This window comes from Chlamydotis macqueenii, chromosome 14, assembly GCF_036417535.1.
Source record: "Chlamydotis macqueenii isolate bChlMac1 chromosome 14, bChlMac1.mat, whole genome shotgun sequence".
In the NCBI taxonomy this organism is placed as follows: Eukaryota; Metazoa; Chordata; class Aves; order Otidiformes; family Otididae; genus Chlamydotis; species Chlamydotis macqueenii.
In genome coordinates this window covers 17,264,629-17,408,807 of record NC_141569.1, presented here as the reverse complement: position 1 = coordinate 17,408,807, position 144,179 = coordinate 17,264,629, and the positions used below count along the sequence as shown (strand labels likewise).

Sequence of the window (144,179 nt, the reverse complement as noted above, 5' to 3'; positions counted from 1 at the left end):
GCATGTTTAGGCTGGGTGAACTCATGAATGAAAATATTTTCCTTGGCAGTTTTTAAAATGCTTCCCCCCTTTCAGAGCTGCACCCTTTGGCAACAATCTGCTTTTTGCCCAGATTACCACTGTCATTTTGGGAGGTCTTTTCCCGCAGAACAAACAATGGAATTTTAATAACACAGTGAAATAGATTCAGGCCCGCTTTATTTATATTTTCTTTATTTATGCTTGAATACTTAGTATGCAGCTCCAGCAAAGACAAATTTAAGCTTTGTATTACTTCAAAATGATGAATTAAGCTTTGGGAGATTTACTTCCCCAGAAAAGGATATTTGGATTCGCTGCTTTGAATGTGTCTCATAAGAACAATAAATATCGGAGAAATTAGAAATTTAAAAAAAAAACCTCAGTAAAAATTGCAGAGGCAGAGCAGAGCTCCCGTTTATCTGATGTTAAGTCCTACCTGGATCTGGGCGCAGGAGCGCTCAAACCAGCACCAGCTTTCGCTGCCTGGGCACACAGGTGCTGGTTGAGCTCCCAGGGCCATCGCCTGCAGGACTCTTCTTGCAGAGCATCCTTCAGAATTATCTGGCTTCACACAGGGGTGAAGAAGCCACGCAGACATGCAAAGTGAATTGGGACTCACATGAAGTGAAGCATAAAATAGTGTCTATTAAGGCTATTAGCTGAGTCTATTACCAAACCAAAATAAAGGAATTTTTGTCTTGTACAAGCTCTTCTCAGAAACTCTCAGAGGTTTGAACGTCAGCTTTTCCTATGCATATGGTTGCACTGATTGCAGTGATAAATATTATTCTACTTGATGATTAATCCCTTAAGGTTGCTTATCTAGCTTTTTCCCCTCAAGAGAACTCTCTGTTATTTTATTTCCCCTGTGCATCTCCGTCATTCCTGATGTCCCATCCTCCCAACTTCCCAAGCCTGAGCAAGGAGCTGAGGAACAGATCACATCTCTTCCAGGGCTTTCAGTGTTAAATGGCTCCCCGTCAGACAAGCCACTGATACGCTGCTGTAGTCAACTAAGACAGATGGCACATGGTGCAGATGGAAAGCAGCCAAAAGTGCCAGCGCCTTCGCTCTGGAGATAGAGTGGGACGAGAGAGCCAGAAGGGTTGTACCGTGGGAGCGGTGGAGAAAGGGAAGGAATCAGGGTATTTGGAAGGATGCACTGGGTATTATTTGTGCCTCATGGCTCTGCTTTCAGCACTGCTGGTTACATCCTGCTTCACTGCAATAACTTCAAGTGACTTCAGAGCCTGGCGTGCAGCTCAACAGGAATCTGAAACGGCCGGTGAGCAGAGCCGGAGCAAAGCCGGTTGCTGTGATGCCCTTTGCCGGACGCGTCTGTGGTTTTTCAACTCAGACCTTGTCAGCACTCGGTGGCATTCACCACAAACCAGAGTGACCCGGGCACTGGCTCCCTTGTGGTGTGCAACCTGCTGTCTGCCGCCCTGCGCTGGCCGAAGGATTGATGGAAAACCCTTGGTGTGGGTGCCCGGCGCGCGCTCCTGCGGTCCCGCATCCACTTGGCTGACACCGTGCAAGAGGAAACCCTGGCTAAATCCTGTGGGAATTTAATTTGGCTGCTGCCAGAGCAAAAGCAAAGGGGTTCAGCCATCTTGCCACTGAGATACTGTAATTACTGAGCTACTGTAAACCAGTATCTGCCAAGGATATTACAGCTGCTTTTCCATTTCCCTCCTCTTGTAAAATCAAGGGTGAAGAAGCTGCAGGAGCATGGCTTACGTCCGGGAATATGATAAAGATGCAAAGAAAAGCAATGATTCGTGGGGGAATTAACCTCCTCGACTGCTTGCTGTAGCTCTGTTTGCCTGGAGTGAAGATGCTGCTGCACCTGCACTGCACAGTTCTAGAAGATGCTCTTCCATGGGGACCAAAGGGAGGTGGCTACTGCTCATCCAAGGAAGTCTGTTTAAAGCAGAGCAGCACTTTGTAGACAAGAAAAAATGCTGCTGGTGACTGGGGACCTTTGGTCGAGACTTTAAGACCTTCCCCAAGCTGAGGAATTTGTCTTCACATCTTGCAGGCTGGAGCTGGTGGTGGAGCTTGCAGAACAGGAGCTTCCCTGCTCTCCCAAAAAGTCTGCAGCGTTTCTGCCTTTGCATCAAACACTGGTTTGGGGCAGAGTGTGGAAATGCAGCACTCTGAGCTCTCAGCCTTGGGAGAAGGCACAGAAAAGAGACTTCAGGGGCTAAATGCTGGCACTGAGTGCTCCGGGCTCTTCCTGGCAAAGGTGGAGCCAGGAAGGCTGGTGAAACGCCTAGGATGGGCAGGCTCAGAAGAGCACAGGATTTGAGAGCAAAGGAGACAAATGACGACATGCAGAGACGAACGTGACATCTGTGCAGTGCTAAAGCTGCAGGCCGCATCCCCTCAACTCCCCAGAGCCCCTCTGGGGCTGAGTCTGCCGCATCAGTGCTGCGCAGGGTTTCCTGAGGACCCCAGCCGCCCTCCGAACCAGAACAAAACCTAACCAGAAAAGCAGGGAAAACGAGCAGCGAGGCTGCTGTGCTTCTCAGCCCCTTGCCTCATCTTGCCTCCCACCCTGATGGCCGTGATGAAGAGAGAGATGTTGCGCGGAGGTGACAACCTGGGCTGCATGGTGTCCCGGCCAGTCCTGCCAGCAGGATGGTGCCCGGTCGGACCCTGCCGTCCCCTGCTCTGCATCCTGCAACAGCCACTCTCCAGCAGCTCTCTTAGAGGGCAGGGAGAACAGGCACTAAACTCTGATATAAAAATGTTTATTTATTTGTTATAATTTACTATGAATCTATTGCAAAAGTACCTTGTATCTTAACATTCTGCCAAAGACTGTCTTACCATGTCTGCGATCCACTTTTATTCAGATTGATCCTTCGTTATGCACTGACACTCATTTAAAACACGAGCAAATCATATTTTAAAAGCATCCAGGAGTGCTGAACACAAGCCAGAGCTTCTGTACACTGGAAGCAGATAAAAAGGACGGAGAATCATTCCATACCTGCACATACTAATTTCCCTTGTTGTCACAAGTGCCTCACAAGCATTTAGTAAAAAGACCAAAGGAGAAAATGGTATTAAAGGCATTAAGTAAGGTGCCCGAATAATAAGCTGTGAAGTCCTGAGTGGGAGGAACAGCACTTAACGAATCGTTCACAGCTGCCAAGAAGATCGGTTTAAAAGCTCCATTACTGTTGTAGGTCCTGGTCCTGCAAACCCTTAAACAGGTAACCTCATGGTCATACAAACAGCTCCTGCTGGACTCAGTGAGTCTACACATATGAGAGGAAAGGTAATAAAGTGCCGATATCTGCTGACCTGTTGATTCCAACAGAGCAATGAATTACAGCGTCTAGCAGTCCACCCATCATTACACGAAGAAGATGCATTTTTCTTCCCCTAATAATAGAGCTACAAAAAAATAATGTGCAAAATCAGTGTGCATCCATGCTCATCCAGGGAAGAGGAGGGTGTGTTGCTGTTGCTAAACCCTCCCTTTGCTGACCTGCCATGCTCCTCCACCCACAAAACCACTTGCAGAGCTGTGGACCGGACAGGGAAGAGAAGGAAAAGCTTCTCCCTCCTGGAAGTGCAGCTGCAGGTGTGGGCACATCCATGATTCGCCTTATCTACGGCTACACCCAAACCTGCTGGGCAGTTTCAAGAGAAACCGAGGACACCTAAATAAAACAGTGTAGTTTTGAGTTTATTTAAACATTCATCATTTAATTTTATCAGACAGTCCAGTAATGTTAATTAGTTGGGCCAATAGCTTTAATTTGGGTAATGGTTTGATTTTTTTATTTCTGGTCAGTGAGATCAATGAAAACATTTAATTTCTTAGCTAACACAAAATGTGAAATCAGTGCTTTGTTTTCCTGCCAGCATGCTGTACCTGCCTTCCACAGAGTCTCAGGTATCAGAGTTTAATCCACATCAAACCATCGTAGTCTAAGTGTTTGCTTATGTGCTTGGAATTGTTGCTCGCATCAAGAGGAGCGGTGATGCCCCTAATCTGCTTGCACCGGGTCCCCAATGCCCTAATTATGTCATTTAGAGCAGGACACTTCCTGGCAGCAGTCCCTCAATTCACTGCAACAGCCGCGATTGGAATACGGACAAAACAAGGCTGTAATAGCTAGCACATGTGGACGATGGCTATGGGGACAATCAACCTTGGTTTAGGAGTGAGCACAAGCCCATGTTGTTTAATATTTCCAGATGATGGCACCTTACATCAAGCAGAAGCAACACGGCATGCCAAGCTCCGGTATTTACCTACCTAGCGTTCTGCTTAGGTGTGTACCTTACACAGGCTACAGCAAGCTCCAGGAAAGGGCATGGATGTTCTGTAGCTACCCAGAAATGCTGGATACAGCCAGGATCCCAGGGAATCCTCCATGTGCAAGAAATTGTGCAATGGCATAAAGCTGCTGTGCACGTACGAGCTTAAGGCAAACACCCCTGTTAGCAACAAGCTGTGGGTATTTGTGAGTGCAGTGTAATTATAACATTCAAGCGCACTTTGTTTCTGCGCCTAAACTCGGTCCTTGCAGAGTTAGGGCAAAGGATGAAAGGTTTAGTTCATGCAAGAGCCTGGGACCACGTAGTGGTGGAAGAAACACTTTTGCACTAGAAAAATAGATCTTTTTTCGGTATGTTTTTTTGAGTTAATTCTCAAGAAGGTTATTCCCACCTACAAAGCTGGGCTTAGAAGTGCCAAAACCATGGGCACCTGTGCAAGAGGACAGGAATAAAACCACAGCTAACCTTAGTCCACTCCATGCATCATCTATCCATTTACTGACCCAAGTGGGCTTTGTATTGCCGTGACCGTTTTATATGGTTAATTTTTAAAAAATCATTATTTTTATGATTTTTTCCATATTTACTTGCTCCCTCTGCCCTTCTTGCCTGTGTTATTTCTACGGCAGTATCCTTCTGCTGGGAAAATGTGGAGCTCGCAAGTGCAGTAACAAAACAAAATAAATGTATTAGTAGAGACTCCCATGGCTGCCTACAGATTTCAAAAGCTGAACATCTTTTCAAGACAAAAACCTTCCAGGTGCTGCAACAGTTTTTCTCCCAGGTCCAGTAAATATTTCAGAAGGTGCCAGGTCAAACAGTGCCCTGCACTGGTGCCCACAGTGTCACTACCATGAGTTCCAAAAATCCAGCTGCTTCTTCTATTAGACCTTTTATTAGGTCTTTTTTATGCTCACAAGTTTCACAAAAGAAAAATTGATCAAGAATTACAGGTGAGGGATGGCTCTGGGAGAGCCAGTCTGGTCCCTGCTGCGTGTTGCCCGATGGAAGAAGAGAGGCTGCTCCAGGAGCGGCTGGTGTTGGCCAAGGGGGGCTGACGTAAAACTTCTGATAGCTGGGATCGCATGTGCTGCAAGCAGCGACACTAGGGGAAAAAAGAGAAAAGAAAGAAGAAAAAAAGAGAAGTAGATAAATAATGACAACACAAAAACGAGGGACAATTTTTGCAGATTCATTGAGCCTAATTGACTTTTCCTTTCCTCCTCTGTTGGCTTGGCAAAGCAGAGGCACAGCCCCATGGAGACGCACAGTCCCTTTGAGCAGCTTCGTTTGCCTCTGACGCATCAAATGTGGCCGCGAATTATTGATAAAATTGTGTGAGGCTGTAACCTCAGCCAACAGCTTCCCCAGAATCAATATCAAGGTGTTGCTACTCCTCCTCTTAGTGTTTACTAAATAAATAACCCTAATAGTAAGGGTTGTAAAAGCCTGATAAGGTGCTTCTAATTAGCAAAACATCAGCCGTAAAGATTTATGTTAAATGTAACAGAGACAATGAGAAATAAAGTTTGTGTAGTCTGTGCACTGATAAAAAATCCTCATCTGCTTTGCATTCACATATGGAACATATTCCCTGGGGAGAGCGAGCGACATATTTTTAGGACACTATTTCATCTTAGTAAATCAATGTACAGGCTATTAAAACTCCATTTTTCCATGAATGATAAGTGTAATTACATCTCTCTTGCAATAAAAACTAGTGCTTATTAAATGTAAATATTTAACAATGATTAAAGTACATTTGAAGGAAACTTTATAGCTTTATTTTATATGTTCCCATCTGGGTTGCCTTTCCTAAACCACTATACTTTTTGGAGGGTTATTACATTATTATTTTGAGAAGGACTAACACTCTGCGTGTCCCTTGCCTCAATTTTAATTTCATACACGTTCAGAATTTATTGAAGCCTGGCGAGTTTAAGAGCCAATCAATGCATTATTGTATTTGTAGAGCTGCATCGAGGGGAGAGTGGCTTCACGAGGTAGGAAATGCCACACTGACATGTCTTTTGTGCGTCCAATTCCGATGGCCAGATAGAGTTTCCTGGCTCCGCGTGCTCCAGCTCTCATTTGGTTCCAAAGGAAGCAAGCTGGTTTCTTAAATGGGTTTCTTCAGTCTTATGCATGACCCTTCTGGGGCTATTTTAAAAGTAAGTTTCAATAAAAGGTCCAATCGTATAAATTGCAGTCGTGTATAAGAAGTATTATGCGTGCACGTCGCTGACCCCGGGTGCAATTCGCGGCTCTACGTGCAGGACTGACCCTTCACAAAGCACCGTAATAGGATTACTGGAGAAAGGAATTCACGGGTAACCAAGGGTTTGTCAGATCCAAAAAATAAACCCCGTCTCCAGCTAAAATCTTCCCAATGGAAGGTCCTTTCAAATGCCCAGGGAAGCATCCCTACAGATTTTAAGAGAGCTGAAGTCAGTTTTCTATAAAATTCTGCAGTTGATTTAAAAACTGCATTGCAGGGATATAAACTATTACCCTGCTATGGAACAGCTTAAATACTTCCAGAAAGGACACCACTCCCTGTTAAATTTTTATAAGTTCTTGATACAATTTGTGCTCAGATGTGCTGGTTTCACCCCTGTTCACTTTTACAAGGGCTGCTCTCTTCCAGCGATCCCTAATTCTCTCTTACTGTCGCTTTTTTTGTAGTGCAAAGTTCAGCTTCATACTCCAGATAATTCCAAAAGGTTGGAGTTAATTTTTAATTTGACTAGTAATTTCAGTCATGTAAGCAATATCACCAAAATCAGTTACTTACTTGAGAGAGTGTTAACGGGATCGGGCCGCTGAGAGCTCATTAAAACTCCTGATCCTGCAAAGAAGCAGGAGCTCAATCCGCTGCAGAGTTTCTCGGAGTTACCAGGTGCCCCTTATTGCAAAAATCACACTGAAAAAGTCACTACTTCTAGACTTTAGAACTAAAAAAAAAAAAGAGAGAGAGAGAAAAACTCAGTAGCCTTGTCCAACGTGTTTAAAAATAACAAATAACTGCCTCAAATTACTGCCAACCATGGGAAAACTTGGCAAGGGTGCACATTTAAAGCATCTTTAGGTTTTACACCCTCCTCCTTTCAGATTATTAAACTCCTTTAGCAACTCCAAGATGCTGCGATAGACAAAGACTCAATGTGTGCCTGTGGCTTCCAAACAGTTTTTCTCTGAAGAGGAAAATTTCTCTTTAAATAAATCTCCCTCCTCTATTGAAACTGGTACTTGAAAAAAAAAAACAAAAAACCACCAAGGAAGAGGCTATTTATTTCTGAAATAACACACAGGACATCATTTTACAACAGTATATTTTGTGGTTTAAGTTACATCTGATGAAAGGAAAATTAATTTAAGGCGGTGATTTTCTACAAGATAAACCTTTGGAAAATAAAGATTTCTCTTAGAGAAAAATAAATAGTAGTAACACAAAAGGGCTTGGCAGCGTGGGTATCTTTAATTGCTTGTTTAATTAAAGCTCCCAACTATATTTTCAGTTATTTATTTTTTACATCTTTTTGGTCATGAAAAATATTGCATAAAGTTAGAACTCCAGTTTGTTGGTTTTAATTACAAATGTGGTTTTTTTTTTTTTTTCTGCAGAAAAAACAGCACACTTGCATCCATTAGTGTCAGAATAATGCAGGCAACCTTTCCTGGTGACTTTTGCAGTCTGTAACACAAACCAAATATTTATATATTTTTAGCTGTTCCTGTTGCCATTGAAGTCAATGGGGCACGAACCCCGATGGAAGGAAAGCAAGTGCTTTCTGATACAGATGTGACAAAACAATTCAAAGCAATCAGTTTTCTAGCATTTCTGAGCAGTTTTCACATAATGATTGAAGACAGCGTGCAGTCAGATATGCACAGGTGTGTGCACACGAGCTTTAAGCTAAAATCTGCTAAATATGTTACAGTTTCTCAAATCCTATCAGGCACTTGTGAAAAATTATGTGTGCCTTACTAATCAGCCTTATCTGTGTATTTTACCTATGCAAGTAATTTCATTGAAGTCATCGTGTCTGCTTGTCAGGGTGAATTAAGAAGGACTGGCTCAGAAAATACACCATTATTTTGATCTTGAGTACATGGTTTTATTACACATAGTCTCCATCAATTTTAACTTCTCAACGCACACGTTTAAAATGTGATGTCCACTGACAAATCTGGTCTGCCTTTAGAAAAACAAGCTTTCTTCTTTTTTTTTTTTTTGCAAAAGAAAGTTTTGTTTTATATTTTTTGATTCATTACTCCTTTCTTCTGTCTTATAAACCAGCCTCCTGGAGGTGCCTTAAATTTTAAGTACAAAATAAAACCATGTATATATCCTGCACTCACACATTGGAAGGAAAAGAGCATGGGGCTGTTTTCACAAGCATTAAAAAGGGGAAATCATTGCCTTCATTTCTGTCCTTTGTTCCCACAAGAGTTTCTTGAATTGAAAATTACAGTACAACATTCTGGCTTTAACCTGTACGCTTTGCTCTGGCTGAAGCTCCTTTCATCTGTTTCCTGACGAAAATTAAATATCAGCCTGCCAGCATTACCAGGTACTTTCATCGTGGCTGGTAATTGCCCTTTCTATAATTCTATAATGGCAGATTTAGTACTGAATAATTACACATTATAGAGGATAGCAACTGCCTATAGAAAAAAAGGACCTGACCCAAGCTCTCTAAAATTGTGGCTATTTTTTTTTTCTAAACGCCACATTTTCTGAATGTTAAATAAATGTAGAGCTGATCCAAAGCTCATCAGTGACACGGTTCTGCGCTGCACCGACGTTCATCCAAACGTGAGCCCGGTGAGACGGATACCACACTTCAAGGCGTAAGGGCTGCATCTCTCCCTGTGTATTTTCTGATTTCATCCTGCACATGAAAGGGTAAATGTGTGTGATTTAGGTGGAAAACTTGCTGAAGAAAGCGGCTAACCTGTGCTCTCTGTGCCGCTTTCCATGTGCGGGACAAATTCGTGATTGCGAATACAGGATTCGGTACAGAATTTGCATTTTTGTGGAATAAATCATTTGCAACCAAAACATTCCCATGTCCACGCCACTTCCAGCGGGCGACAACAAAGCTGAGGCCGCTGAAACAGATTTGCTAACAAACTAGGGAATTCCACAGGGCTAATAAAAGCCTTGCTTTCCGATGAATTATTTCATCACTTTGCTGCCTACTGATTTCTCTTTGCACTTTGCAGAACCGAGCGATTTAATCCGTGCTTTCCTCTGGCACAGACCTGGATATTTTGACTTTTCCATAGTGCCTTTATGCAATTCCGTTCACCCAGCAGAAGTCCTAGTGCCCAATATCTGCAGCGCGGCCGGGCCTGGGGGCTGGCGGGGGAGCGGGGCCCGCAGGCCGTGACTCCCCGGGCTGTAAGGCCAGCCCGTACCCCCGTTGGCTGAGGTTTTTTTTGCCTTTTTTAGCAGCTGCCAGTCTGGTGTAGCACTTTAGGGAGCATAATGGGGGAAGCACCGCCATCAAATCTTTCCCTTGACTCAATTGGTTGTGGAAAAATGGGGAATGCCTCTAAACACATTGAGATTTTTCACTTCTTGGTGGCAAAACATTAAAAGACGAATGCTTTAATCTTGCTGTATAGCCCCAAGTCGGGGGCTTAAAGCTGAAAGCTTGCAGTTCCAGTTCCTGCTCTTTTTGCAAAGATTTCTGACAGGACATAATGTAGCTCACAGCGGTATTAATCCCCTCTACAGCCTCTCGAGCAGCGACACCTCCCCATACCACCCAGGCTCGGCGGGCCCAAGGCTTGCGGCAGGCTGAGATATCACAGCCCGTGCTCCTCCGGGCAAGCTGAGCCCCTAATCGTCCACGTTTATTGCCGTTAGGAAATTTGGGAGAGGTCCTAGCCCAGGCCTTTCCTGTGTTTTGCTGGCAGGCGGGGCCCACCGATTTTCAGCGGCCGCAGGATCAGCCCCGAATTTTGCCCTCAAATCCAAAGGAGCTCCACGCCTTGGGGAGGGAGATGTAGGAATCCAGATTTATACCGCTGCAATTAACTGCAAAATTTGGTGCTAAAAATCCCGCGGATGTAAACAGTAGGGCTGCAGGTCAGCACCGAGCACACAGCTCGGGATTAACGGCAGCTCACTACTGGAGCAATTATCTTCTGGCAAAGCCAAAAAACTCCCTTGTTAAGCAACGGTGGGGCTCGCGGTGCTCTGCCTTACACCTGCAAAATGCCAGATAAGGCCATCAAACCAGTTTCACTGAGAGAGCAACTTAGTGAGCAGCGTGTTCCTAGTATTATTTGGGAAATAAATCTTGCCAGCCTCTGAAGAAGAGTCGAGACTGAGTGGAGTGGCTGGCCCTGATGTTTACCGGCAGAGTTAACAAGCCTGGCAATAAAACCCCGGGTAACGATGGCTCTGAAGCGTTACGTTTGCTTTGGAATTTACTTTTATAAAAGCATGACATTTTATGTAGAAACAAGATCTATAACCACCTATATAAAAGTAAGGGCTTTTAGTACCTCTGAGAGTGATGGATTAGATTCTGTGCTGCTACTGCAGGACAGATCTTGTATTAGGGCTGTAGGATCACAGCGCAGTGAGTAATTCAATATTGGTTATTTCATAAGCTTTGTCTTTGGTGAGCATAAAATACGATTCTCTTGAATCAACTTATTATATGCCTTTTTTTTTTTATGCCAACCTGCCCCTGACAGCCTTGTTCTTAGCATTTACAGTTGGAAACTCAAGCTGCTTTGGTTTTTTTTTTGCACAAATATGATTTCAGAAATTATTTTCTTTGCCTTTTTCTCTTTCCATCGTGTTTGCATACAATTCCTTGTTTCCATGACTGTGTCAGTCAGGAAGGGCACTAACGTACAGGAGAGGCCAGTTCACAAATTAACTTGTTATAAACTTGAAATAGAGATGAAGGAGGAATGTTTTTGTGGAGTTTGCCCAACTTTATAACAAACATCCAGCTTAATCCTCAGACTCTTCACAGAGAAATGAGGCATTTTCCTCAAATACCTCTCCCCATTTCTTGCTCTGCTTTGTGCCACAATTTAACAAAAGCTGAGATTTTACCACTGTATTCAGGCAAAATTCCCCTTAGCAGAGATACTAGATTTACCTCAGTAAACCTTGAAATATTGAGGATAACAATTCTCTCCTTCAAATCCAAAATGAAAAGTGCAATTAATGATGCCGGGTAAAACTCCAAACTAACTTAAATCAGGGCAGGATTGGGAAGGAATACGGGAATTTACTTATCTCCTTCGGCAAAAGCCTGGCTTTCCTGAAAAGAGCAGTCACAGGAACAAATGGGATCAATTTTGATTTTCCTAACCCCTCCCATTTCGCTGGGATTTCTCGCTCTGATGGAGGAGCGGAGCGGGGAGATCGCTGCTCCCCAGGCTCGCTCAGTTCCCACTGGAGCCCGGCTGGGCACCACAGGAGAGAGGCTGCCCACAGCTTTGCAAATCCCCCCCCCGCTTTTTTCCCCGCTCTTCCCGTGCTTTTTTTTCAGATGCTGGTGTGGTGTTTCCCCGCAAGCCGCCTGTCCGTCCTTGCGAACAGGGAACCGTACGTATGAGTAGGCATGCTATTTAAATCAGCGGCGCGATGCTAGAATATCTCGGCACATTTATGGCAGGCACACCATCGCCATATTCTTGTTACTATAGGAGCAAAATACATGTCAATATTTAGGTGGATTCCATCCAAGTGCAAGGGGCAGCTCTGCAAACCCGCGGTGCCCTAAGCCAGGACACGCCTTAACACACAGGGAAACCTCCGGCAGGTGAGCAGCCCCCCCGGATTTCACGCAGACCAGGCAGATGCCAAGATGTGCAGTGCTAAACGCATGCCAAAGTGCCGGTGGGAGCGATGTCTGAGCGCTTAGGGGAATAATCCCACCAAAGCCCCGTAATAAATGTTTGCAGGATCAAGCCTGGAATGATTTGGGAGAAAGTTTCCCTGGTTTCTTTTGTTTCTTTTCAGCCTCCGAGTGACAGATGACGTGTAAGAGTCACTCCCCAAAAAGCCCATGTGTTACAGACAGACAACAGCCGTAAAATCGTCCCCTGTCTCCAGGTCTCTGAGCTTTGCTTTTTCTGCAAGGCTTGATTTCAAGTTTGTGATGGTTGGAGAGAAGCTGTAGGAGGACTGAGAGAGCCCTTCCCTTAACTTTACTATGTGAAGAAATAAGGTTTTGGAACAACTGCTTAACTGTTAAACTACTATTAGGCAGAAGAGGACATTTTAGGTCAGGAAAAATACAACAAAACAAAAATCCTAAAGCTACATCAGTTATAAACCTACAGTGTTTATAAAAAAGGGGTGGATTTATCTCCATGGATAATGATGCTAAAATGTTTTAAACAGAATTTAAATGGCCTTTTCTTGCCTGTCTCTATTTTTTAACTGGAGATAAATTGGTTTAAGTCATTTAGAGCACAGGGTTTCTTGTCCGACATTGGTGTACGGAGCGGCCAGTTGTCTCTGTGCCGCAGTTTATTCACTGTTCTGGAGAAAAGTAACAAATATTGGCTACCCACCAATAATTGTTTGAGAAAACCAGATATGTGCTGCAGATTTTGGCTGTGTCGCTAGTCCTTATATAAGCAAAATGGGTTGTTTCTAAAACACTGCGCTTGTCTGAACCAAGCATACAGATGGTATTTGTACTAATCAGGCAAATTCTGCCCTCCACGACATCCGCGCAAGGGCCGCTCCGAGTTTGCAGCCAGACAGCGCAAATTTATCCCACTTGATGTGTGGAAGAGTGCGATAAAGTGCGTGGAAGGGGAAAGTTTTGGTCACTGGAGAGGTACACCAGTACGGGTAGGGATCCTAATCTCCCCCCTTCAGATTTTCCCGTTAGCAAACAGAAAGGAAACCTTGGAAATACTGCAGTGGTACATACCATCGCTGAGCCCTCAGCTCCAAAACCCTTTGTAAATCCCTCCAGCCCTCCCAGCTGAGCCATGCCATGCCTTCTCCCATCTATGGTTCCCCCTTTTTCATAGGAAGGAGGATTCCACACAGGACGAGGGTCCCCAGAGTTTCCTGTGGGCCGTGACCGGTACGGTATCCTGCATCTGCAGCAACCATTGCAACCGCGGCTGATGTATTGGCATGGCCCAAACCCCCCCACGGCCAGCTTCAGAGAGAAAACCAACAATGGTGCACTGTATTTAACACCGTGTGCTGTGGGAAATGGAGAGAAGACAAATGGACTTTATTTTACAACATAAAGAATGTTACACCCTTCGGTAATACGTAACTAATAACTTAAATCCATTAAAAAACTCCGTTCTCCACTCTACTGCTCACAAATGGAGCCAAAGCTGTAAAAATTCATGAAGGAGTCAGTAGCAGGCTGGCTGAGGTTACAAAATCTACAAAAACTGCTAGAAGTCACAGTTTTCTCCATGGAAGTCATGGCCATAACAAATATACCACACAGCTTGCTTTCTAATCCACTCCCAGGAAGCGGCATTGTGTGGGGCTGAGCGGATCTCAGCATCCAGCAAGGTCGGGAAGCAGCAAGAGGTGGGGAGGAGGGTGAGCGGGGACCAGACGGATGTGGGGTCCCAGTGCGTGCAGGAGGGGACCCCAAAACGTCCCCAACGCTCTAGACCTGGTTTTGCCCCATGGTGGATGACGCAGCTGGTAGTTGACTGATCGCACTGGAAAACAAAAGCCGTGCCTGGAAGAAAAGGGCTCCTTTTCATTTCTGTTCCCTGTGTCAGGCAAAAATTAATGACTAAATGCACCTTTCTCTGATGTTGTCCATCATGCAAATACTGGTGGGCAGGAGTCAATATGAACTTTAAACACACCTGACACAGGTGGCTCTTGCCTTTCAATGAGAAATGGCCACTGGCCAACAATTCACGGCGCAGCATAAAGGAATCCTTGTGGCGAGCAGCCTTCCCTCTGTTTATATTTGTTATTCCAGAATGAAGCTATTCATCGGGGCTGAGATGAAACTGCCCAGGTGAATAACTTCCTGAAACCCATAGCTCCTGCAGGAGAGCGACCAAAATCAACTGCAAAATGAATGTGGTGTGTGAGTTTGAACGGCGGGGAGAAAGCCCAGGAATTAGAGAAACGGTGGAGGGCAGGATGCAGCGGGCAGGAGATGCCCGGTTGTCCAGGACTCTGCTCCCCCAGCATCCTTATTGTGGTGTCTCTTCCAGGCCCTGGTCAAGCTGAATTGTTGCCCTGGGGATTTTCAGCTAGCCAGTTGGTCTTCTCCTTGTCCTCTGGGGCATGTTCTTCTGCCAACGGACCAACGTTGACACAGGCACGGATGGAAAAAAAAAAAACGACGATGAATGATATTATGTTTCCTGATTTTAGCAGTCAGTCTGTGGGTTTTTCCAAAAACAGCAATCTGAAATAAAATTCTGGCCGTTCTCAGAAGGGTTTCAATGGCGCTACTTTTTTCCTATAAGGCAGTTGCGGCTTATCTCCAGGCAAACAGACATAACCCCCATCAGTTGTACTTCATACTTCTGCAATTTCAGTGCAAGCCTGTGTGTAATGTTTTCTTTTGGATGAAGCATATCCTATTCTAATATCATTTAATCAAAATAAAAAATAGGTTGCACTGTATCCAGAAAAGATACACAGACTAAATATTTTGGGGTGTAGTCACCAAAATAACTGTAAAGAGGAATTTGCAAGCAGTTTGGGAAGTTTTCTTTCGGCTTACGCGTGCAGAAATCTTTACATACTATCAGAGTTGGGATTAATTTATCACCAAGCCCAGGAACTGTTCCCAATCGGAATTAGCCACACTAATGTCTGGAGCTGACAAGCACAGCTGCAGCAAGCTCGCTCATGTTTATTATTGTCCTTTTTTTTTTCCTGTCTTTTAACAATTTGTACACTAATGGAAGAGCAGGAGCTAAAACTGCTTGTCTTTTCTTTAGCATTGCAGTGACTTCCTTAAGACAATAAAGCACCTTCAGGGCTGGTTTTTAAGCTGGGATCAGTAGTAGGCACAGAAAATATCTGCCTGTTCCTAAGTCTTTTCTGACTGTTCTTTTAGAAGATCTCTGAAAGTCAAGTACAGAAAATTGCATTCAGCCTCACTTTTCTTTGTTGCTTGATTCCTGTGTTACAGCCTGGTTTGGAAAATCGTGGTCTGTAGCAAAGGACTGGAGATACAAGCCTTTGCCTAGTGGGAAACGCAAACAAAAAGAAAAAAAGAAGGAAACTTGAATTTAGCTGGTGTATATATATAGAAAAAATATTGTGAGTAGTAGAAAAAGTGTGTCAACTGAGGCAGCTGGCAGAGACGGGCTATTATGGCACCAAACAATGTTTTATTTTCCTTGATGTTTGTGCAGGATTCAAGTCATTCTGCTTCTGAAAAGAAAATGTACTGACAGCACGAAAATCTTATTTATTCAATAAGAAATTGTAATAAATCACACTGACAGGTTATCAACTGGTATGTATCAAAACTTCCATGCAACGTGCATGGTTGAATTAGACCTCAGGAGTCACACAGGGGTTCCGCCTTGGCTGGGGGCAAGTCTCTGCGCTGGGACCTGTGGCCACATCAGGCCTTCAGGGCTTTGCTGTGGCTTTGGGCTTGTGCACCCGTGGGGTTTTTTTTTTTTGTCCTATAGAATGATGGGAGCAGGGCAAGAAAGCAGGTCTGACATCTGTCTCACCTGCCACAGCGTTGGGAGACAGCCAGGATGTGCATCTGGACTGGGGACTTGGAAGCAATTCCAGGTCCTGTATTTTAGGCATCGTAATAGGTCAGTAACGTATTTCTACCCTTGAGTTCATTTTGAGCATCATGTGTACATGGATTCAGCTGGAATATGTCCAGATTATCTATCCATTTACCCAAGAAAACAGCCAGAGGCAGACCAGCAGAAGAACAGAGATGGCAGGTGACTGCCAGATGTCACGAGATCTTCATTTGGCTGGTAGCCCTCATCCCGCCTGGTTGGTCGCAGGCATCTCTGTCAGAAGCGAGCCACGGTACCTGCCTGCTCGGCAGCGGGCTGGGGGCCCTCTCTGCTCCCCACCCACCTTCCTGGCCCTGTCCTCTGCAAGGCTTTGGGGAGCTGTGGAAGGGCAGAAGCGGTGGGGAGGGATGGAGAAGAGGGGAACGCATTGCAGAGGAAAGGAAGAGGAGGGAGAGGAGTGGGGACTTCTCCCAGCACTTGCATCCTCCAGACACTCATCATAACCTTCCTCTCAAGAGTATTTACCCTGTCCTACCTGTCTCGACCTCACATGGAAGAAGGACCCGTGCTGGCAGGCTGGCAGTCTGGCTTTGAATCTCTGCTGCTCCCCCAGGTGGGAAAAACCAGAATTAACTCGGGAGCAGCCGGCAGAGGCAGGGCACTTGCCCAGCGAGTCTGGAACTGAGAAAACCCTTCCCCACCTGGTCCCTCTGGCAAATCCATGTACAAGGCTGGCTGCATGCGTGTGTGTGAACTGCTGATTCAGATTGACGCTAAATCTGCTCACCACTTTCAATCGTGTCTAGCTCCATGTTCCCCTCAATGCCCCAGGTTATCACCTGTGAGGATCAGAATGCTCCAAGGGTGTTACTAACGAGCTTTCGGAGCCCTTTACCAGCAGCTCACCAGCAGTCCCACTCAGCAAAGCCTAAAGGTGATTTATTTGTATTTACAATTTTAGAAGAAGAAATGGGGGAATGTATCAGTTCAAACAGGGACTCAGGCGGGAGGGGAGCAGATTTAAAATTTTTTTTTGGTTGGTGTTTTTGTAGGAAAGCTGTGAGGGAAAAGGGATGAAATACTCTGGCAGAGGAGAAGGAAAATAAATGAGACTGCTCGTTAGGGAGATGGGGCAGAAAATGAATTGCCTTATCACCTTTGCTTCTTCTCTCCAACCCTTCACTATTCCACTGTACCTCTGACAGGTCATTGCAAATATACCAGTAAGGTTGTATGGATGGAGAGAAGCAGGTTCTCAGTCCCCGGGGTGGCTGCGGGATTTGGGCGGCTGTTCTGAGCTCAGACGGGCAAAGCTGCTGTGCCTGCGGGGGCCCCGGGCTTTCGCTGCTTCGGCTTTTCTTGCTTTTCAAAGCCAAAAGCCAAAAGAATGAGCAGATGAGCAAATGAGCCGGGGGTTTGTATTCCTGCCTTCCTGCCGACCAGCTTTACTAAGCCTTCGAGTGAACTTCCAGAGCGTCACCCTGTGCTTTACCGGTAACAAGTGAACACCTTGGGCTGCCTTTTCCTCCGTGTCCGTGGGAGGGCAAGGCGTCGGGACGGCACGCTGCGCTGAGACCGGAGCTGGGGTACACGGGGAGCGGGTGACCTGAGTGTCTCCGTGTTACGCTGCCAGGGAGGAGATGGTGTCGTGCCAATTAGAACAAAGTCCTGGTGCTGTTTTGCTGCACAGACAGCAGAGGAAGGCTGCGTCCCTTCCCTTTGCCTCCACTGCTCTGCTGCTATCCTGTAGCTATTTTCATTTTAGCTGTATGCCAAGTTTAAGGCTTCAAGGATTTTTCTGCAGTGACCTCTAAATCCCTTTACTGGTCAATACGATGCATCACCATTCAGTATAATATCCTTCTGTCTGGTTTGCTGGCCCCAGAGTTATTATTTTATGTTTCTGTACATTAAACTGCATTTTCCATTCACTGGCCCAGGCAACCAGTGGATTCAAATCCCTTGTTCCTCGTTATTTGTTCCCTCTCCAATTTTGTGCCCTCCACAAACTTTGATAGTTTGTGGAGGTATTTTCATTCAAGTCATTTGCAGGTATTATAAATGAGGGAAGTCCCTTGGTGTTCTCATTTGTTGAGCTTTTACAATACAGGATTACCTTTTCAGAGGAGGATGTAGGGGTTTAGCAGCATGACTAGTGGATATTAATAGACACCTCTTGGTACAGATCCTCTGAAAGACACTGCTGCTGTCACGGCAGCTTTCTTACCTTTGCTCAGAAGAAGGCTGTAAATCAGCGCAAGGGCTCATGTCTTTTGCTAAAATTGCTCTGGAGTGTAAGGTCTGTGAAAAACGGAGAAAGAAAAAGGAAGAGAGCATAAGGCATTAGGAATAGCGGCTGATTACGGAGTGGGAGCTATCATGGGAAAACAGGAATTTGAGGGACCTGAGCTGATGCTCTGAGGTACAAAGAGGAACTTGGATGTGAAATATGGACAAGATTAGAAAAGAAATATTTTCCCTCTATCAATGCATTTATTTGACCCTGTTGTGTGCATCGTCATCGCTATCAGCTTTTAGCCCTGCTACCTGCTTTTGGTCCTCCTGCAGGTACTTCCTCGTGTTGCAGTTGAAAAAAAACTGAATTGTAGACCCAGGAGCTGCAAAACTAACTGGAGCCACGAGCCCGGCGTCCTGACCCCAACCCAGTGCCACCGTGGGCCAAGCCACTCACAGCCCACCAGCCTGGCCGCTGGACCACAGCAAGGGTACAAACTGGGTTCAGTCCCAGATTCCTTACGGGTATTTACAGCCACCTCGGCAGCACAAAAGGAAACAAAACTGTGTCCCCATGAACCATGCAGGTTTTATTAAACATGTGTTTTGGTTCAAAGCCAAACTGCGCTCGGTTGTTTTATCAGTGTTTATTCCTGTCTTTCACAGCCTTTATCAGTTATCCACATCGGACCTGTGAGCACTGCGAGGGCTGAGTCACACAAATAGTGCTTTTATCTGCAGTCCAATCTATAATCAGGCAACAAACCCCCTCCTCTCGCTTCTATTGAGTTCCAACTCAGGCTCTTAAGGGAAAAGGGACTTCACAAAGGAATTTCGGTAATTATCCTCTCCCCTCCATCCCCCAGATGTTGTTTTGTATGATACAGGTACCTGTGGATACTTGAAAAGAGCGCTCAGAGCTGCCGTCTCTTTAATGGAAGACTTTTAGGAAAGTGAACTTTAACTTTTAAACTTCCCTATGAAAAACAGATCCAAGTTAAGTTTGATACCATTTGCCTCAGGATGATCTCAGCTCTTAAAATATGATGGTTTTAGTTGGATTAAGAGCCTATATTGTTGCTGAAGAGAAAGAAGGGTGCCTCTTTAATTGCAGCTCAAATCTACCTAACAATTGCCACATGTTGAACAAGATTTAAGAGTTATTAAATATGAAAGCCACTATTGCTCCTCCACCATAAGCAGCCTTTGTTTTTTTAAACCTGGAAAGCACTGAGTAAAAGGAGGAGGAAAATGTAAAAAACAAACAAACAAAAACCAACTGAAAAACTGAAATCTGAAGAATTACGTCTGTTTTCTGTGAAGGCTGACGTTACTGCAATGCATTTCTCTCTGCAGCAGTATCTGAAACAAACTGCTGGCAGGGCTGGTAATCTTATTGCTAGGAAAATTGAGTACAAAGGCACAACAGCCGTTGGTTTGCTGCCATCTGTTATCTGAGGTTATTTACAAGCAAGGGGTTGATAACTTGACCACAGCCATGCTAAACAAAGTCCCCTCTGGCTCTGGCACTGGGTGTAGCAGCTGCGGATCGTGATCTGCCGTGCTCGGCTCGGCTCACGGCAGAAGGGCTCCCGTGCAGCTTCTCAGCCCGGCACAGCCCAGCAAAGACATCTGGGACCTCCGTTCATGAAATCTTCCTTAAATCTCTCCTGCTTTTTGGCCTCTCAGAAAAAAAAAAAGTCCCCAAATTTGCGGTGTTTGTTTTTTTTTCTATATTTGCACAATGAAGAAGCAGCCTGAAAATGCAGTTATTATTATAGTAGCATTTTGAGTTTCCATTGTGGCTGAGTAGATCTGGGATACTGCAATCTGCTTGTCTGCAGCCTGCTCTGGGGAGAAAGCCCTCCGGCAGCGACAGTGTGAACCCGCTGGTCCTTCTCAAGGCTGCGAGTCCCTGACGCCCAGGAGCATGGAGCACTAAGCCACAAGGAACAGGGGTGCTGCGTGCACTAGGATCGTGTTTGCTGTGTTGCTGTTGTATTCACTTGGTTCCCTTTGTGTCCGTACTGCCCAAGTGTTGACTGTCCCCTTGTCTCGGAGCAAACTCGCCAGCTCAGCTGGCAGGAAAACCCTGGCAGGGAGATTAGATGAGCTCACTGTTGATGCTATTGCTTTGGATCACTTGGCTTTGCAAACCGGAGCCCAGACCTAAGCCCAGGTAGACAGAAGCCAGCAGGCAGGGCAGACCCTGCACCCTCTCAGCTGCTGGGGAGTTTTAAGTAGCGGGATGCTCGCTGTCCTCACTGTGCCTAAGAGCTTCCGCAGGAACGTGGCTGTTTTGGAGAGCTCTCTGCTAACTCTGCATCCCTTCGTGCCGTAAGCCACTCTTTGCTGTTTAGGACACTGATTCCTGCGGTAGCTCCGCTGGCCGGATGCCAGAGCCCTGACACCGATCTGGAAGGATCTTCAAAGTGGCGTGCTCTCTCCTTCCCTAGCTGTGCTCAGAAGAGCCCGGGTCATTCAAGGGGCTTCTCCTTGTTCATCAGTGTGAACTTTCCACTTAGTCTGCCACATTCTTCTCTCTTTTCACGTTAGGGATAAACCTCCTGTGGAACCTCTGCTGGGCTACGGTGCCCCTCTGGGAACGGCCAGCATGGCTTGGGCTATCAACTTCAGTGCCAAAGCCACCAGCCGGCATGGCTACTCAACTAACTGAGTCCATAGGATACAACTGTGTAGGAGGCAAAAGCAGACATACAATAGGTCAAGGCAATAAGGAATGTTTTTATAAATCATCTGTTATAATTTGTAGAAAGTTAATGTTGGGTCAGATGGAGAGTTACAACTACTGTATCTGAAAAAAAAAAACAAACCCAATCAAAACCAAAAGCTAAACCATGATTTTCAGGGGTCAGTAATTAAATTTCTTTCCAGATGTCAGCCCTCTACTCCATTTCCATCATGCTTGGTAGTATTTCAGAGAGATCCTCAGCCTCTAGCAGCAGGACTTTAAAGTTATGGTAATACAGTTGTTGTACAATGCATTATTCATTTTTCTAGGTCTCCGCTTAGCAATCCTGGCAGCTAAGTAGGATGGTATAGTTTAGGGTAGGGGCCATTGCAGATCTTTGCAGTCTGGCAGGAGAAATCAGCTAAGCCTCTCAGGTTACAAAGGAAAAGCAATTTTCGTTTCCCCTCCTGCTCAGCAAAGTAAATCTCAGCTCCTAATTTTCAGTGAAGAAATCACAATGGTTGGATTTTTTTATGTCTGATCTTAGACATACCCCTGTAAATCTGAAGATGCTTACAGAACTGGGAACCTTGTTACCTCTTCAGCAACGTGAGGGAAAGGGGAAAGCAATTGATTGCCTACCATGTTTTTTAAGCTTCCCTTTCTACAGGGCTATCAGAAGGCATTTATTTCTCCCAAGCATCTTGTACTGGCTCAGCATTGCCCCCTGAGACATCTGCTGGGAAATGCTCCTGCAGCATGTTCTCCAGCCAGTTTCCAATCCATCCTTGCCATCACTTGATGTCAGCCTCGTCCCTCTCCCCCCAGCTCTCCTGCTGCAGACCTGCCTCCCGGTTTGTGCCAAACATCGGAGTTGCTCATGGAGCTGAGTCCTACCTGAGGGGGTGGAAATTTCAGAGAAGCTAGCAGAAATGCAAACCTTTTCCACAGTCTGAAATCTCCCCAACCAATTACAATTTGTGCTTATGAGGCAAAATTAAACCCCTTCATTCTTACAGTAGATGGAAGTGTTGTTTAGAGTATGGGATTGTAGTCAGGACTCCCAGGTTCTGCCTTTGTCCGTTCTGCCGTGTTTCCTTGGCTTGCACTTTCCCAGATGTGATCATGATGGTTTGGAAATTTCTTTGACCAACAGGACCAACTTTCAGAATAAAACCCGAACTTGTGTTCTCTTACCCATCCCCACGACAGAGCTAGAAAGCTGAAAGAAACATTTCTTGACTTGGGAGAAGGGAACAATTTTCACTCTTGGCTCCACCCTTTCCCCCAGCAATGAAACAGATCTCTAGTTGTTGCACTAATAATTATGTGGACAGGGAATTGGCAATCTTCTTCATTTTATTTTTTAACTTTTAACTTTTCTTTATTATAAAATTCCAACTTCCAGCTGACCCTTAAATAATTGGTTTTGTTGCAAGGGTTATTTGAGGTCTAAATAAGCCCGATGACATCTGTTTAATTTTAGATGCCTGGAAAATGTTCTAAAATTAATGAAATCCAAATGTATGACAAACTAATAGAACAATTTTATTTATTAAAAAGACGGTTAAAATAATTCTAAACATTTCAAGAAAACAAAAGAGGTGAATGGGATTTGTCATTGTTTAAATTGTACTTATTATATTACATTTCAGTGAAATGCCCTCTCGACCTTCCACAGTTTGCTCGATTTCCTCGTCAGGCTCCTTCCAGCTAATTTGCTTTGACATAAACAAAAAGAAAAGAACTCAAGAATCAAACGCAGTCGTCCAATATTTGGGGTCTCGGTGCTGATTATAGCCAGATACAAATAAGAATGAGTGGAACTTGCTAAAGGCAGGACCATGTTATTAATTCTTCATGAATATTTGGATGGTCATGGGAAATGTATGAAGCCATGCAAATCTCAAACATATCACAAAATGTAGCTTGAGTGCTCATTCCTTTTAAAAATGTGCAGTTGAAACGCATAATTGGCCAGTTTCCTCTTTAGCAAGTTTTAGTCCACCTCTTTCGGCTGCAAAACGTTAGGTGGCTTCAGTGAGCAATCACAAATCACGAGTAGCAAAGGCAATTTATCCATTTTAATGCGCTTGATTTGCTACATGTATTCTTTCAAAAGTAATGCTTAGCCAGAAGAATTACACATCCAGGAGACAATTTCCACTAATATTTTAAATATTTTCAGGGCAACTGGTGTTGGGTTTCTCTTTAGCCGTCGCCTCTTGTGTGGCTTAAAACCCCACAAAGCAAACACAAATTACGGTTTGTGGGAATACGTATATACACGTGTATTTTTACAGGAAATAAAATAAAACAGACCAACATGAGGTTTTATGGTACTTTTGTACACTCTGGTGTTGTAAAGCACATGATAAATAGCAAACCGGGCAGCATGAGTGACTGTGCAGGTAAACACGATATCGTCAATGAAGGAAGTGATAATTCTCACACACCTCCACCTCTAAAAAGGAAATGAAACTTAATACTGTGGATAGAGTCCCCCTCAGCCTAACATTATATCTCAGGAATATTTAAAATAGATTGTTTAGGAAAGATTTGAAACAGAATGTCTGCAGAATAGACCATGTGTTTGTGTTTCATTTACAGCTTCACCAGAAATTGCAGCGACCGTGACCCAGGTGTGGCACCTGGGCAGTACAGAATACCTGAACGCAGTGAACTTTTTAAGTTGCCTTCTCTTTCTGGGAGCCCACCTGGACTCCCAGGTCACTTCTGAAATTGAATTTCAACTCTACTTTTGGAATGTAGAAGTTTGAAAAGCTAACACTAGGGCTAGGTATCTGGAAGCCTCTTAAAAACTATGGGGTGCTGAACTGCTCAGAAAGGGGATGGGTCTAGGTAGCCTCTTTTGTTTCCACTCATCCTTTTTCTGAGCAAAGAAAAATAAAAAAAATGTTGAAGATAAAATTATTAACAATCCTGAAGAGCCTTTTGTGCTGATAATAAATCTTGCATGGAGGTCATTTAGTTCATGCATGTAGCTTGCTGTTCTACTTGTCTACAGGTTAGACCTGTATCCTTCCTGTTTAGAAAAGGCCAATGAAAAATCAAGATTGTAAATGTCTTCTGACACCAGCCATATCTCCAGTTATCACATTTGAGGTCTTCTGTTTTGGAGGGCTTTTCCTGGTTGGTCTTTACAGCATCGTTTTGCATTGCCTTCTCTTGACTCCTTGGTTGAAGCTGCCAGACAAAGGTATTCATAGTACAGGTCTACTTTTATACTCAGGCAATTTACAATTGTTGTTGAAGGTTACCCTGCTTTCTAGGTATAGGTTACCCTCAAATGGTAACTAGTTCCTGTCACTTCCAAGTCAAAAGCTGTCTAACGCATTCCCAAATTCCCTAAATAATATTGTCAGCTAGTTTGGTACTTTCTCAAACAGCTGTGGATATTTGAAAAGAATACTCCACCTTGTATAGAAACCGTAGGCAATTTTTAATTAAATACCAAGATTTCTGTAGGGGTAGGCAGAATCCACTCTGGTGCCTGTGAAATCTCCCAAGTTCTTGATTGACTGTTAGCAGTAAATTAGGCTAAAGCTGACAAATACATAAAAGATTGGTGGAATCAGAGTGATCAACATCATTCTGGAAGCTGGTTGTATTTGCTGTTCTTATATCTGACAACAAAGTAAAACTATTTAACCATAGTTTATTGGACATTTCTCTGTAGTACAGGTGCTGAGCTGCAGATAACGGCGTTATGTGGCTCAGTGCTTAACCTTATCATTCAGTCATTTTTAGCTCAGTTGACAGAAGGATCACTGGTGTAGCTGTAATTGGAGTTTACAATGTTTGCAAGTATTAGGTGACTTGTAACTTAATGCCATAACTATAGGGACAATAAATTACATGGTCATTAGAGTGCTTTAGCTATTCATATAGCATTAAGCATAAGAAGGACAGTAACTTTTCTCTAATAACACATAAAATGTATATTCCAATTAAAACCATAATAGGATAGATTTGGCATTATATTACAGCCTCTCACAAATTTCACTGCTTAGAAATTATTACCGTTAAAATCATGGTTTCAAAGACCTGCACACAGGGATAATAAATTCTCACAAGCAGGTTTAGACAGAAGCCTTGTGCCCCCATGGAGGAAGACTGTGTTTCAGAGCTACGAAAAACCAGCTAATGAGCAAAGGTTTGAGGAGTTGGGTTTCTTGCTTTCCTTTTTGTTCTCCATGTTTGGCTGGCTCCTCAAACAAAGTGAGGCTTAATTAAAAGCAATTGAGAAAACAAAAAGCAGTCAAAAACTATATTTAGAGGCTTTTATCTTCTTCTGGAAGCAGTTCTGCCCCTGTATGTTACTGTGTGTTCTGCTGTGGTCTTGGGAGACTTGTTTGAAGGGATGTTCAAACCCTCTTATTTTTAAATCCCAATCTGCTTTCTGTCCTTAAGATGTGCAGGGTTTCTTTTGCCAAAAGGCAAGCCCAAAGAGGGTAGTCAGAGGTAGCCTTTGTCTAAGGAACAGTTTAATGCAATATGTTCTCCACTGTTCAAATCCAAAGTTTTTACCTCTCTTTTCACTCACCATTGATGTCCCCAAGGACAGCACACAGCTGCTATGTGCGTGCATGCAGACGTCAGAGCTTGGTGTACTTTATCCCAAGGGTATCTTTCATTTACGTTTGAAGGTGTTGAGTCCTGTGAAACTCAAGCATCTGTCTCACTGCAAAGAAACAAGTATGTGCTTACATGACCTTCCAGAAGAAGGCTGCTGGTCAGAGTGGGGCCCTCTTTCTCTATTTGAGATTAGGCCTCCTTGTTTGTTGACCAGTCACTTCATCCTTGTAAGGCTGTAAGAGATACGGAGCTATTTGGAAGACAAACTGACCTGTGCTTCCTTGGTCAGTTCTTCACCCCTCAGCCCTGCCCATCCTGCAATAACCTCCTTAAGTCTCGGTTGTTAAAATGGTTATAAACTTGCTTTGGGAGATTATGGGTTTGCATCACAGTTACATAAAGATTATTTGAAGTGTGGTTAACATGGACTAGGAGTTATCTCCCAAAGCTGTTTCACAACAAGCAGAACTACTAAAGGCCTCATTTCAGATTGTTAGGAGATTAAAAAGGAAAGTTAAATGGGTCCCCAGGGGGCAAAAATTAAACACCTTTTAGAAAACAAGAATGTTTCTTGAAACACAGTTGCAAGAACGGTAAAGCGATAAATGGATTTGTTTTCCTCAGGAATCTTCAGCACCAGACAGAAAACAACAACAAATATGCAAGGCTGAAGCCACTACAAAGATGAAGAGAGTATCAAAGCCCTGTATTGGATTGGAAACCTCCCCCATTCACAATCTCCTGTGGGAACCTCCAATAGCAATCCCACCCAGTGGGAGCTAGGGAGATCACCCCAGCTTCTGGTCTTCTTAGCCTGGACCATGCAGCATCACACTCCTAAGCTCTTGTGTGTAGGGAGGAAGAGGGCTTTGCTCTCTCTTAATCCCTGAACTCAGGGGACTCGTATCCTAGCAGCTCTGGCTTTGATGCCCAGCTTGCTGACATGAAGAACATATCTCCTTCATTTGAGAACGGAGACACACAGGGCAACTGTGTCTCAAATCTCTGTGAGCACCAGCTCATGTTGTAAAAATTATCCTTCTTGCACTGTTGAGGGTTGGGATGAACAATGTAGACTGGATAATACCAATTGCCTGTGAGTTACATCCCTCTGACACACATGCCTCCATCATGGAGCCTTCCCTGTACCGTAGGAGTTGAAGTGCAATCTGCCCTACTCTTCTGTACAAAAGTTTCTGGTCTATAATAAAAATAAACAAAGAATAGTCTCCAGTGCACAGGCCAAAGATCTTATAGTCGCTGTAGGAAACATATACAAGTATCTTCCAATGGAAACAATGTGATGTCTTCTTGCATGTCCAGAAATTTTTCATTCTGTCATAACACTGTAGTCTCTCCACTCCTCTTCATAAGCCCTTCATCCCTCTTTGCTAATGGTTTACAATACAGAACAATTTAGCTGTATATATTGATGTAAATCATGTCACCTCCTCTGTGAATTATATAAAATAATTCATACTGAAGAACTCATGGAGGGGTTTTTAGGGCTGCAATTCATCTTCTCTTTTCCATTACCCTGGGCAAGAATAAAAGCCAGATATAAATTTGGCTCTTTCCTTCGGAAAGGAAAAAATGTAGTTATTGAATATCTGAGGCTAGTAGTTCCGCTATATTCATAATTTGGACTGTATAAGCTCTGAGGAAGGTGTGTTAGTCCAGAATCTCTCTGCTGAAATCAGTGGAACTATGGATGGCCGATAGCATAGCTTATATTCACTTGTATAGTGCCAGCCAGTCAATAATACTAACATTATTACAGATAAAACCAGCTTCTTATCAATTTTTTAACTTCCTACACAGTCAGAAAATAATTTTCATATCAAGTCTAATCTGTTGGTGCCTGTACACTTGGAAATCGCTGTCGTATGGTTTGACGAGGAACCTCCTGGGTTGGTATCACAGACTGGCAACCACTTCCCTGGACCAGCCACCATGACTATAACCAGGAACTACCCTGCAGGTTCCCCCGGCTGAGAAGAAACAATTTTGGAATCTTTACATCCTTGTAGTTGTTTGGAAAGCTTCCAGGCTTCTTTTAAAGGAGTCATATTTTATTTGACTTGTATTTTCCCAGCCTCCAGTTGCCGACACTAGCCCGCAGGGCTGGCTGATTTGCGCGTAAGATCTGATATTGAAATACAGGCACTTAACCAAGTATTGGGCACTTAAATGGTCCAATTTAAGTATATGAAATAAGACTTTCATACATTTTTTCTCAACCTCACCACCCAAAAGTGAGATTTAGGTATCCATTTAGGTGGCCACATCTGAGAAACTGGCACTCAAAACATATACAAGCTCATTAAGTATGCAATTATGGTCACCTAATTGTGGTATTCCACACAGGGGCAATTGCTTGGGTTTCCTGTGGGGAAAAATGAGTATATGTCCGCTATGGAACAGGAGAACATTCCAGCTGTATGCAGCTGTACTTGTACGCACAAAATCACGGAAAATCCTTGATGTGGGGCATTTGTGTTAAAATCAGAAAAGGAGAGCCCCAGAAACTCAGGTATTAGGAGTTAACATTAAAACAGCACCACTTTTGAAATCCCTCCTTGTACTGTCACTTTAAATGTTTTATTGATTAAGGCCTAGATTACTTAACCTAAAGCCCTATATTTATATTTAGCCAAGGTAAGTTATGAGTCACGAGTAATCCTTTTGATCCAGAGGTTGCCATGGGTCACCAGAGAAATGAGTTGAGTTATAATATCCTAGCAAACTAGCCGTGTGTACAGAAGAATAAATTAAATAAACTCTCCTTTAGAAAGTCTCAGTGATTCCATACTCTGTTTCTGTTTAACCAGAAAATGTTGTGTTTGTTTTCTTTTCTCCCCCCATCTAAAAGTGAAATATATTTGTGATGACAGATGCAAATACAGTCGCTGATGTTTGTAGCCAGCTGAATTGTCTTTCCACTAAGGGTGTCAGCACTCCAGTCCTGAGCCTCGGCTGCTCCAGCTGAGAACCGAAATCTTTAAAAAGATATGTGAATAAATTGGACTCAGGTGACTTATCTGTGTTGAACTCCAAGTTGAAGTGGCGTTGGTCAGGTGTGTTTGCATCTGTCTGATCAGGTTTGCTGTTCACTACTACAGCCAAAAAAGCACCGATCATCATCTTCAGAACCTGCAAAGTATGTGAAATACAAGCATGGGTCTAAGTATTCCCATGTGTATGCAATCCAAATCTAGGTGCAATGCAGTAAGTTTTTTCAGTTCTCAGATAGGCCAAGTCTGCAGACCCTAACAAGAACAGGAATTATTTTCCTTTCTTGCTTTTTAAAGCCTTGGACCCTGTTAAAAAGGTGGTGAGTACCCACAGCTCCCCTTCAAATCCTGCAGGGTTGTTTTTGCATTAGCATCTCTGCCTCCCAGGGACTGCTGCCTGAGTCGGTCGTGGGTGCAGAGAGCACCCTCAAGGACTGTGCTGAGTGTGTTATGCGACTGCGCACCCATCCATCTCTGCACACTCTGGGGAAGGATGCAGAGTTACCCCATAGCCCTGCATGAAGCTGTGCTTGCAACTTCTCTCTTTGGACACACAGGAAATTTTGTCTAACATTAGCCTGCTGGCAGACCTTGAGATTTAGTGCAGACATAGCCCAAGTCATGGGTCTGAATTCACTTTGAACTGAAATTGGTATCATAAACTAGCAGAGCCTTTTGCTTTGTTTGCTTTCTTTGGTGTGGTTTATTTTAAAAATGTATGCATATTTGCAAGAAGCATCTTGAAAATTTATTTTTATCATGGAAATGGAATGCTTCCTGGCTTTTTTAAGTCTCTTGATGTAAGGTTATGTCCTAGATCAAATTGGTGTTAGCAGCTGCATATCAAAACCATGTAGGAGAGGTTGAAACAGATGTGGCTTCCCACGTAGAGCAGGTAGACCTTGCCCATATGAAGCTGGATGACCAGAGACTCGGCAGACTGTCCACTGAGTTCTTTTGACACAGTTTAGCAGCCTACTGGGCAGTACACTGAGATTTGCTGGGCTTGCTCAAAATATGGGATACCTCATAGTCATCAGAAAACAGATGATGAGTCCCAGATGTTCAACACTCATGGATTACTAAGGAAAGCAAATAGAGGGAACAACTTTTAAAGGACCTAAACAAAAATGTCTGGTTAGGTTTAGGTTCCTAACTTGCTAAGTGCGTGAGTGTCTGTTCATATCCAAATAAGTGTGGGAGCCCTGGGGCTGTAAAATCATTACACTAGAAACTCTCAGCGAGATGGGACTATAGATCACATGCAAGCGCGGCAGCTGGCTGTATATTACTTCCACCTCTGAGTTTTCTCTTAACAAGTGCTCCAATTTTATAGCAGAAAAACCCAGATTCATGACAGAATCTTCCTTCCAGTAACTGGGACAGACTGGGAAGAGTGTTGATCTCAGGACTTTGAAGTACATGATTGTCAAAACTTCCTTTTTTTATTCCTTTGCTTTTCTGTCCATGCCAATATATAGTTGTGTAATTTACTGGGCTTAGTTGCACTTGATCCTTAAGTGTAACTCAGTGATTGACTTCAAGAGATTTCCTGTTTCACAAGTGACCTGTTTCTGAAACAAGAGGAAAATAAACAAATGAGCACTTTACTACCCCGGTTCAACAAATGGTTTCATATTTATAGACTCCAGTATACGATGATGGAAGGTTCAGTTGCTGCTGCTTCTTTCCATATACCACCAGCATTTTCTTTTTCAGTCCACAAGAATCTGGATATCTGTTTTAACCAAAAGTAAAGTTAGTCTGGTAAAAGTCTCCGCTACTTTTCACCTTTGTCTATAGCTGAGGAGTCACTCTTTTTTCTCTCAGCAACTTCTACTTTCTTTCACATGATCTTGTTTCTCCATATTTGGTGCTCAAAAGAAAACAAATTGAATATAAGATTAAAATATAGAGGAAGGAATCAACAGATCTATCTGCAACTCAGAAACCTCCAGCTTACATACTTCAGTGAAAACTCTATCCCAAAGCTGAATTCTTGCATTGCAATGTTCAGTTTTACAGGTTAATAGTTTGTCATTTGCTTGAACACACAGGAACTCGTTGGCAATTCATCATTCTGCCTTAGTTCCTTTCGTTGAATAGGCAGGCCCTGGTAAAGCTGACCTTTGCACGGGTTTAACGTTTCCCCTTCACACCTTCAAGGCTGAGGAGTTTGACTGACATCAATAATTAATTTTTGAACAAATATGGCACACCTTTTCCTAAGGTTCCTCTCAAAGATACGAGCCTTTGTGCATCGCAACAACAGGCATGGTATGAAGGCGGGAGTCCAAAGGACACTGGTGGGGATCGAAGTCTAAGATTCAGTCTGTCTCAGTGCAGTTGTTAATGCTGTGTCTCACCTCTGCTATGCTGTCATGTCCTTCTGGATGCCATAGACAAGAAAAGTATGTGTGTGCACTGCAAATCTCAATATATTCTGGACAGGTTGCACTGGCTGCACTGAACAACTCTAAGTAGCTGCTTTGGGCACATGCAGTAACCACAACAAGTAGGGTCACTTCAATTGACTGGATAAGCCAGAGAAGTTAAAAAAAAAAAATCTTCAGATTCTGCCCAAGCAAAAATTTCCCAGGGAAAATGAGGACATGATGTAGAAAAAACAGCAGATGGCTGTGTGACTTCCTTTGCTATTCTGGCCTGAATGGGAGGTGTTGGTTTGCAGGGCCATGCTAGCACCTGAACATCACACCAGGTCATCTTGCTTTTCTTACTTGCCAGGTGATGGAGGTGAGATGTAAGCCAACTAACTGAAAGAGAAACTCTGTCTTCATTGACAGCCTGATGGGAATTAAATGAAAAGAGGAGAAGATGATTGGTTAAAACAGAATATTTAACTCTCCTGCATGGCTGACCATTGCTCTTCTCAAGTTTACTGACGTGAACTGGTCACCAGTACTGGCACAAACAGAGCTTTTGAGAGTGTCAGAGTGAATGATGCAAATTTTGAAAATACCTTTAAGTCTGCCTTGCCAACTTTGCTAATGTACATCAGCATGTGCTAGCAACTAAGAAGAAGAACAGTCAAAAAAGATAAGTCATTACAGCATACAGGTAATCTGTCACATCTTTTGCTTTTTAGGTATTTGTTATTACGATTTCTGCTCTTATCAAGGACATTCAGACTAGAGAGCCAGGCTAGTTCTAGCAATTATTATTTGTCTTTACAAATTTTGACTTGAATTCCTCTATTCCTGTGTATGATGCATCTTTAAAATACTCCTTTGAAAAACTGGGCAAGCAACCGTCCTCAATGCTTTCAGTTTGCAGAGTCCTGTGACCTGAATCTTAAACCATGTTCACCATGACTTGACCTTGAGGGAGACTGGTCTGGGGAGAAGGGAGGAATCTGGACAACAGGTGCTCTTGTCAGCATCCCTCGCCTTTGAGGGCAGCATAACTTACAACGCAATTTGTATTGCAACATAAATCATGGCTGCCTCAAGCTCCACGTAATTCCTCTGGTGCAGAGTCTGCAGTTCATGTGATACGGTGGGGGCTGAGGGCTGGTGGTGCACCAGATGTGGGTGAAGAAACTAGGTGACAAGTGACATGCCCTCCATGGCCTCCAGTCTCTGAAAAGAAGTGGTGGACAAGGGCAGTTTTCTCCTCAACAGAAGGTAGGCAAAGAGTAAGATTTGGGGAAGGTTTTAAGGTCCTTCGGTTATAGAAGGAGGTACGCAGATGCTTTGGCACAGCCCTTTCAGATTTCTACGTGCATATTGAGAAACTGGTAAAAATCTGAGTCAAAATGGAGGAAACTGGAGATGAATGAGGTCACCTCTTTTCTTCTGTATGCAAAATGGAGGAGGATTTGCTTTACTTCTGGACATATGGCAATATTACATACAGAAAGGGAACACTAGTGTCCTTAGATTTGCAGGAGTGCTTCTGAACATGCAGCATGTAACATTCTAGGTTCTTCTGGGAGATGCTCAGTGAATCTCATTGCAGGTGGCTATTTATTTCAGCCTCCATGTGCAGGAAGTGAGAAAAGCTTTCTAGGTGGAGAGAGCCTGGGCTGAACGATCTCTGGGAAGAACTACAGCTAAGTCTGCTGAGGAGATCTGGGTATTACGTTGTTACGAGATTCCATGCACATAAAGCTGGATTGTAGCAGAGTGATTTGAGTGACTCTGCAGTTTCTGTGTCTGCTTAGGAGAGGTGAAGGAAAGCCATCTGCTTCTAAGTACTGCTTTATAATTCCCTCTTGTCAATGCATCTGTGTGAGTTTGTAGACGCTCAGCACCTGGGGAAATCCCATCACCTTCATTCTAAGGATGAGCTGGAGCGTGCTATCACCTTATGTCTAACTCTGAGATGCCCAAGTCTTCTTGCACAGCAAACTCAACAAACTCAGCATGAAGCCAGATCACACTGGTGACTTACAAACCCCCAGATCCCAGTGTAGGAAATTAAACCATCTTCATTCTCTTCACTTGAGTATGACAATGCAGCTGTGCCACAAGCCCATACAATCAAGGATTTTGTGTGCTGAGGCAGAAAATCCTCCCCAAATCTTGCCGTCATGGTGTTTTGACCTCATTCTAGGTTAACTCTTGTATATGCTGCCTGAACATAATGTGCTGTAATGTCCAGACACCAAAAGAACAGCAAAGGTTGATATTTCATGGCCTTTGTAGGACAAACTCAAACATATGGGCTACGGCTAGTTAACAATGACTGCTGTTATTTTGTTTCTTAAGAATATAATTCCACAGGGTTGGGGAGGATGCTAAGAAGTAGCCACTACTCCTCTGGATACGAGTGGATACTTGATCTGAAACAGCTGATAAAATAGTTGAGTGTTCTTACAAAATAAATCCTGGCTTCTGAAGAAGCTGCAGAAAATGGATTTTTCGCAGCTTCCACAGTCTTAGAGCAAGAATCCACAGGATGGAGGTGGGACATGTTTCTCATCTAGCCATGCTCTTAAGTAATGTTCTTGTCACAAACCCCTCAAAAAATGGCAGTCACCTGGCACTGGAACAGATGTCATTGTTCTTCAGCCAGCCCTCACTTCTAATCCTCTTTTTCGTGTGTTTGAGACAGACTGCAACCAAAAAAGAGGTGGGAGAAGAAAGCCTGGGAGAAACTTAGACCCTTACTGTGTATACCATGAAGAGGCACCACAGTGGAAAGCGCTGCTGAGCTTTGAGCAGTCAGCAGGCTTGGAAGCTTGTAGACAGGGTTGCAGGCAGCTTTCCCTTTTACTGGGACTTGGAAAATTCATTAGACCTGAAAACTGCCAGATCTACTCCAAAGGGAAAGCAGAAGGGTCATGTAAAGTCTGGAGAAAATTCAAACTGTGTTTTTTTTTTGTTTTTTTTTTTTAAATTTGCAGATTGTGAAAAGTTGACCTGAGCTTCCAATTGTAAAATTTTGTCTAATAATAAAGTTGGGTGGGGCTGACCCAGCCAGGAGATACAGTGATGAAGTGTTGGACCTGGGCAGTTTCCACTGGCAGAGATCTTCTGGAACCCAAACTGGACTTTAAAGCTCCCCGCAGAAGCGAAGCTGGCCACTGCTGCTCATTCTGTTCTGCTTCTTCATTGGCACTAATCCATACATGCAGCAGCACCCCAGTTATTTATAGTAGACCTATATTCCAAAGTTGGTTATGATTGTGCACCAGAAAGACGCAGAAGGCAACCTGGAGGATACCTAAGCCCAAGGGATGCGCAGAGTGCGTATCCAAAGGGAGAGGGCAGGGGTAATATACGGAGCAGGTTGATAACGAGTTTTGAAAGCTGGCATTTGTTGGCTGCTGATTAACAAAATGAGAAACCGAGGTAGAGTGCAATTAGGAGGATTACTATGAGCTTGTAACTCCTTCCCAGCTCCTGAGAGAGTGGTTTCTTAAATTGACCTTTTGTGGGGCTGGAAAGATATAAATTAGCTTATAATGCACCAATATTTTCATTTAATAAAACTGACCCCAAATGTGTTTGGAGTTCCCAGGCTTCTCAGGAGGAAAAGAAAGAGAGCTATTTCGTTCTATAAAAACAATGACATTTTACCCTCTGTATTTACTCTTCCCAATAGAAAATCTGTATTAGGTGAAGGTCCCTATCACAGTGACACTTGGCACTTCTACCGTGCGTTTCACACGCCCTTACAAAAAAACAAATACGCTCGGAGAAGCACTTTACTTCATTCACCAGTGCTTCACCTTCCCTGCAGTAAAACAAAATATCTAAAAGTCTTATTGGCAAATAACCACTCTTACCCTGAAGAGGGTTGCACAAGGGATGCCGCTGGCATTTCCAAATGAACATTTATGAGTTGTTGTTGAGCTTTCAGAGCTGTTGGCTCTTACCCTGAAGAGGGGTGGGTTAAAAATAGATGGAGAGGAACAGAAAACCGTACAAAGACCCAAATGTTAAACCCAGGAGCTGGACCCACATCTCGGACAATCCCACAAGTGCAATGAAAGCGGGCAGGTGGGGCAGGGCGGCTTGGTACCCGGCGGCTGGTGCAGCCCAGGCACATCTGTTTTGTGCCTGCTGCTTCCAAGCTGAGCGTGATAGGAGGGTAGGGCCAGGCCAACAGCTCTGAAAGCTCAGCAAGAACTCATAAATGTTCATTTGGAAATGTCAGCGGCATCCCTTGTGCAACACTGCAAGGATGAAACATGCCGTGCCATTGCCTCCAGCAACAGCATCGGGTGGGTCAAGGGACAGCGGCACTGGGGCTGGGGGACATGGGGTGCTGTGAAGCGATCTCTCCTCTCTGCTCACCTCAGCTGCTTTGAGCCATAGTGGAGATTTCTGGACAGACGCTGGCCACGAGGCACCAGCTAGAAATTACCCCATTGCTTTCTCAGCATCCCCAGTTTAAACCCTACATGGTGTTTCAGAGCTGCAGGTGCTGGTATGGTCAGGTGCCCTCATCAGTCCCCAGCTCATTTTGCAGAGCTTGAGGAGCGGATAGCCACAATCTGAGGGGAAAGCATAAAAACCAAAGGGGCTATTTTATACTCGATGGGGAAAGAGGAGTCCCTGGGCCAAGTCTCAGGCTCCGCCATCTTAGAGGTTGTCTCTGGGTTGGGAGAGGATAGGAGCTGGCTGGGGTGCCCGTGTGGGGAGGAGATGTTTTAGCAGCTGTATGACTGATGGGAGTGTTGGTGCTATATTTTGCGAGCAGGGTCGGCCATGGGCGCTGAGACAGACGCCAGTGGGATTCAGGATGCTGCAGACCCAGGCCTGGTGGCCTCGCGTCACCATGGCAGCCGTCAGCCTGCAAGGGCCTGAGGTGAGCCTGCGGTCTGTTCTCCTCCCTCCGGGGTCTGCCTCATCCTGTGAAGGCTTAAAATGCGTTATTCCCTTTGCCTGATTTTCTGGCGTTATTCCTGCACTTTAGCATTTGCTCAGTGCCCCATGGAGGAGGGGTTGCCACTGTTTCCCTTGTCCCTGCCATACTCTTATCTGGCACACATGTCCTGGGGAATGGTTGCCTTTACTGCAGGAAATGACAGAAAACTGAGGAGAAATTGATTCATTGATAAGTCACTAAAATATCGACTTTCCTTTGAAAAACTCCTCGTGTGGTTTGCTTGAGAACCAAGCAACTTAATTGTTGGACATATTTGCGTAATATTAAACTCTGCCTTTTTTTTCTTTGTGTTCAAAGGGAAAGAGGCTGTTTCGGTACAACTCATTTTTTAAAGCCTTTTAAAAGTTCTCTTTGGCAACACCTCTTTGAAGTCTAATCCAATTTGCAATATACATCTTCCAAGTTAATCCCGATTTTTTCAGGACAACCAGTAATGTTACATAAAGACCTTCCAAAGAATAACAAGAGTGCAAGGCACAATATAGATAAGAAGGAAAATTCTGCGGTTATTTACAACAGCATAAATCCACAGTCACTCCGACAGTGGGTTGACCATGCAGGACCATCCCCCTGGAAACTTATTTGCTTCTCAGCTTTGCTGGGTTTATTCTGTATTTGCCACTTGAACTGAGATTTAGGTTTAAAATCTTAATTTTTGATACGGCAGTGGTTTTATTTTAGAAGTCTCCAGGAACCGGTTCTGATTTGTGTTCACTGGAGAGCTTTATAGTTTCTCAGGATCTCTCCAGGCTTCCATATGCATTTTCTAAGCACCTTTCTACACAATCTGTGCTGTATTGTGTTTTACCTCCACAGAGTGAAAACAGGGACTCCTTCTTCTGATACAAAAGAAGACATTGGATAAAAAAGGGGCGGAAAGACTCTTAGCTGGAAGGAAAGATCCATAAGCGGAAACGAAATTCTAGGTTGCAGTACAAATTCTTGAATATCATGAGTAAAAATCTTTTTTAAGGCTGGCAGACAGAACCACCCGGCTTGAAGTCAAAGATGGAAAAATCAAAACTAGAACTAAGAGGTAAACTTCTATACACTGTTTACATTATTAATGGAACAGCTTCCCAAGGGACATGATATAGTCTCCATCACTTGAACTCTGGTCTTATTGCTCATTACAGTTTTCCTCACATGACCCCCTTCTCCAGCTAACCCTCCAAAACTCCAGCTCTCTGTCCCACAGGATTAAAATCTGATCACCTTCCTCAGCTCCTCAGATGCCAATCACCTTTTCTGCTCAGACTAATGTAATTACACCATGCAGAGAAGGTTTTCTCAGACTGTGCTGGGCTTGACTTTGACTGCTTCTACAAGGGCTTTTGTGCCCTCAGACTTCTCCATTGTTTTCCAGGAATATTTGGTCTAATGAAGAAGCATCTCCTCTCCTCACAGACTGTGCCTCTTCAAATCACGTTGTCTGAAAAATACATCCAATGGCTCAGCCACATGTTGTCAAGCTTGGTGCAGGAACGATTGATTTGAGCGAAGAGAAGGGCAGCCCTTATTATTGCTGTGTTCCCTAGGGCCTTCAAAATGAGCGACTCATAGCTCTGTGTCAGTACGCGTCTGCCAGACTGAGTTGGGAAGGTCTTTATACTAAGATTTCCCCCAGATCACCTTAAGTACTGAACTATGTTACTGCTTTGTCATCAGAAAAACACCTGGGCAAAACCAGCGTCCGGTCTGAGCTGTTTCGGGTTTGGTTGTTGTGCTTTATGTTCCTGGATGTTGGATGCAGAGATAGGTTATGCTCGTGAGCCAGCTTTTCTGAGCCATAACTGCTTTCCAGGACTTTCCCTATGTGGTGCAGGTGTTCTGCGTTATAACTCATTTTTCACACATGGCTGTAAGAAGATAGGGCAGTCCTGCCTATTATTGTCTTTTTTTTTTTTACAAATCATCTGTATTAGTGTTTGCTGATGGCTCATTTGTACCATGCATGGTATGAAATGTCTAGTAATATGACCCAGTAGATTTACTGCACAATTGGCAACGTTAGGGTGCCTTGAGACATCAGCCAAAAACCTATGAGGTCCAGAATAATTTAGGCAGATTGCTATTGCAGACACAATCGTTCTCAGGGTTCATTTGGATACTGTTAAGTGTGTTTGGCTATGAAACATAAATCTATTTCCATCTGCATTTATTTACCTTGCAGCATGTATATGCTGTTTGTGTGTGCAGGTACATCTGTGCGTACGCACGTGCTTGTGTGTTCTTATATGAGTTTATATACATATATACGTATGTATTTACCACTGAAATATTTTTCAGTTCACGAACTTCTCACATGTCATTCCATCTGTTCCCTTTTACTGATTTAAAACACATAGCTACAGTTAATTTTCCCTTGCTTTCTTTCCTGAAGATGTGCTGTTGGTCTGCAAGAGTAAGAGAATGTAATAAAAATGACAGTTTATACGATGGAGACATGAATGAACAAATGCAACATGGACATTGCAAATGGACATTAGTGATGCGTGGAGCTGATAAAATATTGGGCAAGATTTTTCTGCAGAAAATGTGATGAAAACAAAGTTTCCATTAAGAGCAACTTGTTGGCAGGAACTAATACATAAAATTTGCACTTTTCAGAAGATGTACTTCAGTTCCCAGGTTTTCCTTTTTCCAGTGAAAAGACAAAGTTTTTAGCAGAAGGGAAGCACTGTCCATGAATTTCTTTTTGTTGGAACAACAACTTTCCAGAGAAAAAACAGATTTTACTTTATTTATTTATTTTAAATAAGGCCTAGCTGTGTGGTTTTCTGGCTTCAGACAGTAATTCCAGACCTGGCTTCAACTAATATCTGGCTAGATGAACAAATCTCAGATAGATTTAGGTCATATGTTGAACACTCATGACCCAAATTATTGCCTTGTGGCTTGTATGACTTCATAGTGTTTCACCAGCACAATCTAATCCCTTTGTCAGACTGATAAACAGCTCATTAGGTCATGCCGCCATCTTCATAGTAGGCTGACCTCTTTTTCTGGTCAAAAGTCTGCTCATCCCCACTTGTGATAAGCAGAGAATTCACCTCATTAATTAGTTGTGGAAGTCGTGAGCTTACGCAGCCATAGCAGGGCTGGACATAACGCCTACTCCAATGGTTGCACAATAACAAGGCATAGTTATGATATGATTACAGGCTGAGAAAACTCATATTTCTCTCCTGGGCTTGATTTTACCAAGTACATACTGCAAGGTGATCTGTGGAAACCCAGCAGCTGCTGGTGCAGGTCTTTGGGCAGCCAGTGGTGGCTACAGCTCTGAAGAGACTATATAAACGCATTTAAGTGGACAAATTGAAGTCAAGAAAAGGATTACAATGCCCGCACCCCCAGTGGTAAATATCCGTGTTATTGTCATTCCCTTCTTTAAAATGTACTTCATGTGGAGGCTTTCCCAAAATCAAAATATCTACGGTTATGTGTTGTTTTTTTTTTTTCCTGGCTGCAAAAGACTTGGCCTTGTGCAAAGAGTTTCGGCAAAAGTAATCACTCTGCCTCTACCAGAGTTATATTTCCAAGAATAGTCCCCGAAGAAAAGGGAAAGCAACTTATTCTTTTAATTTTAAACTGAAAACTGAGATTCTACTTCACATTTCTGAGTCTCCTCTGCCAAGAAAAAAAAGTTAGAAAGGCCGGTGGCTTTGCAGACCTACAAAATTCACCCTGAGCTGTTCTGAAAATCAACAGCATCAAAACTAGATAGTTTTGCTGAAATATAACCCTGCAGTAACAAAACAAATGACTAACACTTTCTATTGGTCTACGTAGCATAGTACATGAAACATACATGTAAGCAAGTCAAGATGGGTGACTCATCTTGACTTAATAAAGCTTACAAATACTTGCTAAATATCTGAGAAGTCACATGCCAGGAGCCTTCATCACTTGTTTTGTTAGACTCCTGCTTTGCCAAGTCAAAACAGTCAGAAATCATAAAAAATAATCCACACAATCTGTCTGAAAATGCAGTTTTCTAGCATTATTTTTCTTGGTTTACAGCAGCGAGTCCTTCATTCTGCCATCAAAATCTTTCAAGAGAGAGCACGACTTCCTCTCCTCATAAGGTAAGCAAATGTTTTGCATTTATCAAGTTCCCAGAGTCTAAATGGAGATAGAGAGTCAGCAGACCTCACATGTTTATGTTTCTGTACTGGACATGAGCCACGGGAAGTTGCAGTTAAAAGGCTGCTATGTCTCGGGGTTCAAGGGACACAATAGACTTCAAGGACTTTAACATAACTGAACATCTGAAGCTCTGTTTGCCTTAAATATGAATTACAAGTGCCCAGAACCTCCGCGAACAGGGCCAGAAACTAGAAGCCTACCTTTATTCTTGAAGCCCACTGCTAGGTCTTGTTGGTTTACAACCTTGTTTTCCTATTAAAAAAAACCCACTACTTGTCCCCACCCCCCCAATCTAAACCCCATCCAATCTAGAGCCACTCCTACATCTGGATTTCCCTGGACACATTTTCTGTTTTCTCCTGGAAATTTTGTCTGAGTGTAATTTGGAGATTTTTTTTTAATTTGATGGGTGGATATCCAGATGTTTGGCAATCCAGCTGGGTTATTTTGCCAGTTAAGCTGCTGGCCACCCTGAAATCTCAGTTCTATCCATCGCCCGTGGTTAGATCAAAGCAATCACAAATGTGCAGTGAGATAAATGCTTTGGGGATAGCCAGACCTACTGCTCAGGAGCTGCAGACACAGTCTGCGCCCGTGATAAACATGACGTATTCGAGACACGGTGGGCTTACTGTACCAACACACGCACAGAAGGGCTGAGGCTTCCTAGAAATGTCAGGCTTTTAAAATATGCCTAAAAGTCAAAACACTCAATTGGTATCTGGAAAGAAATACTGCAAGATGCCCCAGCAATGCAAGAAAAGTCTGCACAGGCAACAAGAAAATCTTGGTACTTCGAACAAAAGCAGGGATTGCAATTGGCCAGGTGGAAGGATTGAAGTTTCAATTGCCAATTTCCCTCCGGGTTACCAGTGCAGGTTGAACCTGTTACTCACTAAACAGAAATGTAATAATCAACAGTCACACAGGCTGCTCTTCCCTTGCAACTGCGCTCCATAAATCAGAACTCAGGTGTGGCCCTTTGGAACAGAGATAAATAAGTGATTGAATGTCAGCGGAACAAAACAAGTGATGGAAAGGGCTAAACATTATACACGGAGTTGCTGGGGAATTAAATTAGCTTAATTGACCATAGATGGATAAAATTTCTCTTGTTACCTGACAGTTGTGTTACATTTGCTGTCTAAGGGCTTAATGCAGATTTAGCTCTCTGCCGTACACATGCTCAGCGCCAGGGAGGAGTCGGTGCGCTGCTGAGCCAGAGCTCTGCAGTTATAAACAGGAAGGAATATCATTTGGGTTTTACTGCAAAATTTGTGTCCTTCAGCCTTTCCCTGATCAGAATCCATCATTTGTGTCTGACACAGAGGAGGAGCTGCAACATTACTGGAAAAAGGACAAAAGTTGCTCCTTTGTGGAGATGGCCTCTCTCCAGTTTTGCTCCAGTTCAGCCTTTGTGCCTTGCAACAGAAGTTTACTGAACTGCAAGCCAGCTGTAACTACGAAAGTCAAATTTCTAACTGATTGATTACCTTTCCCACAAATGTACCTGACAATAATATGTTAATCACCTTTAATCATGGAGACTGTAGTTTGTCCCGCGTGGTGCACCTTTTTTAGCTACCTTCTGCAAGTGAGGTGGCATGTACTTCAACAGACAACCTTGTGCAAAAAAATTAATTAATGGTATGGATATATACAATTTTGGAGGGGCTTGTCTGAGCAGTGTACAGGGCAGTACTGGAGCCCTGGTGAGAAATTATACTAGCCAAACTCTTATTCACAGAGGGCAAATCATATTTTCCACTATATCTATTTACTACTGGAGTGTTGCTGTGCTCAACATCTTCTGTTCATTTGGTTTGGGTCATAAAGGAGGCCACTGATTGTGAATTAAAACTAATTCCTCATGTCCTGCTCTTCATGGTGCACACACATAGAAGATGCGCAAAGTTAAGCAACCTATAACCAGAAGAAAATGTATTGACCAAGCGAAAATTTTTATCAAGGTTAGATGAGTGGCACATCAGAGTGACATTCTCCTGCAGAGCTATAGGGTCACTTTGCTGCCCATGACTGTTCTGATCTTCTCCACCTCTTCAAAGGTATGACTTTGAAGACAAACTGTTTTCAAAGACAGTTTTTTAAGCAGCTGATGACTGCTATACACAGAGTCACTTCATTGTTTAAATTTTGGTATGTTTTAGGCCCTGAAGGGGGAACCGTATATTTGTGGGCTTTTTTTTTTTTTTTTTATCCTGGTCAAAGGCAGAGTACTAGGGATGCAAAGAGGACAGCCCTTTCCAGATAGTCTTTGTCCATTGCATAATCCCGGTCCCCAGGACCTTGCACCTCCCAGCACACATGGGGTCTTTAGTGCACAAATCGCTTTTTATCAAGGCATTGCTGTCTTCCTTGGAGGAGATGGCTAATGATGCGGAGATCTCTGCTAGTGACACCTATACAACAAACAATTACATTGGAGGCAATTGTGTCTGGTATATCTGTGGATAATGCATAATTTTTAATGTAATTTTTGGTAAAATAATCCAAAACGCAAGGTCATACTAGAAATTACTGTTGCCTTAATTGGTGGTTGGCTCTTAAGTGAACTTCCTTTTTTCCTGAACCCATTGTTAGCCTTTGAGTTATTGTTACCTTCCCAGATCCTTGCCTCAGGCCCTTTAAAATTTCATGTTTCTGTATCTGTGGCTAGACATTGTGTTATCTCCTTTTCATTGTAAAATTTCATAGGTGAGAGTGCAAAAAAAAAATAGAAAGCTAGCAGTTAAGCACTTTCGTCTCTGCCAGCGGAAGAGGTGCTTTAAGCAATCGTGTATACGAAATGAAAACATCACAAAGCTCTTTCACAACCTGTTAAAAATACTGTTTTAATTTTAATTAAACCAGTTTTTGTTGAGGAGGGCAAATGAGCATCATTAAAACACCATCGTGCTGTAAATATCTTTGGTAGCAACACTGGTTAATTTTTCACAAAGTTTGTGTAAATTATTATTATTATTATTATGTAAAGGTCTACTTGTATATCAGTGCAGGTTCATAAAACATCTAGAAGATGAAGAGATTTCAGTAACTGTACAAAAATGTCATATGAGCACGAAGAGTGATTTTAGCAACAAGCTTAGAAAAAAAGGACAGGTTTTGTAGAAGAGCTATCAGCTAACTGGAATCAGCAGGAACATGCATAGGGCACTTCTGGACCAGAAAGACATGCTGTTGCATTATTTCTGTTTGCCTTCAGGAAAATTTATATCTCCCAAGAAAACGGCACTGCTTGTGTGAGGAAGGGAAAAAACCCAATGATTTGTCCTCTTGGAGAGAGAAGAAAATGTGTTCTTACTTACTCCAGTCTCTGTTTTTCAACAGTTAGGGTTACCAATTCTGTTAACTTTTTTAGTTATTTTTAAAAAGTTTATGTGGAGAATATGCAGGCTGTTATTAAGTCATTTGTCTATTGCAACAGAAGATTAGGAAGGGTTTGATCTTCACTCATGTAAGGGCATTGTCTTTACTCATAAAAGCTTTCCTTTGAACATGCAGGGGTTCCTAACCTGGGGCTGGATCGCACCCCCACCCCTCCCCTTTTAAATCCTGGGAGTTTTCCCCGTGGACTTTCCCACACATTGTCCAGGCAGGAGGGCAGTAGTTGCTGGCCTCCTCTTCCTCCACCTCTGTCATTTTTTCTTCCCTTATGGGCCGAACCGTGGTTCACGAGCTCCAGGGACCCCCTGGGATCCAGAAAGGCCTGGTTGCTCCCACGGGAGGGCTTTTTACCCACGTCACTTCTAGAGCCGTGATGCTGCTGGCGCCCAGCATCTTCTCCCTTTGGAGCTGGCTGCCAGGGGCTGCTCCCTGGGCCTCCTAGGGATTTCTCTTTCTGTCCCGAGCTGGACAGACAATACAGGCTCCCACCAGGTAAGGTGGAAAAGCAGACCCCCCCGCCTCTTGGGAACTCCTTCTATGAATTTTTCAGGAATAGAAAAAAGCAAAACTGTTGTGAAAAATAGGCAATGTGACCCCATAGCAAAAAAAATGCAGCACGGGGCTTTATAAACATGGATTTTGGAATTCTTTCATATTTTTTGGCTGCTTTCAAGGAAATCACTCAGTAACACATATCAATGACAATAACTTGACTCCATTTATTATGTTTTCAGCTACTGAAATTCAGTGACCAAACTATGGAGAGGAAGATTAACATAATTAGTTATTTATTGGTGTTGGGAATTTAATGAATAGGACTCTCTTTCTGTAACTGGAATACTTCAGTGGAATGATGTTTTCCCTTTTTGACAATATCTGCCTTGGTGTCTCCTTCACTTCATAAACAGGGACACATCAAAGATTTTGTACTACTGTAAAATAGTCTGAATTATATTGATGTACAGTGCTCCTGTATGCCTGCTTTCCTACGATTTTCAGAATATGGAACTTATTTTCATTTCTGAGTATCTTAAAGGGCTCAGCCCCCCCTTCCTTTTTAGTAATCTTCCTTGCATTTGCTATACACTATGTTCCTCCTATAAAACCAAATATTCAGACTCCCATTTTACAAGCTTTTGAAAGAACACCAGACTCCAGTGATCCAGTAAAAACTCTTTTCTACCAAAGCTAAAAAAAAAAAGAGTAGATAACTTGGGAATGTGTGGCATTCTTATTTGCCTTGAAAGCCTTTGATTTGACAGTATTTGCAGCCACGTTTTGTACGCAGTTGTTCAAGACAAGCACGAACTGGGCTTGCTTATCTCCGGCTCCGCAGCTCCATCGTGGAAACAACCCTCTTTACATATAATCTAAATATTTCTGTAGCAAAATGTGCCTTTGCTCCTATTGTTTAGTTGCACTCAGAGAGCTAAGTAATTCTGGCAGCTTTTACATAACAGTGGCAGGAATGGTGTGTTTTTAATTCAATTTTAATATTTCCATTGTGTTGTTTGTGAGAAAGAAAGATCTTTAATTGGGCCTGAAGGGAGGACATTTTGTCAGTGTAGCATTATTACTTGTAACATCAGAGTTTCAGTTTTTTACTTCAAATTTATTTAAGTCTAATCTACTTACAGCTTTGCAAGTCTTTAAGATGACCTCGGAGAATTCGGAATCAGGCCCTAAAATGCTTCAAATTAACTGGAAATATAATATCAAACAAAAAAAAAAGACACAGCAGAAGGCTAGCCAGAAAATTCTACAAAATGTGACGACTAGGTGACACTGGAAGTACATTTCCCATTTTCAAAAATCTGTTTAAGCTATTTCTAAAAATTTTGTTTTTATTTTGTTCTTTGAGTATTCGATTTCTAAAAACTAAAATGAGTAATTTCAAAATACGTGACTTGATGACTTCAAGCCCTACATTTCTTAAGTCAGTAAAAATAAAAATATTGAGGTTAGCTGACTGTATTTATCTTATTTATTCTGCATGTAGAAACCCCATACAATCAAATAGGCTTTATTTTTGTAACAAAAAAAAGGAAAAGGGTTTTGAGCTAAGGAAATGTTTTTTTCTGCGCATCAGCAGAAATAACAGACAGAGAAACAGCTCAAATATCGGTGGTGGATCATAAGACCCTTCTCGTGTTAGTCTGTGCAGCTGAACTATATGATAGCAGCTTGTTAGTCTATAGGTTTTTATTGAAATGCCTATTGAGTAAAACATAATTCATGCTGCTGTTCACCCTTAAAACAGGAAATAATATACCCATTTAACTTAATCACAATTTATATTACATGTGCATATTTCTAAACAAGTGCTGTAGATGGAGAGTTTGGTAGCAATAATATTTATGAATTACACTTTTAGTTAGCAAAGGAAAATGTGTGACCTCTTACATTTTGTTTGACATTTGAATTTGGTGTCCCGTATATGTGACACGGGTGATGGATGCTTATTAACACAGCGTATAAACAGGAAATGCTTCTAAGCTGACCATTTATTAGCGCAGTACGTGTTCAAACTAAAATTTGAATTTTAGTTGCAGTATTCTTCTCTCATGACTGCAGAGCTGGAATATAAGGTGAATTTATTTTTTTTTCTTTTTCCTTGCTTCCCTGTACAGAAAGGACAGATTTAACAGAGCATAATTTTTATATCTAAATCGGTCTTCCATATGGATCCTGAGTAAGGATGTGGATAAGAAGGCTTTCCTAAGAATCGTACAAAAATAGAGTCATAGGAAATGTATCTCATGGAAGGTTTTTGTAGAATTCGCAGGGAATTTTCCTGGGTTAAATAAATAAATACATGCGCCCACATTCCCCTTTGCATCCCGACGTACGCAATGAGCCACTTCTCCCTTTACTTCATTACTGCAGAAAGGCAGGGAAGACGTATCATTGACTTCACCACAGCTTTGACAGTCGATCCACTTTTGATCTATCCTTTGCAGGACTGGAGACATAATAATTTTTCTTTCACACTTAATTGCTTTTTTTAAAAAAAAATATTTAAATTCCTGACAAATATCTGGAAAGCTTTTTCAGTGAAAGTTTCAACACTTTATATTATCAAAGGAGAACTGAAAATCTCCGCGTATTTAGAAGGATTCTTTCAGCAGGGAACGCGAATGTAGTTTTTCTAAAAAGCAACCTCTCCTCTCCAATTTTCCTGTTGATTTACTGGAGAAAATATAGAATAATACAGAGAATCTGTTTCGCTTTCTGTATCACATTTAAAGCCAGCCCTCAGGAGAGAGAACACAAATCTCTTTTTCCTAAGCACAAGCTTAATATTCCAAAGCATCTGGATAAAAATTATTTGCTTAACAAAAGGACTGTGATGAACCGGCGAAGTATCTCAAAGGGGAGACTTTATTTTAAATATCTCTGTCCAAAGAGTTCTACTGTATTGTACAGTGTAGGTCAAGGAAATTGTTCTCTATTTAAAAAGCCAGTAGAGAACCTGCATGTTGCTATTATAAGTAGCAGGTATAAGACCTTCTTGACTGCTACCATTAATATTAAATATCTTTACTAAACACACAGCTTTCCACTTTTCAGGACCCAATCACAGGAAGGTTAGCAACCTGGAAATTGAAACTGGCAGATCTTTAATCTAACATTCTGCTTTTCGGTGGAAAAAAGTAACGTCTTTATAGATGAGAGTCAAAGGTTAAATTTAGTTTGTATCAAATTACAAAAATATGCTTTTGGTGAGGTTAGATTCTCATGCTCAGAGCAATTCAAACTGTAATGAAAGCAAACATTGAAAGAGATAATCCCATTAAAGATGAACTATTCACTTTAACCTCAAATATTTGGTAACTAAAATAAAACCATCCTCGTAGGAAGATGAAGTTCAGCTCTTAAGGGAAACTGGAATTTAGGATTATACCTCAAACTACACGAGAAAAAAAATAGCACTCCTGTTTCTAAAAGAAAACCTTATTTTGGGGGAACAAATTAATTCATGTTCTCCTCTTGAGGTCTACAGAAAATAGCGGTGACCCTTTTGATAAAGCGTCCTTGTACACTGCACGCTTTTTTCCAAACTGCGGCTCTTCCAGAAACAGTGAAACCCGTGCGGTGCTGTTGTACGGCGGGAAGTCAGGAGCAGGGGGATGAATGTCCGCAGCTGCGAGCTGGCTCAGACTCACGCGAGACATCCCATAGCAAAGGTCTGTGCCTACTCCTCCTCCGTGCCTTCCAACACCAGTGACATTAGGCTGTCTTTTTTTTCATGTCAGTCCCCTCAGTCGTGATTTCTGAGTGGGAAGTAATTCTGCCAAAAACCTCAAGTCTGAGCTCAGAATGAAATCTCAAACAAACCTGATTTCAGTTAGCCCAGCCCGTCCCCTGTGCCACCACGGCCTGGCACGAAGGGGAGTGTAGTGGGACTGCTTACTTGCTTGGTCAAGGTACTGAGTGTGGTTTGGAGGTCCTGGTAGTTTAAAATTATCCCCTTTTCTCAACCAAAAGTGGAGCAAGAAATATTTTTAAAGCTCCACTGCTAAAGAGTTGAGCTTTTTAATATAATATAACAAAGCTTTTTGGCTTTCAAGAAATACCAAAAAGTGTCTTTAATCCCTGAACTTCTGATATCCCAATGAAAACTCACCCCTAAATGCAGCCACAGCCAGAGTCTTTCTTCATTCCCAGAGGCCTGGATGCCGATTTAAAGAATTTGGGAAGAGTCTCATGTTCTTCCCTTTTACAACTCAAAATAGACTGAACAGATTTTTTTTTTTAAGCTTAAAAAAAAAAAAAAGAAAAAAACAATCATAAACTGATATTTCTTTTATATGCCAAGTTTCAGCCTGGAGAAAATTTTATGGCTGAGTTCTAATCCGCCCCAAACCCTGGTTTATAACAGAAATGCTGACACGATGATAACTATAGCGTTACGAATGCCGGCGCTATGATATTTATTGCTCCCCAGTGCCAGCAGAGGTTAATCCTTATTAAATGCATTCATTTTCTGGCCTTGTGGAGAACAGATCACTTAGTAATCAGGCAGAGTATGGGTCCCTGGTAGCGTTAATGGAAGACACCACACAAGACAGAGTAAGTGAGGAGTCTTTAAGGGGGCTACTGTAGGTGTTTCTGAGGATTAAGTGGCCTTCTCTGGGGGCTTGAGTTCAAATCCAGAGTGTTTACATCCAAGAAGTGTCTTTGCTGCAACAGAACGGCACACGCTGAGAAGAACTTTCTTCTTCTTTTCAGCTTCAAGGGAGCGTACGAAAGGAAACACGTCATTATAATGAATTTCCACAACCAGCAGTGGAACAGACCCCGCAGATTAGGAATTACCAATCTCTCACATCTGGATATCAAAATCCTCTTCTACATTGAACTGTCCTGTTTAATAGTGGTGGAAAAGTGGAGGAATAACAAGATTCCTGTTAAACATCTGCCAGCTGATCCTTGTATTGTTTCCCAGAGAAAGTGAAAGTTGCAGTTTAGTTGCATTCTAAAGTTTTTCACATCGTATTGTCATAAACACGTATTTTAGGTACACTAGAAACTGAAAATCTCACTAAATTTTCTCCACAAATGTATGTGGGATGATGGGTAGGTTTTTTTTCCCAGAGATTTACACACTGACATGGTGCTTTCTGTATTGATATGACAAATTGGAAAACCTTGAAGAAAAGGTTCAGATTTGGTTTAGAAAAGAGCAGGATACAGTGGGCATTTTAGCATTTTGCTCTTGCTTTAGGTTCTCCAGTACGAGCCAGAAATCACCTGCCAAGCTCTCAGCCTCAGAAGTCAGGCTGCAGACTTTGAGCAAGGGGGTTGCTTGCTACAAAAAAAAAATATCAGGGCTAAAGGAGTGAGCATGCGTGCAAAGTTCACAATGAGTTCAGTGAATGACCATATTTTCCCTACAATAATAAATACTTCTATAATTTATAAATGCTTTGAAAGACTGAGATACGTGGGGGATGCAGAATCAAAGTGTCTTGACAGGAGAGAGACAAAGGAATGAGCCAGAGAGTGGACTGACTACTAAAATTCCTCATCTCTGATTTGCTTCTTTTAGAACTTGTCCCTAGAGAAAAAGCTGCACTTTCTAGAGAGGTTTGCTTAAAAAATAAAAAGAAATCCTCTGAGCTTGTGAACAGCCGAGGAGAATTTTAAAAACCTTAAATCTGAGCACAGAGTCAAAGAGCAATATTCAACATTTTCTCCTCTTCTATTTGATATTTTTTTTAATATGAGTAATGAGACAGAGAAAAAAATAAGGTTTTTTTTAATAAAAAGATTAAAATCACAGACTTGTCTTCATTTCAAGGCAATGTTCTGCCTTGCTACATGGAAGCTCTCTAGTAAAAGAGAATCAAAGTAATTTTAATCAGAACTTCTTAAAACAAAAACAAGAGTGTTCAAGAGAACAGAATGCCATGTCTTCAGTGTTGGGAAAAACATGTTTTCATTAAAAAGTCATTTTGAAAGAAAAGGGGCTAATGTACATTCCCTTCATATTCAAGGAACTGGAAATGAAAATAAAAATAGCTTTATTTTTGTTTAAAATTTCCACAGGGTAAAACACAATGCCATGACCTCCTCTACCAGATAGAAAATAGAAAAATGCTCGTGTGAAGAAAACAGCCACTGGAACATTCAGAGAGGTACCTGTAACAAGGAGGCAGACAGGACTCATTTCTGTTTGTCCATCTGCCAGGTACAACGGTTTTGTGTCAAACCACGGACTCCAGGGAAGCAAGCCAGGCTGAGCACAGGACTACAAGGTCCTGAGCACCCCCAACGCCTACTGACTTTTAATGGGAGCTGAGAGGGGCGAGTGCATGGCAGAACTGTTTAGAGTTAACAGGATGGAGCTACTGAATGACAGGGAGAGCCAGACCTTGGTGCTTCATGTCTGGCCTGTCCACAGCACCATACAAATGAAAAGATGGTTTGGGCAAAGATGGGCGCTATGCAGTAGACTTGAGTTTGGTAGCCTGCTTCAAGGAGTTAATGAAACTTCTGGCACAGAGAAATTATTAAAAGGAGAAAAGAACAATATTGAATCCCATTGAAATACTTGCAGAGGTGCCAAGAGCTTTCATGGCCTTCTCTGCAAAATGATGGAGAAAATTCTGAAGTTCGTCCCTTACTTCTAGGGTTTCTTAGCCTCACTTGGCCCCTAATTTGTTCTCTGCCTTCATTTTGAAGAAGGATTGAGCTCTATAACTGGAAGAAATGTTTTCTCACCCATTAGCCATTTGACACAGAGATAGATTCTCACAGAAATCCAACACAGCCCCTTATTATCTGCCCCATCAGCACAGACTGGTCCAACACAGCTTTGTACATCTTTGAAGTTAGCAGCATAAGTGAGCCAGGTCTTTTTATAAGGTTGCATGTGAAATTGTCAGAAGAATGAAACCATTTACAGATGGTGGAGTGATAAAGATGGTACAGTATCTCGCTTGTATTTGCCCTTCATTTCCTTGGGAAGAGAAGAAAAGGAAAAGGCGAGGAGGGGGGAAAAAAGAAAAAAAAAAAGCAGTGGAAGGAAAGAGAAACTCCACCAAATGAAATTCTTTTGACAACACAGTGTTGAAGGAGTAAGTGAGATTTCTGGCAAAATCACCAGGACTCTGAAGACAAGCTGACTGCTGCAATATTTACTACTTTGCTTTGATGAAACCTCTGACATCAAGGACTTTCTTAGTGACTGATTCTTGTCAGAATAATGCTGCAGGAACTGGAAGTGACAGATGATTTTTTTGGACATGAAGCCTGCGTATAATGGCATGAGAAAGAGAACATAAAAAAGTCTGCCCTGAAGCAGCTTTATGCGGCCCTAGAGAACAGAGCTGTTATCACCGCTTACTGATGTAGTCACAGCAAGAGAAACTGTTACCAAAAAATGGATCCTGAAGTCAGACAGTTCAGCACGGGGCAGATTTTCTAAGGGTTGCACTCCCTTATCACAGCCTGATGGAGACTGGGACTGGCAGGAGGAAATCGAGCTGAGGTACGTACCTCCAGAAATGAAACAGAAATGGGCTTTATTGTGCCAGGTCTCTCCCCTGCATTGCAGTACTGCAAGACCACATACAGCAACAATAAACGTGTTGAGCTTGATGCACGTTGCTGGGGCTTGTGGCAATGGCTGATGCAGAACGCAACATCCCTCTGCTTACTCTTGTGTATTTCTGAGCGCAGGGTGTGGAGGTATTGTGATGTGCCTGCAGTGCAGCGACTGTAGCTCTTCACAGAAGCACAAAACTTCCAGAAGAAATGTTTCCAGACTAGCTGTAGTATCATATAAGTTTGTGTGCAGCCAACTTCTCAAATAGTAGTTAAGTACCTAATTACAACAGAGCATCTAGGATTATGCAAACGTAGAAAAGTTGGGGAATAATTTTGGATGTAGTCCAGAGTAGTGGAGGATATTTTCAGTGTAAGTAATTGATTAAAATATTAACCACCCTTTCCCAAAGTCCATAGATCTTTAAGATAGTAGACTTGCAGATCAATCTTTGGCTTAAGGCAGATACTTGTTCTGCTTTTCTTCCCATCAAAAGGTTCTAACAGCAAATCAGAGACGGAGTTACCACGCTCTGCAGCACAACTGCTATTTTTAAACCTAGAGGACAGTGTGGCAGCAAGATACCGTAATCTTCTCTGGCTATCTCAGTACATTTCTCTGCGCTGTACAAACACACCTTTCTGCTTTGATTGCACCTCGTGCAGTGTCATCATGCTTGCCTTCGGTGGAAATACCGTGAGGTGTATAGTTGGTGTTTATACACTTTGGTGGAAAAAAGGCAAAATCTTTCCAGAGCCCAAACTATGTATTTATTAAAATCAGATTTTGTTTTGATCTGCCTAATATTGGCTGTACATTGAGATACAGGCTTTATTTTAGGCATAAATCTGCCTGAATATAAAACAGACCAAAATGCTTTATATTTACTTATATCGTAAGTGTAGAAGAATACCTTCCTGCTTGGTAAATACAATGCTTAGCATAGGGAAGTACTGTTTCTTCGGGCAATAGATTACTCTGGAATGTGCTGCAACTCCTTTTATCTTTTTCATTACATAGAAAAGGAAAAATAAGCAACTACTAACTCTCAAAACATCTATACGTGTGAGGCCTTTAGTGCAAATTTAGAATTCATACATTCTCAAAAAATGTGACAGGATTTCCAAGTACTGAACTGGCAGACACTTAGAGTTGCTGTAAATTAACCCACATGCGAAACCGCCGACTCTGTCATTTCTGTTCGTTGACTCATTTCAGCTGAATCGACAAGGCAGGATTTCTCCCTGGATCTCGGTACGTTACATACACCTGTCAAGCAGAAGCTTCAAGCCAGCCCTGGGGAACATCTTTAAAAGACACTCCTGCAATACCAATGAACTCTCCATCCATTGGCAGGCTGTTCCTTTAAAGGGATCATTGATTTAAGAACACACTGACCAAACCTCTGGGATTTTCACAGACCATGCTGTAGGGTGGAGATTGATAACGTCCAGGTTTGGACCTGCGCCTCTTCTTGCACCCCCACGAGTGAGGGTCCATCTCAGCAGAAGTCAAAGGGCACTACCCTGCTGCGAAAGTGACGTGAAGAGAGGGCAAGGTCCCCTTGCCAGGCAGTGGCTGGTGTGTTTGCAGCGGTGCATTGGCCTGAGTGATGCGGCAAGTGGAAGTCTGGCTTTCAGTTGTATAAAGCTCTAAGACATTAAGATTTTACAGTAACTCTCCTGAGCGTTGCTGATATCTCCTGGGCAATATTGTCTCCTAGACAAAATCGCGCAGCTGCGAGCCCTGTTCCCCGGAGCAGCCATGAACAGCCTGCAGATTGCTCTGAGCAACTGTTCCCCTGACTTCTTCCTCCCAAAGACCGCTTTAGTGTCTGGCAACATTTCAGATGTGAAACCTACAGCAGGGGATACACCAGCGTTTCATGGACTCCAGTTTGTAACTGCTGCTCTGAGTCAGACCGGCTTCTCCTGGGCATGGGTGTGGGTAACATGGGCACAGGGAGCTCACGCAAGAGGCTTGCGTGTTCAGCTTGGTCCAGGGAAGACACCCTCCTCTCCTCTGGAGGTGTGGAGTCACTGGGTCCGTGTGTGTACCTCTAAATCCTGTATGCCTGACGGGGAATGTGGATACCACCTCACCCATGGGCTAATAAGGCAGATGAAGTGTTGCCCTGCTCTTCAGAAAGAACATCTTCACCCCACCAGACTTTGCAGACTGCTTTTATGCAAAACCTCTTTTTTGCTTTGTACAAGATGGGAGGATTTGGCTGACAGTTTAAACTGGGCTAAGATGTGTCACTGACTTTTTTGTTTTTATTGTATTTTTGCAGTGTATCCTGGCTCATAAATTCATGAACTATTTTTAAAGGACTCCTTACAAAAATAAGCACATTTGGGTGGTTTAAATTTGTTCTTAATAAGTGGAAAGATTTACTAAAACAGGCCTGATGTGATGACTTGGGAGGGATTATTCACCATTGATGCCAATATATTCCAGACAGCCTGAAGAATTAAGCACTCTGAGTGTCGAAAGCAATCTGAGTATCACCTAAAACTTGTGCTGAACGGAGCTGTTGTCTGCAAGGAGTGAGGGTGTCAGGAATCCAGTGCGAGTCAAGGGACTGCATGGCTGGTGAAGGCAGGTAAGACCTAACTCTGCATTTTCATGTGAGCTTTTTGGATGCTGATATAGTCAAGCTCTGCAAGGAAATCTGTCTGATAAAGCTGTGAGGCAAAGCATGGCTTTGATAAATGGTGTGCTTCACGATTGCATTCCTACCAAGTGCTGCTGTCACTCACTAAGCAAATTTATCATATTTTATTTTAAAGTGTGTTGGACTCCAGGTGTTAGGAATTTTCCCCTGACCCTCTTATCCTGCTTGTGGTTTCACTTTTCTTTAAGGAAACAGATTTAACCATTTATAAACAGAATTTGCTAACAGTTTTTAATGACGATCTCTCAGATGGGAAAGGAATCCCAAGGAATTGCAGACTCTCGCCATGGATCAGTGTATGCAGGTAGCCCTGGCATAAGTAGCAGCAGAGTCCTGGCAGGATGGCATATCCTGTGAGAAGGGCTTTCCAGTGAGCTCATTCAAGCATTGATGTGCTGAGAAATAGTCAAAGGGAATGCCAGGAATTATTCCCTAGGATGAAGCATGGCCAAAGCTGCTCTGATGGAGGATGTTTTTTGCAAAACCAGCAGGCTCAGTTCCATTTGTTGTATCTGCCTGTGCAAGTCTGAATGCTCTGCAGAAGACAGAGGTGTCAACTTATAGCATGGCCATGTTCTGTCTTTGATCAATTTTTCTAAGTATTTTCCAGATCACAGTCCACGGACAGCTGGCAAGCAGCACGAAGCTTATTGTCCAGTAGTGCTGGCTTTCTTCCTCATGCCCACCTGTTCTAATGGGATATAGACTCTTAAATACCTATTTAAAGGTGAGATTGATAGATTACTTTTGCTGTAACAGCTACAAGGACATTATATTATTGTGAATGGAAAGAGAAAAAGCTCATTTAATTGCAAAGGAATAGACTCATGAAATGACAGAGCCTTGAAAATCCTTTTTAGACCCAGTGTGGATACTAATTTATTTATGTTGGAAATAATTCTGTACATACTCAACTCTTTGTCTATGCATGAGCCCGTGTAGGTTTCCTGTTACTAGCTTTGATGAAGTGGTGTTGCCATTCCAGACCACACATGACCCTCACCATCGGAACAACAGCACAAATTACACCGACCTTTCCATTCATCCGACTTGTGCTAAAGTCATTATAAAAAATTACCGACATTCTGCTGGCACTATGAAGATACATGGATTAAATTCTTTACCACAGCCTTTTGCATGTTTTACTAATGAGCAGGTGAAAGCCTACACTTGGGAACCAGACTAGGATGACTGATAACTGAAAAAGTTGTCTCCCATGAAGTGATTGGGCAGTACCAGGCTGCAGAAATGTGAGCTGGAGCATTACTTGGACTTATGACCAAAACCACTCCAGTTGACTGCACCATGAACAAGCTACATGATGAGGCTGGGGTATCAAACATTTCCAGAAGTTCTTCTAGTGGCATTGCACCTTTTTTATTTTCTTGGCTGGAGAAATCAGCAAGTCTAAAGTGTGCCAGACTGAGGTCCAGAGCTTTCTGTGATGGGCAGAAGGGTGTTTGCTAAGACTGTTGAAATTTCCACTTGGCATGTCCTCTTATATGACATAGCTAGTGATCAAAGCACCACTTCCCAAACTAGATTAACATCTTTCCTTCCGTAGTTATAAAAAGTGAGAACAGCATGAGGTGCTAGAGGTCTTACCCCAGGAAAGAAGAGAAATTCTGTAAACCAAAAGCATGGATTACTATTACTATTTTTGGGGGGGAAGGCTCATGAGTTTGTGAGGAGTAATTCAAAGATGACTTGACTACAATGACTAAGAGCTAACTCCATGACAAAAAGCACTTTGACATGATTTGTTTTATTTCTATTTTTCTCTATCAGATAGTCACCTTTGAAACCAAGACCTGGAAAGTTTCAGCTAGGGAAATGGTGCCAATTCCAAGTCTGGAATCTCCCTTCTGCTACACACACAGTTCCTCCTGTTCCAAGTTAGGGGCTTGCTTGGGCTTCCCTACAGCTAAACGCTAGCCAGGGAAATTGGGATCCAGATGCCTGCTTGGATTACACACAGTTGTTGTCATCACTATACAATATACAAGGATGTTGAGATCCCAGTTTACAGTCTGGAGGGCAGGTACAGCTGACGTAATTTTACGCTAAGCTCCCATTCCCAGTGTTCCCCATTGGCAATGCAGTCTCCTGTCGTGCGGTGGAAGACAGGCTGCCAGAGTCAGGACCTTTGTGCATAGGTATGCAAGGCCTTCCCCTTTGGGAACTAAACGTTTCAGTGGGAGCCATGTCTGGCCATAATCCTTGGACCTTTCTCTCTCCTCTTGTGAACATTAAAAACATTTATTAGCTTTGCTTACCAACCAAATTACTTTATCCTGCATTATTTCTTCGTAAGAAGTTATTCCACTTAGAAGATCTGATTCACGTTCGTGCACGATGTAAAGCATCTTGAAAGAGAAGTGAATTGCACAGCATTTTAAAGGCTCTGGTGGTAAGAGACAATCAGGTTCTCCCCTCTGCCCCAGTCCTTAGTGTTCCTGCAACCACTTCGCTGCAGGAAAATGAATTTGCTATATCCATATAGAGCAATTCTAGCAGGGAAAACCACTCAGCTGAAAGATACATTTTAGCCTTTTGGAAATAGTTTTGACTTTCAAGATAACTATTCCTTTGAGAGGCTCTTACTATAAATCCCAGAGTGCCCGCAAGCCGTTGGGTAGCAGCCAAAAATGCCAAGTCAGAGGAGAATAATTGTTTTCAAATGGTGACAAACCTGCAAGGTCGGCAGAGAACAGAGGAACTCTGTTGCTGAACGGAGATAGCCATGTAACTCAGGACTGTGAGTTCTGTACACTGAACAGAGCCTCACATCTCCACAGGGTGTTTAACTGCTGCCAACGCAGAAGGCAACTGGTCTGCACTGGTCTAACTCACAGGGCAGAAATTATATTGAAAGAGAAGCTAAAGACATCAGGTTTAGACAGAGCGTGCACTGCTAACGCTTTGGCTTGTTCTGTTTTTGTTTCCCAGAGGTGAAGAAATGACAGGTTTTATATTTTTAAAATTATTGCAAGGAAAATAATTTGACAGCTTGGTCTGGAGATTTCAGTGTCGTTTCGAAATGTTGTTTGAAATTGTGCAAGGCAATACAATAATTATGCAGTCAAGCATGTCTAAGGATGAACGATGCCTCGAGTGGAGGCTGGGAGTTTGTCACTGGTGTTGGTCTGGATTCCTTTGTACCCTGGACAGATGCCTACGCAGTGTGGGAACGTGCTGCGAGGGGTGCAGGAAGAGCGTTGCTTTTGAAACTGCAGTTGCAAGTCATGTGGAATCAGCCTGAGGGAGCCTGGCGATTACTTTCTAAGGATATCTATGTGTAAAAAAAAAAAATGCGCCTGGTGGTATAAATCAGCATAGCTCTGCTGACTGCAGCGTAGCCGCATCCCTCTACTCCAGCTGAGGATCTGGACAAAAGTACTTAGGCAACACAGAGGACTGAAAACTACCAGAACACCTTTAAAGCTAATGTGCCAGCAAGCAAGAGAGTCATTCAGCTGTGTGGAGTAGACTTCTTTCATCTGTGGTAGTTAAAGCAGAAAAGTGAACTTCAGATTCTCACAATTTTACTGCATCTGTTAAAGCAGTATTGGCTTTCAGCAATGAAATGAGTATTCAGGCCAAGTGTCTCTGCAGAATTTCGGGCACTCCATGAACGGATAAAATTTCAATTGCAGAAACAAGAGAAAGTACCAGACACAAATGCACCACGTATTACGTTTAAGGAAAGACAGTGAAGCGGGCAGGTTATACCGTGGGAATAGGCAGCAGCTGGTGGCTGACCCTGGTCTTATGACTAAGTCACCGATGAGGCCACAAAAAAATTAAGAAAATAAGTAAGTAAGGGCAGCCTGCCTTTAAGAAATCCAGAAGGGCTGGTCTGCGGGCTAGCAGCAGGGAACTGCTAAGATCTGGCCTTGGGCTCCAAGCTATATCCCTTGTTCCCAGGCAGACGGAGCTGGCAACAGCCCGTATCACTCTCTGGTGGCCCTTCAGGCCAGAAAGACGAGGTATATTGGCAGCCCAGCCAGGGAATGGCAGCCAGCTCCCCTTGCTAGAAATCAGGTTGCTACATCAGCGGTGAGAGAAAGGCTAAAGCAGGGCCCCTTCGATGCAGCAGGCATGGGGCTTGCAGAGACGCATGGAAAAGACCTGTGACCGTGCCGCTGGGATATGCTGCTTGAAAATCCCAGGCCAGGTGGGACTCACCAGTCAGACGCCTGCACCGTCCTCCGGCGAGCGGTCCCGGGGGCCAGGCGCTGCCGGGCTGTCCTTGCTGGCTGGCTGGCGTGTGGCGGAGCCGGGTGCTGGCGTGGCCTTGGAAATGCCTCGCTCTCCCACCTGGCCAAAACTCTTTGGGGCGCAGCGTGGAGATTTCCTGAAGACATCTGTGCTTCAGCAGCTCCTGCGTCTGGAACAGGCTGTGGCTCTGGTTTCCCCGTGCACGAGGGGCTCTGCATATGTCTTTTCTCTTTCCACTGCTGCTCTGGACAGGCCTCCCGCTCATCCTTTCACTTCATTAAAAGGGCCTCAGCCCCTCCTCCAGCATCTTAAAAGACAGTACTGGGAAAGTCAGCAGTGACAGGAGTGACAGGCAGAACTGGAGCAACTACTGCACCCTTCTACTTAAAGCCCCTGCAATTACCTTCTTTCTAGGTGGGAATCTCTCTCAGTGATTATCTGGCTCTTCTGATTTTCATCAGCTGGAGAGCTGCATCTTTGGGATTATCCTCTCAGCATCCTTGCCTACCCTTTAATGGCACAGGCTTTGGCCAGTTAGTCCAGTTATAGCTTCTCTCAATTCCAGCCTCATCCTCCTGCAAGAGTAACTCACAAATAAAGTGAAGTGGGAGTTTCCATGTTAATGTGCTTTCCTCCAGCCCTCAGGGAAACGTCCTGAACACGATTTCTTCCGCTTGGATGGAAAAAGGAATTTCTGCTAAAGTCTCCATGAAATTACAGTCTTCTTCTTTTTTTTTTTTTTTATGAAATGTAAAACAAAGTAAATATTACCTTGGAGTCTCTTATTCGTGTTGCAATAAAATGAGACACTTCCTTGGAAATAAGTTTTAAGACACGAGTCTTGTAATGTTCGTAATTATTGGAGTGGAGTTCACAGCTGACCTGAGGTCTGGAGGCTTTGGAAGCAATAGTCTATGTGAACTTCCAATTCTTTCTCTCCTTCTCCAGCCCATGAGGTGCAAAACTGGTCAGTTATTCAGAGACTTCCCCACCCTTCGTAAGCTCGTGTGCTGATATATCTCTCATGGTCCATAAAGAATGACATATTGCAGTGAATCTGCTGAGAATAGCTTGTAAAATACATCATTATATGAATCAGCCTCATTAGAAGTCTCCTTCTCTCATGATTTAAAACAGACACAGTACTTGCAGGGTTGGAAACCAGTGCGTTTGGGTTTTTTTTTTTCCTCTCCTGCTGGCATGTTCTGCTCAACCAAATGTTGAAACAGAATAAAATAATTCTCTGAACTCAAGGCCAGAAGTAGAAAGCAAGTACTGCATCACTCTGATGCCTCTCTGGCATAATTAAGGTCTTGGGTGTTTCCCTGGATATATGACTTTCCAGCTTCATTAATAAAATATTATGTTGGTCTTCTAAACAGCACAAAGCTGCATTCTTTGCATACTCCAAATCCCCCTGACTCAGGACCCTGTAACACCTCACATTCAGCATCCTTAGCCGTTCCAGGCTTTTCTCCCGCAGCTGCTGCTGTGTTTATGAAGGGGATTATAGGACACCGCGCCTGTGATAGCAGGAGACGAGGCTCGGCGACCCAGGAGGCCTCTCTCAGTCCCATTTTATGCAAGGACTGGTGCACCAGGTGCCACGGCTGCATGACTCAGAGCTTGCTCGAACGGCTCGTATGCTGGTGCAACCGCTTGCCAAGGAGCTCAGTGAAGTTAGTGTTTCACCTTAGACAAGACTACAGCAGACGCAATCCAAATGACACACCACAGACCACAGCAGCTCTGGGCTAGTGGCCATGTCATGCAGGACTCAGGGTAGAAAAGAGATGGCTCTTTGCTCCAAGGCAATCAAATAAACTCTTTCACTCCCATTTGCCTTGGCATACTGGAGAGCTCACTGACAAACTGCAGGTACAGCAACTTTGTATTGTTTCTCTCTTGTCCCTTCAGCATCAGAGAACGTCTTGCTGTTATTTCTTTTAAACCATGCCAACACACACCCTTCACACCACGTTTTGGCTTATAAGCCTCTGGCTGCACTCTTCTGAGTCACACTGATGTCTTCGTTAACTGTGCTAAGTACAATTACCCAGCTATCCTGGGTTGTTCTGGTCTCCTAACGCTTTCAACCATATAACCCACAATCTCTCCCCAGTTTGCTCTGCGTTCTCGGCTCATCAGCAAAGAGCTTTGTCGGTTGAACGCTGCAATACATTTCTGTCTCCCACCCAAGATTCTGGGCCATGGACATCACCTTGTCACAATCAAGACATCACGCCTTTGCAGGCAAGCTGTCTTTATCATGAATTTCCTAGATTTTTTTTTACTTTTGCAGAAGTAGGTCAGAACGTGCAGTCTGGATGAGTTCTACTCGCAGAGATGATAAGCAGTTTCTGCTTGGCTGAAGTAGGCTCCACAGAAAGCACCATGAGCTCCGCTCGTGCCCACAGGCTTTAGACATTACCCTTATATCCTGTAGTACCCTGGGGCTGCTGCTGCACCTGCAGTGCCTTCAGCGGCTGGAAACACACTCGTGTTCATCCCTTCAGGCGCGTCTGGCTTTCAACACCAGGTTTAGTTGGACGTAACGGGCCCTGGTCAGAGGCTGCTCTAAATAAACAAGGGAAAGAGAGGGACTGGGAGACCAGCAGCTACAGTAGGGAAGGAAGGACTTTAGTCTCTGCTGCACACTGGACATCTGCTATTTTTTTTTGTCGGTAGCAAATAGAGATCCCTGATCTTCCTGATGGATTGTGCCGAGGATTCAGCATACCTGAACATGTGGAGGTGTTTGCAAAAACCCACCTACTCTTGTGCAACTGCACCTCAGTCAGATGGCGGCATTTCAGGGGACAGAACAAGCACATTTCCTTTCTATTTCTAGACTTGCTGATCCTTTCCCACACATTTGCCTTATTTGTTGTGATTTGGAGGAATTCTTTTAATAGCAATTCACATAACCTTTGTATCACAGAATCATAGAATGGTTTGGGTTGGAATGGACCATAAAGACCATCCCGTTCCAATCCCCCTGCAAGGAGCAGGGACACCTTCCACCAGACCAGGTCACTCAGAGCCCCGTCCAACCTAGCCTTGAACACTTCCAGGGCTGGGGCATCCACAGCTTCTCTGGGCAACCTGGGCCAGCGCCTCACCGCCCTCACGCAAAGAATTTCTTCCTTATGTCTAATCTAAGTCTACTCTCTTTCAGTTTAAAGCCATTACCCCTTGTCCTGTCACCACCTGCCGTTGTCAATAGTCCATCTCCAGCTTTCTTGCAGGTCCCCTTCATGACTGGAAAGATGCTACTAGGTCTCCCTGGAGCCTTCTCTTCTCCAGGCTGGACAGCCCCAGCTCTCTCAGCCTGGCCTCACAGGAGAAGTGTTCCAGCCCTCTGATTGTCTTCGTGGCCTCCTCTGAATTATCTCCGACAGGTCCACGGCCTTCTTATGCTGGGGGCCGCAGAGCTGGATGTGGTACTGCAGGTGGGGTCTCACCAGAGCAGAGTAGAGGTGGAGAATCACTGCTGCTTTTGCCACTGACAGAAATGGGTTTACTTTTCTTTATCACTCGCTTTGTTTATCAACAACTATTTTACAAGACCTGTTGCATTTCAGTTGTGATTTATGCTTCAGGACTGGGGGTTCCTCGCAACGCAAGTCTTGTCTCCTGCCCCTCGGGTTTGATGGGGAGGACCTGGTTCCCAAAGCTGGGATTTCACAGCTGTGGTCTGACTGGCTTCCTATCAGTGCATACAAAAGAAGTGAGCACACAGCAACAGCTAAATACTCACTTCAAACTTCAGATTTCTCAGCTGGAACAACTGTTGCGGTTTGAAGTTGTTTTGTTAACTTCTTTGGCTAATTGCTAACATCTGCATCTCACCACTCTTCCTTGCGTCTCAAGCTACTTCCAAATAGATTGGACAGATAATGCTGTGGCAGATCTGAGGTTCTCTATTCGTGGTGTTTCGTTATGCTTTTGGAAAATTGTATGAGAACTGGGGGGCGTCTTCGAATAACGCCTCCTTTATAAAGGTTTCTTTCACACAGTCGCAGAAACAAGCCCAGAGACACTAATAAGAGCTCATGCTCTTTACTTGCCATTTCTATTGTGGCCATGTTCAGATTAAAGAACTTTTGATTTCACACTTTTTTCCTCTGTTTTTCCTTACCACACTTTCTAAGTTTGAAACTTACATTTGGGCTTTAAAATATGGGAATTAGCTTTTCTTTTTCATTTGTTTTCTTTGTATTACAGTAGATGGATCAGGAACTGGTATACGTGATATTTTAGTAAATAAAATTCCTGTATTCAGGATCACTCTTGAAGTCTGGTAATACAGAGTGACACCATATAGGTCCCAAGGAGACATTATGGTTGTAATGGAAATATCATGTATCTTATATCCCGGGTCTGATATATCAGCTCAGCAATAAAAAGAAACAGGATATTTGCAACTATATTTTAACAGGGATTTTGCTGTTACCATGAGAACATGGATTACTTAGAAATTTTGGTGAGAAAACTCTTTAATGGTTTCATCAATGTCTAACCCCAGGAGATTTCAGTTCTTTCACTGCTATTGAAATAGCTATTAATGCAGTGAAAATCAGAAACGTATGAGGGCGTTTCTTTGGTGTGTTACTGCACATCTCAGACTTTGGTCTCAGCACAGGTCAGATGGTCCCTTCTATCGTATTTCAGGATTCCCAAGATCGGATCTGGGTTATGCCTGGAGACACACGTCCAGTATGAGCTCTCCACAGCTTGACATCTTTCCAGTTTGGGCTGGGGAGAGGTTCCGTCCTCCACCTCCCTCTTGCTGTTGGAGTGGTTAGTGCTGTATACTGAGCAAGGCCTGGGAGATGTCTGCAGGCCCTGCGATGTGCAGGGAACTGAAGTAAACCAAGACTTGAAGGCTTGATGTTGCCTAGCCAGCCAGAAGACCCTCATGAATTTCCTTGTAAAAGGAATTTCTTAGGATTCAGGGAGACTTGTGTTAAATAATCCTTTGAAAACAATATTTGACACAGGATAGGGCTAGCCCCTTTACGAAGTCCCCAACAGAACCTGCAAGATGCCATGAGCACTATTATTATTGCAATTCTTTTATTTTGTGCCATTTCAGCATCACTAGCATCTAGAAAAGAAGTCAGATAAAATCCCAAATACAGATCTCTCATAACTTCACCTAATGCAAGCTCAACACATTTGGTCTTAATCTGAGTGCCTGGACTCGGATGAGTTCTGCAGGGCTGTAATAAAATAAATATTTTCCTGCACTGAGAATGGCTCAGTGAAAGGTTCAATGTCAGGTCAAGACAGCGAGCTCTTTAACCATGTTTTACTAGACATGGACCATGTCTTCACCTAAGAAATTGTCACAGCTCTATAGCAGCTAGTGGAGTGGAAATGACTTAAATAAATCACCAAATGTTGGATTTGGTCAGCATTTGAGGAAAGCTGGGCAATGGGTAAAGCCCCAGCTTCCAGAAATGGAAATGTTACCACAAAAAAAAAAACCAAAAAACCAAACCAAAACAAAACCAACTAGTAATGAATGAGGGACTTTCTGTGGAGTTCCCTTTCCTGCTCAAATTGGATTACTTACAGAAACAAAGGGAACAAGCAGCCTTGTAGCAGCAGACTAGTCCCAGGTGAGTAAGTGTGAGCTACTTAACAATTGGCAATATAGAGAGAGCTCTTTTAATTGTTTTTTCAAACAAACCTGAACCACCTGTTCTGCCATTTTAATGCAGGAACCAAAGGAGATGTGATTCACAGGTGTACTGTAAAAGGGAAAGCAGAGCTGCTGGGGAGGGAAACTTGTCTCTCTGCTGCAGCGTGAGACAGAGCTTGAGAGTTCAGTGACTGAATGGTTTGTGTCATTGGGGCAGAAATAACCTGGAGATCAGAAGAATTTGCTAAGGTTAGTAGTTTTCCATTCCTTTGCAATCATGTTGTCTAGCAGTCCATCATAGATGAGCAAGAAAGCCTGCCTCCCTGCCAGGTCATTCCAAAAGCTGTTCTTAAAGAGAAGGTCACTGTACTAAAACTCTTAGTGTCCATGTGTTTATTTTTGTTACCTTTCTTACGGGTACTGCTTTAGAGTCAAGATAGTTCCCTTTCAATGTGGGATTCGATTACGAACTCTAGAGACAGAATTCAGCTTTTTAGGTGGTGTTTCCTGAGATGAAATTGATTTATCAGGTAACTTTTCTAGAGCTTGATACTTTCCTGGTTTGAGAAGTAACTAGTCTTCTACCTGACTGTGTGTTTAGTTATTGAATGTTAGCTCCACTGTGCCAGAGAGAAGTGTTTTTCTCATTTCCAGACTCATACCAGCCCACACAAAGGTTTAACCAATTTCATAAAGAGGACTGTGAACAGAGCTGGAAATTAATGCAGAACTCTAAGTCTTGTATGTCTGACTAATTAGTTATTCACTGATGTGAATCAGTCTTTAGAAAGATCAACCGTACACACTGCAGATTATCTCAGCTCAAAGCAAAGGTATCAGATGTGCACTTGCAGTTAGGTCAGAAAGAAAACTGTCATGTGCTTATAAGACAAGTGGATGATGCTCTACACCTGGGCCTAGAAGTTTTACTACCCACTTAAATTTGGCAAGTGCATTCGATGTAATCTTGTACTTCTTGGTAGAACCTAGCTCTCCTTGTTCAATGAAGCAGTTATTTACTGAGGTACTGCAAAGGCCACTCTAGGAACAGAAGATGTCTGTCTTGGTTGGGCTTACTGGCGGGGAGGTGGGGGGGGAAATCTTCATTTGTGATGTATTTTCAGGAGAGGACTTTTAAGGAAAGATTGATCTAAGTATGTGGTGTTTGTTCACTGGCTGCCAGTAGAAAGGCTGGTATGTCCTGTCCTTGCAGAAGCTGGTTAAGTGAAAGTATTTCTTTATGGCCATTGCCATTTATCCTTTCATTTTGGAGCAGCACTAATCTGTCTCTCCTTTTAGGGTGTGTCAGTACATTTACAGACTATGATAAGTTGCCCTGCATTGAAGGGTTTACAACCATATGTATATTTCTGATTTTTTTTGGGGGGACACATATAGACCATGTTAAAAACCAGAAGTCCATTGTTCAATCAATCAAGTTAATCCTGGTGCTCCTTGATAACTATAGCTATCGCATTTCAGAGTGATTTTACTGGATATTACTGGGATTACTTGTAGTAGCCACTCAGTCTAGACAGGGGTTTCTATTACAGTGAACACAGACAAAAGGGTAAGAAATATTAATGCCCAACATCCATTAAGCATGCACAAACGGCATATCGGCGGGTGGATCCTGTTCACTTGGCTGTGGTTACCCCTCCCATTTGTTTATCTCTCAGGAGGGCACTGACTTTTTTAATTAAAAAGAGACAGGTTGCCTTAATAAAGGGTGGGGGTAGGGAGAGAAGAGCTGCTTGAGAACTTTGCCATCTAGAGACAAGGGAAGTCGGAGATCTCCTGATGACCTGTCGCAATATGGAAAGGTCCAAGTATTTTGGCCCAAGAGCTGTCTTCAGGATGGCTTTCTCTTCTGACCTGTCTGCAAGATGGGAGCAGAGCCATGGTGATCTTGCTGAAACGAAGAGCTTAGAAACATGGATCACTGAGAACCCTGTCATTGTGAGAAATATGGTGAAGTGAATCTCAAGACTGTCATCAGGGCTGGATAAAATTATATTGCTCGTTGTTTCTGAAACAAAGCCACTTAGAATGACAAGCACTCCAGGAATGCTGCTCCTCGAATAAATGTTATGTGGCAGCGACATGTAGTTCCCACCATCCCTGGAAGACAATTCTTCTGCAACTAAATTAAGACAGTTGGCTGATTAAAATTAGGCCTACTTAACGAGGCACTGAGTGAGGTAATAAAGTTAAACACTAAAGCATTTCAAATTCTCATTTTATGATGCTCCACATGTTCAAACTCACAACACATGGGCAAGCATTGTGTTTGCTGCCTAGACTGTTTGTGTCACAGATTTTATTTTGGATATGGCATATTTCAGATTGTTGTCATAACTGAAGCTCCCCCAGGTCTTCTGAAGCACATGAGGAGTTAGGGTAACAGTAGAAACACAAACACTTTGCTTACATATGGCTTGCCATCCTGTGTTCATTCATCCAAAGACCTTGATGTTCTTCTATTTTTGACATCCTTTTGGAATCAAAAGCTAATTAGCCTGCTGTTGGGAAGGGTTTGCAGATCCCATGGAAGCAGAAGCTTCCAAAACTTTTTTTTGGGGAATGAGGGGAATTAAAAACAAAAAATAAAATCCCCAGTTATATAAGAAGCTCGCAATTATTTCAAGATTCCCTTAATCCCTGAGTGATCAGGCCAATTCAGCACTATATGGATACGTAAGATTTCCCTGCAAGACTTCAGCTTGGTATGCACTTGGAGAACATACTCTGTGTGCCAGCGCTCTCAAACAAGAGAGAAATTGAAGAACAAGACAGACATTGAAGCCCTGGAATGTGTCCAGAGAAGGGCAACAAAGCTGGTGAGGGGTCTGGAGCACAAGTCTTATGAGGAGCGGCTGAGAGAGTTGGGATTGTTTAGTCTGGAGAAGAGGAGGCTCAGGGGAGATCTCATTGCACTCTACAGCTTCCTGAAGGCAGGTTGTGATGAGCGGGGGTTTGGCCTCTTCTCCCAGGCAACAAGCAGGACCCAAGGAAATGGCCACAAGTTGTACCAGAGGAGGTTTAGATTGGATGTGAGGAAAAACTTTTTCTCTCAAAGAGTGGTCAGGCACTGGAACGGCCTGCCCAGGGAGGTGGTGGAGTCTCCGTCCCTGGCAGTGTTCAAGAGGCGGCTTGATGAGAAGCTACAAGATATGGTTTAGTAGCTGTGGCAGCAATGGTAGTGGGAAGACGGTTGGACTAGATGATCTTATAGGTCCCATCCAACCGTGTGATTCTATGATTCTATGAAACCCCTTTTGTATCTGACAGCTGATTTCAATACGCTTGAACATGGTGTAGTAGGTTCTGGGAGTCTTACTGTTGCTCTCAATGTCTGTCATGCAGTTTCTATGGCTGGGCACTGTCCATCTCCAGTCTTCCACACCACTTGCCCATTACCAGGAATCTTGTCTGTTGGTTGACATAGCTTAACAGTGGGTTTGGTGGCTTCCAGGTCTTCCCTCCAGACAGAGTGGAATAAGTGGTTGGTTTTGTTTTGTTTTGTTGTTGTTTTGTTTTTTTTTTTTCTGTGAGGCAAGTGTTGTGTTTGTATCCTTGTCTTAAAAAATGGAAATGTTGTCATTGAGAAGTTAAGGTCCAAGTTGATCAATCTGCATAAGTATCGAATTGTCTGGGTTAATCTAGTCAAAAGTTTTGCTTTTAATACAGTTATGTATATGATAAATTATTTGTGTAAAATCTGCAGAGCAATGAAGTTGGGTTCCCTCAAGTTTTAGGCTTACCAATGAACATTTTTTTCTTCTTGCTGTGTATATTTGTCTTCATCCAGCAGCTGCAGGTCTGCTTGCCTTGATACATCTCCTCCCTCGAACTTTCATTTCATGGTAATAAACCGGGAGTTTCTAGGGTATTTCTCACTGCAGTGTCAGAAAGGAGAGGACAGCATAGATTTATGCCCTTGTTTCAAGGAAGATCCTAAGGGCTGGTGTCTTTTGCACCCATAATTTGGAAGAAAAGCCTTTCAAATAAGCCCATGGGGATAGACCTCTTCAAGCAGTCAATGGGTAAGCAAAAACTATTGCTTGGGAAGTAAAACCCAGCCCTCCTTGGAATAAATTTCCTTATTTTCTTGCAGATGTGTGGATGGGATGTAGCAATTCTTGCCATATTCTGGTGTAAGTACAGTGCAGGGGGATCCAAGGATAGCATATGCTATGCTGTTTGAGAAGAACAAGATCAGAAAATCTCCCCCATGGAAACATTGCCTTTGTCCAGGGTGTTTTGCCAGGCAGCAGAGCCTGACTCTATTGAAAGAGTGGACTGATTGTTACATAGCTTTAAAAACACAGTATCAGGCTATACATATAATTTGAGGCTGGTTTTAATAAGCGTTTTCTCTAGTGTGTGGTTCCCTCTGGCTTAAATGTTCTCAATGTTTTGGTCAAATAAATAACAGTGTAGAACAGTATTTTTAGGAAAAGATGATGCTTGGCAATGGCAGGGGATTCTGTGGCTTTCACTGCCCTTCAGAGGGCTTGGACTAATGTGTACACTTTTCAAGAAAACAAAATTAACAACTTGGGAAGGTTTTAGCTGAAACGCTATCCAAGACAACTCACAACTTTTCCTTTGTGTTGGCTGACATGAGGATTTTTTTCCTGAATATAACTGGATTTTCAGACTCTCCATACACCTCCCTGTAGTTTTTCTTTCCTTATTTATTTTTTCATACTTTTCTCTGTTTTTCTGTCTCCTTGTTGCTCATTCATTCTTTCATTTATTTGTGTTCTTCCCATTGTTTTCTCCTATTTTGCTCCTTCCCTTCCCACTTCTTCTGCAGTTCAATATTACTTTGTCTTGACCTGTTCCAACTAGTCCTGGCAAAAGTCAGCTCCTTGTCAATGCCAAATTCTGCTCTTAATCTAATGTTGGGTTCATATCTGATCCCAAACGTGCCTGGATTAAAAGGGACAACATCATAGAGAGGCTGAAGAAGAGAAGGTGGCAGGAAGGCTTGGAGGAGTGTGCCACGGGAAGTCCCAGGACCCCTGCGTTAGCTCAGGCTTGCTTCCACAGGGCTGTCAGCAGCCAAGGGAGGATGACGAGGCGTGAACAAGAGCTGGAAGAAACCCTGCAGAAAACAAACATCATTTCTCAGATCTAGAAACAGAATGGCTCTGAATGCTTTGAACTTGTATGATGTACCAACTCAAGGCCTGGGTTTTATTATTTGAGTTTTCTTAAAACGTAGCTGGAGGAGGCAGGGAGTGACCGGGCCTGCGAAGGCAGTGCCAGAGAGGTCCTTACCAAGGAGTATCTGAAGGTTTTTGGCTGATTTCCACTGGCTTGTGGGTGAGGTCACTGTTTTTGCTGAGGAAGCTGGAAATGCAGGAGGCTTCTTCTTTGTGCCAGATCCTCTGTGATCCCTTCTCTCGTGCCTGCTGGACACCCCACAAAGCCTGGCCCTGTGGTTTCAGTGGATGAGAAGAACCACTGGGAACTACTTGCAGTGATGTGGAATTAACTGGTGTGAAGGATGACTAAAGTCCTGAGATTTCCTCTTTGCCTTTTCTGCCCAAATTAGACTTCTTGACAAATCCATCTCTTGACTGTGCCGTCACCTCCCCTCAGTCTCCACTTCCCGGCTGCATAGCTCAGCTCTGGATTTTCAGGAAGAAAAATGTTCTTCAAACCTAAGGACGGTGAAGAACTGCCTTGATTTACGTGGCCTGAGATAATGGCCTTGGGCTGTCCTCTGTGCTCTTCTGTATTTCTTTCATTACTTCCCAAATACCAACCAAGTTCCTGCAAACTGAGCAATCAATGGTAGTATAATCCAAAGTTAATTATATTAGTAAAGTTTTTTCTTAGATTTTTGTCAGTGATGTGGACAATTTGAAGTTTCAGACTACGAAGGAGGTAATCATCTGTTGGAAAGGCTGGCTGATGCTATTTCATTAGCCATCTGGCTGGGACATCCTGATTGTACTGCCTCAGACAGTATTTGAGTATTGAAGATGTAGATATTTAAATGATAATTAATAACAGTATTCATCCCAGTGATTCTCTTGGCAAAACTCTAACATTAGCTTTCAATAAAGCTCTGCCATTTTAAGCTTTCATTTTAAACAGAAAAATGCTTTTAAAGTTTCAGATTTAGAAGCTTTTACAGAGCTTAAGAATTCACTTTTGTGGCAGAGCACAATTGACAGCTGTACTGGTACTGATGGTTTCTATTTAAAAACATGTTCCTTTCATTTGCTGCATCTTGCAGCTGCTGAGATTCTTTGTCTTGCTTCCTCTAAGTTTCTCTTACCATCTCATGGGCCTTCAACACCAATGGAGAGAACTTGATTTTATTCTCTCGCATTACTCAGCTTGTGAAAAGGATCTGGGCGAGTACCAGGGATGCTGGGGAGAAGATGCTCTGTGCACCAGGTCTTTCAAGTAGGAGAAACTTACCCTTAATTCTTACTCCTGTTCTGTGACCAAACCACCTGGTGACTGAGCAAAGCCCTCCAATATAAACTTGCTGGGACAAAGGTGACTTGTCATTTTTAAGTCATTGTATAGAGGCAGTAATGTCAGTGCTGTGGGAATCCTGCAAAATGCTGTTGGCTTTGGACTGGCATTCCAAGAACAGATAAGCAGCAGCAAAATGATAGCCAGAGAAACATGGGCTATTCCAAGATAATTTAGGGAAAGTACCCATATGAGTTTACGGGGTAAGACAGATGTCTGGACAGTCTAGGATCTAGCTTATCCTGTTGTCACATTCCTAGATGTTCCTTGCTTCCAGGAAGAAGTTAGCAAAGTAAAGAAGAGGAAATAAAAAAGTTAATCTCTTGCCTAACTAGTAGCTGTATCTCTTTACCAGCTTAGCACTTCTGGGCTGTATATCTGTGTAGAAACCCCAGTTGTACTTATTTTATGTGTATTGACTTAGTAGAGTGCAAACATGTTAAAAAGTTCACTTTCTCCTTTATACGAGTCTATAAAAAAGCTCTTAAAATGGAGTCATAGGGTTTCAATGAGACAAATGAATGATCAGCTGAGCCCTAACAGTCCTTGCTGATGGATTAGGTGCTTTAGCGTGAGAAATCTTGAGATGCTAATCAGCTTGGAGAGGTTTCCGTGCCTCCGGCACTATGTAACGACACTAAATATTGTGATGCCTCCAAGCTGTAATGGAACAGGCGAGTGGGATGCAGTAATAGGTATCACTCCAGATATTTGATTCCAGTTAAAGCTACACTTTCAGAAGTCTCTAGGCAGCAGAGATTTCTTATGCATTTACGGGAAGTTGAGTAAAACTAAACATATACATGCTAGCTTGGAAATTTTCTAGCAGCTATTTGGACACAGTAATGTACAGCAATAATTGTAAACACATGCACAAGTAGATCAGTGTTTTCAGTGCCTGCTTTTTGGAGAAATAGCACATTTAACATATTTTCCGAATTTTGCAAATGCACTGCAAAATTGCAACTCAATAAACTTAACTTTATATGTTCTTCTGAACTGATGACACCAGCACAATGCAAAGATGTTTTCCAGTTGGGATTTAGGAAGACAGGACAGAAGAGTTCATAATAGGACATTTCAGCACAAATTTTAACTCACAAGGAGTTGATTAAAAAAAAAATCAGCTCTCCAGCAAGGAAGGTATCTGTTCACAATGCTTGCTGTGGAAGGGACCGATCCCACTGCCAGAGTAGGAAAACACATGAGCTGCAACAGCACAGAAGCAGGTCGCAGTTTACCAGGAGGAATAATTTGCTGTACGGAGCTGTTACATTTTCCTTCTATACCTTTGGAAACTTTGAGTTATGTCCCATCACTTGCATTTGCAGGCATGCAAGTTCTGTGTTTATATTCCATGATGATCCCTGAGATCACAAACGTGATCAGCCGCTGAGAGAAGAGGGGAGAAAAAGCAGGGATATTTTATTTGCATTTTTTTAGGAGTAGTGTTTTGGGAGATAAAGAGCAAAGCTGAAGTGTTTGAAAACTTCCCTAGGATGGTTCTCTTCCTACAGGTTCAGTGAGCATCAAAAGGATGCACCTGAGCCAGTGCCGAAATTTGTCAATGATGCAGGCTGGAAATGGTTAAGGAACAGTGTGGGGCTAGGAAATCAGCATTCATCCCTGGCACAACAGCTTCAGGAGTTGTGCCAGGAACCAGGAGCTGAAAGCCTCATTTAAAAACAACAGGACAACACTATTAAATGCCTGGAGTCTCAAATGGTCAGTGGTTTGTCAAGGTGACGTGCTTGTGGTCTTTACTGAGACATCTCTGTCGGTTATAGAAATGTGTAACCAATGCTGTTTGAGCATTTACGCTGTCATTACAAGAACAAAATGTTATCTGCGTAATTACAAACTTATATTCTGATAGGGATTCTTATTTAAGCCTGTTACAGGCTCCAGCAAAGCAGAAAATCCCTTCCTGAGCACTGTTAATAATGGAGCATTAAGAATACACTGTTTTCTTTTCTTGCATTATAAACATCTATTTATTTTTAAACCAATTGGGTTTTGGTGCTTTCTAGGATTTCTCTCCCAGGTGCCAGAGAGACCTTTTCCCTGGTCCCAACTACAAGAAGGAATGTCTGTACAACCATTTCTGGTCATGTCCCCTAAGCCTTGCTGGGACTAGTCCTCTCCCTCCCACCATGGTGGGAGGTTCATAAAATGACTAAAGCTGAAGTAACTAGCTTGCTAGTGATGTGGTACGAGACTGGCTTGGCACAAAAGAGCAAGACAAACTGCAGAAAATGCTGTGAAACTACTTCTGATTATTCAAGCTCTGTCAGAGATACAAACACACCACTCCACTCCATGTCTAGAGGGAGCAAGGGCTCTCATAATGTTCACAGATTTCTTTCTGTGAGGATTAAACTGAACTTTTTTTTTTTTGTGAAGAAATTCATTGTATGATGCTGAAGGACTGAAATACCTTTCGTTTCCCCCAACAATCTTAGATTCCAGTGAGGTGGGCATGTTCTCAGGGATGTCCCAACCATGGACTCGCACATGGGCAGTACCTTCTGTGACGGTGGTGAATCCTCTTTGGGGGCTGAAAGGACTTTTTAGGCTGTGCTGATGTGTGTGTGGTCCTTCCAGCTGCTTGAGAGGCTCCACCAGCAATATCTGACAGCCTCAGCCACCTGAGCTGGTGGAGCTCCGGGCTGCAGACCCAGTCCTGCCCTCTCTGAATCTGAGGAGTAAAGGTGCAGCATCACTGTGTACAGACTTGTGTGTTTGGGAAATACAAAATAACACAGTTCGAAATGAAAAGGGAAGGAAAGGAGTGCTTCTGTGCTGTGTCTAGCTGAGATTGTGGTCAGACAGCTAAGAGAAGTCCAAGGAACCTGGTTTCCTACAGGGATTCCCACCCTGCAGAGTACAGTAGCTGGGGGATGGTTTAGCAGGCTAACCCCTACCTACTCAATGCGATTTGCTGCTGGGATCTATGGATGCATCTCCCCATGCTGTGGGGAATGAACTTGCCTCTGCAGTTTTGTTAAGGCACAGCAGTAAATTAAGCAGTGGAATAAGAATGAGGAATCAAACCCTTTCCTGGGCTGGGCACTGGTAGGACTGGTAGGTGTAACATTAGCTTTATGTGGCTTTATTATGGACACGCGCATGCTTGGGTTTCAAGGCCGGTGGCTAGGCTTGGCAAACACTTAGTGTGGATGGGAGGAGGGAAAACATCTATTTTCTTGTGCCAGGACAAAGGATGACTAATCACACTGGGAACAGATGCAGTGCACTTGAAACTGTAGAAGACCAGCTGATTCCTGCCATGCTTCCCTGGCCAACCGGCACCACCTGAGCCCTGCCAGGTAAAAACCAGGCTCTGTGCTTTGTCCAAGTCATTAGAGCTCCACTTGGAGAGAAGTGAGCAAGGAACAGGCTTTGCCTCACTGCTTAAAGAGTTACTCAAAAAGAAAAACCAACCTGGAAGAAATATTTCAGTCCAAAGCAATATTTACTTGGGTGCTTAAACTTAGTAAAATGCCCTGAAGGTCACAAGCCATTCGTCCTGCTGTGTATTTCTCTTTAAGAAGGTACTTGTAAGTACTACTGGAACACATGTGTGATGGGGGGTTGCCATGGCAAACAGGTTTTGGCACTATTTAAGACAGAGTTTTATTGCGCAGCAGAATAAATAAGCATGTTAAAGCCACATACAGTAACTTGTTGGCACATACATTAATGCTCCCAAGGGCTGCAGTAACTTAAGCACCCTCCCTTTAAACATTTTTCAGCGTTTTTTCTTTTTTTTTTATTGACTACATGCATTTAGTATTAGGGCTAGGAATGTCCCATTTCCACCCCCTTTTGAAGTGAGTAATTGAGGCAAAGAAAGAGGACTGTCTAATAAATCATAAAGGGGCACTGTGCACAGACAAGAGGGGTGATTTTCCCTTTCCTGACATACAGGAGGATAAGCCAGCATGAGACCTGGCTGTGTACTAAATCCTGACTTGCTCCCTCTAGACACAGAGCAGCTCGGCGTGTTTGTATTTCTGACAGAGCCTGAATAATCAGAAATAGTTTCACAGCACTTTCAGCAGTTTCTGCCTTGCCCTTTTGTGCCAAGCCAGTCTCGTACCACATCACAGCAGCAAGTGAGTTACTTCAGCTTCGGTCATTTTATGAACCACCTGTTCTGTGCCCAGTTTGGCTCCCAGTTCACACCAGTGAGTCCCGTCAGGTCTGGAAACACTCCCAGCTTTGAGGAAGTGCTGCAGGGAGGCAAGAGGCAAATCTGTGCCTGTAAGAGGGCTCAGGTTTGCAGTGCTCTTAAAGGTGAACATAAATTACACTTTATACTGAAAGCTCTGGTTTAAGAAGAGTTATTAGTGTATTAGGCTGGGCTTTATTAGCTCGGAGGGTTCGGAGCCATGTGGGAGGTGTGGCACTGGCTCCCTCTTCTGTGGGAAGCGGTAACTTTTCTGGTTTGGAGAACTTGGAAGCTGCCAAAAGCAGACGAAGCCCACAACATCTCCCCATCCCCTTCCACCTCAGAGACACGAGAGCAGAATCAGTGCAGTAAGGCCCAGTTGCCAGGCAAGCGGCAGATTCCCTTCTCCCGTGGGGAGCAAAGGATGGCCAAGGCGTTTGGCCAGAGCTGGCAGTAGTTGTTAAAAATGGGAGAATTAAGTGTGATGGACCCAATTCTCCTTTGGTTTATTGGTGAGGGAGAAAGTTACTGGGGAAGAGTGATGAAGTGTGCATTGTCCTAAAAGATGACTGCAGTCAGAGCTGGCTCCTATTATAATTATAAGACAAGTCTGTTTTACATATCTTCTGTGTTTTTAGGAAGAAAGCTGTAATGCCTTTTGCTCTTAGGGCCCTATTTTGCCTCTTGCCCCATCGCCAAGATGACCCCACAGCCTTCAGCAAGGCTTGGGCTGGTCTCCAGAGCGTCTTGCCTCTCCTAAACTTTCCTGTGCGCTCAGCGATTGCTGAAGCATGCTGAAGGGTTGTCAAATGGGGGAGGAAAAAGTTGATTATTTTATGAAACATCCATGTTTGTAATACTACATGCTGATGGGTTCATTATGAATTAGAATTTGATGAACAGGAGAATTCACGAGGGAGAGAGTGCATGGAGAGAAAAGAAAGAAAAGGAGAGAGGTGGTTTTTATGCCTACAAAGGTGTCTCCTGGGCATAACCGGCGTTGAAGACCTACCATTTCCTTCTGGCTGTTTGGATTTGCTTGCAATTAAAGCCTAGTGGAGCTGTCAGGGGCTGTTGACAAATATATTATAACCAACTTAGGTTAAGCGAGAGTTACTTAAAATTAATCCATCCCTGTGCAGTACTCCTGTTTCACTTCAGAAGAATGTGCCAGGAGGAATAAGCACAATCCTGACCATGTTCTTGGAGAACCTCCTCAAGGTGGAAATTTGCAAATAGGGCTACTGTAGTATGTAATGAGAAGCTGCAGGGCTTTCAATTATCCCACAGAGTCTGTCTCTTTGCAACTTGACTGACAGCTAATTATGCTGGTGCCATTTTTTTTTTTGGCAGTGGAATTTAATCTCCCAGATGGAAAGCAAATCAATCTGCCCATCGCTGCAGCTGAGGCGTACTTGGGCTCAACTTTAATTTATTCTCCTAAGCTGAAGAAGGCTGGTCATTTCAAGGTACAAAAATATCAAATTTCTTCTGTTTACCCAGGCTGGTGAAAAAGTGTGTAAGAGTTGGGATTTGGCAGGCTACGCGGTGAAACACTGTCGCTCCTTCCTTTGTGTTAGGAACCAGCGGTATCATCTCCCCTTGATTCCCGCTTGTGGCATCTGACAAGGAAGAAGCAGTTATGAGCGGGTTGCCAGTGATAATGGTTAAACATGAGTTGTGGAGGCATTAAGTAGGATTCTATGGAGGAATGAACTAAATCTCTGAAGAACTCGGCAGAAAAAGGAATCGGTGGCAATTTTCAAGCACTTTAGCCAGTGTGCGCTAGCCCGGTTCCCGCTGGGTTTTGCGCCGGGGATATAAATGCAATCCTTCTACTTACCTGCGCTCCTCAGGCCTAGCAATTACGCTGCTCCCTCGCAGCCGCTGTTACAACTTGGGGTATTACTGTCCTCGGTAGAACCATCGTAGGGCAGAGATGTGACTAGTTACCGCAGGCTGCAGACCTGAGCTTCAAGTACCCAGGCACCTGCAGCTCCTGGCAATGCTATTTTTTTTTTTTTCAGGCTGAAAACCCCAATTTTAGCTAGGATCAAGGGGAAGGGAGCTCACAAAAACTTGATATTAATGAATGCAGGAAAACTGGAGCCTTATTTTTGTGCGAACTTTTGCCTGTTTGGGTAATGCTGTGTCAGCCTGCATGTGGTACTTAGGTTTTGTTGTTTTCCTTTTTGGAGTACTTTTCCCCTGAGCTCTTAATCTCTCAGATTATTGGATGTATTACTCTGGTTTTTGGAGAGTTTGTGAATAGAAAGGCTCCTGACTCCCCTTTTTACTGAAAAAAGAATTTCTGTAAGTGCGTTGCTCACACCTAATGAGTCTGGTTCCTGTTGTTCTCACACTCACACAAACATATATTTTCATATTAGGCTTATTACACTGCTGCTCCTAATGAGCCCTCGGATGACACTTTATAATTATGATGAAGTCTGGTACATGGAAGCGCTTGGTCATGGCAAACCTCTGGAGAACAGATGTTCTGACACCATCCCATCAGCATGTTCATTTCCACGCTGCAGGGTGTGTTGCTCCAATACAACAGTGAAGAGGGATGCTATGCAATGCCCTCTCAGTTTGTAGCAGAGGAGAGAGATTAAATAGATGATTGGGGTGCTAATTAATCAAGTCTGTGAGAAGAATGATCAATACCTGAGGAAAAACAGTGCAGGAGCAGCTGAAAGTGGGCTTGGCAAGTAACACCCTGTGTGTCTTGTAGCTGATGTTGGAGGTTGTAATGTCACTTAGAGATGCTAGCTGCAGGCATTTCTCTGAAAATGTATGTGTAACAAATGGAAATCCACCATAAGCTGGAAATAACCAGCTAAATGGAGCATTATGAGGAAACCCAACATTCCCACCAGATGTCAGACCTCATCCTGTAGATGCTGGTGTGTCCCAACGGCCAGAAAACGGCACCAGTGCAGCCTTGCCAGCAGGACTGGATTTACCCGGGGGGGAGTTTCAGAGCAGGGTTGTAGCAGTCAGGTGTAAGGATGGACACGGCCTTTGGGTTGGGGATGTGGTGCAGACAGCGAGGCTCTTGGACTCTCTAGGTGGGAGCGATGGTTTGAAATTGGTACCCACGGGCAACCAGCGCTCTCCATGAGGCAATGGAGAAGTACTAAACTTAGCACGCAGGCAACTGCTGCATTAGGGGTCAGTTTCCAGATAGTTTGACTTTAGATGAAAAAATCTTAAACCATCTTTTAAAATAAATCCATAACTTATTAGTCTTAAACAATTAGAACAAATATTTGTTCTTAATTGTCCTAGAAGTTTAAATATGGAAGATAAACTACACAGCAGAAGACCTACAAGGGCTGCAGTGCAATCCTTGTTGCTTGCCCACTGGTCTGAAAGTGACTGGGCAATGGGGTCCCAGGCTGCAAACAGAGATGAGAACAGGGAAAAGTCTTCACTGTATTTCCCAGGCTCCTGGCAGGGTTTGTCCTTGCTCAGCTGCCTTACTCTTACTGGTGCCCCAATACCCATTGCAGGGTGCTGCACCTCTGAATTTGCCAAAATGCTAAATCCAAACTTCCAGAAAGTTGCCATGCAGAAAGGAGCTGAAGGAAACGCAGCACGATTTGCTACGGAAACATGGATTAACTGCGCGGTATGGTGGGCTGCTTTCAGTGGAATGGAACATGAGACTGGCAGTCTGACCCCTCCATCAGGGCACTGATCATCCAGAAGACTCGCCTGCACTGCTGTTAGCAGATAATCTGCCCTTCCCAAATTGTTTTAGAAAAGCAGAGGTTATACAAATGTTGTTCATTGCTCCTATTTTTCAGGACTTCTAAAAAGTGGACAACAAGGATGCAAAGAGGCAGACGAGCTACAGTGTGGCTACAAACTCTTCCTCTTTGTGGGGGGGAAAATGACCCCAAATTTCTATTTTTGCTGACTTCCTCTGTGGGGCACAGTGACACTTCTCTCAACAGCTGATTGCAGCTACAATGCAGCCTGGCAACCTGACCATGGATGCGGCAGGATGATTACACCAGCTCCACAGACCACGCAGGCTGCCAGCTGCGAATGAGGAGAGCTTCTGAGAGAACAAGAAGCTGTAAAATCAGATAACTTCTAAAGTTACATAATTTAGTGTACAATGAATTTTCTACTGTGGAAAGTCGGTCTACTAGAAGCAGAAAAGGAGTGGAGAGCAGGATTTGAAACTGAATTGAAAACGCTGTTGGCCACAAAATGCTTTTAACCTTGGAAAGTATTGAAACAGAGAGAGAATGTCTATTTTAACTATTCTTTTCAGGTAAGATCAATAATGGACTTGCCAATAAGGGAGCAAGCTGTAAAGGCACTTTCATGGAGATTTTTCCATATGTCGCCTTCCCAAGGTGTGATTAACAGTTTTTGTTTTTTTTTTTTTTTTTGCAAATGGAGCTTGCATATTTAGCTCTAACTAACAAGCAGAATGCTACAGAGATCCCCAAAGTAATGCTGTCCTGGCCACAATGCACACGTTAGCAGGAATTTCTTCTCCTGTTTTTCTTGTTATGCATGTAACCTGATATGTTACTTTTTAGGTTCTTGAACACCTGCCATAACCTACTTGGGCTGCCCCGTGTGGCCGAGTTCAAGCTTGTTCTGGGATCTCTGGCTTTCCTGACAGAGCCTGCTGGATTTCAGGACCTCAGAGCAGCATTCTTCAGGCTGTGAACACTGCGCGAGAGGCAGGGCTGTGTCAGACCAGCTCACTCCTCCAGGGAGACTCACCTCGCTGTTCTCTGAGCACACTGAGGGTTTAACAGCTTTTGAACGAGGGAGGAAGAGGAGGATGCTTTGACTGTTCTTGGTCACACTGGGACACTGTGCTGAGAGATCATTCTCACCAGGTGAGTGACGTTCATAGCCCCCCTTTTTTTTTTTTTTTTTTAAAAGGACCTGAATCCAAGCAAAGAGCACATCACAAGCAATCCTGATGAAATCAACAATCAACCAACTACTTATGGAGCCAGCGGCTGAATAAGCAGATGAGATGTGAGGCCTGAAGAAGCAAGCCCATGCGATTTGAATTACTGTGGAGTTTGCTTTGGGATTTTTGGGGTGACAGAAGTTAGCCCTCTCTGCATGGTGTAACAGTGCAAAAGAGGGATTTATTAAATGCCATTGGAAGCTGTACTTTCAACTACTTTGAAAATACTTGTGGACAAATGTACTTTTTCTGTTGCTGCTATTACAATTTTGATACTTAAAAATGAGAATGTATTACAGTAAATTCTACAGTGCAGAGACCAAGGAGCTGTGATCTGCACATATGTTTCGATGTGCACATTCTGTGTTAAAAATTAGGGCCCTTCTCACACCAAGTGCTCCTTGAGGTACCTGCTCATCCTTGCTTTTTTTCTATTTTTCAATCCTTTTACTGACACCTAGTGAAATTCGTGGAAAGCACAGCTTCAGTTTTCTTTAAGAATCAATGCAGCCACAGTAACACTCACTGCACTGTTAAATGCTGAAGTACTGCACCTTATTTCATTTACTGCCACTTGAACTGCTGTCTTTGAAGAATGACAGCAGATGCATTTTGGCCTTTTTAAAATGTTAAGTTTGAGCCCATAGCATGGTCAAACATCTTTATGTATTTAGGCACAACATTAATTTACTCTTCAGCAGTCTGCTTGAAAGCTGCACTATCTGGACTTCTGTAGAAAAAAAACCAAACTTGTAGAGGAGCTGAAGCTACACATTTTCAGTATTTGGTATCCCTTTGCTTACTGAAAAGTTGGTCAGATTATGTCCACTGATTGCTCTGGGTCAATCTAGAGTGGATGGGAAGTGCTTTTTCATCAGCAAATGAAGCTTTCAACAGACATGGAAAATGTACAGCTACTCTCTCTTCACAGCAAGCATTCATCAGTGGCAGCTTTTGAACATGTAACCTCCTCTTTCTCAAAGTACAAAACCAAGCAGCTTCTGTAAGGGTTTATGTTGGTATGGATTTCAGCTGTGCAAATGATATGGCAATCACTACACCCTGGGCTCAAAAATATTTGGAAAAAAATACCAAATGGCTTCAACCAGGCCAACGTTAAATGACTAGAAGTAGTAAAAAAAAATCCTAGGCCTTGCTTGATTTAAAAGGCTTCAACCATCCCAAACCAAATGGTAAATTAAGTCTGATACTAAACAGGAAGATCTGAAGCACCAACTGGAAAAAAGATCCAGTTGTGAGCATTGCTGGGTACACACACATCCAGCCAGGCCAGGGGTTCAGATCTGGTGTGTTATCATCCCTTCCCCAGCTAACCCTTCAGAATTTGGAAAATGAAAGCTTAAGGGAAAAATTAATAGAAGTACACCACCACCACCAGTTCAAACATTTTACTAATCAATTCACACAATTTCAAAATTGTAAATATAATTAAGGACAAGAGGGTTTCTGTATTTTTTCTTCCAGATTTAGCATTAAGACAATAAACAAACACAAAGGTTTATAGCATCTGTTCTTTTAAAAAATGAAAGGAACGCCACTGGATGTATCGATAAAGCACCACAACACAGTTACAAAATAGGGTCTGCCTGTTTCTTTCACAAGTAAAAGACTACGTACTCCTAACAGCTTTCTGCTTCAATTCATACTTCATTAAAATAAAACTATAAAATCTCCTAGATTACACTAAGGTCAGACAATGCCTGGTATACAGTGCATTAACAGCAGTAATGCCAACTATCAGTGCCAACATAAAACAGTTTAGAAAGTAAAAACAAAACAAACAAAAAACTCCCCCAAAACAACAACAAAAAAGAACCCCAACAAAACCCCCACCTTTATTCCCCTAGATGAGCAAAATTTAAAATAAGGGATGCTCTGCTTCACAAGGAGTTAAGGATTTGGAGAGGACGATGGGCAGAAGAGGGGGCTGGTACTGTAGCTTTCTAGGCTTAGTTGGCATCCAGTTTGGCCATTTCCTGCACGTATATCCCTATACTCTCGCTGTCAAAGAGCACGAAGTACACCGTCTTGATTGAAGAGGACATTGTTGACACAAAGTAGCTGGAGATGGCTTTCAGGATCAGCTGGGCAGCTGTTTGCTTTGGGAAGCCGTTTCTAGCAGGAGAGATAAAAAAAAAAAGGAAAGAAAATCAGAAGTTGCTCGGTCTTTTCTCTACCGCAGCATGCTCCAGAGCCAGTGTTCGCAGTCTTGTTGGTTTAGGCAACATGTAAAACTTTCAAACCGAAGAAAAGCATTCCCAAAATATGAATACAGAGTCCACACACGTTAACAGGCTGAACCTTACAGTATCTGATGGGTCCATTACTCTCATTTAACAGACAAATAAACCAACAGTCTGAAGAGTTCAGGAAAGCAGCATATATGTTAAAAATTGTCAAATATGTTAAGAGTCAAACCTATTCTGAAAGCAAACCAGCTGTTAAAGAAAAATAAAAAGGGACAGAGAACTTGATATAGAAAATGAAGCATGAACAGACACACAGTACAAAATACTTTCACTACTATTCATGGTTAATAATATAGTACAAATTTTTTTAAAAGTTACTTGTACAGCCTCACTGCAGACTGAAAAGGAAGAGAGAATGAGTTCTAGCAGTTTGCTAGTGAGAAACACCACTGGCCACAGCCTTACAACCTTGCCCCTTCAAACGCAGCAGCAAAAGTGAGGCAGGCTGAGGGACAGTGAGCCTTGTCCAGACGGGGTCAGTCTAACCACACCGGGCTTAGGCAGCCAAAGGAGCTGTGTCAGGGCTGAGGATGATGGACTTTGGCTTTTCCAACCCACCCCCAGTAACACTTCCAGCACTCCTTACACCCGTTTCAATTACAGGCAATTCAATGTAAGTTCAGTTCTGAGAAAAAAAAAAATCTTGAAAGACATCTGCTTGATATCAACCAGAGAGATCTAAAAGCCAAAGCTCCTTCTACTCCTCCAGTAATGCCTGAAGAAGAGGCTCCTGCCACTGACAGAACAAACCTTGCTGCTTTCTCAGACAAGAAAACTGTGCATCTTACAAGGTATTTCACATTTTTATCTAGCAGCTCTTATCTGAAAGTTTCACCTCATCTTAAAACAGCTCAAGCACAAGGAGAATGGTCTGAACAAAGCCATGACCTGACTGAGTTTTACACAGCACAGCAAACTCCTGAAATTACACCTGGTAACTGCTTCAAACGCAGCCCAAGCTTTGCTGCGGTTTTACTCACGAAGAACTGCTACCCACCCAGGCTGGGCTTTCACCCTAGCCAAAGTCTGAGTGCTCCCTGAGCCACAGCGCGCTGCAACAATCAGTCTGAAGGCGATGGGACACGATCACTGCAATGAGTAGGACCCAAACGGAATCGAAAAGAGCTCGCTGAACATCACCTGCTGCCTGACCTGCACTTACAGACACACGATGGTCAGTACTCTCTGTTACAAAGTGTGTGCTATTAATACTACCAACAACATACAGATTACACAGATGGCTGAGTTTCTCAGAGTTTCCTCAGCAATTCGAAGAACCTGGGCTAAATTCACCTTTGGCACTAACAGATGCAACATCACTTAGCATTTGCTCACTGAAGCACCAAACTCTGATAAAACCCTGTTGTACTCTCCCTCTGCAAGACACAAAACGAGAAAGGCAACAGCCTGTGTCATGGCCCGCTTACTGCATATCATTACCTTCCCATAAAATACACTCCGAGCGCAATTCTGTGGCAGTGCTGCCTGTAATGTGATATTATACATGCTGCCTGCAGATAATGCTTGTGGTATTTCAAAAAGGAGGATGACATGAAATAGCTCGTGCAGTTTCTTTCTTTTCTGAAAATGCTCAGTTTTTTCTTTTACTGAAGAAGGAAATTAAAAAAAAAAAAAAAAGGAAAAAGCATTGTGAAAAAACCTTGCACTCTTCCAAAGCCAAATGAGCTGGTCAGGCAGAATCAGCTGTGTGACAAGTTAATCAACTGAGAGCACAGTTTTGACACAGAAGCTACTTCCTACTGTCAGCTTACACAGAGAAAAATACACAGGCTCAGCATGCTTCCACATCCGAGTACTTGCTAGTTACTCAGGAATGCTGCATCCTGGCATCTATTGAACAGATCTTCAAGGAATTGTGCTCCTGAGCATGAATTGTCATGCAGGCCAGCATCAGAATCCGTTCACGCTGTTCTGAACTGCTGACAGGGGAGCCTGAAGTCACACAACTTCCCCTTCAGCAGAGTTCCAGCAGGGTGATCACAAGAGGGCAAATGAAAGAAGAGCAGCCTGGTCAAAGGGAGGCACGCACAAAGGGATGCTGATTAAAGTGAATTGTTTAGGAGCACTCTCCCGAAAGAAGGGAAGGAGACAGTAGAAAAATCAGAAGGAAGGTGCTGACCCAATGCCATGTGCGGGCCGCAGGAAACAGAAGCCTCTTGCGTCAGCCTACTGGTCCGAGTTAAACTCTTGTGAAAAGGCAGTCTGAGGCTTCAGCCAAGCCAGCGTCAATTCCGATCAAAGTCAGAGCCTCAGAATGAAATCCTACTCCGAGGACGATTTTACGTTCAATCCCAACTCTCCTTCCTCTGTTCTCCTGCTGGCCCTACCAGGCTGAACTCCAGGCTACCTCTGTACAGCACCCAGCCTGTGCTTTCCACAAGTTGGCTGTAGCTGAGCATCTGGCCCACCGAACGCTACAAGTATGCTATTTTACTTCCCGCTGTGATTTATTTGAACTGCCCTCGTGTAATCCCATTCCTCAACTATAAAAGCGAATGAAACTGTTTATGTGGGTTTATTGGGTGATGTCTGCTTGACAGATGTCTGTACTAAAACAGCTGCCTGCATGTGGTGTCTTTGGCATTTGCTGTCTTTCAAAGCTTTACTTTTATTTTTTTTAACACTTCTGACTTCACAAAAACAAGTAAAGAGTCTTGTCAGAATATATTCTGTTCTCTCCAAAATTAATTTATGCTTGAATATCTCTAAGAGAAAAAAGGGAAAATACACAACCTCATATATTTCTCAAGGCCCGCTGATTCCTTTCCGGCTTTTAAAAGCAACACTTCAACTGGCTTGACTGAGAATGATGTGCATATGCCAAGTTGAGAACTTAGCCACAGACCTTGCCTGTCAGTAACCAGATTTCGTAACAGAACGTGAATCTCATGATTATTCAGGGTTTCACAGGCTTCCAGCACCAATCAATTACTTCACAACAAGGGCTGGGAGTGGCTTTTTGCTGGGAGCTATCCAGAAAAGAAAGGGCTCTATGGGAGACACTTCACACAGTCTCCCTTTAGCCACCTCCATAACCAATTCCATAGACACTCTACAGCCCGTGGAGGAGCGCAGTTTCTCCCAAAAGGCAATTTAGAGCTTGTCTTTGTACTGACTAGCCTGTGAACCTGACAGTGATTCAGCAGGTTATTATGAACCCTCTGCACCCTTCTCCACTTATTTCTCCACCGTTCCACAAAGTTTGCTCATGTCACCTCCTCAAAATGACACCCATGCAAATCAACCTTATTTGGAACTGTCTGATGCAAGCTGCTTTATCACCCTAGTGAAACTTCTGTTTCTTTCTTGCCATTCACCCAAAAGCTCAAACAGTGCTTTCTGCCTTAACCCACAGAATGTGCAGGAATTAATCTAGTGTTGCAACACAGAACAATGGGAAGAACATTCTTGCTTGTACATCAGCCAACTTCTTCCATGGCAAATTCAAAAGGAGCAGTTGTTCAGCGTTAAATGCACAACTGTGTAATTCAGCCTAGATTTGGCCCCCGGTCTTCACACTGAGCCATCGTTAAGGGCCAAGTGTTCCAAATGTCCCTCCCCACCCCAAACCCAAGGGCCTCAGATTAAAAGTGTAGTCTGGATTTAGACTCTGAAGAACGTGATTCAACTTTCAAAGGCACTGAGCATCCTGTGCAAAGCCAAAGCACCTTAGCTTTAGACTTTGGCTTTCAAAAACCTTGGCAAAGGCTTTTAAAGCCTTTTTTTATTTTTTTTTTTTCCTGAAAGAGTCTCATGATGTATGTAAACTGCGTGGAATTCAGCTCACAGATTTTGGGTGAAAGCTTGAAGCGACTCTGCAAATCCTGAGAATCGAGTAACTTCAGGTTTGCTCCTTAGATGACCGCTAAGACATGTCTTCTGGCCATCCTAAGATATATATTGCAGTATGTTTAATTATGCACTAAAACTAGGTAAAACAGACTCCCTTTCTTCATGTTCTCCTCCACATCCCCAATTTATATGAACAAACTGACGGCCTGGAAAAAGTCTTTCAACATCCTCTTAAAAAGCCTGTTTTATGCTCTTTAACCTATTTGCATGCTTTAAGATCCTGTAGGGATCACTAGGAGACCTGCCAAAGTTGAACTAGCATGCAGGAGAATACTGCAGGCTCCACGTGCCGCTTGAACGAAGCTAGAAGAAACATTTCCTTCAGGGAACTGATCTAAATGAACGAGATTCATGTCAGCATTGTAGCAGTGGGTTCTGTACATGAGAAGAGACGGAACATATGAGAAAGTGTCACCTATTTGGCACTGGGTTTGTGTAAGAGCCTTACCTGCCACTGCCAATTGAAGGAAATGCAATTGATTTCAGCTTCTTTTCATCAGCCAGTGCCAAGCAGTTCTTCACCGTCTTTTCCAGCAGCTCCTCGCATTTGTCTGAGCCCCAACCTGGGCTGTTACAGTGGATCACAAATTTTGCGGGCAATCCATGGCCAGCACTGACAACAGCTAGTAGGAAATGAAAGTGAAACATAATTGGTTTCCCCTCCTTAGGATTAAAAGGGTGCATATGTGATTAAAACAACAAACAATTGACAGACATTCCTCTAGCCCCAGTGAATGTTTTAGATTACAAATCACATAGCCTTAAAATATAACAACATAATTACAGAGACTATGTATTTTCCATTTCCAGCTGCACTTTGCTGTGGTAATTTATAAATCATAGCTATAATCAAGTTTATTTTAGAGCAAGAATTCATGGCTGACATCAAAGGAAAAACATTTATATTGGGGATTGCGCAAACTTACATAACGTGTAAGGAGAAAGGCAAGTAATCTGTGAGAATGTAAACCTGTTCAAAGGATGGCCTTGCTTTGGTTCAGCTTACTGCAGAGCTACAGGAAGTGTCAGGATGCTAGGACAACCACACAGAGTTACTCCTGCTAAATACACTGTTTAGCTAGCTGCTGATCACACTGCGGCCCAGACTGGATCAGTTCAGAGCTACTAGTGCTCTGCAAACTGGTAAAGAAGGCTAGGAAAGAGATTTTTGCTTCATTTCCAGCTTTGTTTCTGAGAAACTGTAAAGACAACATTTTGTGTGATTTCAAGACTTTGGGCCTGGTCTTATTTGAGCTTTTTTGTGCATGGGTCATCCAAGACCACTTAAACAATGCTGGCTTTAGTTTCTCTCTTTCATCCATTCTCGACAGACAGCTGGAGAGGATGCACTTATAGATCACACCAGCTACTGAAAGGAAAATCAACTCCATCCCTGCCAAAACTAGGACAGTAGATTCACAATGTTTGATTAATGCTGCTTATATATCAACAGGCAAGGCCCTGTATGTACAAAAAACCAAAGAATTTTTACCACACTAATCATGTATTATCACCATGAAACTACTGCGGGGACGAAGAGGATGCAGCACAGCCTGCCTACAACCTACTGACAGTCAGGGATTCTCCAGACAAGAGGCCTTCTCTCAGTGGGAGGACGCACTCTGAGCTCACCGCTTCCCATCACAGAGCAACAGACTGTGCTCTGCCTGCCAGGGAACAGGGCAAGAGGATCATCGCCATTCCTGAACTCACAGGTCTGCGGTTGCAATGAAAAAATTGTCGTTTTGGTTTGTTAAAAAAGAAAAAAAAAAAAAAAAAACCAAAAAACCAAACAGGGAAGAAAAACACCCTAATCACAAGCTGAGGGATGAAAAACACCCAGTTGAAATCTCACAAGAACTGAACCTTCACAACAAGTCAGCCCCCTTAACACACACGCTTTGGGATATAATTGTAGGTGGCCGCAAAAGTGTAGGCATAAAATGGCAGCTTATGCCTCCAAAAACAATAATAAAAATACCAATAATTAAAAAAAAAGAAAAATCAGGTTTTTAAAGGTGCTTAGAGGTCAGAAATCCTGTCCTCCATTCTGGAATGTTTATGAGGCATTTTTGCTATTTAAGTATAGTAGAAATAATTCTTGGAGCACAAGCATCACATATGGATACTATCCTGTAGCTGCTGCAGGAAAGAGAAAACAGACTTTGTTCTATGGCATTCTGACCAGAGGTTAACCAGAAGAGTACATTTTGAAGGAGAATGGAAGCACAAGCATTTACGTTCTTACGGGTCTGCAGACTCTTAACATGTTGAACAGCCTCAGTGTTAGGCAATGCTAATTTGTCATAATGTGCAACTAAAACGTTGGCAGATTCAGAATACATCATAAATCCAAGGAAAATCTATTAAAAGCAGCTGATATATCTCTAGTCAGATGTGAAATGTGGATAATATCTTCATCCTGAAAGAATAAAATACTGTATTGATATGCACCACCAACTTTAATATTTCTCAGGGAGTGTTTTTTAGGGTAGTCATTAATCAACTCATTAGGATTCTGTCGAGGACAACTGTTAATTACCAAAAGCAGTTGTCCCTTATTTCAAATGCAAACGCTCTGGAAGAGGAAGTTAGTTTTGCTTTTGCTGTAGAAAGACAGGACCACGGACACATTCTGTGCTGGTTACAATTATCTTCTAGGTACGGATCCTGATTATTGGTAGATTAAAGGGATACTCATATAAGTGAGAAATCTGAAAACTGGATATCTGTATGATTGAGAAATTGATGGCTACCAATTCCTCTCTAGAGTCCTGCAACAATTCCCTAACAGCCAGTTTCTGCTGGTGTAGTGCAGAGCTCCTCACTGGGTAAGACTGCCAAGTAGCTGTCAGATCTGAGGGATGCACTGATTGCTGAGGAAAAAAAAAAAAAAAAAGGATTTCTTTCCAATGTGGCATCTATTTGTAAGCTGTTTGGTCTGGGCTGATAAAGAATACTGTACAGAAGTAAGCCAAAAAAAAAAAAAGTAATTGATTCTACATATTTTTGCAGAAAAAGAATTCCAAGAAAAACTTATTAAAAACTTTAAAAAGCAAGGCAGAAAAAAACCCCACCAAATGTATTAAGCACCAGAAGTAAACAGTTGTAATTTTTCCTGTCAGAGCTGGTCTTACATCTACTCTTCAGCTTTAGTCAGAATTCATTTACAAAACTGCGCACACTGTATTTATTTTTATAGCATAAACACAGATGGCAGAATCAGCCTTCTATATGAACAACACGTATCAGCGATTTCACAGATGGTGTAAAATGATATCTCGTCATTACTGAACTTTATTACTCATATAGGAGATTTTTCTCAGATATTACATAAATTTTGATAACTAGGCATCAGAAAGTTGTAAGCTTTTATACTGATGATTTTGGCACTGATTAAACAAAGCACCCAAGCAGATGCTTAACTTTAAGCATGTGCTGAAGTTCAGTGAAAGTCAGCGGCACTGCAGCAAAGCAGATGTTTAACAGAGTTGGACTCAACCGTTCTCAAAAACAAGCATCTAATTAATTGCTTTTCTGAACTGTGCCCTTAATAATCAACATCCACTGTGTATGAACGTACCTGTGAACAGACTGATTTTACTTGTAATATTACATCACCACACCATTTCCCAGCTGCTTTGGTAAAGGTCACTTAAGATGCAGTGTGTGTGTTTGAACTGTGGAGAATACAAACACCACGTAACCCATAAAAGCTGTCTGCAGACAGCACGAACCCAAGCATTGTGCTAGAAGGAGCGCGGCTGGCTGATCGCAACGCAGACGGCAAAACCCACGCCCGTGGTGTTTTGCTCGCGGGTTTCCGAAGCGCAGAACCTCACCTCCAGCTATGTCCAACGGCCCGTTCTTTTTGCGAAGCTCAATGACAGCTTCCACAAACTCCTTGCCGCCTTTCTTTTCCAAAGTGCTCCCTGAACAGAGAATGGTTATTTTACTCCTCTGATCGCAGGTTTCCACAGCAGACATGTGACTCATCATTATTTTTTATTACATCATTCTAGAGTTTTTCTGCCCAAACATTTTTTGGGGACTGCAAAGTAAGATCTAAACCTTTTGGGACTTCAGAATTAGCTAGCCATTAAAAACAACAAAAACAACAACAAAAAGAAAGAAACCAAAAAAGACAACCCTAACAACCCAAAAACCTCACATCGGTATCCCTTGCTAACATTGTCAGACTCCGATTTTAATGTCAAAACATCTGACATGACATCCCTACCTCCTTCCTTATCACGAGCACCTGTTAGTGTGAAATGTTCCAGAAGAATGTGCTAGTTCAAGAGTGGTTGAAGGTTCATCATTCCTTCCCCTAAGATTCATTTCCCCTCTCTCTTACAAATTGTTTTAAAGAGCCATTTGCCACAATAAGAATTTGAAACTCACCTGATCTTGGTCCCTGACCCCAACAGGTGGCACCAGGAATGAAACAGTCTCGTGAGTGCAGCGGGCTGCTTTACTTGGTAACTGCCCAGCTTGTTGAGCCACCTTTAACCAAGAGGAAGAGCCTCAGAAATAAGGAGAATCTCTAAGGAACATATTCCTCCAATGAACTTCTCTTACTACAGCTAAGGAGCTGGACAAAGTCATTCTGGGAGGAGAAGAGCTGTGCAGTGTTTCAGGGCAACCAAAAGGTATGCCGTTTACAAAGGCAGTCCATCACTAAATGGTTTAGATCTTATTTTGCAGCTCTAGTTTTAAATACTATTATAAAAAAAAAAACAGCCCAAGAAAGCATTTTCCTAACTACATAAGCATCCCACATAATTTAGCACTGTGCACATTAATTACAAAGGTAGATAAGTAAAAAGCAGTGATATCATAAAGGCTCTGATTTGAGATATTACTTTGAAAACTGATTTCCAAAAATTCAAAACTAGGATCTCTAAAGATCTAGACATTTATTTGGTGAAACCCCTTACTTTCACTGATGGAAAAAGAAAAAACACGTTTTCTGATGGAAGTGCACATACTGTATGCTCAAGGAAGCAGAGCCTCTCCTCCAAGATCCAGTTTACTAGATAGGGTTATAGCTCTAAGAACTAAGAGGACTGCAAGATGTTTTTGTTTTGACACTGCTGCTAAATTTCTTCCAAAATAAAGTTTAAAAGTTGAAAACAATGCATTTGTTTGTTCATTCAAAAAATTGACTCTGTGACCCTGCCTCTATTTTGCTATTGGCAGTTTACTGCTTTTGGGGTACAAAAGCTGAGGACAACTAAAAAATGTATGCCTTTTCTTATTCATAACTGATCTGGAATAGGCGTTTGCCAAAAGCTGGATTGCAAGGTCAGACTGTGTAGGTCAGAGTGTAATTTGCTTTGTTGTGCTCATTTAAGCTTTTTAAATATCAATACTTCGGTCCGAAACTCAAAGTTACTAATCCCTGTGCAACTTCAGTGGAAGGCACCATCTCACAAATCTCTTAGCAAAGACAGTAATGGCTTTATTTGAGCGTCCTAGGAAAGGATCCACCCCAGAACCGGGTGATAAGCCAGCCAGCACGGCATGCAGCGCCCTTTGCTGAACCAGTCTGGCAGACGGAGCTGACACCAGGGTCTTACCAAGTCACTCTGACAGAGAAGGGACGGGGAGGGAAAGAAATGGTCTTCCATTCTACTTAGATTCTTGTTGTATGCATTTCCATAACTTTGCTATTTATATTTGTATATATTCCAGTTATATTCCCCTTGAGTCTGTGAACTCAGATCAGTCCTAAACCCCACGACATTCATAATCCTTAATTTCTCTTGTTTCAAGGGGAAACAAGCCTTCTGCAGAACCTAGGAACAGAAAAGATCTATTAAGTAGGTCATTTCTTTGCCATCGCAAAGCTGTTGGACATTTAATGGAATTTAGCCTAGTTTGGTTTAATTCAATCCAGAAGGATCAGCTTTTTCCCCTTCTACTGGGAATTAATTTATAATTAAAAGCAATGAACAACCCTGTCAGTTTATTTCACTGAGCTCTCCTTGCAGAGCTCAAAGAAAAGCAAAAGTAGTATTTGGTATGAATCACTGAGGTTTTCTGCATTTACCCCTCAATTATGTTCTTCTTCTGATTAACAGTGAGGGTTTATATTGAAAACGTATTTGGGAACTACGCTGTAAGTTAGCTTCACCTGGGAAAGGATGTAGTGTATTTAACCATTTTCCACTACATTAGCCAGTTTCTTGACGGAAGTCTTGCTTCACAGCTTCAAGGTTAGTAGCTTATTTGCTCACAGGCATAAATATGTGTCACTCCCATGAGAACAAGATCATTATCTCATGCTTTCCAAGCAGGCATTGGTATCAGTGTCAAAAACAGCGTTAGCAGAAATTTAGGCTCTAAAATTCTCAGGATAAGCCCCCAGTACATTTAAATTGTTAGGGAAAAAAACCAACAAAAATTTAAAAAAAAAAATTTTAGATGGGTAAAAGTTAATCATTGAAAGCTAAGCATTTGTGCACTTCTATTCTTTCTTACAGCAGTCAGAAGCAACAGGAACCTACACTAAGGAATGAGCAGTGCAGCTTCGAGACAATTTTCTTTGTAGGGTAGCAAAGCATTTCTTTGTCAAAGGCTAGAGACAAGCACAAGAGCTAAATCAGTCTGACAGACTTTAGAAGGATATTCTTCAGATTCAGGGTATTATGGCACTTATTTTCATGTCTCTGCATAATGTTTAGCTATCCAAGTCACAGCCGTTCCCGCTCCAACAGGCAATACAGAGCTACATGTGCCTGTGCGTTACTCAGAAAGTAGCCCTTTCAGTAAAAGCAGGTCAGGTGCGACCAACCAGGTGCTTTTTTTTTTGAAGCATAGTGGGTCATCATCCTTACCAGCCCAAATTCTGATTTGCCTTCTCAAATTACCAAGGCAGTTCAGATAAAGTACTGCTACCCTTTTACGAAATCCTTCAAAATGCTGTATGCAGAGAGGGGTATTACTAAAATAAGTTACTCAGGAGATACTTAAGATACTGGATTAAGACGTCTGTCACGTTTTCTACCATGCCTTCTCTCATCGGTGTAGCTTAGATGACCGACCGCCTGAAAACTGGATGTAACGTCACTAGCCGTGTGCTTCTGGGTACAAGGACCACTGAGCAGAGCTACAAAGGTAACTGGTCCGTAAGGTAAAACATGAAAAAACTAGCCCATCTTAATATTTCATAAAACACAGATGGGCTAGATTCAGCATGTCAGATGTGAATATCTGAAACTTGCCATGGAGAAGGGGGTGGAATTGGTTAGAAATCTAGAGATCAAGACTCAAACCATACTCAAAACAGGCATTTAGCATGTCGAACAAACAATGCAGTAATTAATTTTCCTTGGTCACAAGCCTGCATTGAATGTATTGTTCCTGCACTTCAAATTTTGGCGGTGCATTCTATTGTTACTTCTGAAAGTCTGATTTGGTGATAAAAACCAGAAGTGCCTATTGAGTTTGCAATTATTAATTTATTTTTGTTACCAGTCAGGACTGCTGGAAGTGAGAAACGAATGCAAATCTGCATAGCTACAACAAGCTTGTGGCTGCTGATTGACCATGCACACACATACAAACTCCGCAGCACTGAACTTGCCATTACCTACTTCACCACCGGTGTAGATGTCAGAGTTTGTCGGGTGAACGACAGCATCACTGTCGATCGTGGCAATGTCAGCCTGTACAACTTGCAACTACAACAGGTAAACAGATGTATATCAACCACGTTGGACAGAGACCCAGCACAGGCTCTACATTTACACATGTACCAACGTCCATATTTTCCTACCTTTACACCTCCAAACCTTGCGCCAAAGGAGTATGCTGACTTGTGTGTGCAGGTGTGTGTAGAGAAAGGGGTGTGGGGAACAGGAGGAGGAATCTTGAGTATGACATGATCAAACAAATGTTAAAGTGACAAGTCAGAGCAATCACACGAGATCATTTCCAAAGTTTTAAAATCAGCTAATACCCCATTTCACTTTGCAGAAACCTAGAACAACCAGTTCCCCACAGAGCATGACACTAAGATACGGAATCTGTTTAAAAAGAGAAAATCAGGATCGTCAAGCCAAACAAAATAACTAGTTTCTCCATTTTGCCAGCATCAATAAGCTGACAGGCACTAACCTTCCCATGTACAGCAATTCATCATTTTGTTTCTAAAAATGAGTCTCCGTACGGAGAAAACCATGTATTTGCAGGCAGAGTTCTAATAAATTTGCTTTAAAATTATAAATGATTGATCTTATATTTTAAAGGTAAGGCACATCTGCTAAATATGTGTTGGGATGGCTGAGACATGTAAAAATAGACGTATTTCTGAGAAAAGTTGATTTAAAAATTAGCCTTCTTCAGTCTTTTTCTTGCTAAATTACATATGTACTTTCCCACAGGAAATGCAGTAGCAGAAGAATTATGGGTTGTATTCCATTTTTAAAAAGACAGGAGCAGGTATAATCAAATAAGAAGGGAAGGCAGTACACAATGTATAAAAGTTAGTTTTTCTTTTACGTTTGCTGAAGAAGGACTTTTTTCCCCCCAATCTGGAACAAGATAGAAGCTTTAAAAGCAATAAACCATCTATGACAGTATCTACAAGTTCAGTGTTGGTATGATGTCAACATTTGTTTTCAGCTGAATGTGAAAGTGACAGGGAGTAACTGAAGCATGATAGAAACACATTACTTGACTGAATTAAACATGAAATGAAGGTAGGAAAGACTTGAGGATAGTGAATTATTTCATCATTCCTCTTTACAAATGTTATGCCTTCTCCGAGTATCAGAAAAAACCCCAAGACTGCAGTTAGAATGGAGAAACTGCTTATTTTGAGAACAACCTGACAAAAAAGTATTTCAGTCCTCAAAGTATCCAAATAAGAAACCCCCCAAAATAGCTAACAGTCACATATGATCATTATGGAAAAGAATTTAATTATTTTTTTAACTGAAATCAACTTGAAGACTAGTATTCAGATTTAGTGAAAAAGTATTTTGAATATAGTTCTTCAACGAAACAGAACGTGCAAGATTTGAATTTCTGCTCTTATTAAATGTATGAAGCCCTAGAGAATAAATTCTGGGTTCCATAACTTCCATGTGACCGTTAGTTGTGTCAACCCATGCCCCATTTACCTAGGTCATCTTTAAGGTCAATGTCAGCATTGGTAGGATTGATAATGGCCTCCACCTCGAAGCCGGCTAAATTACTGATTTCACTGTGAATAAGGTTCAGCTGAAAAGAAAAGCATGAGGTGGGAAATAACAGGACAGCTGGGAAATCACAGAGAAGCTGCAGAAAAGTGAGCTTTGCAACACAGATGGAGATAGCATCACTGCAAACAAATATGCAAAATAAAAGGCAGGTCATAAAGGAAGGTTATTATCCAAAAAAATTCAAACACAAGACTCAAACATTGCTCACACTGGGATGACATGGATGTACCTACTGACAAGCTCTATTTTGGCTTTATGGTGGCCACTACTTGGGGTTTTATTTTGGCATTTTAAGAGGGTATTAGTTTCTCCTCAAAGTATAGATGAGGGACACCCTAATCACTTCTTAAACACCAATTACAGATGTGCAGCACAGAAACTGGATAAAAGATGCTGCTCCTTCTTTAAGCCAGCAAACAGGAGCATATCTTTGAGAAAGCACACACTTGTCCACAGCGATTCCTCTATCCTAACAAGGGGACATATGTTTCTTTTTCTTTCCTTATTCGTCGTCACCACATTCTGTATCGCAGTTACTTCAGTTCTGCAGCCTTTATGAATGGCCGGTGACATACTGTAAGCATGCACTATTATGTGCTTATTCCTTCTAGTTTTTATTTTATTTGCTTTACTTCCTTTTGTCATTTAAGAAAACAGCGATTTCAACCCCATCCATTAATGCCCATTAACTCCTCTCGTTAACACCCATGTATTTCAAGCATGCCTCTCAACTTCTGTCTTAATTGTTACAAAATCAGAAGGATTTACCAAGGGCACGCAGTAAACTGAGGAAGGTAGCACAGAAATCTAGAGATTAACCTCACATCTGCACTACGCGTTCTTAAAAGAATAAAAAGATTTAATGAAATATAAGGAAGTGCAGATTTCAACTTCTATCAAGACTTTACAAACTTATATAAAACAAAACTGCAGCACGCTGACAGGTACGTGAGGAAGCTCAGACCCAGGGGTTTGTGACGCTGCTCTGTAGGCAGTGTTGGGAAGTCTCATTTCACAGGGACCAGGTTCACTACTGCCAAAACTTGAAATATTTTAAAGTGGGAAAAAATTTCCAGATTCTTTCATAGGGGGAAATACATTATCTACATCATAAATTACGCTTCTAGCTACAACATGCATTTAAAATTATCATCTCAGTAGCCGATTAGGCAATATGGAAAGCAACTATGAGACAGAAAGTTCTCATTCATTTATGCAAGTCCCAAAGCCAGCTGCAGTTAAGCCAGGCTTTCCTTCTAATCCAAAGCCTGCTGGGTTCAACCTATGAAGCATAACATACACATTCAGGCATAGCAATTTATTTCATCAATAACTGAATTTTGTCTCTTGGTTTGTAATATGTGTTCTGTAAACTTAACTCTTCAAATCTTCTCCTTGTGTATGTTAGTTAATTAACAGGGAATACGAGCCAATTCACGAAACCAATACAAGTGAATGGGTCATTTACGAAGGCCAATGTTCAGGTATTTCAGTTTTATGAAAAAATTATTTCCATTTCATTCATGTGATTATATGAATTGACCTCTCTCTTTTAAAAAGTCTGCAACTTCATCTAATTTGCATATGTTGCTTGAGTAAACTATGTTCCCTCAAATAGGGTGATTTTGGCTAAAAACGAGTGTAATTCGGCCCTGTTTTAAGTATGAGTCTGTTCGGGAATTTGTAATAAAACCTGAGAAAGCTTGCTTTCCAAATAGCTTAGTCTCCTTTAACACTTCACACGTGGCGAGTTATTCATACTTGAGTTTGAGTCTTGAGTTTGACTACAAGCAACTGCTGTTTAAAAAAAAAAAGTCAAATCAAAACAAAATGTTAAAGAACTTCATGAATTTTGAAATAAAAAAACAACAACAAAATACATGCACACACCAAAAGACTGTTTTGTGGAGATTTTAGTATGTTCTAAGTCTATTCTGTTCATTTTATAAGTGACTCTGATCCCTAATTCTGTGTTCTACAAGGTTTTGCCCCAGATCTATTGCCTGCAGACCATTTTGGTTTCAGACCTTTAATCTACCTCTGTGCCTACTCCTATGTAGGATTTACATAGCAACCAGCTGCTAATTAATATTTCAATTTAACAGCAACAACAAAATGCTTAAAAAGCTGACCACCACTGATAGCATGTGTTGGCAGCTACGTATTATTTTACTAAACTTTGCATTTACTGTTCAACGCACTGTTAAGCTGATTGCAAACAGCAATTTAAAAAAATCAAATGTTTTTCTATAGAATTAAATCCTCCAATGAGTAATTGCTTAATTTTACTACAAAATAGTATGAAGCATGTATTAGATGGAAGAAGTGATCCCCTAAAGGGCCACTTTAAAAAAAATAAAGAGGCACAACTTGCATACTCATGTGCAACAAAGAATGGACATAAATTTATGTAACATTTAAATTAAATGTTAGTTAGATAAAATGCAGATGGCACGCAGCACATCCATGAGTATTTTCTGAGCCAAGCCTTGCATTTCTTATTTCAGACAAAATTACCTTTAAAGTCTCGGAACTCTTTCTGGTATGAGTTTCATACAGAAACCGGGAGACGCCTGTTGCAGACAACAAGCTGAGGTCTCTCTCAAAGTCCAAACCCTAATGCTTAGGCTTGAAGTCTTACAGCTCTGCCTCTACTCTGTAATTGTCTCAGGAAAAACAAACTAGTTAATGTGCAGAATACCAAGTTTCCATTGGGATGTCACTTGTAGGATGTGCAACTATTTAAATATTAACTAGATTTTAATACTTAATTAGCGTAGCACTGATACACTTCCACGTGTATAACTGAAAGGTTCTTTGCCATTTCCTGACCTCTAAGAATTTCTATCTGAATGTCAGCAGTTACCTAAAGATTTAATGCAATAACAGTACTTTTTGAAAACTGAACAATATTCAGGTTTGCAACATTCTCATTTGTGTTTTCAGTAATTAAGTCTGGGGACATTGGAAGAAGAAAGAGCCGCTCTTGCAAATAAAACCCTTCCTTTTCCCTTCTGCAAACATGGAGCCAAGAAAAAGACTTTTCCCATTAAACACTTCTGCATGACGTGATACTAAGAAGGGATTATTTTCTTCCTTCTCTGCATCAAGTAAATGATTTCCTGATCTAGCAGATGGTGGTTTTGCAGACAAAGAGACATGCCGTAAAGGTGTTCAAGGATGTCACAGGAGGGTTGAAAGATACTGATTGGGTTTTTCAGGTTCAGGTTTCTGTGTTTGCACTGTAGTTTATTAAGAACACATAGAATATGAAAGTATACTGAAAATCTGTATGTATAAATTTAAAAAAAAAAATCAAATAACCGTGATTAATTTGAATATTTTTGCTTTTCAAATGGAAAAGCTCAAAATGGTTTAAACCTATTAGGCTTTCCTCCCAGCCACGTGAAGTGTGTAACTACATCTCCATTTCACAAATGGGAAAGGCAACAGAGAGAGAAGAGGTGATCTACAGTATCTCTGAATCAGCCCAAACTAGAAGCCAGGAGTCATGGTTCCCAGGCCTCCACCTGAACACACTGGCCTCCCTATCCAAGAGACTAGCAGATTTTTCCTGCCCTCAAAATGCTGTTTGAGGAGAGTAAGGCTATGCTGAACAGATGACAAGTCTTCCTCCAACAGGCAAACAGCTGCCCCCATACACTTTCAAAAAAAGCAACACGCTCCAGTCTAAGGCATCAAATTGCAACACCACTATCCAGAATGGCTATTGAAGAAAAGTCTTAGTTCATTATGTTTATGAACACCATGTGGCACTAATTTAAGACAACCATAACAGATTTGTTTTCTGTTAGGCAGACTTAGATTAATATTTTAAAAATCATTATTATCTTTTTAAACAGCAATTGCATGTAGAAATGGCTAAGCAGAAGCATTTAACTAATTCAAAGTCACTAAAGTTTTTACAGATAACTGTTATGTTTAATTTGTAACTTTCCAAAACAATTAGCAATTGTTTGAGACTTCCATGTGTCACTTAAATAATGAACAACCACCACCATCAATGAGATGGCAGCCTGCTAAAGCTGCAGGTAGCAGCAGGCATCCTGCCACACCCAGGAGCCTCCTGGCCCACGCAAAACTCATCTCCAGTTCAGGAGAGAGGATGCATTCAACCCCCAGCAATTTCATGATTGAAAGTTTTATCTTTGCCTTTCTCATCACAGGAAAATCCAAGTAATTTTGCTAATTTTGAAAATGTATGTTTTAAAAATAATTTCTAGGGAATGGTCTGAAAATGTTTCTAGGAATGAGCCAGCACAATAATTTTTTTGCTTGTTTTTCTGCTAAATAAAATCTCTTTGATCACTACAGTGTAAAGGTTTTTTCATTTTAAGCTTTTCACATTTTCAGCCTTAACGTGAATGCTTAAAATAATTTAGGTTGATCTAAATTTGCTATTTTGGGGGCAAATCAGTACCAAGACATTAATATATTATTTATCAGCTCAAACAAGGCAAGAATTTCATTTTTAACTCACACATAATAGGACACAGAAAATTCTTATATTTGTTAGACATAGCCTATTTTCCTTAGATTTACACACTAACCATTTACTGCCTCTAAAGACAGTTTCTCACAGGGAATCAAAAGAAAATAATCCATTTCATTTGGAGTGTTCTCTCATAGGAGACAAAGGGGTTTTAATTTTCCTGTTCACGATGGGTACTGTGCTACAAATAAAGGCTAACACCTGGTCCCTCTCATGCAGGGCTAACTGACAACGAACCAGTGCCGGGACGGACATGTCATGTCAGTAACTTTTTCAAGGGGCTGCACTCCAAGTAAATGAGAAAGCCAGAAATCCATTTCCCAGTACAATGTACTCACTGGAAAGCTCTACAACAGACACTGGCTTTGCTCAGCACAGCTTAAAGCCGTCCTGGAGTTCATGATTCTCCCCCACTGAGCCCAGCAGCAAAGCCCCATTGGGCTCTGGGTCAGCCTTGCTGGAACTCAACACTAGGTCTTACTAAAGGTCCCCTACGGTAACTAAAAGGTGTTCAAAATCAGGTCCAAAAGTCTGACACTACTTGCTTTCTTGAAGCAATAATGTACTTTATTAATTCTGCGTTCTAATTTAGTCATCAAAATGTTTTTTTAAAAGATGCTCAAAACCACCCCCAGTAGTAGTCAAATAACAAAAAACCCTACCAAACTAACAGCCTGGCCCTAGCTATAAAATGAAATGTGGAAAATCTGAAGTCTTGCAAAAAATAAAAGTTACTCTCATGCATGTTAAACTTTGCAAACAAACTGTGGAAGGATAAATGGAGAACAACCTTGGTATGAAATAAAAATGAGTCAGAGGAGATACATTCCACAACGGACAATGGCTCATCTTTCATGGCTTACAACACAATGGTCTGACTACTGAATGACAGGAGAAAGATGCAGTTGTACTTAACAAAATTTTGTATCGTGAACTAAAAGTAGGTTTCAAGACAAAAGACCAAATTAATTCAATGAATTGTCTCTTTAAATGGATCCTCTCTTTAAGCAGGTATGTATTTGTGTTAAACCACTCCACGTTCCAAAGCATATTCACAGGGAAAGAAGGATCATTGGCTTCTAGCTTTTCATAAAAGCATTATTACACAGCATTCACTTTTGTAAATAACAAAGCAGAACAAAACACAAAATCACTATTACGAACAAAAGTCTAAAATAGGTTTTGATAAAAACCTGTAAATCATTTACATCAGCAATGAAGTGGACTGCCCACTGGCAAGAGACCTTTTTCCTTAGAATAAGCTCATCTTTGGCAGACGCTTAGCTGTAACAATTACGCTGTTTATGAAGAAGGCGAGACAGATTACAAGCACACAGGCTTTCCTTCTGTTTCAGTAATTAATTATGTAGCCATATGAAGACTCATTTCTGTATTTTTAAAGTGTTCTAAATGTTGTTTCAGAGAATTTCTCTGTTCAAAAACTAATATCACACACCTCCTCAAGTGCTCACTGGGGAAAAGTTCATCATACCTAGACGTTTTGGGGAAAAGGGGGAGGTGGGAGAGGGTATTCCCTAAGCAGCACTGAAAAACAGGTATTCATTTATAAAAATGCAGGAGCATACCTTCTGGCCAAGAAACAGACTTTTGGTGGACAGGACTGTGAAGCCATCTGCAGGAGTTCCCTCTGTTGTGCTGTCAGCACTGGCTGATTTGCTCACTTCTCCCTGCTTCTTCTTCCAAAAATATAGTTAATTAGTTAACTCAAGGCTGAGAGAAAACCACCGTTTAATAACACTAAGATATATGACATGCCATAAACGCTTACCAGGCAATAAAACGCCAGTACAAACACTGCCGTTTGGATTTTATCCCTTAGTCTAGCTCAAGTGACTGATTACAGCTGAAGGAGTCAATAGGAAAAATGACCTCAATGTCTGCGTATCTACAGAAGCCTTTTCTTGCCCACAACAGTGCACAATTCAGATGACAGTTGTCTTAAGTGTGGCAGGAAAACATATAAACAGCCCAAAAATTTTAACAGCTTTCCAATGGCTTGTGTCGAAAAAGATACTGTATCTATTTATACATGTGGGTAGACATTCATTTTAAGGTAAAAATTGACTTGTGAGACTGCAAGTTTTATCTCTCTGTGAAGGGAGGTGCCCTCAGATTTCACAAACTTATCTTTAGAAATACTGCTTTGAAATCTGGACATCCTTAGAGCCACTGTCAGAAGAATTTATCTCTCTACCTGCCTAGTAGTAGGAAATGGGCTGAACAATTTTCTCTGTCTTGTTTAACACAATTGCCTTCATCTCCAGTAGAACTGTAGAGGAAAGGGAGTTCCCCTCAACTACCATTCATTTTTTCAACTGTATTAGTGAAGTAAAATGATAGGTTTCAGGAATGAATTGATTTACTGAATAAAAATGAGAGCTAGGAACATTTTGAGAAGGATGCTTCATGAAGATAGTGAATTGACTGCTGTGGTTATAAACTCAACTGGTGCCAAAAATAATGTCATATTTTCAAGAAAATTACTACTTATGATTTCATATAAATATTTGGTGCCTCAGCAATACCTATGCTGAAGCACATCTGGAATACTAAGGCAAGCCACTGTTCTCCTATCGTCCCTTCCCAAAGTATATGAACTAAACCTGTGGCTGAGCAACCACAATGACTTTGATGCAAGGGTATATTGGTGCTTCTAGAAGCTGTAACCATGTTTTACTTTATACAAATGTTTTGAAAATTGGATTTTCATGGGTCCTATTTCAATTCCCCAGGAGTTTACTGTTAGCCAAATACCAATATAGTAAGCAGACAATACAGTTTATTGTGTGGAAGAAAAACAGAACCCCACAACAGACTTCCTGCTTTTGTAATCAAGTAGGGGAAAAAAATTCCAGATTTAGGGAAATTATTAGTGCATGGTTATTAGAAGCACTGCACTTGAAATGTCAGCTACTAGGCATTCTAGAAACAAACCTAAATTCAACAGTTTAAAAACCAAAAAAAGTGAAACAAGCAGAAGAGTGACCAAGTAAACAACAACAGAGACATACTGAATAAATAGAGAAGGTTTGTTTGCTAGGGAATAGAACTTTTCACATGCACTGTCCATTTCATGTGAAATTCATGTACTTTTTCCCCCTACTTTTATAACCTACTGCTTGAATGTAGTAGTTTTGAAAAAAAAAAAAATCTTTGGTTACACACACATTAGAAAGATTCTCTACTCCTACAAATTGAAACTAAAAAAAAAGTTATTAATGAATGTTCTCCTTAGCTTAAAAAAAAAAAAAGCACTCCTCCTTACAATGCTACTGAAATCACATGAACAGAAAGTCTACCTACCCTACGTGATGCTCCCTACAGCTACTACTAGTAAGCTGGTTTGGATTTAAAATAAATCAATCACTCTACCTTGGATTTCCTTGCCCCTTTCTTGCCGCCTGTCTTCTTTGATACAGTTTTTTTCTGTGACGGAGACTTTGCCTTCTTTGCTGGAGGTGGAGTGATGATGGCTTCCAGTTTTCCTTTTGATCCCCTCTTCTTTGCCAACAGCTCTGGGTGAATATTGGGCAACACTCCCCCACTGGCTATGGTGACCCCTTTCAATAGCTAATTTAAAAAAATAAGAGAGTTGTAGATGATAGATTTTGGCATTTATTCACCAATAAACAAACTGGCAGTTACTGCAAACGTTGTACATTGTCTTGAGTTTTAACTGGGTCTTGTATATTTCTCAACACAGCATCCTTGAAGAAGAGAGACATGAAATGTATGAAACGGAATCAATCACGTCCTACATTTTAACTATAAAGGCAGTGTGTGTTCTTCTTGCACGTATGCAATGAAGACTGTTACCCAGCTACTAGCAAACAGGACAGCCCCAGCCTCAGACATGAGGGCTTTGTGGGACAGCCGGTGCGAGCAATGAGACCCCAAAGTCCATGGTACGAGACCACAATGGGCACCACGCTGTGGAGAACACCACATCTGTCCCAATTCCTGAATTTTTGTGAAAGGGCATTTTTTAAAAAAGAGAATTATTTTTTCTTAGAAAAAGAAACTTCAAACGGAGGGTAACATTTACACAAATCTCTATACCTGGAAGTCTTTCTTCAAAAATAATCTTTATGTAGTTGAAGAAAAGCAGATCAACATTCAAAATTGTGCAGTTCATTCAAGCCTTTAAAAGCAGAGGTGAAATATATCATGTTCTGTATTTAAAACCATTTTAACCCATTTTTTATACATCTAACTGGAACTAATTCACTATTTGGAAGGATACAAATGGTGACCAAAGTCCCTCAGGTACTCCCACCTTCTGATTTATGTTTACTGCTTCCCAACCACAACTCAGTGAGGCTCCAAGCTTCCAAAGGGCTGATGAATGGAAAATATTATCCAGTTTTAGACAAAGCAAGGAGGAGGTTGGTCTGGAGATTGTTTTTTTCCTGCTCCATCATGATACAGAGGTTTGGAAAATGTATCTTTTCAGATGTGTTTTTACAGCACCTAACACAAAGGGATGTTTATCCTAGCCAGTGCCTCTGGCTGGCACCACAACACTAATAATAATGCCTAAATATTTTTTTTTTGCTAAGTTAAAAGCATCTTGAAATCTGCAAAGGACAGAGACTTGCAAGAGTTGCAGAGCTCTTAATTCTCTGGTCACAATGACAGACTTCGGTGGGAACAGGACAGGTCCCACTGAGTCCTAAGCTGCTTATGGGGAAAACAAAAACAAACAAAAGCATCTGCAAGATTTTCTCCATGTCTCTGTGGAGTTTATTACAATGTCCCACTCTAATTGTAATAGTGCAAGCAAATGTCCTATTACATCTTCATTGCATTTTTACACATTTTAAGCACCCTGAAATACATAATTAAGCCGAGTGCTGTAGTTAGTTACACAGGCAGCATGCTAGTGAGTGAATGAGCTGTTTCCTGATGGGCTACTCAATAAGCAGAGGTCTTGAATTACAATTCAGCTATATGGAAAGACAATTTAAAAAGCCCTAAAGGAAACACTGGCCCTCACACAGTGGAGTTTTTTCTTACCTGATTTAATTCTTCATCATTTGCTACAGCCAACAGGATGTGTCTAGGAGTGACTCGACCTTTCTTGTTGTCCCTTGCTGCATTTCCAGCCAATTCAAGAATTTCCGCTGGGGAAAAAATAAGCCCCTTTTAATTACTCTGGGATCATTAAGAAAAAAAAAAAAAAATCAATGTGTTATTTAGCTTCCACGCAAAAGGATATCTGAATTATATCATGTTATTCCTAACTGCTGTAGAATACTCTCAACAGACATCTAATCCTAAAATTATAATTTTTTTTTTTTATGTCTAATCACTGAATCACCCTAGATTCTTGACTTTTCAATGTTCTTCTTAAGGTTACTTACTGTGTGTTCATCTCCTAGGATCCCTCTCTTATGTGGTGATAGATAGGAGATCCATACAAATGCTACAGTTTTTTTTTCCCTCAAACCTGTCATAAATGCGGGTTCTGGCTTGCATCGCTTCTACTTTTTTACTACTGGAAAACATGTTATTCTCAGTTTCTCATTTTAAACGTTATGGAAGCATTTAAGCACACATCCAAGTTAGGACACTAAAAATACAAACTCTGCTTCTGCCCTGGCTTAATGATTTTTTTTTTCTTTTTTTGTCATTGAGAAGAAGTTTCTGTCCAGAAAAAGTAATTGATGAATCATGTTTGTTTGTTCCTAGCAAATTACCTCCTTAGAAGAAATTCCCAGTCCTGACAAAATACATTTAACAGCTGTGCATATGAAGGCTTTTATTGGAATTAGGAAAGATTAACTTGCTCCCTTGCAAGGATCTATGAAGTAAAAGGCTAGAGCGTTACCTGGTAACTTATCTGTCTTCAACTCAACAGGCCCTAGGCAAAGAACGCAATTAATTACAAGAAAGCGTGGGGAACAATTAAGAAAATGACATAACATGTTTATCTGATTTTGCAATTATGTGCTCTTGCTGTCTCCATTCTACATAACCTTTCACCTCCCTCTGTACGGACTGGGTTTCACTATTGCTTTTGGCGTATTTCCTTTTGCAAACCAGGTAACGTTTGGAGAAGAGGAGAAAAAAAGAAAATGAAAATGCCTTTTGTACATCTATTACACACTAATATATTAAAACTTAACATTAGAACAGGGTATGAGATTGATTTCTTATTTAATGACTACACCAGGAAAGCTCTCCCATAACCTTGCTTTCGAGGCAAATAGAACTGAATCAAGACATTAATCTGGAAATGAAAAAGAGTAAGATCAAAGCTCACGTGACCACATGCCTTTACCATAACACATAGTAAATCTTGAGTAATACTATACAGCACAGACTATGGCTTTTCATTAGGTTGAATTTAACATGATTGTCCAATTATTTTTCATCCTAAGTCCCATAACAAGCTAGTTATGACACCTACTGGAAAACGTACAGCTGCTTCTGGATGTTCTACAGTTAAGTGTCATCGAGGATTTCGGTACTGTTTCACTATTTTTGTGTTCTTCGAAGGGCACGATTAACTTTATTATAGTGTGAGACAGAATATCAAGTCTAAGCCCCCAGAAGTAACTCAACATTTCATGCTGACAATTGCTTTAATTTCTTTTTAAAGAAGGATTAGCAGGGTAAGGTCAACCTGACTATGCTTTCCACACCTCTGAAGAACTCAATTAAGCTGGCATAATCCTTTTCACACATTTCTCAAAAGCCACAGCTCAGACATGTGAGGTTCAGCTTGCGTTCAGCACTGCCTACAGCCGCCTGTCATGACAGAAGACCTGCATCACCTTCCAGCAGATGACCTGCGCTCTCGCTTACACCCTGTGCATCCCCACTGACCTCAGTAAGATTTTGTGTCTCTGTAATAATGCCAGCATCTTCATCTCTCTAGATCAGGAATTGTTTTGTTTGTATCTCAGACTTTCTTACCAGCTGAAAAGCGTGAGTAGGATTTGCCGCAAACAGCAGACTGCTTTTTGGTTTGCCTCTGCTTCCCCCACCTCCGCTTCTTTACTGCGTCAGGCACCGCTAAACAGTTGGGCCGTGTTATTCTCTGCAACTGATCAGCATAACTATGCAGACAGGTCATTTTGTAACTAAAGAGTCTAAGAAAGTGTTATGCCTGTAAAGCACAGAGGAATGTTTTATTTGTTCCTCATAAAACTAAAATGTCTGCCTTGTACAGTGGAGAACTGTTCTTGTAAGTGCTAAGCCCTCTTCCTTGGACAGGAAACTCATTTTGAAATTACAGTTTTCTAATGGTCCTTTAGGGAAGTTGAGGTACCCCACTTCCTTTTCAGGAACAGAACGCCTTGCACTGGCGTTGAGGACCACAAAAAGAGGAGCTTGGGGAGAGAGACAGAGGAGGATGAGGGCATGGAGGGTGGAATTTTTCTTCTGGCCTTCTCCTCAGATCTCCAGTAATAATCAAGCGTTGCTCGTGCATACAGAGAGACCCACAGCACAGAAAACACAAAACACAGCTATGCACACAAGTCTGGTCAAAGAGGGACTCCTTGAAAAACATAAGATTAGGAGGTATTCGAGCTGAAGCCAATAGAGACAACAACTCTTTTTTTTTAATTTAGCACTGACAAAGACAAACCTAATCCAAACCCAACAGATCAGAGCATTTGTAAATGCTAGAAATGAAGACTTTCTGGATCCGGACAGGATCCAGACTACTTGCCTGCATTTCACTTGCAGACAGCTTTCCTTTCACATCTGCTTTATGCTACGTAAATTCTAAAGATTTAAACGGTTTTTCATCCATCATTTAAACCACTTTTAAATTAGATTAAAATCTAGCTCTCTCTGTAAAGGAGCTGACTCAAATTTCCAGAATAGTCACTCTGGATTTAAGTGTGCAGCTGGAAAGAGGTATTTAAAATTGAGATTAGGTCAGACTCATCTTTGGAAGTGCCATTCTACCAGCTTCAAATGTTTGAGTCACTGAAGAGTTCTGTTTCATTAAAGGTAATCTTTCAACAGTGGGAATAAACAGACATTCAAAAAAATAAACTGTTGCAATTGAACAGGGCCAGGAAAGCTTTGCTTATAAGTGCTGAAGCAAAAGAAAGTGTTAAGAGCTTCCATGACATCAAGATTCACGCAGATTGTATTTATCCAGCCAGAAGACCAAAACAAGAACGTTTTACAAAAATAAAGCCTCACAAAAAGGATGGAAGTTGCATAATGTCTACTCCATTCCTTTCATATACTTACTCAAGGCATTTCCCCCCTAGAGAATAATTACACCACCACCACTCAGGCAAAAGGCAACTATGAGACACACTTTACAGAAGTACTGAACACCAAAATCTCCATTTTTTTTTTAAATTAGGAAAATGTACAAGTTATTCAGTATTATAAGCTTTTGATGGTATAATTCCTCAATCACTACATATTGAAATCTTAGGTTAATACAAAGAGATACTCTTTATATCTGCACAAATGATTTTTACCATGCTTTTGAATAATTTCAGACAAAAAAAAAAAGCAAAACAACATGTATTGCTTGAACTACAGATAGAAAATAATCCAGTGAAAAAGCTGTGAGAAGTACATAATTAGGAAAGAAAAAAATTAAGTAGGAATGCCATATCAGCGTGTTGTATGTTATCCATGTATGGACAGCTGTTACACACCAAGAAAAGGGATGGATGCCTTGGAAATCAAACTGTAACACAAACATATCAATTTGGTTTAAAAGACATACTTCTGATTAAGATTTTTCTTCTTTTCAGGCATCGTTTAAGCAGGAGGTTAAAGTGGGAAGAGAAAGCCCTAAAAGTTAAGAAATTTTCTCTTAAAGTTTAAGCTAAAAGGTAGTTCTCATTTATATCAATTGAGAAAATTCTTTGTACCATTTAGAAGGAGGCAGATGGATATGGGCAGTGAAAACTGGTCTAAGCCTGTTCTCAGCACTTGCACCAAAACGGCTTCTCTTCTTCTGCGGTTTCTGAAAGTTCAGTTAAATATTTTAGAAGGAAAAGAAAACAGGTTGTATATCTTTGTACTTAAGTTTAAGATAAGACCACAGGAAAAGCTGTTCTCAAGGCATTTCCTACTCAAACACAACCAAAAAGTGCTAGAAGTCTCCACAGAAACCTCATCCTGAAGCAAGTTTTCAGGGCAAGTTCCTCATCCTTTACTTGCAGAGACTTTGATCTCTGGTCGTCTCTTGGACATCCTACTCAGTTCCCAATTTCATTACTTGCATTTCCCTGTTTCACAGTGGTGCTGCTTTGTCCTGAACACTGTTTGCTTTGGTATTTCACAACACTCACAAATTTTGGAACAAGAACTCAACACAAGGTTAAAATGAAACAAATTACTATCAGACCAAAACAAAGCAGGGACAGTAGCAACTGCAGCCCAGGATGGAAACAAAAGCAAATGCCTCCTTCCCCGAGTCCTGGAGAACGCTCTAGTTCATTTATCCTAATTTTCAAACAAAACATTGCTGGTCATGACTGAATAAAACTACTTTAAAGCCTAAATGACAAGGCCTTTAGCTTATCAGGCCTTCCGGGCTATAATACTTTCTAAATGTAAATACTCAACTCAATCTGGTTCAAGTTCACCTCCAAAATGTTTTTTTTTCTTCTTCTTTTGGTTTACATCTCAAGCTAAAACACTGCTGTTACATTTAATCTCTTTGTCCACCTTCTCTTCAGGGAGATGAAATCATAGCTTTGAAAATTAAACTCTTAACAACTAACAGGTGATGTGTTGACATAAGGCCAGTTTCTGAACACATAACTTCCAACAGGAACAAGTCAGGGGTTTCTGAAAAATTGTGAAGCCTCTCCTCAAAAGCAAATAGAGGACAATATCCAGAAATCAAAGAAAAATGAATGCTGATACAATTCCAACGAGAAAATGCTTATTTGCTACAAAGCCAACTACATGACAAGGAGTCTGTTTATTGTACTGTAAATTAATCATCCTTCCATCAGTATTTTATTGACTTCAGAATCATTTTACGTGATTCTGGAAGGTTTTAACCCAATCAACCCCAATCAATCCAGACTGTTAGGAGTTTCCTGCATTCTTCTCTCTGCGTATTACACCCAATCCCCCTGGAATCTGCAGTTGTACAAGCAAAGGTAGAATCATTTCACAACACTTTCCCTCTTATGCATTCCAATAAAACAGTCCTCAGCCTTGGTTCAAAGCCATGGAAATTTGATGCAGTGAAAATCAATTCAAGAAATCTTACTGCTTTGAACAAGCCTTGATGAAACCTCAACTCTCAACAGGGCAATCATCCTCTTAGGATGCGATAAAAAACCCAAACCCTTCAGTCTTTAGTCTCTGAGCTGGATCAAAACTAGGCCCCTTAAAGGAGAAACTGCTAACTTTGCCAAGTTATTCTAAGTTTTGCATTTCTATGAGGCAGATGACAGACTGCTGTTTACATAAAAGTCAAGTTGAGGCCACAAAAGCCACTTCCACTTAGAGCCTTCTGATCTGACTCAAACTTCTTTTCAGCTCTTTTCTACTCATTAATACCATCTATTTTTTTTTTCTCTGTAAGAGATCCAATATTATTTAAGTTCCTAATTTGTTTTAACTTCTTGGTTTACTATTGATCTGTAAAAGGTATACGAGCTCACTTTTCAGGGAAACCTGAAAGTGAATTTCATCTCAAATGTTATTTATTACAACAGTCACACCCCAGGTACTAATTGACAAAGCGATAGCCTATTTCTTCTCCACTGCCTTAAAGAATCAGGATATAACTCAAATGAAGATTTTTACTTTTTCAGTGGAGCTTCCTCTACCTAGGAGTTTACACTTTGCTGTTATTCCTAACAGTTTACGTATGTTTTAGAAGTGCACTCAAACACGATTAATATAACGGCTGCTAGACGTTACTTCATCGAGCACAGCATGTACACTTTTCTCTGGCCGTTACAGAGTCCAGGACACTACTCACGCCTTAAGACTTGGTCCTAGTTTAGTCTTTGACCTTTGCAGGCACATGTTAGGAACTTGCCTTTCCAAAGATTAAAGAAGTCAAGTGGCAGATGCCAATCATCACTGTGAAACTCAGTGAAAACTAATAACGTTATTAACAAAGAGGAAAGGACTTCCTATTGAAATTTTGGATTTTAGTGAAGTGACTCCAAACTCTGTGCTGGAAAAAGGAAATGGGTACGTGTATCGAAGGTGTGTGTACCCACATCCCCACAAAGGGGAGAAACACATCCAAGTCAGTGTCAAAGACTTTACTAAACAGTGACCAAAGCTGATGCAATCCGTATATGCTGCACTCTCATTTTTACAGTGTACTCATTTCAACGTGATCTGGCAGATGGTGATACTGGTTTTGTTAGATACTGCCTTTGACAGTGAGGGAAGTGGGATTCAATATTTATTACTGAAAATATTATGACTCATTAAATTGCTGTTGTCTCAAAGTCTTTCCTCCACATCAAGCCTTTTTGTATCGAGACAGCAATGGAAGCCATAACAAATGCAAGTCTCTGTAGACAAATGTAACTTATTATTTAGAAGAAAAATATTTACAAATATTTTTCCCAGTTACCTTACAGAAGCAGTATAGGAGTGACTATATAGTAGGTTCAACACCTTTTCTTTTTTCTGCCAAAATGTGTCTGAAGAACAAAGCATGTAAAACCACAACACATTTACCCCTCCGAAATAAGTGTCTACATTGACATATCAGTGTGCACTGTTAGGGCTTTCATTATATGAAAATGCTTTCACTTTTATGGTTTTCCATCAAACCTGACCTATGCAGCTTGGAGAATACATTAAGACCCTAATAGGGTAAGTAATTACGTACCTACTTGGCTTTTGTAACTTGGAGATCCACTCAAGTTTATGGAACTAAAATTTAAGATAGGCACATATGTAAGTGTTTACCTGGTTGGAGTCAAGAATGGGCTTATCAGTAAAAGAAAACTCATTTATATACATTTGAATCAGAATGATTCACACATTTATAAGTTCAGAAAGATAGTTAGTCATGCAGCTGATAACAATGTGAAGTTTTACATCTGAAGAGGCACTTCTTAAAAGTATGGTAATTTTAAATTGTGACAACCTCACTTCTGTCAAGAGCATGACACAAGTCTTACGTAAAAGATGAACGTTACAAAGGAGCTTTGCTATGCTGATATTTTCGAAAGGTCTCTGCTTGTGAAGCTATTGACAGAAACAACCCTTCTGTATTTTAGCTCCAGTATTAATCTATATTAAAAGCACACTGGATCTGAAGAGGTAGTTTCATGCTTGCTCAAGTAAGACATGGGTCCTACAAGCCCCTCTTAACCTTTATTTTAAACCTATTTTAAACCTTAGGTTTTAAACCTCCACAAACCTAGTGGACGCAGTTTGTGCCACTACACCGAAATAGAGATTAGTGTTTCTAAAGCTGCCTGTTTAAATAGAAAAATGTATCTTGGTAGTGAATACATATTTCAACGGTATCAAAAAGATACTGTCAATTAATTATCTTCTTAAATTTCATTACTCCCTAAGGACTGTTATTTATGGTAGTCTCAGAATGCCTGGAACTTGAATCTAATTTTAACCTAATGCTTCTTCACTTTGGATCTCTGAGCTACCCCTCGCCTCCAAGCAGAAGCTCAGCAGTACACCTGCTTTGACAAACAGGGGAAATCATTGTTTTCCTCTGTGATCCTGTAAAAACCTTTAGCAGCAAGGAGAACATGGGGTGAGCAGCAGTTCAAGTTGATCAGCTTGCACATCGGAAAGTGAGCATCTGAAGTGAGCAGTTAAACTTACTGCATTCAGGAAGGACTTTCAGTTTGCAGCCAATCAGCAGCTGGCTTAAGAAAGTTTTCCACATCGAAAATTAATCAAGATGAAAATGCAATGAGCTGAGCTCCAGCACATGAGTCTCCATTAAAGGATTCTGGTGACATCAGAAAGCCTGAAAACAAAAACTCAGGTAAGCACCAGAATGCCTCAGGTGCAATTCTAACCATGGGATTCAGAAGGTGCTTATTTTACATTTTAACAAAACACATGATCAACAGTACACAATGGGCAATAAAAATCCAGTTGAGAAAAAAAAAAAAACTAATGGAGAAACCAGACATTTAACATTTTCTCCTACTTTACTTCAGTATGTACAGAATAAATATAAATCAAAGTCTCATTTCTTCCGTATTCCTGTTCTCCTGCTGTTTTATAAACTTCTCCTTCTCCTCATTTGCTATGATATTTTGGCAATTGAAAATAATTTATAGTGTAGAGAAGACGGCAGGGGAAGCAGAAATCACTTGCAGGCCTGGTTCTTGCTGCCTTTAAACATGTTCAAGAGATCTCTATTTTTCAAGAGCGAAGGAGTATCTTTTTCAGTTAGTAAGAAAGTCTGGACTATATTGTAGTTTGTGCAAGCCATACATCTGAAGGGAATATATCTGATTAAATGTATGGCTGGACCAGTTCTGACAAACACAAACCATACAACTTCATCTGACTGGCTGCAACGCCCCAGAAGTCGTCTGTGGCCATCCTCTTCACTGACCTCAGCTGGGTTTGTTTTTTTTTTTTTGACATAAACTGATACAGATGCACTACTTCACAGAGAAAATAAGGAGTGGATTGCAGTTTTCTGAAGTACACATTAGGGAAGATAAATAGGCAACGAACCATTGTAAAACAAATGCCACAAGAAGGAAAGAAGACAAAAGGAATTACTAAACATTGAACTTCTTGCCAGCTTAAAGAGGTTGATAATACTTAAAAGTTAATTTTGCAGGATAAGCAGAAATTACTGAAATATTCTGATTGTTCCCTGCAAGATAGGCAGCACTGCATGAACTGCTACTGCAAAGAAGGAAAAGAAAGAAGAACCATGCATTACAGTTCTCCAGCACTGACACTGTTCCTCCAGAGTAAAGAAAGGAAGCACATCCACTTGCTTCAGTATCGGTGAAACTCAAAGGTACTTTCTGCACATTCACCCATGAACACACACTTGCATCCTATTTACAGCGGACATCACATATTATTTCCTTAGCCTAAAAGCAGAAAAGTATAAGCAAGTGGTGTACTTAAAAAAATCAAACTGCATAGACATTCTCACTGCTGATGAGAGAATTATTTTTTAATATTATCTGCAGGTAACAAGAACCTCTAATGAGTAAGTAAGAAAGAGCAACCTGTTTACTTGTCAAGTACAGTGAAGGGTAAGATAAGGAAAGACACTTTATTAGCTGAAGACCAGAAGACAAATTCTACATCTAATAATACAGTAGTTTTATTATTATTATTTTAAAATTTACCATAACACAATGCAGTGAAGATGTACCCCAGCCAGCTCCTATAGAAGCAGTCAGAAGCCAAGAGACTGAAATCTGCACAGTTTTTAGTTCACAGCAAATGAAGCAGCGACTAATTCCTGTGTGCTAAAACAGTGCGTGTTCCCGCTAGCGGAGCTGTACCGTGCACAAACAGGCTAACACAAAAGTAGGAGTACAGCAGAAATGTAGTTTGAAAAGGCACTTTGTCAGGCACAGACTGAAGAAGGGCTTAAATTACAAACGGGCTCATAACCACAAGAAATTACAGAATGTGTACTTTTACTTTCTGATGAGTAGCCATACATACATGGTAACATTAAGTTACCTTCAAAGTATGAAGTAGATGAAGTCAGAACTACAGACGGATCCAGAACAGAACGCCAAGTCTGAACAGCTGGAAGCATTACAGAATTTCAAATCTCAAATTGAACCAGACCAAAATCCCAGATCTGAACACATTATGGGTTAATTTCAGATTTACAGAGTTAAACTTTAGCAAAGGCCAGCAAAATTTAGCATCTCATCTTCTAAAGGACTAAAGTCAGTGCCATATTCTGCACACAGAAGAACTAGTTTTCAAACCTTAGTAGGTTCTTTTCCATTAGGTCATGTCTCTGTCATTTCCCCTCCTAGTCTTTTCAAAAGTTTTCCTTTCCTACAACTGCTTTTGATATTTTACGTTTCTCTGCTCCTTCCTGGATGCACAGGGTGGCTTTTTTGATTTAGACAATTTATTAGCATGCCACTTCACATGGTCTCCTTCCTATTATGTCTCGTTCCTGCTTTTATTTTGAAATGGTTGAAATGCTTTGATTTAGTCTCAGATCATGTGCTGACATGAGCATCTTTAAAAACTCTCCTGGAGACAAGTCAGGATTTCTCTGGCTTTGTGAAGTAATAACTGCCAAGAGGTAAAAAGAACACAACCAAAAGATCTCCAGGCACCCCATTTGATGGGAATGTTTCTGAATTATACTGAAAAAAGATGAATGACCTGAAGTTCAGAACACATACTGAGTATTAAAGGCTAAAAAATTACACTACATAGAGTGTGAAAAACTTACAGCAAGAGAAGGGGGGGAAAAAAACCCCATTAGACTGAAACAGTCATAAAACAAAACTATTGCTAACTCAGTAAGGAAAGAAAAGAGTGTGCTTTTGAGATGCGTCTCTGTATAAGAATGAAAGAAAACCCTGTGATACAGGATATTAGGACTATCTACCTAGCCTTCAAAGAAAAAATAAAGCTTAAAACTATTTAAAGGAAGAAAAACTGAAGGCACTTTTCCCCTTAGCTCTCCTCCCTCCTCCTCCCTATTTTCTGTTTCCTAAAGAAGCAATGTGCACAACTATTTTTTTGGCATTTTTTTGTTGTTAATCTCCTCAGACAGTTTCCCAGGATGCCCAGCAGTTAAAGAAACACCTTTATTTCCCCAGCCTATTCCTAGCTGCCTAAACCACCACTGCCCCAGTAAACACTTTAAATCAAACAGTTAACCACTAACATGTGCTGCTCATTAGCAGTGCCTTAAGCTCACCTGTATTGTTCTGTTTCTTTAAAAGGGCAGCATTCAAAGCACCCTTCTCCCTAAGAAGCATTTTATTTGAGTTGTTATTGCTGTAAGCAGGAACCTAGCTGAAGGAAATGTTAATTTTTAAGGCCATCTATGAAGTTTAAAAGCATTCTTTTAAAGAAAAGGCCCAAATAAAGAAAAATACGAACATGAACAAGTGATGAAAAAAAGTATATTTGATGGCTGAGAAAATTCAATAGTGTAATATGAACACCTTACGAAAAACAAGCACTCTATTAATTATTCTCTAGTGTTACCAATCTTCATCTTTAGGAGAAGAAGAAACTTCACACAAAAAAAGATCAGCCTATTACCGTTCTTCAATGTCAAAATTCATTGTAAAGTGTATCTAAAAAGGTCACTTCAATTTTAAATACTCCTAGCAAAGTTAAACCACACAAAGAATGAACTTTATCTCCTCCTCAGAGGCACCATTACAGCGTAAAGACTACTGCCCCTGGAAACACTTGAACCTGCTGCAACCAGAACACCGACATAAGTAGATGCACTGTAAAAAGAAATACTGCTATGAGAAACGAGATCCAATTCAAGCTTTTCCTTAGTCATGCTGATAGAATCTGTCTCCAAACACTAATTCACCTAGCACTTGTGCTTTTAGCTAGATCCCTGGCCTACGGGTATACGCTTGTAAGTCAATCTGGCCATGTGACAGTAACTGAACTGGTGGTTTATCCTTATCCACTTCAAAAAAAATATATTTTATTTTATGCAAACCAATATTGCAGAAAGCCCATATGTTGATGCTAGTACAGTTGGGGTTAATTTTCCGTTAGAAGACCACTTTTGTAAGGTTGTGTGGTAAATTTGCAATGTTTTACGTCTCATTTGAGAGGAGAACTGCTATGTAAAGATCTTCACTTGCACATCTAGTTGCGTATGTCTTTGGGCAAAGCATTTTCTTCCTTTGAAGCTTCTTTCTAAACGGAGGAAAAAAAATACTTTTGTCCTCCAAGAAGGTACTGTGAGGATGAGATTACTTAAGGTGTTCTCATTCTGATGTGATGAGAGGAACAGAGAAAGGACTGCAAATGTAAGCAAATCAGCTATGTTGATCCAGGGCAGATGAACAGAGTGTGCATTTATACCCAGACTCAACCAAACAAATTGCAAACAGCATATGTAGTCTCAGAAACGATCTGTAAATTGAACAAAAATGTTTAAACAATGCTGTAAGCAATCTGAACCCTGTGTAAACACTGAGAAGCTCTCTATTTAAAAGGAACATATATGCTTAACAGACAATTATAACCCAAACAAAGCTATACAGCACAAAGTTGGAGCAAGAAGGACTACAACACTGTAGGCCTGTTCCACATGCACTGATGTCAGTAGGAACCCCTCTTGTCTGCTATGTGGAAGAAGAGTGTTTACAACAGCTCAAAGCCAATCCAGTGCTGGAATGCACAAAACCCATCAAAGCTCTGAGGCAGAGGAGGGGGTACCTTGATTTTGTCTTAGCACAGCACTTAGTTCAGCTATAACTTTTTACATCATCTATAAACCAGAGGATCTTTTTCGCCCTTTTTTTTCTGTGCAAATTCAGTTTGTATTACTACTTTCACTGCTGCTATTTCACATTGTTCAGCAAAACCTACCAGTCAGATATTCCAGTACAGCAGCCATGTACACCGGAGCACCAACACCAATTCTGTACTTCGGGTGGCCTTTCTTAATGTAACGTAGCATTCTTCCAACAGGGAATATGACCCCAGCCTTTGCGGAGCGGGAAGTCTTGGTTGACTTCTTCTTGCCACCCCTGCTGGACATTTTGTCTGTATTTGGTTTGGAACAGCACTCTATATATTAGGAGCAGAGAGGAAAAAAAAAAAAAAAAAAAAATAAAAAGGTTATCAATACAGACTGATGCTGTAATACCATATACCGAATTCCAAGACAGATCAGTATTTTGGGGTAGACAATGCATTAGGGTGCCTAAAACACACAGACAAGTTGCCTTTTTAGAGTACACACAACAGGAACCTAAAATAATTTTATACAGAATGTTTACTCACTATTGTAATCTTGGCATAATTTTATAGAGTAAACATGTAAGCCATAGAAATTATTTCCTAGAAATCTACTTTGGAATTACTCTTCTGAAATTCCCAACAGATTAAACTCAGTACCATTAATGGAGCAAAGAGTGAACTACCAAATGTAAAACAGAGTTTCTGCATAAAACAGAGGATGCATTCTGCAAAGAGACTGAGACAACTCTTTACTCTCCCTGAAAAACTCTCGACTGGGCATTTGAACTGCTGTGGTATTACTGTTGCGGTCATTAATAACTACATTGCTAACCATGAAAAACTGTATCTGCTAAAGCTTTGCTAAAGTGTATTCACCCTCTGTAAAACCCTAGATTTTCAAGCACATGTGAATTTACAGAACAAAGGCCTGTTACACTAAACGTTCTATTTTTAGAAAGATTTGAAATGAACTCCTTGAGACTTGAACCTACTGGAACAGCTGTCTCCACATCGAAGATCATACTGCTTCAACATGCCCTCTAGGAATCTGATGAACTTCAATCTGCCAGCCTTCCTCAACGTAACAGTGGTCTAAACACCCAGCAGATATCTGACAACTGTATCTCAGTTTGTGTTGGTGAAGAAACCTACTGCTGATACAGCTGTCAAACATATTTTTTCTCTCTTTGATTTCTGTTCAGGCTGTAAATAGAAGCTGACAAATCCAAAGAGGTGGAAGGTTTGCAGGCTCTCCAGGTATCTTTGAAGGTTTAGGCAACGCACTGGGTTTTGAAATGAACTCAAAGGAAAGGAGACTGTCCCACCTCCCCCTCCCTCCCTCCTGTCTGTTTGAACTCTAGGGAAACCAGTGGTATGCACCAGGGATACACATACCTCTGTACATCCTAGTTCCTTCCTTGCTGCACAAATCCTGCTCAATACAAATGCAAATTTTCTGGTGTGTTTATATACTCCACAATTAAACCTCTTTAAGCCTGCTTTCCTATCACACCACTTCTGTGCTTCCCTTTTTCTCTCCTTTATTCTGAATTCTCTCCTTGTCTTTATGACCCCAACTCTATTCGCCATACATCTGAATCCACAACGATTGAGTGAGCTCAGAATTAGGCAAAACGGGTTCACCAACCCCATTTCTAAGTTTTGCAACTTCTGTTCTGTGCTGACATGTCCTGCAGTCTTTTTAATCTCAGTGAATCACTGAGATTCAGACTACATCACTATCAAATGAAGACCACGCAGGATAACCAAAGAAAAGCAAGTACCAAACATTTTTCCTTTTGACTTCCCCACTCCATTCAAAGAGTCTATACTTGCATAGCACATTAAGTAAAACAAATGCAACGGGTTTACTGCTTGCTAAAGGTAAACGAAATAATTCCATCTTAGTAGCTCGGATGAAAGTCACACCGTATTTTATGAAACTTACGTCAAAAAACAGACGGGAAACTTTTGAAGGGGGAAGCCACCAAAAGAGCTCCTTCTCCTTTCCTCTGCCGTGAGCTCAGCTCTGTAACAGTTATTGTGCAAAGACGACAAAAGCCAATTTTCTTGCCTTGAGAAACTGCCTAACTGGAGCTCACAACCGATTTCAAAAACCTTCCAATTAATTGCATTTTCTCATCCAGTTAGCTCTGTCTTTGTCAGCAGGAAGGCTGGGTGTGGCTTCGAGTTGGCTATGGACTTTCTGCCAGAAATTATTTTCACAGTTCATAATTCATTGTCATCAATACTACAGATGTTTATTCTCACAAATATTAAGAAGTTCATTGAATCAAACACCAGGGAAAGCGGGCATGAGAAATACCTGTGCTTCCAGCTTCACCCCTAATTCTTTTGGTTTGTAACTGATATGCAAATGACAAAAACCACAATTTTCCTAGGGAAAACCTGAAAGCCTTAAGCAGTAAACTTCTATTAACCATTTGGCTTATGAGTTTACTGGGATAGTCAGAATAGCTGGAAGAGAATATGGAAAGCCTTACTTCCTGCTGTTGGGTTTTTTTTTTCTTTGGGAGAGCATCACCTAGCCATCAGCTTCTCTAACATTTGGAGCAAAGTATAAGTAAAGTATGTAGCAATACAGAATTACTGCCAAAGAGGCTTTGAAGGAGCTGGAGTAAATACAGCTCACCCAATCTAAAAATTCAAATGGAAGACACACATGGATGGCCACGCTGTAGCTGACAGCAGAAAGATGAAAGAGCACTGCCCTTTCACGTTTAGTTCCAAGAAAATGACTACTCATAGAGAAGGGAAGTGGTTTCCTCATACATTGAGCCAAAAGGGCACTGTATATCACTGTCTCTGGGTACAGACCATCTACCCAAAGCGACGCTGAGGTTGTTGTTAACACACTGTCAGTTGCAATCAGTCATGCTAAACCGGCCGCCCTTGTATCACTCTTGAGCAAAGCACTTTGCCACTAGTTTCCAACCTCTTTCATCTGGTCTTCAGAAGACGCTCTTCCCTTTAATGCACTATTTCTACTTAATATTATATATAAAATGGTATATTTTTTTCTTTCATAATAAGCTTCTTTTATCACTTCTGCAAACTCTAGATGTTATTTTTCCCCTTTATTTTATAGTCCTTGTGACATTTATCTCCCTAATATTTAGGATAACCCTGGACCTATCTTGCCAATTAACCCAATCCTCTCATATCGTACATTAAAGAGCTTTCCAGCTTTAAGTTTATCTGTGAGGAAAAAGTTTGCCTGAACCAGAAAGGTGGTGGACTTGCTACTGAAAGCAAACAAACAACAACAAAAAAAAACCAAACAAGAACTTCCTGGAATTTTTAGTCTTGAAGTCGAAATGTGACAAAGACGCGTTTCAGAGTGTCCTACCTCAAGGATCCCATTCTCACAACATGTAGTGAATCACTATCTTTAGATGTTGGTTGGGAGTGGAGGGAGGGAAATTCCAATTAAGTTTCAAGTACCACCTTTAATTTTGCCAACCAGGTAATTTGGAAGGGGGAAAAAGGGAGCCTGGCATGGAAGACCTTTTTCAGACTTAATTATGGATTCAGGATCATAACTTTGCAGAACCTGTTTGTCCTGCCTTTGAGCTGAGGGATGGCCCAACCAGCTCTCAAATCTCCTCTATACTTCTGCTTCTCCACAGCAAGAGAGAAGGGAAAGAGAAGATAATTTCATCTGCAATAGCCACAAAAAAAAAAAAAGAAAAACCAACAAAAAAAAAAACACCAAACGTATTGAGGTTAAACGTAAAGAGCACGGCAACAGATCAAAACTCAAAGAAACCTGTTTGCCTGACATGTTCTCAAATGGTTTATCTTTCTAACACCAGAAACTCTGGAATGCTGCCAACATTAATGAACCAGAGCTGTCTGCTGAGTCACTGCTAGCCAGGAGATGAGGGAGGCAACCAAAAGGAACCTTATCACATGTGCCACAGTTAAGGCAAGATTTGAGCAGAATCACTTCCAATTAGAAAACAAAACAAACAAACAAAAAAAAAAGTCACACTAAATAGACCAGTCCTTTCCCTTCTTTCCTCACTCTTGCCTTTGCAATGCAATTACTGAGCAACTTTGCCAAATACATAGTGTCTTCAAAGATCTGGCTATAAAGTGATTTTGTTTCAATGTGACAGTTCACAAGATTTTCACTGTAATAAGCAGAGGATATCACTGAGGAGTCAACTTCGATAAGTCCACCTTTGATTTCAAATCAAGTTTAACGCTATTTTCTTTGGTGGCTCTGCTGTGCTTGGACACAGATTCCCCCAGTTGCAGAATTCAGCACCTGATCCACAGTCTTTTGAAAGCCCCTTAAGGACTGAAGCAAGATTGATACTGTTTTCTAAGATCTCAAAATTCACAGAAATTAGAATTTGATGGTATATTAATTTGACTCACAGCAAAGACTCAAGCTACGTGGCTCCTCTGCTGTCATATTTTTGTGAGCCAGAAATAAATTTTGTAAGAAACAAGGCAATATTAAAGCGTAGTGATGAAATCGGCACAATTAACATTTTTCTGTTTGAAATTGACTGTGGTTACTCCAGTTGGCCATATTTTTCTGTGCAAAGATAGACACTCGACTGAAACACTTTCAAATATCGTCTTCCTAAAATGCACATAGGCATCTGTTTTTCTGAAAGGTTTAACATCACATAATTCTGAAAGTACAGCCTGCACATCTTGGTAAAGCGATACCCCATCTCCAAATACCAGTACTTCATTAACTCAGTCAATCTGACACTTTCATCAAACAGTAGTAATAACTCCCTGCTATTAATAGTTTTCAGGTATTGGTTCTTAATGACTTTAATTACTACGAATGCTACTGCTGTCAGGCAGGGACTGTTCTGATCACAGGCTTACACTGGTGTATTAACTGCACTCAGCAAAGAGATGATTAAATTTAGATCTACAGGATCACATCAGCAAGTGTAGTGAAATCCAGGAGACCATTACTACAATAGGATAAACACGAAGATTTAGTAATTATTTTTCTCTTCTTTCCAGTACAAGGACAAAGCTGGAAAGTTCATTTTTGTATAACAAGAGCTTAACTGCAATGCTATTTTCTTTCCATTGTTTCAAAAGATTAGCAATGTAAGTGCTGCCATTCTCCCTTAAACCCTTTTACGTACTAGCCGCTCGCTGAACTCTTTTTGAAAAAGCACATTTCAGTGTGCTTTGACAACTAACTTGCTCTGTTCCCGGCTAATCAGAAGCTAGTCTGGCATATTTATAAAATGCACTGCTTACAAAGTCGGTATAAAATGGTCTCTAATAATGCTTGCCTAGCACAACAGTGTCTCAGCCGGTGACCGTGGTTTCTAGGTACGACAGTAATAAAAGAAGAGCTAATCACTCAGTTATCTGATCCGACGTGATTTCAAATTTTAGCTTAGTGCTTTATCACGGCAGTAACTCTTTGTGGTCTGAAACAAACAGAGGAGTGAAACCAGTTGTGAAACAGCCATTCCAGCACTACATTAATTTCTCACCTTAAAAGGCAGCACTATACATACGTTTATTTTCACTTGGAAAACTGAGCGAACATTCCTCATCTAGGAATGACAATACTTTCTGTTAAAGATTAGCAAGACTAAAATTCCCATACTGATAATGTAAAGGATGGGAAAAAGAGGAATAACATTTTCACAAAATCTGTGTGCAAAACAAAATACTGTTGCACAATTGCATTCAACTGGCAGAAGCCCTTCCTTCCCACAATGGGTCTGAAACCCCGGAACAAATATTCCCTTAAAGTGCAAACCTGCGCTATGAACGGTACTGGGAGCATGACAAGAGTTTTAGCTGGGCATCCTGCCACCAATAGTCAGGAAAATGTAAATACAATTGTCTTCACTGACCACTGCTGGGAGTACTAGCATGAAGTCAAGCCCGTTTGTGCATGATAGCTTTTTGCATACCAGGTAGGAAACAAGACGTGATACAGGACGTTAAATCACTGGACCATTTATGAATTCAGTGCTCAGAAAAAAAAAAACAAAACTGTTTTAAAGAACATTTTGAAAACTTCTTTGCCCCTTGGCATTTTTGAAAGAAAGCAAAAATGCAATAAAGAATTCACATGGATGCTTCCAAGGCAAAATACAGGTGTAGAATGAAATTTAAGACAGATGTTACACTGCTGAGGGAAGGGAGAGAGTCAACCCACTGAGAAGGCCATGAATGGCGTGGCTCTAGCACCACTCTTTCTGGAGCAAGGACCACAAACTGAATCCTGCCCAGTCTCTTTAAGGATAGGTCTGGGAAATGAACTATAGCTTCTTCATGTGCCTACAGTCTCTTTCCATAAGAAGCCAGGAAGCACTGCACTCTTTCCACAAACACTGCATGATTCTTCTCTGATTTTACCTCTAGGAAGCACTGAACTGACAAAACCTAATGCTCACTGCACTGCCGGCTGGGTCAATACTCCCTCTCCCAGGGGAGGCTCCCTCTGGAGGCTCTTTTTAACTCTTGTGGCATCGGTTCCAGATTCCTGCTCCTTTATCCATACTTTGTAACCTTGCTGAGGGAGGACTACATTTTATGCAGAACAGACAACAGGCCTTGATCCCAGCTGACAGAGCTGAACAAAAATACTTTTGAATTTATTTGCAAAAGCAAGATTTCGACCGTTCTTCAGGAATGTTACTGCATCACCTATCTTACCCAAGAGAATATCTTTTATCAAAGCTCACTGCTGCGTGCTGGAATTTTACCTGCAGAACCAGACAACTCCTAAGGACAAATTTAAACATGCCAATTTATTTTAAGACTAAGTTTGTAGTGATTTTTTTTTTCTTTTTGCTAACGCTGATCGATAAAGCAAGCAGTGCTAAAGCAGTCTTCCAACATTACTCTCATTAGGCCAAATTCTAGTCTTACTACTAGTTTTTAGGTCAGTTATGGCTTAATCTATGCTGCCAACATTTGGCTCTAGTGGCAATCAGAAGGGTATGCCCTACACATAACAAAGCAAAGTTACTCCTTAGGAACCCAGAAGGCCTACAAGATTTCAGTGTGAAAGTTTATGACACATACCACAGCAAAACAACCTGTAACTATTACTAAGTAAACAACAGTGTTATTCCTTTCTTTCAGAACATTTTTTAAAAAATCTAAACAACCCACATAACACGTTGGGGAGTTTTCTAGGGACCACAGAATCTCTCTTACTCAATTGTATTAAAACATATTTTTCAAACTAACTGTAATTGCCTTGTTCCCACCTAAATCTTTTAACTCTGAGTTGTGCCTAAGAACCCGGGTTCTGTTTTTATTAATTGCTCAACTTGCTCCTTAGCTTATTTACTTCTTCTGCTCTTAGGAATGGGGGAGGCAGTGGATCTGCAAAGTTCCCTGCAGACCTGTTGCTAAGTGACAGCCACATACAGTCCTGGGGAAAAAAAATGGTCGTTTGTTTGCATGGTCAAGAGATAAATAACAAGCCTCATCTGAACATATTTCAACAACCAGTCTCCTTCCACCAACATAAATGAAGCTTTACACCACCCTGCTTGCATAGGAGCTGGTTCCAACTGCCAGCCTCAGATGCAAATTCACGGGCCTTCTGCAACTTACTTTTAAAGATTACAGAGGAAACAAAAGGATTACAGGAAGAGTAAGTTACAGAAACAGTTTGCTCCCCTTAGTGTCTCCTACACGCACAAATGTATCAGCCTTTGATCTAAATCCAGGCGCTCCTGTGACAGACCTTGCGCGAGTCCCAGGAACCCGCATTCACCTGCGCCTTGCAGTACTGGCAGTCACCTGGGAGGAACACCCACACCAGAGACAGCCCGCACAGGTTGCTTAAATCCTGCAGGCAGACATATTGCAGGCTATACAAGTGACAGTTCTAAAAGAATAAGGCCCCCGTTTCTAGCCGAACATTCATTTTTTACCACTCTTGGAAGCCTTTGCTTAACGGTTTTAAAAATGTCATTCGGCTTTTTTTTTTTTTTAATTAAGTCATTCACGTGTGGCAGGTAACTTTTAGCCTCATCCCAAAGCAAAGCACATGAAAACACGTCCTGCTGCTTTCCACTCGCGCTTTCTGCAGTCTCTCTGGATTATCTTCTCCTGCCCGATGACCCGAGCTGGGAAAAGACGAAAAGCAGTCGCTGCGCGCGTATAACGGCGGGGGGAGGCGAGGAGCGGCGGCTCGGCACCCTGGGCCGTTCCCTGAAGGGCGGGCGAGCGTGTGCGGGGTGCCCGCGGGACCCCTTCCAGCCCCCGCACCGCAACCCGGCCGCACGAATAAAACCCCGCCGCCACCATTTCGCTGGGAGCGGGGTGGATCTCCCGGCTTCGCCCGGGAGGCACAAGAAGAAGAGGCAGAACCCACAGACAGCCCGGCGCGGCCTGGCCCCCCTCCCCGGTTTTCCTCAGGGAAAAGTGGGGGGGGGATAAACGGCGGGGGGGGGGGGGTAGGACCCCACCTCCCTCACTGCCCTCCCCGGGCCGGCTGCTGCCGCCACCCCCCACACCCCTTACCCCTTCAGGGCTGGGCGGGCGGCCCGCGGCACTGACTTACGGCTCGGCCTCCGTCGGCAAAATGTCTCCCGTCGGCCGGCGGCGGCCCCGCTGCCGCTGCTCCTCCGCTCCGCCCGCGGGGCCAAGGGGAACGGCTCGGCGGGCTGGCGGCGACCTCCCACAATGCCTCGCGCGCCTGCGCGTCATATCCCCCCGCCCCTCACGGCTGCCGCCGAGCGCGGCCGGGGCGTGGCGCTCCCCTCGGTCGGTGGTGGCGGGGGTCCCGGCTCCCGGCCCCGCTTTACCGGTGGCCGCTCGCCCCGCCGGCCGCCAGCACCGGGCCTCGGCTTCCTCAGGCAGGGGAGGCGCGGCCCTCCAGCCCCCGGGGGCGCCCGGCCCGGCTGTGAAAAAGCCCCGTCCCCGCGTAGGGCTGGGCCTTGGCACCGCGTCCTCCGCAGCGGCTCCCGGCCCTCCTCTCCCTGCTGCTTGCCAGGCCATTGTGTACAAACGTGTTCGCCCCTAAATCATCGGTGGGAAGGACAAAGCAGGGACGTAACGTTGCATTTCTCCCCTCCAAAAAACTTTCTCGTTTGGGGAGGGAAGAGAACGAGCGACTGGATGGTTAGCGCTGGCACGAGGCGCGTGCGCTCTTTTCTGCTCTCCTCGTGCTGTACAAAAATGGCTCGCTGCCATTTTCCAAAGGCCCCAGATGGAGCTTTTGGAGGAGTTTCCGCATGGGAGACGCCGATGTCCTTGAGCGCACCTTCAGGGATTGGGAGAGCTGGGTTGCTGCAGCCCCCCGCCTGCGTGCCCAACTGACGAACAGAGGGTCCACCTCTTCTGCCTCTCCTCTCCAGTCTTCTCCCAGTTGCCCACTGGCTGCCAGTGGAAGAGGGTAGCTGCCACAGCAGGTCTTGGCCGCAGGACAGACAAGTCAGAACAGATTGCCTCTGCATTTACAATGGCGTGGATAAAGGCAGCTGGAGTTTTGAATGTCATGGAAGATTCCTGGCTTGTTAACGCTCCCAGAGCCTTCTGGTGCTCCCATCCGAATGCAGCATCCCCTTTGTTCAGTGAAGCGCTGGCCCAGGGTGCCCAGAGAGGTGGTGGATGCCCCATCCCTGGAAACATTCCAGGCCAGGTTGGACGGGGCTCTGAGCAACCTGATCTGGTTGGAGATGTCCCTGCTCCTGGCAGGGGGGTTGGACTGGGTGGGCTTTAATGGTCCCTTCCAACACATTCTGTGATTCTCTCCCAGCCCGTTGCCTCTTGCCCAGTGTCCTTGCTGTTCTTTCATGCCTAGAGCTATGACAGGTGACAGTGGCACAGTGGGCTAATACCATCGCAGCTACCAAGAGCTAGTAGAGGCAAGAAGTTTTTCTCTCTCCTACTTTTCCCATCAACCGCCCTGAGCTCCAGCTGTCCTTATTTTACTCAGTATCAGCACGTATTCGTAAGTACCTTTGTCATAAGAAATAGAAAGCAGAAAGGAAAAAAGTGGTTTAAAGGAAGAATGCAAAACAGGGAACTGAGGACAGCCTGTGTGAAGCACGTGGGGCTGGTCTGAGAAACATCCCTTCCAAAAGTGTTTCTGAAATAAAGGCCTAGAAGACATAGTACGCACAGGGCTGTGTGCCGTGCACGCGACCTACCAAAGCAATATCGTGTGCGTTCCCACCACCCGAGCTCAGGCATTGTAACTGTGGTGTTCTCATCCACAGAAATGGCCAGGATTGGGCTGGTTTTTAACGCAGCTAAACTCAAGACACCTCTCGTTAAGTGTCAAATGCAACCTTGGCCTGACTGTGCTAATTGTAACCTGAATGGACGTGCGTGTTGCCTAACAAAGGCTCCCCACTGAGTGCAGTGCCCTATAGTCCCTGATTGTCCTTAACCTAAGGGTATGGATACAGTATTTGCTAGGCCATCTACCGTGTCTTACACAGCTGAGGACATGCTGTGTTCCCACGCACAGACACCATCTCCCTCCCACCTCCTCCACATTCACAGCACGGCTCTGCTCCCCGCACAGTACCCTTCCCGCGTGCTGTGCAGAGCGCCGAGCAGAACTGATCCTCCGCTGCTTGGCTCTTCCCACTCCGTTTTGCTGTCACCCACACAAGTTTTGTTAAAAAAAAAACGAACAAAAAAACCAACCCCCAAACATCTCTGTTGATATGATGAGCTGCAAAGGCCCGCGTGGAATTTAAAGAACCCACAACATTATCTAATGGGGTTGACAGAAGGCTGTGAGGTAAAGGGAGTGCCCGACAAGGGCAGATAGAAGGAGTTATCTGGAAAACCAGTGCAGGATGCTTTCTGTGCTCTTCTACTATTATTGTTCATTTTGTCTGGTTTTTAAGGGGAGTCTCTGGATTTTGTGCTTTTGAAGAAAGCCTTCAAAACACAATTGGCGTGAGAGCTGCCTGAGTTTGCAGAGGGCCTGAACAATTTGTCCATGGAATAGTGTGCAGACTGCTGTTGGTCATCTCAGTGTTAACCTTGGCTGGCTCACCTCCCACCAAAGCACAGATCTATCATATGAACATCTACCGGGCCTGCAAAGAGCGCCCATTTTGAGAGCACAGTGTGTCACGAATGTCTAAAAGGCAGCCTTTCTTACAAAAGCCTGTGAACCTACACTACATAAACTACCTCACTAAAACAAACCTTGGCTTAGATTTTATTCCCTTTGCCAGTTTAGTGATGTATTTATTTATCTATAGAATGATAAAAAGCACCTTTCCCGAGCTCCGCTGTCTTTATGATTAAGATAAACAGTTCGTATTCTTGCGTTCTTGTATTCTTACTTCGTTTTGACACCCTGACTCTGTAATCAATTTTAGCAATCTCCGGGTACTATTTGCAGAAGATAGTTCTGAGTGATTGAGAATATAAAAACCTAACTTGTTTATGCAGCATGGTGGCGGAGAAGGAAATATTACTTGGGAGGGGGCAGAGTGGCGTGGGAAGGGTTGTGACTGATTGTAATCCTCTTAAACCTAGATAAGCGTTTTCACTTTGGGTTAGCTATCTTAATTCTGAATGCGTCACTTCATTTGTCATTCGTGTTTATTTGTCGTTGTGTGTTTATATTGGATATTCAGAACACATGCCTTAGGTTACTTCAGTTTGCTGAAATATCTCTTTAGGTTGTGGTGTGCCCAGCCAGCAGATCCCTGCTGTTTTCCTTCCATCTTCACGTGGTCAAAAGAAAGTACAGATTCCTCAGGCACGACCTACTTCTCTGGAGGGGCTATCTGAACCTCCTTCAGCTGCTCTGAACCTCCTTCAGCTGCTCGGTCTCCTCTCTTTTTTTTGCAGGCTATACCAGTAATCCGTGCTTCGGTTAACTCCTTATAGTCAGGTTACGATCACATATATGTACCTGTAATGTGTGTAATGCTGTTCTTGCATTCTCTGTCAGATGGGCACAGTGACCTTGTACCAAATCCCGTCAGGGCTCATCACGCTCTTAGTGCAGCCCCCAGACCTCGGAGCTGTCCCGGCAGAGCGTTAGCTGGGATTTCGCTGTCCCCGCAGAGCGTTAGCTGGGATTTCCAGAGGGCTGACACTGACCTTCCTGCAGGTTGCTGCAATCCGCCGTGGTCGTTACTGTATTGGGAAATTCCTCGCTACAGTGTGTGGGACAGGTGTTTACTTTTCTTTCGCTTCGCTCTGATTTCCAGCCACCATAAAGATAACGAAGCTTCCCCATTATTCAAAATTAGCCCGTCAAGATCAGGAGCTTCTGCAAGTGTGATCAACCACCAATTGATGCTGGAACCACGGTGTGTTTTGATAGCTGTTTTGTGCGGTGTCGGAGCCATTGATCTTAATGACCCCTTTTTATCTTCATTATCTAGACAAACAGAGAACTGCACTTTGGTTTCCAGCACACCTCAAAAACTGATAGCTGGCGTTGTTGAAGTGAGCTGCTGTTTTACACTCAGCCTTTATCCACCATAGGTGAATGGAATGAATTCCATTTTCAGATAGTTGCTCTTTGCTTTAACATCCAAGTCATGACAATTCAGGATATTCCCCCTCTTCTGAACATGGAAAACAATTATTTGTTCCTGCCTCAATGTTCTCAAGGCACTGTCGACTCTGTATTATTGCTGGGCGTGTTGTTCTGCAGGAGAAGTGCCAACTGGTGCTAATACGTTAAGGTGAGATGAATGCTTTCAGGGCACCAGACGTGGATGTCTGGGATTCATTTCCCAAGCTGGTAGATAAGTTAGTACAGATAATTTACTTCCTTTGATCCAAATTTTTGTAGGCAGGCTACTTTTTTTCCAGAAATTAAATTAGTGCTAACCACCTTTTTCAAATATCTATGCCATTTTCTTCTAGAAACATATCAGCTATAGAAATTTTTATCAATGCTTAATAGCATTGAAAATGTTTTAAATAAAATATCTTTTTTTTTTTTTTGTTAAAGGAAGGCAAAGTTTATCCATTTGAAATCTAGAAAATGAGAGCCACTATGATAATTGCACTTTTTAACCCAGGTTGTGAAGTCATTCATGCAGCTAACGGATGCTGTGACTCAAAAAAAATGCCAGAATCTGTAAAATTGTCATTATCTGTAGATTAGGGATAATATTAGCCTCTGATATAACGCATTTCACAACCTGCTTCTTCCAAATAAAAGCGAAATGCTGTTTTGAGTTGTCAAATCAGCAGCCCAACAGCAGTATGGCACAGTGACATCAGGAAACGTAAATGCTTGTTTCCCAGCAATGTGGAAGAAGCGTGCTCTCGAATAAGGCTGAAGCACCCTGGAGCACACAGAGAGCACCCTGGCAGCCTCCTCTGCCTCTCATGCAGTCAGCCTTCTGCTCCGAGCATAACCTGCTTCCAGGTTCTGCGTTCAGCAAAGCAGTTCCTTCTCTCCTGGCATTCAGAACAGCCTCTTGCATGACTGCATTTTTAATGTCGGGAGGCTGGGGAAAGTTCTGTGTTGTTGTGCAAAGAAAGTATTAAATCTAAGAACTATGATTTATCTTATTAAGTCAGAGGATTCAAAATTACATCCCGTGATGATGTGCTTAATGATTCCTGGTAGCTGGTGAAAAGCTTGGTGGATAGTCATGTAGTAATAACTCGTATTTCTTATTTTTAGTTATTAAATCCCATTGCTTCCCCAACATTAATTTTCCATGTAAGCAATAGCTCTAGTTGCCAGAGGGATTTTATATAATTGCAGATGGTAGGAGACATAGTTGGTAATTGCAGAAATGCAGAGGGAGATGTCCAGGAGATGATCTTCTATTAAGATGTGGCCGTTGCTATGGAATACTTTACTAACTGCTGTTCTGCATGAGAGCGCTGTGATACGTCGTTTCAAATAAGAGGTTATTTTTAAAGCGGACCCATTTCTTTGCCTGCAAAAGCAAAATCAGATCACCTCCCTGAGGAATATTAGTTAAAAAAGCTCCTATGCTAGACAACAGATATTATATAGAATATAGTTCATGAAGGAGTCAGGAGAATTAGCATCCATCATAATATCAGGCAGCAACGAAATCAGGGGCTTTCGTATCCACCTCATGAGACAAACCCTACTCGTCAAATTACACAAAACTTCTCTTGCAGATATGAAGATCACCAACTGTCATAGCAAGCAAAAGCTTACTAGAGGCTAATGTCCTTGGTTTAAACTGAACTTCATAAATTCATTCCCATCACAGTGACCATTGTTTTCCTGCTTATTTTGAAATATGTTCTCTGTGTGGAGAGAGGGGAACAGAATGGAGAAATGAAAGTGCTGGATGCTTGCGATGGACACAGAAATACGAATTGTGCCTGCATGTTAGTGTCAAAAGTAGTGCCAGGTGGTGTGGTCACCCTGGGCGTTGCTGAAGGATCCAAGAAACTCAGTAGTGCTGGGAATGCAGTAGCCGTGTTGTTTCGTAAGGACGCTTTCAGTCTCCATCTTCCTTTGGGAATGTGATAAAGACAGGTTAAGAAAACAGTCATGAATTGTAAATTTAGTAGTGCTGGCTCAACAAGATTTGCCAAGTCACTATTGTCACTCTGTAACAGTGTAGCTCTTTGTGGAGTAGAAATCTGAAGAAAAGATGCATATGAGGACAATGGAAAAAATTTAATTGAGTAATAGACATGAATGACAAGTTCTAGTGCGTGCTGTGCTCATCTTAAAAATCTACATGTTGAGAAGTGTCTGCGTGATGACTGGAGCACATCAGGTTTTTCCCATGGCATGGACAGATGAAAAGTTTAAAATAAGGAGGAAACAAAGCAACTTCTCCCTCTACAGGAGTCTCCTGTGTTGCAGCCCCAGGCTCTGGGCAGCTGGAATCTCTTGCAGGGCTCAGTACCTGTCCGGTGGGCCAAGGCTGGTTGGCTCCCCCTGCTCATTCCACATAGGCCATGTGGGCTGGCAGCGAACAGACGCTGAGGGTATGAACCAGAACTAATTATTTCTAACTTTGTTTCTTGAAAACTACTCAGAACTTGTGCTTTTAAAGAGTTTATACATCTTAATGAGAAACCCAATGATTGTTGCAGAGTTTTGCTTTTTTTTTTCTTCTCATGGGCTTTGCAATATGGTTCTGCTTAGATGTGCTGCTTTTGAGGGGGCAGCCAGCATGTGACTAATTGTGTGTCACCAGGCAAGCAGATCCACCCTTCTGTGCCTTGACTGTCCAACCCTTCTACATATCCCTGGAAGAAGAAGCAACCACATATTTTTACCCATTACAGAGTGAGGAGAAAAGGAGAATTTTTTTTTTTTTTTTTGTAGACAAATATACCTTGTTGCTCTATTTACATAAAGCCCTACCATTCATTTTCGGATACGTTATTCCCTTCTACTTGCTTCTTGCTAATTCGTCTGATGACATTTTTGTCCATTAAAAAGGGCTTATGGAAAGCACTGGGGTGAATACCAGTGAGAAGTACGTCAGGATATTTGTTTGAAAGTGCTTAGAGGCTCATTCTGAAGCTTGTGGATCAACCAGGCAAGCAGAATTAGTCTCAAGTGCCAGCTGACCTGTCCCACAAATTGAACTATGGAAGGTAAAGCATTCTCTGGGTGATAGTTGTGGTGAATACTTTCCAAACAATTCATACAAAGGAAATAGGGTCACATAAACTATTTATTGGATAATAAATGAATACAAAATATGAATATGAAACAAAATGAAAATCTAAATTGTTCTCTGTACTACTTTGAGAAGAAACTAGTTAGTGTTTGGTGACTTCCTGAGTGTACTGATTATTGTGAATAACCTCCATGGCTTGGGAATATGCCTCTTACATTAATTTTTGATTTCCCTATATGCTCTGCACTGAATTCTCAGAGGTTTCTGTCTCATTAATATCATAACATTTTTCTAAGGTCTGGGTAGTTTTGAGAAAATAAGAGATGTGTAGTTTTATGTTAAATAACCCTTATCTCACATGGAAGCATTTACTAGTGCACAGCATTTCTCCTGAATGCATTTCATATTCTTAAACTGCTCTAGAGATTATTTTTCCACTGAAGTTGCTTTTTAGGTACTAAGATAAAGAAGAGAAAAGAAAATACAAATTTTCTTTCAGTATATAGTCTTCTAAAAACATAAGTGTGCAGAAGTAAATGTCAGCTTTCTGCACCAGTCCAGTTACCTTGTTATGGTGCATATGCATCGTGTTCTGCATGTGTATGTGCAATTAGTTAAGTCCGTTGTTATACAATTACTTGAAATATATCTGTGGAAACCGGATTTGGCAAACAAAGCAACATCTGGTCACTCAAACCACTATCCCAACCCTTTCTTATGAAATATTTTCCTTCTTTTTGCACTAAGAGGATATTTATTGCTTCTCCTTAGAGCTGTTTGCATTTCAGGGTATTTCTGGTCTGTTGTGGCTGATGTTCTCAAATGTGATTAGTGATTTTGCAAATCAGATCTATTAGACATGTATCTATTAAACAGGGCTACAAAGATCATTAATCACTTTAGAAAGTCTTGCCTAGTGTTTTTCTTAATGGGATGTATTGTGAGATCTTTCTTAAGCCCCTTGCCACTGAAGGGGGAGCATCCTTAAGCACCTTTACCGTCTGTGTGTGCAGGCATGATGCCACTAAGGAGCTCAGCCAGCAGGTGGAGTTTAAATTGCATTTAAACAGCAGAGCTTTAAACTCTGATTAAGGCTTAGCTGGACCTGTGCTGCTGGAAATGCCTCTTACTGCCAATTCTGGAAGAGTATTGAGTCGTTAAAGCTTTGGTCAGCTGTCAGACCATTTAAATGTAGGCCACATCGCTAAAGCAAAGATGTTACACACAGTTTATTAAGTTACCCACGTTGACTTTGGAATAATGTGGAGGAGTGCTAAATAATTGTCACTATGTGTAGATTAGTTTTAAAAAGTCAGCTATCCATTTTGTATATACCTGAACAGATGTGAAGGGAGAAGGAGCACTCAGATGAACTGAATTCCCAATTTAAGCTTTTTTTATTTTTTGCCTTGATGGCCAAAAATAGGATTAGGATAGGATTAGGGTAGGATTTGATGGCAATGCTTCTCTAGAAGCTGCATTAAGCACTACAAGAGATGAGAGGGTCAAGAAGTGTCTGACAAAAATCATAATGCTGCATTGGTAGCAATGGGAGGTAGATGAGAGAAGGGTTTATTGCATCTGTTGCTGAGCTTTATTATGAATCTAGTGCTGAACAACAGCCAAAGCAAGAGAAACTAGAGCTGGCCAGCCCTTCTGAGCAGGATATGGCTGTGGCTGGCATCTGCCCGGGAATGAAGCCAGCCTCCAAGGCTTATACCTCCATCTTGGAGATGAACTGTGTGGTCTGGCCCCACTTAATCTTACACTGTGAGTTCTGGCCTAAGGTTAAGGACAAGACCTGATTTATAAATGCTGCTATGATAAGCTGTTCTGTTCTGGAGGTGGTTTCTGCTGTTATCCAGAAATCAGTGTGAGAAGTGTTTATGGCTGTGAAGAAAAGCAATGATGGGATTTGCTTTGGCTAATAGAGATGTAAGCAGGGCTGGCATCTAGGGAAGTCCTTATGTCACAGTTTGCAGGGGGGAAAAAAAAAAAAAAGAAAATGTTACACCATATTGTGGTGATTTGAAGGGTAAAATTTTGCACCTTCCTGACTGGAATGGCTTCCGGAGTCTCACGGAGATGCAGTCTATAAAATCTAAAGTCATACTGGACACAAAAACAGGCAGGAGCATGCAAATGGAAAAGGGAAAGCCACCCAGATGGGCAGATCAGGGCCTGCCAGGTTACCCTGCCTTCCTCCGAGCTACGCAGGAGAAAGGGATTTGGCAGGCGTTAAATGCACGCGATGACACAAGCCCATTGCTGCAGAGACAATGCAAATTACAGGCAGAGGACGGAGGGAAAATATACAGGCTGAAATTTCAATTGTAGGGGTTACAGAAAAAACTACTACTTTCACCTCAACCAGGTCTGTTCCTGAACGAGTGACACTAAACCTGTGACAAAGGACAGATCCAAAGCCCCACAAAGCCATGTTCGAAGCAAATGACACAGGCTGCGGAAGAACTGCTGGAAAGTGCCCAGGTATTTGGAGGAACTGAAATGTCTTTCAGGTCCTTGCATCTGAAAACAGGCTCGTGTACTTAAATCAGTCAGGCGCCTGCACAGCAGAATAATGGGAGCTGTAAACCGAGTGTCTCTGCACCCATGAGGGAGGCAGCAGCTAGGGAGCAGATGGATGTAGTGTGCTAGGCCTAAGTAACATTAAACAAAGCCCTAACAAGAATTTACCAAATACCCTCAGGTCAGTGAATACATTTCACCTGGCAAAAAAGGAGAATTTTCTCCAGACTAAGTGCCAAATAAAGGAAAGTTGGCTGCTGATGCTGGAGAAGGAGAGGCGCGGCGGCCGCGGAGGCTGTTGTAAATAACGGCGGGAAGCGTTTCGGGAGGCAGGCCACGTTTCGGGAGGCAGGCCATCCCCGCCTGGGTGGTCTCAGACAGCGAGCCTCGGTTTACTCCTGCCAGGTCGCTGGCTGCAAAAATTAACTGTATTTTGCCTGCCGCCTTAGAAAACCTCGATAATCGACAGGCCTGGATGATGTGCTTTCTGCCACAGCAGAAGATTGGCTTTGCTGATCTAAGGATCTGCTCCAGGCCTGGGTTTAGTGTTTCAGTTTCACATCATCACTCTCCCATAGCTCACCAGGAGGCAATGCTGAATCAGCACGAAGACTTCTTAAAGAAAGCTACAAAACGCAAAAGAAAATATATGGCGTTCCACTCTTGAAACGATACGCTATAAACTGCTTTTCCAGTCTCCCAGCGCAATGCTTCGTGCCTGATGTCAGCATACTTGTGTACTTCAGTGCGTACGGTCCCAACGTTATTATACCTGCCAGTATGGAAAGGAGTCGCAGACATAAAGGAAGAAAAATGTGCAAAGGATGAAGACTGCAACTACTGGCAAGCTATAAACATCCCTAAACTATAAGTGGGAAATTCTGCCAAGATCAGGCCATTTCTTTTTTTAATCAAATAAACTTTTCTCATATTATTTTTTTTTCTTCAGCTTCTAAGCAAAATCTAGCTGCCAATGTATGGGGTATGAGGTCAATGGGATGCACCTGAAATCCCACTAGTAATGCGATGCTTGGATTCCCGCATATTAACTGCAATATTTCCAGCACACTGATTTTTATTTCAGACATCAAAAGAAATGAAGAGGCATTAAAAAAAGAGAAGAGGGAAGGAATTCAAAGTCAAGGATGGTGATTTGCTATGTAAGATAAAAGAAGGGATGGTGAGGTAACACATGATTTTACCTTTTGAGTTGCATCTCAACCTCTGTCAATCAATTCTGCCACAAACTCCAGTTTTACTCAGGTTTGCTGTATATCCTGTGTGATCTTTACTGCCAGCATACCAACTGCTGGGAGAGAATTTACTATTAGAGTATTGCAAAACTGGCTCTATTGTAATGTTTTTCAGTGAGGGTCAAAGGAAGTTTGAGGATTTTACGTTTGCCAGGGGTGAGAGTGTTTGAACAGTCACGGCGAGACTATCGCAAAGACTTCTAGAAGAGGCCAGTGGCATTTCATATATGTGCACAAAAAATGGCAAATGGCACCGAGGTTGGGGAGAGCAAGCCTTCACTGCATTAGTCAGTAAATTACAACAGATGGTTTTAAAATTACTTCATCGGCAGTGAGTTTTTGTTCTCTGCAGAGATCCGTGCCATCGCCTCAATCCGAAGACAAAGCAGACAGTGGGCGTTTTATTATTATCACATCTCTGCCCACTTCTACCAGGCAGAGGGATTGAGGAGGGAGGAATGTAAGATGGGGAACTGGCCATGGGAGGGGATTGTGGAAGATCATCACCTTTGGGTTCTAGGAAAGTCATGCTTTTTCGTTAAAGGGCCCCTGTTTCTGTGCAGGAGACCTATGGTAGCTCGTCACCCAGGGCTATTGCTTTTTTTAGGTTATTCTCCTCAACGTGTGGCCGTGAAATGTTCACCCCCTGCTGCAAAGAGCAGCATTTGTTGCTGTCTCTGCTGCGTGCATGTGTGCTGCTCCTTTGCAGATAGCTGTGCTGCAGCTCCTGCCATCCAAACGCCGTTCTGCTTTGCCATGCTCTTTGCTTTCAATCCAGGGAATAGCTCAACGGCCAGGAAAAGCGGCTGTTCAGAAGGCAAGGGGAACCCTCTCAGTTTTGCCGTCTGACTGGGTTAACTGCTGAAGTTAAAATGAGGAGGTTGTGATCAGTTTGCCGGGTGTAAGCATTGCCATTGACTTTTTAGAAGAGGGGATTACAGCGTGAGAAGCAAACGGATATAACCTTGCAGCTGGAATGAGCAGATTTAAGCTATTGGGACTGCAAGAGGATTCCTCGCAAGAGAGTTTGCTGATTGTATCAAATAAAGACCTCTGTCAGATATACAGCCTGAAGATGTGCGTTTTCTCGTTAGGCAGTACTTGCAGTGTATTGCATGAAGTATTTATTATTTTGCTTTGTATTGCTTTTTGTCAGGGCTCTGGTTTGTGGAAAACATGCTCAAGTACCACATTCTCCTTGGTTCCTGGACTCCCATGATCCAGACAGCATTACCTGGGCTATATCTATTCCTCCATAAGGCATACAGGAGACACGGTACTATATTAAAACACTTAAATGTACAACCCCAGTAACCATATTTTTGTTATCAGACAAGCTAATGGCTATAAAAGCAGAGTTAATGTAATTAAACAAAATTTCAGTGTTAAAATAATATAGAAACTCACAGGGAATGTGCAGACAACCTCTGCACAGGGCAGTGATGTAGTGTGATTGTGTCTAGGACTTAGTCTCTACTTTCAAGAAGAAATAAATCCTGAATGTAGCTGCAGAACGGCCAGGGAAATGGGAATGAAGAGATGCTGGAACGGTTTCTGCAGGGTCTGGCAATAATTAGTAAGAGGGTTAAAGAAATTATGAATACGTTCAATATTTTACTGCAAGTTTAAGGGCGCAGGAGGGGGCAAGGGGCACAACAGGATGTCAGGTCCCATGCACAGCTGGCGTGGCAGGAGGTCTCTGGTTTGCTCAAGAGCTTAAACCAGTTGAGTCCCACTCGGCTTTTTCTCTTTTTGTGCACGCACACCAAATCCGGAGAGGCCTCGCTGCTGGAGGTTTCGGGTTTCATCCATTTCGTAGTCGGGTTGATGCCCATATATGAAAATCATTAGGAATATGAACTGAGGCTGTCCACATCCAGCTGGTGAGTAACAAGAGGTGGGATTTTTATTTCTGGGAAGTATTAGCCTTTCCTCAGGAGCCAGCTCAATTCCAGCCTCTGCAATTAACGTTTTCATCAAAGAAGTTCAGATATGAGATGGAGCTAGTGCCTTTGGCATCCCAGTATGGTTTGGGCAGCTGACAGCAGGATAATGCACGTGCAGCAAAGATTTTCATATAGGTATCAGGAAAATACGGGGACAAACTGATTTGTTAAAGAAGCAGATTTAATCCAAGTCTTTTCTTCATAAACCTCTCAGCAGCGCTGTCACTCAGAATGATGGTCTAAAGCAAGTCTTTCTTTGATGCCAGGAGGGAAACCAAACTGTATTTTCCTAATGAGAAAATCATCTCCTTTGTGAATCTGTGAAGACATGTTGCAGTTCCACCCTACGGGCAGCAATGATTTCAAGACACAGCCTTTTTTTTTCACTGTGGGTTGACAGCCTTGCCACGCATTATTGCGTTTTTCCAATTTGGACTCAAGAAGACGAAAATAAACCAAAATAAATCTGGAGAACAAGGGCATTGTTTTTCCCTTTTTTCCCCTCATTCCTTCCTAGAAGCATTTATCATGTTCTGTACAAAAGCAAGTTATAGCAGAGAGCAAGCATTGCTTCAACTTCAAGCAATTAAAGGCCTTTTTGTGGCAAGCCTGTGCCACCGTGCCGAGCACTCATACGCAGCCGTTAGCTGCCTCTGAATGGCATTTGAGCATCAGCAGAAGAGTTACTTTTTGATATATTTCTTCAGATCAAATTTGACCCCCCAAAGAGACTATTAAAAAACTTAAACCCCAAACACGCCAAGGTTTACAGTGCATAACGGAAACAACTGAAAAGCAAAGCAGAACAACATGAAGGTTTCCTCTACATGTCTGTAAATTAATGCTCCAGAATCCCAATGACTGGCCAGATGTGCTGTCCAAGAGGTGGGTCTTTGCAGTTTGACTCCAAATTTTGACCACATCAAAGTCTAGAGCTGTTGTACAAATGGCAATAAAACCAACTTACTTTGTTTGCTGTGGTCTCATTCCAGGCTGACGGCAAAGAGGATAAACAGTGAAGAGTAAAGGACAAGTTTTAAACCGTCTTTGATTGATCTAAACTGGTTCCAAAAATATAAGCATAATATACGTTAGTTGGAAATATGTGGCACCAAGTTGTCCATTGGGGTGAACTGGCATGGTTTCACCGAAACGATGCTGCTGCACCCTTTGACACCAGAAGACAACATGCTCATGGCGTTTTACCTTGGTGACACTTTGAAGGTTACAAGCCAGCCGTGTTGAGGAGATGTTTGATGCTTAATGTGGTACAGGTTACATCTCCTCCTAGCTTCACTTCTCATGTGTGACCTACAAACGCTGCAGATTCGGTCACCGTTCAGTCGCGCCTATGAGTCCACCGCTGTGATATGGAGGCACCGGCAGTGCTGTACGTCAGCTAGTAGACATCGGTTCTGTGAGAAGAAAATTACAGCTGTGATTTTTATTATCGCTTTACCACAGCCTCTTTTCCTATGATTCATATTGCCTTAAGAGATTAGTTTTCTTTACCATTTAACCTTTCTCAATATTGCTGCCTGAACCAAATTTATGTCTAGGATAAAGCTATGTCCTCTTTTTATTGAATCCAGGTACTTTTCATAATGAAACTAAGGTCATGTGATCTTTGATTGTGGTACTTTGAATTCTTTATTGAAAATGTATATTATATATTTTTATGACATGAATTAAATGTCTCAAAATAAATGACAACATAAAAAATAATTAATGTCTCTGTTTGGTTCATTATCTCTTTGGATTTGATTTGTGTTCAGAGAGCTGGAAACTCATCTGACCCATATAGATTTAGATATTTGGGAGCACTGCCTCATGGCAAAATTTAGGGCTGAAGAGAGAGGGCCCATTTCATAAGTATGGTACTGTATTTTTTTTTTATTTGCTTGCAAGTTCCCCGCTTAAATTGCATTCTCCTCTATACAGGATGTTATTCCACCTTCATCACCAGAGAGTATCAGAGTGCCTTCCAGCTAAGCATTATGCGCTCCAGCTAACATCTGCCATCTTCATTCTCTCTTTCATCCTTACCCAAGTGTGTGCATGTTTTGTTGTTGGTTTTAGATCTACGTGCTGCCATGTGTCAGTGTTACAGAAAGTCATATGTGCATCAAACACTCTTCTAAATAACTTGCATATTGATCCTGCAAGACCCCTCTGGTTTACGGCCTGAGATTCAAAAAGCTGAAATAGGGGTATAAAGCTGTTATAATCTTGCAAGACAGAAATAATTATAAAATCCATCAGGATTTCATTATCCTTATGTATATTTTTATATTATTCCTGCATCTTGGAGATCTTTAACCATGAATTAGACCATTTGTCCTAGAAGCTGTACAGTCTGTACTTTCAAATAATTTACAGTCTAATTATAAGACAGCAGATCTTGTCTTTTGATACGTTAAACAACCCTATTATAGAAAAAGGATGCAATTGCCTGTTAAATCTCATAGAGGAGTTTTGGATGTCAGCAGAACTACATTTCTGTTAGGTCCTATAAGTAATTCCTGTATGGATAATATTATTAGCATTGTTTTTATTATTCTTCATAATAATAATATGCTGTGCAAACAGACAGAACTATGCCCAAAAGGTGTTTGAAAGCTCTTTCTGGTACACAGCAGGGAGTTCAGGTGCTGTTCAGACTCCAGTTCAAGCCCTGCTTAAGGCTGCATGAGAGGAACCATCTGACAAAGTATTTGCAGTGGAATATGGAAGCGCTTGAAAGACAAGTCTAGTGTTAGAGGACGATTGACATTTATTGACTTCCTGCACCATCTAGTGGGGATTAAAATTAATTGCTCTCATTTTATTAAGTCTCTAAGCTGTTCAGGATGCCTGTGGCTTCCTCTCCTGGGCACTGAGAAGAGCACTGGAGGATCCGCTTCTCCTCATCCTTTGCACAATGGGACGAGGCTTCATTGGGATCATCGCTGCTGCCGAAGACAGCGTGTAACTGTTACTGGAGCACCTTGCATCCAGCAACACATGGGACTCGATCCACTTGAATTTAGGCCAAGAGGACCATTGGGGACGGCAGACCTGAAGGAGCATTTCTGGTGTGTCATTGAGCTGTGGGCATATGCAGGATCTTGGAGTCTGGCAGATCTCCTGGCCATGGGAAACAGAGAGTACAATGAAGACATAGAGGAAATAGCCACTGACTGTTCTGGTAGTCCAATGTTGTCATTGGGACATTGGGTTGAATTTCAGGAGGTCTGAGTGTGATTTCTCCTCTCTCCCTTCACCTGGTTGGAGTTACAGTTCTGAGGCTGTCCTGAGTGACTAGGACTTAGAAGAAAAGCTTTTCATCAAATGTTACATTTTTCAGGATGCTCTGCAAACCTCAGAGGAGGAACCAAGATTTGATCCTGCAGGTGGAAGCAAAAATCACTGCTGTAGCCTTAATATAAGGCATTTCCTTGACCATAATTTGCTTGATTACCAGTGAACAGGATAATATTAGGTGATTACGCTCCTAATTTTCTGTTCAGGAAACAGCAGCCAGGTTTTTTTTTCTGTTGCTGGGCAACACGGATATGCTTTGAAATTTGGTTAAAGTAGTGAGTTATAAGCATTTTTAAATAGACGTGATATCACTACAGAGGCAAGCCTAATTGCTATAAACAGCCAGGAGCCTGGAAAATCCCACCTACAGAATATAGTTTATGAATTAAAAAAATACCCAGGCTAACTGAAAGGGAGGAAGCTTGAAGAAAAGGGGAGAGAGATCTCCTCCCCTGAGAAAGAGCACTAATTATTTTAATATGATTGTGTTTGTTACTCCTGGTGCAGTCCTTGTTCAGTCAACCCATTACCCTTCCCTTCTTTGAGTTGTTGGACGTGGTCGTCCGTGTATACGTGTATAATTACGGCAGTAAGGAAAAGCCCACTCTGCCTGGGTGGGCATGTTACAGGCTGGAAATTGGTCTGTGGAAACTGTTCTTCACTGCGGATGTTCTCCCCTTCAAGACCAGGGTTTACCTTGACCTCTCATTTTGGCAGGATTTGGTCTGAGTAATGGGGACCAAGTGGATTTGAAAAGCTGCCCTTGTAGTTTGACAGGTCTTCCTTTGGCTTCACTTGAGGAGTTAGTTGATCCATGAGGAGCTGGGCCCTGCAGAGGTATCTGCTCGAGATCTTTCTTCTCCTTCAGAAGGTCCCAGCAGTATGAATGAGATGTAACGGTGATGTTGACTCTGGGAGCCTTTCCTGGCTGTGGTCAGCTTTGTAGCATAACAGAAATCAGAAAGGATAAAGACCTGAACATGGTGTCTGCTTTGTTTTCTCCTTGTGAGTGCAGGATTCCTGTTTTCCAACATGACTTCCACGCTGGCAGAACATCACTCAGTTGTTGCCGTAACATCCCATGATGATTCCTACTTTGCAATGGCAGAATTTCCTATGCCTGTGTTGTAGGTTTGGGTTTTTTTCCTTTCTATTTTTGATGTGACACTGCCTATCACTGCAGGCGCTGACACCTGCTTCATTGCTGTGGCTCAGGGTTCGGAAACATCTCAGTTGCCTTGCACTGATCTTGATGTGAGAGGCAACTGGTGCGTCAAGTTTGCTACTGAACCATTGAAAATAGACGTTCCAGCTGCCACGCCGTTGCTCTTCGAACACAAACGATTTGACTGTTTAAAAATAGTATTTTCTTTCAAAAGCTCACAGTGCAACCTGTCAGAGCAAATTTCTTCCTTAAAGATGCTGCTGCATTCGCACTGATAACCACAACTTTGATAGCTCAAAATAATTATGAAGCTAATCGAGAAATTTATATTCCTCTCCCCCCTGAGAAGGCAAAGGGCCTCCCACCACAGAATTATGCTGTTAGGTTTCTTGGTGGCTGGGGTGCTGGATCTGCGGTAGATGTTGTTGAGATGCCTGTCTCATGGGTCCTGCCATTAAAACCTACCAACACCTTCGCTGGGGCGGTCTCACTCGTTTGGTATTGACAGTTGTCTGTTAACACAATCCGTGAGGCTGTTGTCCCCTGCCTAGTGAGGACAGCCAGCTTCCTGCTCTTAATGGTCTTCAAGTGTGTTGGGAAGCTGCCTAGCAATGCGTCTGCTTAGGATAATGAATCTGGTTTTCATAGGCATTTTGTGAATATTCATCTGTAGATTTACTGAGAAGAAAAAAGGCATGTCAGCAATTTTGGGTGAATCTATTGATTTCACTTTTTTTTTTTCCCTTTTCAGCTTTTCTGTAGTAAATTTTGCCAAAACGTCCTTTAATTGTGTGTGTTGCTTTGACAGATCTGGCAGAACTGCAAACAGAAATTACTGTGGATGCCATGCTGAGAATGTAAAAATGGAACCTCTGTGAATATCCCTCTGAAAAATCTGGCTTTAAAGACTTGGTTTACTTTTATTTATTTAATTAATTAATCAATCCAAGTGATGAGAGGCTGAAAGTGCTGGTTTGAAATGCCCCCTCTTGCCTTCCTACAGCCAGCTCTGCCCACATGCCTCATCCCTGATCACCTTTTCTGGTTCATGTCTGAGCTTCTTTGAGGAACAGTGTCCCACAGTTTATGCCAAACTCTCAGGTATTTTTGCTGCATGGACTGTTGACCGCAAGGAGAGGTGACAAAGCTCATCTCTAGGCATGAGCCCAGTAAGCCCTATAAACCACTCGCTAGCCCAAAAATAAATAAGATAAAACCTGCCCTGTTTATACTTTGTGTTTGAACATGGGAGCTTTCTTGGCGTTTTTGTTGTTCATTGCTTTCCTCAGTAAAATTGTCTGTGTAACCTTAATCTATCTGTCCTGCTAATACCTACAGACTTTGCCTTCTTTGCTTCTCATTTTGATTCTGATCACAAACACAGCAAAAAAAAGCCGTTCTGGAGCTAGGATGGGTGTTAATAACTAATGGGAC

At 42.2% G+C, this 144,179-nt stretch overlaps 1 protein-coding gene across 6 annotated transcripts; it reads right to left on the bottom strand.

The window, feature by feature from the left end:
- Positions 1 to 81,127: 81,127 nt before the first annotated feature.
- On the bottom strand, positions 81,128 to 125,645 carry MACROH2A1 (macroH2A.1 histone). Of its 6 annotated transcripts, none has more exons than XM_086758509.1 (9): positions 125,538 to 125,645; positions 117,113 to 117,313; positions 104,639 to 104,745; positions 102,995 to 103,192; positions 101,188 to 101,298; positions 95,008 to 95,107; positions 89,719 to 89,808; positions 86,325 to 86,499; positions 81,128 to 81,869 (listed from the first exon to the last, which is right to left on the bottom strand). In XM_086758509.1, exons 2-9 carry the CDS (start codon positions 117,282 to 117,284, stop codon positions 81,704 to 81,706), a joined length of 1,119 nt encoding a protein of 372 aa, XP_086614635.1. In that variant the 5' UTR covers positions 117,285 to 117,313; positions 125,538 to 125,645; the 3' UTR covers positions 81,128 to 81,703. The 6 variants fall into 6 exon arrangements, with proteins under 6 accessions (XP_086614635.1, XP_086614639.1, XP_086614638.1 ...); XM_086758513.1 differs by lacking the exon at positions 95,008 to 95,107 and adding an exon at positions 93,474 to 93,564; XM_086758512.1 differs by having other exon boundaries at positions 101,188 to 101,295.
- Between the last annotated feature and the right edge of the window lie 18,534 nt (positions 125,646 to 144,179).

Coding starts and splice junctions, on each gene's coding strand:
- MACROH2A1 (XM_086758509.1), bottom strand. CDS start 117,284: ATGTCCAGCAGGGGTGGCAAGAAGAAGTCAACCAAGACTTCCCGCTCC. Junction 104,746..117,112: donor TGTACTGGAATATCTGACTG/GTAGGTTTTGCT, acceptor TTTTTTCCCCAG/CGGAAATTCTTGAATTGGCT. Junction 86,500..89,718: donor GCCGTTGGACATAGCTGGAG/GTGAGGTTCTGC, acceptor ATTTCCTACTAG/CTGTTGTCAGTGCTGGCCAT.